Below are 108,876 nucleotides of genomic sequence, written 5' to 3'. Positions count from 1 at the left end.
TGTGCCCCCACACCCAGCTATTTCTTGTTCGTTCTTTAATGTTATGTGTTTAGGTGTGTCTGTGTTGGGGCTTATGCACGTGAAGGCACTACAAGTGGTTGAAAGGTGCCCAGTGTGGGTGCTTGGAACTGAAACTAAGACCTCTGCAAGAGGGCCTTCTTAACAACTCTCCAACTCCTATTTCTTGTTTTTCAAGAAAAGGGTCTCACTTTATAAACCAGGCTTCCCTGGAACTCACTATGAAGACCATGCTAAGCCAGGCAGTGGTGGCACACACCTTTCATCCCAGCACCCAGAAGGCAGAGGCAGGTAGAAGATTCTGTGAGTTTGACACCAGTCTGGTCTACATAGAAAGTTCTAGGACAGGACAGCCAGGCTACACAGAAAGACCCTCTCTTGGGGAAAAAAAAGCAAACAAAAAAGACCAGAGTAACCTCAAACTCAGAAATCTGCTGTAGGACAATGGTTTTATCCTGTAAAGATGTTTCTTGTACTTCTTTAATAAAATGCTGATTGGCCAGTAGCCAGGCAGGAACTATGGGGGGTCTACATGGCAGGAAGCAGATGCGGGGCAATGAGAACAGGAGAATTCTGGGAAGAAGAGAGTTTCAGTCTACCGTCATCATCCAGACAGAGAGGAACCAAGATGTGACTGCCTCGCCGCAAAAGGTACCAAGCCACGCGGCTAACACAGACAAGAATTATGGGCTAATATAAGAGTTAATAAGATGCCTGAGCTAATAGGCCAAGCAGTTTATAACTAATGTAGGCCTCCGTGTGTTTCTTTGGACTGAACCACTGCAGGACTGAGTGGGACAGAAACCTCTGTCAACGGAAATCCTTCTGTCTCAGCCCCAAACTACTGGGATTACAAGTGTGAGCCACCACACCCATTGCAGCCAGCTGACTTGACTTACATGCGGAAAAGAATTCAGGACAAGTCAGTATGAAACAAAGTTGTAGTTTATTATGCAAAGAAAAGTGCACACTCTGTGAACTAGAACTGAGCGCAGCTGTTAAGAGAGACATGTGCTGCTAGGATTTGCATGGTGTGTTTTATTATAGTTTTAGTATAGGGGAGGATTATGCATGAGTTTCGAGAGGGCAAAGTGTAAAATTCCAGACATGGGTTGAGATTTTTCTCAGAACAGGGTTTTCTCTTCTTTTCCGTCCTTACTTAGTGTTTTCCAGACATATCACAGTGTCAAATGCATAATGGCTGATGATTTTGCAGTGTTGATGTTATGAAAATACCGTTATAATTAGTCATGAGATAATTAATAATCTTGTTGGCCCCAGACAACTGCTTTGTATGTTTACTGTTATAGTGGTTACATTACGACCTACAGAAACACAGCTCTGTCACTGAACCAGACTCCAGCCAACTGTAACTCACCTCTTGTTTTTCATGTGCCTTTTGAGTACGGTGTATTAGTCACTTAGCACACATAGTTAAATCAAACACACACACACACACACACACACACACACTGTGTATGATCATGTTCATCTTTATAAATTATAGGACTTGGAATTAAATAATCCTGTAAGCAGCAGCCAAAGGGGAAGGACGAGAGAACAGTTTCTGAGGCCCAAATGGATGACAGCTACATCCAGTCCTGCCCTCGTCCTTCACCCCAACTACCTGCCCTCAGTGACCTTCCCTCCTTCCTGTGGTTACATTTCAGGGTCTTTCATCATTTCCTTGGCTTCCTCTGCATGCTGTGCTCACTTAGCACCAGCTTTTATGTATGATGCAGATGTTTGTACAGATACATCTAGGGCTGGGCAGGGGCAAGAAGGTAAGAAAAAGAAAACTACAGGGACACAGGTTTAATACCTTCTTGAGTTTTGCCTTAAGAATGAACCCAGAGATGCTGGGGTTAAATGTGAATTAAATAACACGAGCATACTAATTTCTGTGTTCTAAAGCTGACTTGAGGCTTCGCTATTCAATGTTGTCTAATTTTTCAATATGAAAAGGGGGGAGGGAGTAAAAGGGAGTTACCCATCAGCCCCTTTTCTTGTATTCATGACAGGAGCTTATAGAGAGAGATCTGCTGGGCTTAGGTCTTAGCATCTTCGATCTGGCTGGCTATGGAGCAAGAATCTTGCCCAGTAAGAAGGCCAGGACTGATGGAAGAATTTTACAGAGATGTTTCCCACTCCTGAAACTGTCAGTCTGAGTCCCCTAGGTAGTGGCAGTATCACCTTGGGCTATATTAATATCACTATTCATCACTGAAGGAAGTCAGTACAGAAACTCAAACAGTGAAGGAACCTGGAAGTCAAAGCTGATGTAGAGGCCATGGAAGGGTGGTGTTAACTGACTTGCTCCACATGGCTTGCTCAGCCTGCTTTCTTATAAAACCCAGGACCACCAGCCCAGGAATGCATGCTGGAGTTGGGGTCTGAGGTACAGCAGCAACTGGGGCTAGGGAATTAGGTAAAGATGGTTTGTGTGATCCACAGGGGATGTGGGCAGGGGTGAGGGAAGGCTGTAACTGTTCTTCTGTTGCAGCACTAGGGAGGAGAGTGTGCATTGGTTATGGGAAAACAGACAGATAGGAGACGGGAGTTCTGTGGGCCGCCTGCCTGGTTTTCTGGCAGGCGTTAAGCGTGTCTTTAATAATAGCACTCAGGAGGCTTAAGTGGAGAATTGCTGGGACTTCCAGACCAGCTTGTTGTGAATAGCAAGACCCTGCCCAAAAGAAAGGAAAGAAGGAAACGGAAAAGAATTCGATATCTGCCTCGTGTGTGGAGTGTTCCTTCATCACTGAGACTTGCTGGAGTTGTGACACCTGTCATGAAGAATAAAACAACCTCGGCCATTCTGGAGGAATTACTCGGTGTGGAAATAGAGATGGGCAAGCCAATGAGACTTGCCTGCAGCCTGACACAGGATGTCAGTATGAGGATGACCGGACAGTGTGGACGACAGCTCCATTCATCAGCAAGCCATGCTAACTCACCAGAGTGCTCCAAGAAACTGGAGATAAGGCTTCTATCTGATCATTATTGAGTCTTACTTTTCAAAGAAGGCCTTACTCTGCAGTCCAGGTGGACCCACAAATCACTATATATCTTGGACTGACCCTGAACTCTCAACACTCTTCTTGTCTTAACCTCCTGAGTACTGGGACTGCAGAAGTGAACCATGATGCTCAGACTGGATGTGAATTTCAAGTTCATTTCACATGCTAGAAAAATTTGGGCAAGTTCCTCAACATTTCTGAATATGTTTTCCCCCCCTCTGGATTTAAAAAAAGTAGGAAATGAGTCTCAAAGGATTCTTAGCAACAATGATTTGAGATAATGTTTGTAAAATACTGCGCATGATCCTCAGAGCACATGAAGTGATTAAGTCCTTCATGTGTTATCTCTTCCTAAGTGACTGTTCAAGGAGACCCACTAATTCCTTCAGTGTAATGGAGACAGCAAGACTACAGTTTAGTTCAACAGTGGGCACTGATCATTGGCGACTGTTGTTCTCATGGTCCTGGCTTCACTTAGTTCTTCAACAAATATTTACAATGCTGTCACTTGTAGAGGAACTTGTTTATGTCTACAGATTGCTCAAAAACCCTAAATGCATCTCCATCCCTTTCCTTATGAATTTACTCTGTATCCAGAGAGATTTTTAAAGATAAGTAGATATTGCAGAGTGGAAGGAGCCAGTCTGAAAATGCTTGATGTGATGATTCTGACTCCATGACAGTTTGAAAAGTTAAACGTGGAGACAAGGCAAAGATCAGTGATTCGGATAGGGAGGAATGAAAAGCAGGAGTGAGGAGGGTTTTAGGGCAGTGAGAATATTCTTTATGACACTGTAACCAGGAGCATATCCATCATACATTTGTCAAAATCTGCAGACTGTGCTGACAGAGTTAACCCTCACGTAAGGACTTTAGTAAATATTAGCCCGTCAGCGTTAACCAACATACCACACAAAAGTAAGCTCATTGTATTCCAAGTACCTCATTCCTACAGAATGTCAACTCTCCAAGAATAAGACACTTCTTTCTCCTTCTACTCCTTCTCTTTCTTTTCCTTGTCCTTCCTCTTTTCTTCTATCTCTGCCTCCTTATTTTGCTTTGGGACAGAATCTCAGTTTGAAGTGCAGGGTGACTTAAAAGTCACAAATTAACCCAGACTGGCCTTAAACTTGTATAAATCCTCCTCCCTCGGCCCTAGTATTGGGATTACAAATGTGTGCTACCATGCCTGATTGCTTCCTTGTTCATTTATGCAGGATTACTTTAGTCTTCTGTTTATATCTCCCTATGACTTTCATATTACAAATGTTCTCACTCTAATCACAATGACTAACATTGCAAAACAAACAACACCAAATGTTGATAAAAATCTACATAAAGAGAAAAATTCATACACCTCTAGTAATAAATTAATGTATCTACTGTGTTCTTCAAAATCTATTACATTATACAGTTATACCATTCTTTGGTATATATCCACAGGGATCTAAGGGTATCACAGAGGTATTTGCTCATCCATGTTTATTGTGACACTATTCATAATAACCAGGATATGAAGCCAATCTATGTATCTATCAATAAATGAACAGAAAGGGATAATATGGTAGGGCTTTATCAGAATCCCCTCAATGTGGTCTGTGTTCACACCAAAACTGTGAACAAAGCGGCCTGCATCATCACTAGGAAGTGCTATGCAGTCTGGGCATGCTTATAAGTGCATGTGTGAAGAGACCACAATTGTTTTCAGCAAGAAACTACACAGCAAGATATCAGGTGTGTCACACGTCCACAGCAAGATAGCAGGCGTGTTACACATCCACTGCAATATTATATGTTTATCACACATCCACAGCAACATTGCATGTGTGTCACACATCCACAGCAACATTGCATTGTGTCACACATCCACAGCAACATTGCATGTGTGTCACACATCCACAGCAACATTGCATGTGTGTCACACATCCACAGCAACATTGCATTGTGTCACACATCCACAGTGATATTACATGTGTGTCACACATCCACAGAAACATTGCGTGTTTGCCACACATCCACAGTGATATTACATGTGTGTTACACATCCACAGAAACATTGCATGTTTGCCACACATCCACAGCAAGATAGCAGGAGTATCACATGTCCACTCAAGCACAGAGGGGCCCTGTAAGTCATATGCCTCATTCAAATAATAAGGTCTCACTATGTGCTCCTGGCTCCATTATGCCACAATGGGGAGAAAAAGAAAGGATACTTATGTTTCTGGGGCCACAGTCTTGGATCCAATTATTAAGGTAGACCCTTTGAGGAAATGCTGAAGATTTTGGATTTCAGCACTCTCTCCAACCTGTCAGACATGTAGCCTACTAGGCGGGATGAATTTCCAAACATGCTGTATATCCATGTTGCATTATTTTCAGTAAGCCTGGGAGGAGGCGGGGGAGACACAAATCTATGAGGTATGGTACTAGCAATCCAAGTGTTTCAGAGGTATGAACAATAGAATCAGGAGTTCTATTGCATGTCAAGTTCAACAATAGTTTGTTCTACATAAAGCTTGGTGTCAGATAAACCAAAAGCTATATGTGGTGGTCTGAACCTGCAGTTCTAGCACTTAGGAAGCAGAATCAGAGGAATCATTATAAATTTAAAGTCATCTTGAATTCTTGGCTGGCCAGAGCCACACAGTAAGATCTCATTTAAAATGAAAATCTGGCATATACACAGAGGAGTTTTATTCAGCCACCAAGAAGAAGGAAGCTATGTCAACTGCTTGAAAATGGATAGAACTAGATGTCATAATGGTGGGTGAAATAAAAACAGACTCAAAAAGGCAAATATCATAGTTTCTCTCATATTCAAAAATCTTTATTTAAATATATACAAAAATATACAATTATACAGACATACTTGAATATGCACACATGTGCATGTGCACACACACATATATATAAAACCATATATACGACATGAAAGCGTAAGTGAGTCTATGAGAACATTCAGAATGGAGAGACAAATGACAGTAGAAGGAAAGAAAGGCAAAATATTACTTTACCTGACAGATTATTTTATTTTTATTTATGTGTATGTATTATGTGTTCAGGGTGTGTGTGTGTGTGAGTGTGTGTGTGTGTGTGTGTTCATATGTGGGTTGATACCTAGCAGGGCCACAATAGAACATAGACCCCTTGGAGTTGGAGTTACAAGTAGTTATAAGCAGTCCATTGTGGGTGGGGAATTGAACCTTGATCCTTCGCAAGAACTGTACTCATTTATTGAACTATCTCTCCAGCCCTCAAATACTGCACACTTTTTCTCATATGTAGAATCAAGATTTAGCTGTGTATACTATTTATAAGATATGTAAGCTAAAGAAAACTATTTGGAAGGAGAAAGGAAACAGCAAGCTTTTGTGGGTAAGAGGTTTAGGAAATGGAAGGGAGAGATAAATATCAGCAAAGCTCAATAATATTCTGATATTTTCATAATGAAATGTCTCTTGTACAGTAAAGGCTTAATTAAAAATTAAAAATTTTAATTTAACATGATCAATATATTTGGAACATGATTTATATATTGGGTTACTTAATGATATAAAAAACTGAAATTAGGTACCAATATCATCATCACGAAATATGAAGAAATTTAATCAGATCAAAACTAAGAAACTTGTTGAATGTAAGAAAATAATAGCTGGTAGAGCTGGGATCCAAGTTAAGGCCGTGTGACTCCAGAGCCTGCAGAAAAGTTACTAGCTGTCTCAAGAGTATCTTAGACTTATTTTATTTTTAATTGTGTGTATGTGGGGGAGAGTGTACACCTGATTGCAGCTGTTCTCAGAGGTGACATTGGAGGCCCTGAAACAGTAGTGAAGATGGTTGTAAGCGGCCCCATGTGGGTGCTGGGACTTGATCCCCTCTCCTCCGGAAAAGCAGCAAATGCTCTTACATTTGCTCTTTGGTCCTCTCAGAATTTTCAAACTTCAGGTTACAACACATGATTGGGGTGGTGAAGACACTCTATGGAAAAGGGCATGGTGGGGCACACTATAGTCCCTAGACTCTGGAGGCTGAGGCAGGGGCACTGGCATGAGGTTTGAGGCCAGCCTAGCTATATAGTGAGTCCCTGTCTCAGAAAAGCAAGCAAGAAAGCAAACAAACCGTGAAACACAAAAAAGGCATTTTAGGCTATTTCAGGCATTTTACTTCTTCGTGGCACCTTAGGAACTAGTGTTCATTTAGAGTGGCAGAGGAACGGCACTGTGAAACTTCCATTACTGAATATTGCATGTGTGTTTATGTTAGAATGCTGTGTAAAATGTATTTAGAAGCCAGACATCATAGCTCATCCTAGCAGTCTCAGCACTTGGGAGGTAAACATGATGGGCCTGAGGGCAACCTGACCTACAGGAAATCTCTCTTAGAGACAACAGCAAACTTGTACAATCACTTTGGAAATCAGTGTGGCGGTTTCTCAGGAAATTGGGAGTCAACCTATCTCAAGACCCAGCAATACCACTCTTGGGCATATACTCAAAGGCTGCTCAATAATACTACAAGAACATTTGTTCAACTATGTTCATAGCAGCATTATCTGTAATAGCCAGAACCTGGAAACAACCTAGGTGCCCCTCAACTGAAAAAATGGATAAAGAAAATGTGGTACATTTACACAATGGAGTACTACTCAGCAGTTAAAAACAATGACATCTTGAAATTTGCATGCAAGTTGATGGAACTAGGAAAAAACCATCTTGAGTGAGGAAACCCAGACCTAGAAAGATAAGCATGCTATGTGGTCACTCATAAGTGGATACTAGCTGTAAAGCAAAGGGTAAGGAGCCTATAGTCCATGACCCTAGAGAAGCTAAGGAACAACGTGAACCCTAAGAGAAACATACATAGATCCCCCTGGGAAGGGGAAATAGACAAGATCTCCTGAAGAAATTGGGAGCATGGGGGTGGGTAGAGAAGGGAGGGCAGAAGGGGAGGAGAAGAGAAGAAGGGGAGGGGGAGGAGAACTTGAGGAAAGGAAATAGTGGAGATAGAGGAAGGACAGATATTGAGAGCAAGAAAAAAAGATATCTTGATTGAGGAAGTCATTATGGGACCAGCAAGAAACCTGACACTACAGAAATCCATAAGGATGACCCCAGCCAAGACCCTAAGCAATAGTGGAGAGGGGCCCTGATCTGGCCTTGCCCTATAGTCAGATTGATGACTATCTTAAATGTCACCATAGAACCTTCATCCAGTAACTGATGGAAGTAGAGGCAGAGATCCACAGCAGACCATTGGGATGAGCTCCCAAAGTCTACTCAAAGTGAGGAAGGAGTGAGAACATGAGCAAAGAGGTCAATACCATGATGGGGACACCCACTGAAACAGCTTACCTGAGCTAACGGGAGCTCACCAACTCTGGCCTGACAATGAGGGAACCAGCACCGGACCAAACTAGTCCTTCTAAATGTGGATGACAGTTGTATGAGTGGGGGAGACAGTGGGGCCACTGGCAGTGAGACCAGGATTTATCCCTTCTGCTTGTACTGGCTTTTTGGAACCCATTCTCTCTGGAGGGAAACCTTGCTCAGTCTAGATATAGTGGGGAAGGGCCTTGGTCCTGCATCAAAGCAATGCACTAGACTTTGCTGGCTCCCCATGGGAAGTCTTACCCTCTCTGAGGAGTGGATGGAAGTGGGAGGGGGAAGGTGGAGGGAATGGGAAGAGGGGAGGGAGTGGGAACTGGGATTGGTATGTAAAATAAGAAAAGATAGGTTTTTTAAAAAATTAAATAAATAGAAAGAAAGAAATAACAACAAAGAAACAACATCTGAAGCCGAGTATTTGGAGACCTCATGGCCAAGTCATTGTGGTTTTTAATCTCAGGTAACAAGAAGTACATAAATGGGGCGGCTCCAAGGCTGCTGGCCAGCCCCGATATTTCCCTAGAAGAATGCTGGCCCTGCTACGTTACATTACACTGGCCTCATTCCAGCAGTTTCCATAATATATACAAAATCCAGTGATACCCAGAAACAGAAAACACCATGCGTTCGGAAAAACCCAACCCGAAGTCTTCAGCGGATCTTCTTGGTCCCTTACTAAGATGAATTTCTCCCTTACCTCTTGCTGGCCAGAGTAGAATCACATACCCAGTGAAAAGTTTTGGAAAAGGAGATCTTGACTGCCATGACCGCATTCCACTGGCCAGGTCAGCGTTGAGCAGACCACCAGCAGGATAAGAGAATGGACGTCAGGTACTAAAGTGTTTGCTCTGAACAGAAGAGAAAAATGATCTAGTTACTCTTGTCTCTTCTTGAACAGTCTTTAGGCAGACTAGCCATCCATCCATCTATCCATCCATCCATTTATCCACTCAGCAGGCATTTGCTGATTACCCAGTATGTGCCTGGCAGTGTGCTAAACATTAGGGACTTAGAAGTGAGAGAAAGGAACACAGTCTCTGCCTCTGAAAGTAACCCTAGAAAAGCAGAGAGTGGTTGAATAAGCAACCTCAGAAATATACACAGAGAGAAGTGTAATAATTGAGATAGTATTGAGAAAGCAAAGGAAATGGTGTGATTTGGCATTCTTACAAGAAGCTCTTATTTAAATGTGGAGGAAGGTCCAAAAAAAAAAGTCTTCTCAGAAAAAAGAATCATTTAAACAATGTATGGTAAGCAAATAAAATCGCACATGTTCCTACATGCTGTAATTCCAGTGCTCTAAAGGCAGAAGTAGGTAGATCAAGAGTCCAAGGCTGGCCTTGGTTATATATTGTGTTTGAAATCAGCTTTGAGCTACACGATACCCTTTCTAAAAAAAAGAAAGAAAGAAAGAAAGAAAGAAAGAAAGAAAGGAAAGAGAGGAATAGAGAGAGAGAAAGAAAGGAGAGAGAGGAAGAGAGAGACAGACAGACAGAGAGAGACAGAGAGAGACAGAGAGAGAGAGACAGAGAGAGAGAGAGAGAGAGAGAGAGAGAGACTAAATAAGCAAAGCAAAATGAAAGGAAGGGAGTGAGGAAGGAAAAAAAGAAAATAAGAAAGACTTGAGACAGAGGGAACTATGAAGAATGCTGCAGTAGGGGCAAAGTGCCCCAGAATGAGACCAAACAGGAGAATAAACCCAGAACAAACCAATCACATGGGCTCTTCAGTCAAGAAAAGATCGCTCCAAAGACAGGAAGGAACACCCCAGCAGATTGTTCATTGTCACACATGGGGCAGACACCTTTGGCTGGGACAACAGTTTGCAAAGCTGGCTTCAGGTGTTCTCGGTCACAGCATAAAAGGTTGTCTTTGTTTCTAGTGTTTAGGTGCTCTTTTCCTGATTTTAAATGTCATTACATGTTCCTGGCAGATAGGTAAAATATTGTTCACATTACTTGTCACAGATTAGAAGCCAAGAATTTAGGTGGCTTGAAGGACACTCAGCTTATCTCAAGAGGAAGGGGAACAGTTCTAGACTATTTGATGGTATTACTAAGCTCTTGTAGGTCCATTACTGGGGAAAGTTCATATATACATATACACGTGTGTGTGTGTGTGTGTGTGTGTGTGTGTGTGTGTGATCCTATGTTCAACTCAGCAAACACTCCTGTGACTCATTCTGGAATATGAGACACTGAGGCAGGCTATACATACTCAAGGGCATTTCCACTAGAGCAAGTCAGCGGATCGCTGCCATGTGCACACAGGTCAAGGGGTAAGCAGAGAAGCATCTAGAAGGGGAATATCTGTGCCCCCTCCAACAGCTGCAGTACTTCCTCTTTAAAGATCAACTTCCCAGCAGCTTCTCTTATCACAAAACAGTCTGAAGTCCTCAGCAAATGCTACATAAACCTCATTACCATGCTCAATATCCTCGTGTAGAATTGAAGGCAAGGCCAATGACCAAGTTAAACGAAGTGGCACAGAGGGGACATGTAGCAGTTTATCTCGAGAAAAGAAATATGCCTAATTGCAGGAAAAAAATACTTTTGGTGTCTAATGACAACCATCAGAATGGGAGTTTGGTGCTTCTTTGGCGTTTCTGAGAAATATGCAGAGATAGGAACCTATGGTACCTCCTGTCTTTAAACTCTGAGACTGCAATGAACTGAGGGCTGAGACGAATAAAGAAAAGAACAGAGATTGCAGATACATTCAAATGTGTTCCTTCTAATCTTCACAACAACCCTTGCCAGGTGGTTTTATTACCTCAGGAAAATGAGGCTCTGGTCATGCCTCACCCAAGAATGCAGCGTGAGTGGAATGAGTCGGGCTGAAGTCCATGTTTGTGAATCTCAGAGGCCTAAGTTCATTCTGTCATGTCCCACTGCATCCCTTAGTGAAGTGTGTGTGTGTGTGTGTGTGTGCGTGTGTGCATGTGTGTGTTTGCTTGCAATATTCTCCCACTCTCCCTGCCCCCTGCCCTTGGAAAAAAAAGGAAGGCTTTTCTTCCACTTAACAGCCAGACTGGACTGAGTGGGAGAATAAAAGGATAACTCTAAGGGTCAGAGGAAGCCTTCATCTTAATAGAAACTGAGGTCTCAAGTGCTTTCACTTTCTTATCTATAAACTTACAGTGTCTATATTCATTTCTTCACCCCCTCTTCAGTTAAATTTCCTTCCCTATTAAAGGAAGGCTCTTGACTTTAGGGTAATATGGCTGATTAGAAGCTTCCTCTGTATGACTTTCACAGACCATATCATGAAGAAAGAGAGGAGCATAGGGCCTCTGAAAAGCATGGAGAAGCAGAAAGGCTACCTAGAGAAGGTAGAAAACACCCCTGCCTATCGCTCTGGCTCTCTGGGCAGGGGCAGTAAGGACTGAATCAGTTTTGCATTATGAGACTGTTGTTAGCTTCTGAGGATCAGGGCAAAGTGCTATGGTTTGAGTCCAGAATTTTCTTCACAGGTTCTTGTGTCTGGACAGCTGATCTCCAACCTTTAGTTACTAGAAGTGGTCTTTAAGGGTGAGTCTCCAAAGATGTGTAGTTCAGGTATGGTGATGGTCTAGCTTTTGTTGGTGCTTTTTTGTTTTGTTTTGTTTTTGAGACTGACTTCCATTCCATGTAAAGCTATGACTTTGACATTCTGGTCCTCTGCCTCCCAAGTGTTGAGATTATCACCAGCATTGATTACCACACCTACCTCAGATCGTTCTCACAAGAAGAAATATAAGTGGTCAAAGAACATATTTTTTTAAATGTTCTAACATTCTTAGTCATAAAGGAAATTCAAATAAAAACTGTGCTGCGATGTCTCATTTCAATCAGAATCATCATCAAGAAGACAAGAGTTGGGGTGGGAGAAGAACGTAGGAGAAAGAAAACCATGTATTCTGACAGAAATGTAAACTAGTACAGTCACTATGGAACTCATCATGGAGGGTCCTCAGGAGACAACTAGAATTATCATGATCTTCTTAAACCACTCATGGGTATACACTTGAAGGAGTAGAAGTTAGTATATAAAAGGGTGTCAGTGGTGGCAGCTCCACAGAGCCACCCTCACCAGCTCAAGGTGTTCTCCTAGACTTTTAAGAACCTCAACTTGGGCCAAATCGTGGTTTTGACACAGAAGAGAATTTCAAGACTAGCCAGAATAGATAGTGAAGCAGAGCCAAAACTTGTCCAGTGATAGTTTTAATATAGGCTTAAGCACTATGGCTGTGAGAATGAGATGTGCTCATAAGAAATGATGCATGCCCAGGTCTGGGTGTGCACTTCCCACGAAAAAGAGTGGAAAGTAAGATGCTCCTGAGTGTATTCTCCGCAAGGGAGCAATGAGCAATTGTCTTACACACACACACACACACACACACACACACACACCACTAGTGACTGGAGCTACATCTCAAAAGGTTATTAAGATCTCCTCCATTATTTCCTCCTTTGATAAAAGAGAAACAAGAGGTGGCTCCAGAGATGTGTTACAAAAAAAACAAAACAAAACAAAACAAAAAGCCAGAAATCACTAGGGCTGAAAGAGGGGCAGTGTACCATGTAACTTCCCTGCAGTGGGCTTTCAGGTGAGACTCCTAGAAAATCCACAGGATTATGGATGGGGAGGAGATGGCCTTAGGCAGTTGATAATTGTGCTAGAATTCCTGCGTTTCGACTGGCAAAAGCTTGCACCAAGTTTCCAGTTGACAGGTTTTGTTTTTATGGCTTTAATGACATGAAATCTTGGGGATGCCTACATACCAATGCCCGTTGCTTGACTGCACAAGATAGCCAGGTTTTGCCATCAGTTTAGGTCCACATTAAAGTATGAATGGATGAAAATGCGGCATATATACACATCGGAGTATTATTCAGCTATGAAGAAGAATGAATTATGACCTTTGCAGAAAAATGAATGAACTGGAGACAACTATATTAAGTAAAGTAACTAGACTTGGAAAGACAAGTACTGCATATTTCTCCCACATACAAAATCTAGCTTAAAACGAAACATGAAAGTAGAAACAGTAAAGTAGGGGGAAAGTGGGAGCTGTTACAATGGGGAGGGAGACAAGAGATAGAGTTTGTATATGTCGGAAAATGTCAAAATGAAACTCATGTTTATAAAATAATATATATTCCTAGTAAAACACAATTAAGCCCAAATTCCACTAAAGCTTGTTTTACCCACCTTCTTTTCCTCTCAGACTTTGTTTCTTCCACTCATTCTTTCTTGAGTTATAAATCTTTATTTTTTCCCCTTTCCTATCTCTCTGCCAAGAACAAATGCTTTCTTGTCTTTCTCATAGATCCACCATGCTAAACACAAATATCCCTTCAATTGGAGGCCACTGATCTCCCCCTCCTCCGCTGTTGTTCATCCTTCCCAGAGATGTAGATCTTACTTCTTCACATTCCACTAATTTCTAAATTAATTCTTGGTCCTTTTCCACCTCCATTTCCCTATAACCATTAGTAACCTTTCTGACACTGGTCTAAGTGAAAGCCTATTAAAGCTTTCTAAATCCTCAGGCAGTGGTGGTCCATGCCTTTAATCTCAGCACTCAGGACAGAGGCAGGCAGATCTCTGAATTCGGGGCCAGCCTGGGCTACAGTGTTCCAGGACAGCCAAGGCTATATAAAGAAACTCTCTCTCTCTCAAAACAAACAAACAAATAAATAAATAAAGTAAAAACCCTAAATCTTTAGTGCAAAGCACCTAATAAATGGCTTTATCATCACAGTAGGAGTGCACTGGTCAACTGTTTCCATCCCCCACGAGAGGTCGTGTGGTATCCCCCAGAGGTTGTGTGGTATCCCCCAGCCATTTTTTCCTACTTTTTCCCTAAAGGAGGCATCATCCTGACTGCCCATGTTATAGGTTAGTTTTGAATTTTATGTAAATTGAAGCATGTCTATTCTGGGTCTGGTAACTCTTGCTAAAAAATCATATTTGCACAGTATGGGCATTATATTGCATGCAACAGGGGCTTATTTGCTTTTAATGCTGCATAAGACACAATTGTATACTTTTGCTGTGATTCGCCCCTTTTTTTTTTGTTAATGAACGTTTGAGGTTGTTTCCACATTATGTTCTGGCTGCTTCAAATGTAGATTTTACTTCCTCACATTCTCTGAGTAAATATAGTTCCCATTAATCTTCTTGTCCATGTCTTCTTGGTGCACATATATTCTTAATCGTCTGCTTATAAAGGAAGAAAACACCGTTTGGCCCAGTTAAGACAGAATAACGTCAATAAATTGTACAAGGTTTTCATAAGCAGCTCCTTCTTTTGTGAGAGATTTTTTAAGCTGTGGGTCTCATAAGAGAAGGAATTTGGGGACAGCCATGTCCTTTCATGTTCTCTCATGGAAGGATCCGAGGGATAGGAAACAGAAATAAACTCTAGAATTAAGTGCAAGTTGCTTGCTCCTAGAATAAAGGCAACTCAAAGACCCTCTGCCCAGAGTAGTCAATTTAATGCCAAGGCTGGCTGTCCAGTTCCTTCTGATCTAAAGAGCTGAGGAATGTGGAGTCACCTGGGGTCAAGACATGGAGAGACTGAAGAGGACTGTGGACACCAGACTTTTTTTTTTTTTGATCTTCATTTCCTTTTGCCCTTTATTCCTGAAATCAAGGTTAGAAAGACCATGGTGGACACAGAGAGTTCAAGCTGACTCTGCCTGTCCCTCTCTTACAGATACCTGTACTATCCTGGAAGGAGAGAGGATGCACCCCTGAAACCCCAGGGGGTGCTTATCACAGGAACCTGGTTAAGTCTGGGCCTATCTAGAAGTCATCGGAGGTGAGGAGAGAAAGAAAGGCTGGGCTGCAGCTGTGTTGGCCTCAGAAGAGGAGTGGAAATAGTTACAATGTTGACAATAGCCATCCTTTACATTTGTATCACAGAACAGTTTTCTAAAAGTTTTCTAATCCTAGACAGTCATGATCTTATCTTCACAAGGCAACGAGGCTCCCAGTATCCTCCTTTTTTTGTGTGTGCTTTTTTTCCCCCGTTTCTTTATTTATTAAAGATTTCTGTCTCTTCCCTACCACCTCCTCCCATTTCCCTCCCCCTCCCCCAATCAAGTCCCCCTCCATCTTCAGCCCAAAGAGCTATCAGGGTTTCCTGCCCTGTGAGAAGTCCAAGGACCACCCGCCTCTGATCTGTGGATGAGCAACGTCGAACGCTCTCCAGTCCCTTCTCTAGGAAGAGATGACAAAGGAAGAGAACTGGAGGTAGCCAGCTCCTACAAGATTTGCAAAGACAGACATTTAGCTGGAAGGGAGTAAGGTCTGAGAATTCTTCACCTTCTCTGGTTAGTTTGGAAACAACTGGGAGGTGCATCTCCCAGTCCTTGCACTGGAGGTAGGGGTCTCTTCAGACACCTCTCATTGTGTTTTTGAAAGTGGAGTTTCACAGAGGGTTGCAGTGTGGTGGCACCGCCCCTCCCGGACTCGCTGTCTAGCGCCCTCTGTCACCCCAGACCTTGACGCGCAGTGGGGTAGGGTGGGGACCAGGGAAGCGCGGCCAGGCCAGGTGCACCAGGCGCTGGGCAGGAGCCCGGAAGGTGCGCTGCCCCGCCCCAGTGCCCCCCCTCCCCGCGCCTCCCGCGTGAAAGTGAAAGTTCCAGGGGGCCCCAGCGCAGGTCAAGGATTGGGGGGCGGGGCCGGTGCGGACGTGGGAGCCGGCGCCGGGCACTGGAGGGGCCATGGATGGGCTCGGCCGCCGCCTCCGAGCCAGCCTGAGACTGAAGCGCGGCCGCGGGGGTTAGTGCGGGTCACAGCGCGCGGGGAAGAGGGCATGGGGACCTGGGCGCCAGGACTGTATACTCAGTGCGGCACCGGGGGACAAGATCGAGGAGCCGTTTGGGCGGGATCTGGGAGGGCTGGGCAGGAGGCAGGTGAACTCAAGAGAGCAGGTAGAGATCAGAGAGTGGACAGACCTGTTGGGTTGAGGGGGAGCGGGTGACTAGGAACCTGCAAGGGTTGTGGGGCTCTGGGTTGCGGGCCACGTGTCCTTCCATCCAGGAAGCTTGTAGAGCTTTATGGCTAGAGTTTGGGCTGCCAAGCCCTCCGGGAGACGCTTAGCTTCCCTTCTTAGCTAGCTGCCTAGGACTGGATTGGCGTTTGTTCAGTTCCTGGGAGCCAGCTTGTCCTTGCTGATAACTGCGCCACAAAAACTGGCTCTTCAAGACCTTAGGACTGGCCAAGGCGCGGGGGCCTGGGGGAGGTGGAGGGAGGTAGAGAATAGGTACTGTCAGCCCAGCTGTTTTCTCAACCCTGACCTTGAGTTCTGACCAGTGAGGTGGGAAGCGTTCAGGGTGTATGGAAGGGATGAAATGACAAGATCTTGTCACGTTTCCTTTCTACGTATCTGGTGCCTTGGAGTTTGGAAGAAGGGCAATTAGGATTCATTAATGTATCCATTCATTCAACAAGCATCTGTTGTTTATGGCTGGCCAGTGCTATCCTTGAGCTGCCACCCCTGAGTTGGTTCAGAGCCCGTGGTTCTGAAATCTGAAAGATTTGTAGGGGTCATCCCAAGAGTTCACCCCTTCCAGTATTTGCAAGTGGTCTGTGGACCCCTTTCGTAATAGGCGCCGGTACTTGAGGTCAGTACTTCCTTCTCGGATCTGCAGGGACTTGTGACTGATCTGCTCTTTGTCCTTTCTCACTTCTGCCACCCTCACATCTGCTCCAGCTGTGGTTGTTTTGGCACATGCCTCTCTTCTTCGCATGCAGGGGAGGGGTCTGCAATTGCTGGAGCAGTATTGGGAGGAAATGTGACTTTTTTTTTTTTTAATTTTCCTGCAGAGGTCTGGCTTGGTTTTCTTGGGCTTCCTAGACCCGGGTAATCTTCTGCCACCCGACCCTTACAGCAGCATAAAGGTAGCAGTGGTGGTGGTGGTGGTGGGGGCTTGTGGTTGAAGAACAGGAAGACAGGCCCATCTATATGTGCCTGTTCACAAGTTTAGCACCTGTCAGATCATATGGGTGTGACTTTTTCAACTTTCTTGTTATCCTTCTACTTCCTGGGGGATTTCCCCTTCTGGCTCAAGCAGTTGTTTCTCAGAGGGCTGTCTGTGGGTGGGTGCGTGCGTGCGTGAGTGCGTGCGTGCGTGCGTAAAACAATAGTGGGGAAGACTGCTGTGGTGGTTCTGGGTTGCTAGCAGCTAGCAGCTCACCAAAGAACAAACAACAGCCTTTCAGATCAAGGTTCCCCAAAGTCCCCTTTCCTTCAGGTGGTTGTGGGAGGGGCTTTCTGGTGGAGGAACTAGTGTAACCCGACTCTTGACTTCCTTAGAGGGTGGCTCCTTTCTCAATTAAAAATGAGGATAAGAATTCATTCCCAGGCATGAGGGATTAAGTGAGATGCGTTATATTATGCAGGAGTTTGATGCAAATTAGTTCTTCTCATGCTTTTCTGTGACAAACGCTTTTGAAAGAGGGAGAAGGAGAAAACACTCTTTTATCGGCTCTCTTGAGCCTCAGCCTAAAAAGTCTAGTTACTTTTCTTTGGTCTAGGATCTCTGCCTTTGCTGTTGCCTACTTTCTCCTGATAAAGCAGGAGGAAATGGCGTGAAAATGCTGCCCCAAGGACTTAGGAAAAGACTTATTTCCTGAGGTTCTGGGATGATCGGGAAGATGATTCTGGCGTCCAAGCCATCATTTGATTACTGCTCCTCTTCCAACACACACACACACACACACACACACCATGTGAGGTTGACTGTGTAATACACCAGAAGGCCTGAGCTTGGATTTGGAACCCTTGTAATTCTCATCTTCTACAGATCCTGTTCATTTTAAATTACCCAAGTTACTTAATTCCTCAGTTTTCCCTTCTGGTTCAGGCGGGTGCTTGTTCCTTCAGACACCCCGTAAAGATTATGTAACACGTCTATACAGAGTACAGGAAAGACACGTGACTGCCTGGGGTGTCCCGGTTTATCCCTCACACTGTTCCAGCTCTCATCCTATTTACAATATTTGGGGCTTCTCCAACAAGTCAACTTTGGACCTCCGAGTCCCCACTTTTCCTGGTGCCATGAAAGCCCAGTTCTAGAGCTCTTAGGAGCAGAGGGACAGCCTTCCCACCATAGCAACCCACTCCCTCCCAGAGGATTGCTAATTCTTTGCAGGAGTGGCAGACACAGGCACCAGATCACTTTGCTTCCTCCCTCCCCATTAAGCAACTTCCTGGCAGGGGCTCTTTCCTCTTATCCCATGCATTTCCTTATTCGGGACTTTCTGTGAGAAACCTGGGTTATCAATAGCTCCTTTCCCCCTTCCTCAGCCTTTAGACACAACACTGCGTCTGCAGTTTAGGATGTTGACCTGGCCCAGCCAGGGGAAAGACTGAGCAGGAGTCCAGGAGGGGTGAGGATGCACTTATATCCGCATTGTTGCTGATGAAACCAGTCCCCTACTCTAGGCTAGGGACAATGTCCTGAGTCAGTGCTTCCTTGAGAAAGAAGGAATCTGCTAGAGTCTTGGAATAGTCCTAATGAAAAAGTTCCCTGTCTTAGACTAGAACATGTTACAGGGAGTTAGGGGCTTACCTTTGTAGTTATTCCGTCAATATCAGGAACTTCTCAGAGGTGGGCTTTGTTCTTTCCTTCGCTGTCAGGAGCGAATCCATGGGGTCTGTTGAGAGACTGGCTCTCTTGCTAGAAATTACTTTTAGAGAACTGGATAAGATTACTTATCTGATTCAGGGTAAGGCAGTGGCATCTTGGTTGCAGGAAGTGTTCAGTCCTGTGTTCTTGGTTGAGATCCTGAAGGCCTGTTTCAGAATTCGTCAGTTGGCTTGGTGGGACTTTGCAGTTTCTGATGAGCAACTTGAGAAAGCAATTTGAGAGAATAACCAAAGATATGGGATGTAAAGTACCTATGCTGAGATCCCAGAGGGGCTGGAGTCCATGGTCTGGTTTTTCCAGGCATCCCTCACTGCCTAAGGTTGTAAAGACTCACCACATGGTCTGCTGCACCGGAATTTAAAGCTCTTAGTCCAGAAGCAGCTGTGCCTTGAGATGTTTGCTCATGACCTTTTCTCTTACCACACCCTGGGGCTCCTGGGAGGAGCCAAGAGCTGAGCTGTAGTGCCAGGATGCTGCCTCTGTCAGTGCCCATGTTAAGCTGCATCGTGGGTCCTTTCACATCCTTCTTGCTCAACTACGGAGTACACAGGATGGAAACTGCTCTCTGCCTTTGGGAGACAGCGCATGGTTCGGCTTAGTAAAGCTGTAATTGGAGAACAAAGCAGAAGGCTCTTTCTCAGGCTCCCTGTGGCCAGCCTGCAGGAGAAAGAACTTCCATGCCCTCCAAGCCCAGAGCGATGGAAGGACAAGGGGTAGGCCGAACCCTCAGGCTGCTCCGAAATCGCTTGCCACGACTTCGAGCAGGTCAGAACTGGATTGCCTACTTCCTTTTTGGGGTGATCCTCTTATGGGCTGTTTCCTCCTGGAGTGCTCCTCCTTCTTTTCCCTTTGCATGCCAAAATCCACATGGCCCCCATGTGATCGGACCGAGAGGATTACCTTATCAGTTTGCAGAGCTAGTCACGTCTCCTGTGCAGCTCTTGGTATGGCCATAAGAAAATGCCCTAGGGGCTCATCTGATTATTTAGAACAAATTTCCTCAGGGTGTTTGAAATGCTACCAGAGCTGCTATGGTAGGCAGAAGTACAGTTTCAGTCATCAGGCCTCCAAGAACCTACACAACATGGCTCCTCAGTTTCTACAACAGTGTTTGCTTTGCCTCCCAGTGTCACTCCACAGTTTCAGGTTTTCCAGGACAGGTGTGGAAACTGCCCACTTGGCTCTGGTTCCACCCAGTGACTGGTGGTGCCTGGTCAGGCTTGGGTATCAGCACTGGCAACGTGGCCTTGAGGCATGCAGGTTGCCCAGGTTCTCACACACCATTCAGAATGGAGGAATGGAATACTCAGGGGGCCCCTGCATTTCTGTTTTAGGACCTTCACAGAACAATACTGGGGAAGCTGCCACAGAACCAGAGAGGACCCAGGAACATTCCCTGTCCAACTTTGCTGGAGGCCAGCACTTCTTTGAATACCTTCTTGTTGTTTCTTTAAAGAAAAAGCGTTCAGGGGATGACTATGAACCCACGATCACCTACCAGTTTCCCAAGGTAAGGACGGAGGAGAGGTGGGGCCTGAGGGCAGAGGTGGGGAAAGAGAAGGGTGTTTAAAAGGTGGTGAAGTTCTGCTCCCTACCACCCTGCCAGCTCTGGAGCTCTGAGCTCACTGCTCTCATTTCCTTTGTGGCCCAGCCCTAGCTTTCTGGTATCACCCCGAGAATCTAGGTCTGACTGCGGTGACTGGCTGACTAAACTTCTGGAGCAGGGAAATGAGCCCCGTGCTCTCACCCTCTGGGAATCGCCTCGTTTTTCCGAATTCCACCTCAGTCACCTTTTCCAACAGAAAAGCTCGGCTTCAGCAGGGATGCCTAAGGAGGCATGCCCTTCCTGCTGTGTGGTGGAGAATCAGGCAGACCCAAGACACAAACACAGGCTAAGATCAGACTCCTGGAGCGTTAGAGCCCCCCTTGTGTGGTGGTGTACTGGGTGAGGGCAGTGCAGCATTCTCTTCGACCCCTCTTGTTAGCAGCTCTGGAGAGGTTGTTTCTTTTCTTTGATGTGGTATCTCTCTGATGCCATCCTCTCGGGGTTCAGATGACCTGTCTAACCTCCTTTTTGAATATGTAAAATTCCTCAGGATAGTGAATTCTAATCCCAGGTTATATTGATGTGGCCTAGAACAAATTTTCTCTTAGGGGTCATTCCAGCTAGAACTAGAATGCAGACTATGTCAAAGGCACCTTTGTACTCCATACTAACAGGAAAGAAGGCTAATAGCCTTCTGGCCCCTGCCTCCCTGCTTAACTTTCCTTGCCTTTTCCTTACAGAGGGAGAACTTGCTCAGGGGTCAACAGGAGGAGGAAGAACGGCTGCTCAAAGCCATTCCTTTATTCTGCTTCCCCGATGGGAATGAGTGGGCACCCCTCACAGACTATCCCAGGTAACCACTCAGCCTGGGGACAAGGGTATCAGATATGGATGGGAGGTCAAATGTGTGGCCCTTGTGTTCCCCCCATTACTGAGAGTGTGCTGAGTTTTTACCATGGAAATTTTTGCCTAGGGTCCTTTAGGCCAAAGATCTTAGCTGTGACTTGACCTCTATCCAAAGATGCTTGAGAGCCTCTATCCTGTCCTTCAAGAAACAGTCACTCTTTTTATTTTTTGACTCTGCCACTGGCAGAAGGTAGAAAAGAAAGAAAGTCTTTGGACTCTAACAAGACAATATCAAGAAGCTTCTTACATCATGAACACTGGAAGTCCACGGTGACTTCGAATTTTAGATAAGAAATGCCTTCTCTGAGTCTTGCTTACTTTGTCTTTAAAGTGGTAATACTAATCGAACCTCCTTCAGAAAGGTTATTTGAGTCTCAAATGAGGTGATCATTTGGGCTTGGCACCACTGCGTGCTTAATAAGTGACTGAGGTGATCACCCTCGTGGTTAATCAGCAACGCCCCTTGGTCCTCCTCTTCACTTCTTTGATACTGACTTTAATCTTGTTTTAGAAATCTCATGAGCAAATGCACAACATTGGTTTGCTCTCTCTTAGGGAGACCTTCTCATTTGTCCTGACCAATGTGGATGGAAGCCGGAAGATTGGATACTGCAGGCGCCTCCTGGTCGGTGCTATTCAGAACCTCAGAACCGCTCCTTCCTCTCTGCAGACTGTTTAGCTCCACAGCAGGGCTTGCCAAAGCCTCTCCTACAAAGGCTCAGGCGCAGTGGCAGTGGTGGTTCTAGGGAGAGTACATCTCTGCACATGCTGCCATGTTAGTAACCCCACAAGAACAAGGACACACTGTCCCTCCCCTCCCCTGCCACTAGGCTACGGTCTGGGTTCTCCTGGCTCAGTGAGATGCTCCAGTAGAACCCTCTTATAGTCTTTTCTATGCAGGCCTGCTTGCCTTGTTCCCTGGAGCCTCCCTGACAGTCTGAGATTTGAACAAAGTTTAATTCTTGGCTTTCAGAGCAAGGATTCGCTAGACAGCTTTCCAATGCTTTCCTCTCTAGACATTTCCTCATGGCTAAGACACACTAGTTTTTGTTCTCACTGACCTTCAGCTCATGTTAGTCATGAGTCAGTAGTGTTTACCTTTGGGTTTCTGGCCCCCAAAGGCTTCCACTCACACCTCCTTCCTCCTTTTCTTCCTTCTCTTCTCTTATTAGCATATAGCCGTTGTATATAAAAGAACAGATATCATGGTATTTCTTATGTATAATCCATGTACTTGAACTGTACATACTTGCTATGCCCTTCACACCAGTTCCCCTGCTCTCTCCAAATAATCTCATTTCTAATTTTATGATCTTCATCCTTTTTCTTTATTTTTATTTAAGTGTGTGAGTGTTTGACTGGATGCACATAAGTGCACTGTGTGCTTGCCTGCTGCTCCTGAAGGACTGAAGAGGGAGCTAGGTCTTCTGGAGTTACAAATGGTTGTGAGCTACCATGTAGCTGGGAGCCAAACCTAGGTCATCTGCAAGAGCATCAAACTCTCTTAATCATGGATCTGTCTCTTTGGCTCTCCTGTCTCTCTTTTTTTAAAAAATTATATATATATATATATATATATATATATATATATATATACACACACACACACACACACACACACACACACATACATACATACACACATATGTGTGTGCATATGTGTATGCCTATGCGGGATGTGTGCATATGTACATGTCTGTGTGTGAGGTATGCACAAATGTGTATGGGTGTCTTATGAGGCCAGAAGATGAAGGGGCATCCCCTGAGCTGGAGTCATCCACTGTCAATGCTGGGCATTGAATTTGGAGTCAGTGCTGGGCATTGAGTTTGGATCTTCTGGAAGACTACTGTGTGCTCTTTAACCACTGAGATACATCTGTAGCTCCTCATGTCTTTTATTTATGTCTTCTTTTTCTAAAATCCAAATCTTGCCTATGAAATAGAAAGCATGTATTTGTCTTTCTGTGCCTGGTTTCTTTTGCTTTAGAGAATAATTGCCAGCTACATCCATTTTCCTCAAAAAGTCATAATTTTGTTTTTCTTATTATATGACTAATACTCCACGTTGTTTATATGACACATTATTGTTACCTTTTCATTTGTTGAGAGGCACTTAGGCTGGTTGCATAATGTGGCTTTGTAAATAGCAATCATCATCTTTTGACTTTGGTGACTATTTTGACCCTGGGTCTGTTCCATGAAGAGAACCTCTGCACAGGCTCTTCTCCATCTAACCACTGGCCCCCATCCACCTTTTGCCCTATCAGTCTCATGTGGGGGAAACCCTTGTGGAAACTGTAGCCCTGAAGGAAACTCTTGTTCCTTCCCAGCCTGCCGGTCCTGGCCCTCGCCTTCCCAAAGTATACTGCATCATCAGTTGCATCGGCTGCTTCGGCCTGTTCTCCAAGGTAAGGTTAGGACAAGATTCCTCGGAGCCTGTTAGGCAGGCCTGTTCGGCTTTCTGGCTCTGCCTGGCTGCTTGCCTTGCAACTTGAGCCCTTAGTAGAATGTCTTCCTGATAGCCCAGCCAGGATCAAGAATATTGGATAAAACTGAGACAGGAGGGACTGGAGCTTAACCCTATTTAAAGGAAATCTAGAAGACGGTTTCCCTTGCAGAGAGAACTGTTGTCTGTTCCTCTGTCTTCCTGGTTGGTATGAAGCTCAGATGAGGTATAACATGAGAAATTCCTTCATAAAAGGGGGGGGGTACCATGAAAGTCTAAAAGCAAAAACACAGTGAGGATCTCTAGATTTACCCTGACTTTGATGAAGCTGGAAGAGAAATTAAGGATTTGTGTTGCTGGGGACAGAATCAAGGCAGAATTGATTCTGTCTATGGACTGTCTTGGTGGCCAGAAGGACTCTGGCTGTGGGAGAGGAACTCAATGGTATTCTGCTTGGGTGGATCTTACTTCTGTGAATCACACTGAAGGCTGGTGGCAGTTTCATCCTGATGAGTCCAGAGGAAATGGGACAGTGAGGCCCAGAAGGTTAGGCTTCTAGACTGCTACTCCAGCCAGTGCTAACATGGAAGATGACTTGCTAGGCTTGGTACTTTCATGTTAGTGCTAGGAGAAGAAAGGAATATGAAATCAAAAGAAATCTTGAGGGTGTAGGTTTTGTCCATGAGATGGAAGCCAGTTGGTGGAGGGGTCTAGAAAATACCAGAGTAGAAGCAGGAGCAGTGTGAGAGCCTTGGGGCATTCAGTAGAATCCCTTTAAGCCTTGCTTCCTGTGGTCCTTTCCCTGCAGATACTAGATGAAGTAGAGAAGAGACACCAGATCTCCATGGCTGTCATCTACCCATTCATGCAAGGTCTCCGAGAGGCAGCCTTCCCCGCACCCGGAAAGACTGTCACCCTTAAGAGTTTCATCCCTGACTCAGGCACAGAGGTAGGCTGACAAGTGTGTGACTGGCTGGAGAGGGTGGACATCTGTGGGACTGTCCAACGCTCTTATTTCATTCACCTGGCTAAGGTACAGGGAAGCTGAGCCTGGCATTATGATTTTTGGCAGAGCTAAAATGTCACCCCAATGTGCTGCACCTTCTAACCTGATGTCCACCAGCAGTTACTTAGCCTACTGAGTTTTGTCTGTGATCATGTATGGGGCTTAGTCTGTCCATAGTCTCCAAACTCCCAGTTGCTCTTACGCCTTACCCCTATTCTCTCCGTGTGCGTGTCCTGTATCTCTACCCTACAGTCTCCATCTGTTTTACTTCTTATCACTCATCCCCACCCGTACGTCCACACCCATGTCATGAGGTACAGTTGTTCCGAGTCACTAAAGAACTAGAGGCCCAACTGGAATTCCAGTCAGGATCGCGGGGACTATGGAAATTCCATGTGTACCTCTGAACCTGGTCATTCTTACAGAAGAATCGGGGAGTCACTAGGAAGAATAAGTATTGAAGGGGAAACAAGGACTGAGGTGTTCTGTGCCTAAATGTGCATTTTCTGGATGCTGAGTGAAAGGAATGCGGCTCCTGACCTCGCGGAGCTAAGTCTCATGGAGAAGGCACATCCATCAATGTGTAAATGAGTAAATGGTGTGTACACACACTAGAGAACATGAGAGCCAAGAGAACCAGAGGAAGATTAGGCAATCACACTGAAAGAGAAAGCAGTGTGTAGCATGAGAAAAAGGTGAGGAGGTCTTAAGATGACCAAGGTGGGCATCTGGGGCTCGAGGATAAGAATGAAGCGAGGAGATCAGTATATGGGAGGCCTGACCCATGCCAGGCTTAGGCAGGACAGGAGCTCTGCCCCAGAACATGTAGATGATGAAGTGTGTGGAGATGGGGATGTATCCCAGGCTGGACCCCATGAGCCATCCACATGGTGAGGCATGTGGAGATGGGCATGTATCCCAGGCTGGACCTCATGGGCCATGAACACGGTGAGGCATGTGGAGATGGGGATGCGTCCCAGGCTGGACCTCATGGGCCATGCATATGGTGAGGCATGTGGAGATGGGCATGTGTCCCAGGCTGGACCCCATGTGCCATTCACACAGTGAGGCTTGTGGAGATGGGGATGTATCCCAGGCTGGACCTCATGGGCCATACTGAAGATTCCACCTAGCTGTCCTCAGGGCAGAAGGAAGCCACTGCTGGGTGAGGCAGGATCAGATCCTGTCCTGTAGGAGGAATGGGATAGGCCTGTTTAGGTCTGTGGTTTTGTATTGCTGAAGCCTCTCTTTCTGGTCGTCCCACAGTTCATCTCCCTGACACGGCCCCTGGACTCCCACCTAGAGCATGTGGACTTTAGTGCTCTGTTGAACTGTCTGCAGTTTGAGCAGATTATTCAGATCTTTGCCTCTGCAGTCCTGGAAAGAAAAATCATCTTCCTGGCAGAAGGTCTCAGGTAAGCTCAGCCGCTGGCTGGCCACACTAATCCGCACCCCCGATTCAAGAGACATTACTGGGGCTTCTTGAAGGCAGTCTGACTAGAGAGCCCATGTGTGCACCTTCCAGCTTTGAGTTCCTGGATCTGCATTTTAGGCCTAGAGAAACAGGTAGTGCAACTTGTCTGGTCATCTCCAGACCTGATTGCCGCCTGACTATAATCTAAGAAGGACGTGGAGTGTTCCTGGTACAGTACAGGTGGGGCCAGCTAGGGTGAATGCAGACATGATTCTGCACTTATGCAAGGCCAGGCTGAGGGAGGGAAGTGGGTGGGGAAGAGGACAGGATGCTGTATAATGGCATGGCGGATAAGCTCATCTCTACATTTATGAACTCACTGAACAAATATTTATTGCATGTCAGCTGTTTGCCAGATGCCAGGCATTGGGGAGATAGCAAGAAGACTCTGTGTTTGCTCTGAAGGAGATGAGGGGTTATGTATTGGCTTTAAGCATAGGTATTGAAACCAGCAGAATGACTTTCAAATCTTGTTCTTCCACTTTTAGCTATAGTTCTGCTTAGGTCAGCTTCTTACTTCTTGAAGTAAAAATCTGCTTCTCTGTAGGATGAAATTGATTGGATTTGCTTTATATGGTTGTGATGAGGAGGATTAAAGGTGATGATGCACAGTGGTAGACACCCAGGGCACCGGCAGATGCAGATCGGTGAGGATGACCTGCTACGCTCAGTCAGTTCACAGTTGAGTATAAACCTGTATGTAGAAGCAGGAAGCTACCATGTGCTGGCTACCACCTTTGAGAGAATTCAATCTGAAAAGGATGTAGGAACACCTGGGTCAGGCAGAGGGAAAAAAAAAAACTCATAAAAAGAGTAGGGATTACTCTGTAGCCCTAGCTGTCTTGGAACTTACAGAGATCTGCCTGTCTCTACCTACTGAGTGCTGGGATTCAAGATGTGTGTCATCACAGCAAGAAGCAATAATTTTGATCTGTCCTTTGATCTATCTATTTTGGTACTATCCTTTGGGGAAGAAGGAAAAGAAGTTGAGGACACTAGAGAGGATCAAGGGATGTCATGAGTTCAAGAAAAAAGGAATCTTGGCAGGTGTCAGGGGGTCTGTGTGTTGAACATAGTAACGTCAACAATAGTGAAAAAGGAAAATATCATAGGCTAATTCTTGTGGAAAGGGTCATGATTTTTGTTTCAGAGGAGGCTCTGCTGCTCTTGTCCTGTGTGGAAGTTTTTGTGGCAGCTGGGGCTCAGGCTCCAACTAAGTTCTTTCTCTATTGATCAGTGTTTGGGGTGTGAAGAGGCTGCACATTTACCTCTCAAGAATGAACTTTCTCCAGGAAATATTAACACTTCCTACTTTCTTTCCACATGGAATTTTCAGTAACTGGAGGCTGGTGCAGGGAGGGGACTTCCAGCTCGCCAAGTTTTTTTAGCTAGGCACTCAGAGACTTGGTCTTTCAAACTCAGGAAGTGCTAGCTCGATACCAAGGTTTCCGCATCTGTGTTTTTATTGGCCTTAGATGTGGGGCGATTTGGCTGGAGAAAGGAAAAGCCATGAGAGCTAGTGGAGAATAGGGAATCCAGAGATGGGCTGTGTATGGTGAGGGCAAGGAAAGAGGTCGAGTTGTGACTTGGAGAGTCATGCCATTAGGAATCCGTGTAGCAAAGTCTCCAAGAGTCACCTCTGTGGGACTTTCCGGAATTTCTGAGTAGTGGTTCCTGGAACCCAGGAATTTCCCAAACTAACTCGGGCACCAACCTGAGAGCTTTCAGTAACCTCAGATGGCTACAGGGAGCCTTAGGGGTACATGGCTGTGGATGATACTTCTGCCTCTTCACCAAAGCCTGGTGTCAGCTGGTTTGTTTCTTCACTGTGCTGTGAGTTCTTCAAAGAAGGGCAAGTGCTATTCTTCTAGTTATCCCTGTCCATTGCAGAGTAGAGGTTCGCTCATAGCCTGCTTAAATGAAGACATGTCTTCTGAGCCACTCTTATTTTTAGCCAGTAATGACTTGGAAGAACTAGCTGGGAATAGAGATTAAAGGGGGCCCCTCCCTGGTAGTAGGGCCTCGCCTCTCCTGATTTCTACCCTTCTCTTAGCAACAAGTAGCTACAAGCTCTATGATCTCCATGGCTTCCAGACTTGATTTTTTTTTTTTTACCCAGCGTAGGAACATTTCCAGTAGCTTCTGTAGGCGTGGGGCTCTGAGTCAGTGCATAGGAACAGAGAAGCCTCGCTGACCCATTCTTTCTTCTGTGTTCCAGTACCCTGTCTCAGTGTATCCATGCCGCAGCGGCTCTGCTCTACCCCTTTAGCTGGGCACACACGTACATCCCTGTGGTCCCCGAGAGCCTTCTGGCCACTGTCTGCTGCCCCACCCCCTTCATGGTTGGGGTACAGATGCGCTTCCTACAGGAGGTTATGGACAGTCCCATGGAAGAGGTAAGCTGCATTGAAGAGAGCGCACGGTTTATAGCCTGGCAGGCTTTGATTTGTATCCTAAGTCTGCTGCCAACAACTGTGTGATTTGGGACCTATTGCTTAAGCCCTTTAAACCTGAATTTATCAGCAAACTGGGGATGGCTGTCTTCAGTTGCTAGAGACTGAGGAAAATGACATGGCTATGCTACTAGCCGGGCACCTAATACTCAGCCCATGTCCAGTGAATGTTGGTTCTCTTCTTTTGAGTGACTCCTTTTTAGATTTAGGAAGCAAGATGCTACTTATTCTGAGCTCATGGGACGATCCTATTAGCTCATTCTCCATACTGAGCAGTCATGTGAGTGATCTCTCAGTGAAATGAATGATCACAGCTGGCTTGTGCAAAGCACACCCCCACTGGAATTCAAATTCCTTGGAAACAAGCCCTTTTGTAAACTGTTAAGTCTTGAAGATGAAGAGATGTGAACAAGTACCATCTTTATGAGTAGCCCAGAGCTCAGTGGGTAATGATGATATAGAATCAAATCCGCCTTGAGTTTGTTGCAGTTTGTTTCTTGGTAATGACCCTGACACAGAAGAGGGTTCAACTGTGTAAGTGGACAAAAGTAAGATGATCCCATACATCTACCCCCAAAGGCGGACAAACAACTTGAAACATGTGCTTTGATCTAAAAGACTGTAGTATCATCGCTATAGCTGAATACAGGACTGCTTGGGAAGGTCAGCCCAGATTAACCATTAACTCACTGTGCAGAGGCAGAGTTACCTTTTGAAGCATCCTGATGCAAGCACTAAAGAGGCCCGGAGGTAGTCCTAGTGGGAGGATTTCCCCTTTGCATAAGAGGTTGGTAAATCCAGCAAGTCTACTGTGCAGATAGGGCGGCAGTGGAACTCAAAGAAAGGCCAAAGCCCTGCTTTAGAAGGTACTCCTGGGAGGGAGAGAAGTTTGTTTCTCCAGCTCTTGTGCTGAGTACACATGCCCTGTGAACAACCCTTAGCCTTATGAGTAACTGGAGCAGGGTATCAGCCCCACTTTAGCAATAAAACCTAAAATGTCTCAACCCCAGAAGTTACGTAACTTCCCTCCTCTGAAACTGAGGCTCCTCCCGACAGTCAGGCAGGAAGACAAACGAAGGCCAGTAGAGCTCTGGATCTTGCTAGTCAAGAGCTTTTGCTCAATTTATCCCTTTGCAGCTGCTCTGAAAAATGGGCAAGAAGGATATGGGAGGAAGTCATATGGAGTGCTCGCACAAGTACTCTTTGGGCACAGTGCAAGTTTCTCTGATTCTCCACAGAAGCTTTCTGAAAGGAAATTTCATAGACAGTATGAAATTCTGAAAAGATTTTTGGGAACAACCTCAAAAAAGATATTCATGCCTACCCTTCTCTTCATTCCCAGATGAACAGCCTTCCTTGTATGAAGGCATCCAAACTTTATTTATACATGTTGTTTCAGGCCTGGACTAGTTCAGGCTTTCTCCTCTGATGATGAATAATTACAGTGCAGGCCGTGCTTTGGCAAATTTTCCAGTTTCTCTTTCCTTATATTTGAAAGTAGGGAACACATAGGGATCCTTCATTCTATTGTCAAGACCCAGGTAGGAAACTGAACATAGGGCCCCAAATAGTCCTTAAATGCCAGCACAGGATCTGGAGAACTATTGTTCATTGGTGATCAAATCCCCGTCTAATGGTAGCAGTTTGATACTGTCATTGTTGCTGGTTTTGAATGTTAGTTTTAAATATAGTACAGGTTGGTTGTGCTATTTCTTGCTAGTAGGAAGTGAAAGTAAGAGGATCAGAGTTCAAGACCACCCTAGACGACATAAGATCCTATCTCAAAGCAAAACCAAGGATAATGTCAGAGTCCATGAGTTTTCAGGTGTCAAAATGTGATCATTTAAAATATTTTAATTTGAATATTAGAAGTGGTCCAATTACCTAACCATACTCCAAGGAATCAGCAGCATGACTGTTTCGTGTTGTGCTCTAAATTGTAGGATTTTCAGGCTGTGCTTGCCTCATATGTAGCCAGTACATGCATTGGCCCCTTTGCTTATTTTCCTTTCTTCTTTCTGTTGACCCTGAGCTCATGTCCTCCCCTTGCTGAGTTTCCTGCTGGAAGGCTCAAGGCTGTTATTAAGCTTTTAATGAACTGAATCCAGTCCAACAGTATGCTAAACATGCGCTCTACCACTGACCTCCACTTCCAGCCAATCTGAGGGAGCTTCTATGAACTCTAGGCAATTGTACCTAAGACTGCAAATGTGAAAAGCTCAAAACATGGCTGCCTCTGTCGAGTGCACCAGAGGACAAGATGCTGAAGGAGGGTGGGAGAGAAGAGGAATGTGATCTCAAAGACCACAATTTAGGTCTCAGCACCATGACCTCTGGGAACTGTAGACGAGGAGGCGCACTGAAGAAACCGCTGACATGATGGCTCCATAATATGGTCAATACTTTTACTGCAGATACGAGAGAACTGCGAGAGGCATCTGGAAGACTCCAGAGCAGAGACAGAAAGAAGTAGACTGACCAGTGTCAGCACACAGGACGTGGGCAGGGCTAGGGAGGGAGATGGCAAGAGATGCAGAGCAGAGTAGAGCATAGCGAGAAAGAATAATGAGAGACAGATACAGGAGAGGAGAGGAGGGAGAGAGGAAAAAAGAGCAGAGAATAGCAGGATTATGGATGAGTAGCTAGGGGAGTCGTTTCTCAGAGGGAAGGGATATGACTCCTTTTGGGAGGTGGGAATGAGTTTCACTATTTCCTAAAGAATGCTGGCTTATAGCTAACAACCAGAAATCCTCTTATATGCCAGGTTGAACTTGTGTCTGGATATTTGAACTGCCTGTTGGAGTTTGGAGTTCCTTTGGTTCTGACACGAACTTATTTAGGTTTATCTCATCCACAAAATGAGATAGCACCTGCTTCACAGAACTACTGCTAGAATTAAATAAAATATGCAGATATGCAAAGTGATTATTGTGTGTGTGCCATGCACATGGCTCTGCATTAAGAAAGCAGTTCCTATAAACAGTTTCCTACCTGGGGAATGAGATTTCTAGACACACAAAAAGGAATGAGAATGTCAGGCAGAGACAGTCAAATGAGAATTACAAATGTTGATGTTGCTGCTATAGTTATGGGAAGAAAGGGAGTTGACAGTTGAGGTTTGTGAAGAGATAAAGCCATTCTGTGTTTACTTCAGGTCCTGTTGGTGAATCTTTGTGAAGGAACCTTCTTATTGTCGGTAAGTGTTTGTGTTGATGGCACCTGCTGGCACAGACTTGCCACTAACATCTTTTGAGTCTCATGATGTCCCACTGATCAACAGACACTCTGAGAATGAACTTGTGCTCTTTTCCTCTCGTGAGGCCACAGGCAAGGACCCAGATGCCTTACTGACTGACACAATATGCCAGTGTCTTTTGAACAAGCAATATACACTTGTGGGGAACCTTGCTCATGCTTGAATTCAAACGGGAGGCAACAAAATGACTTCTGTTCCTCTCTGTGGAGCTGTGGTTTGGGGGTGGAGTAGAGCAAGAATTCAGGGCACTCTTCACATTCTCCTGGACCCCTTCCTGATCTCCTGACCAGAGTCCTTGACCTTGACCTAGCTCTGTTCCTTTCTAGGTTGGTGATGAAAAAGACATCCTACCGCCAAAACTGCAAGAAGACATCTTGGGCTCCCTTGGTCAGGGGATAAATGAGTTAAAGAGTAAGTTCTCAGCTCTTCTTTTACTTTAGGCTTTCCCAGGGAGCTTGAGGGAAGGATTCCCAATTTGTCTACTAAAATAAACCCATTTACTAGCTTGTGTCAGGGGACTAGACTCTGAATATGAAACTTTGCTTCTTTTCATAGGAAATGGTAGATAATCTATCCAGTTCCTAGTTTCATTTTTTTTTTTTTTGTCTTGTGAGACATGGTCTCAAATTTATGGCAATCCTCCTGTCCTAGACTTCTGGAAGTTGGTATTGTAGCTGTAAGCCATTCACATCCCAGGCTTCCTTTCCAATCATTTACTCAGTTGCTTCCCCTGGGAACTTCTGGCCAACAATAGAAACCATAATTAGAGGTGAATTTGGGTAATTTAATCTTCTGTTGCTCTATAATGGGTCTTTCTGTCTCCTGCAGCTTCAGAACAAATCAATGAACATGTTTCAGGCCCTTTTGTGCAGTTCTTTGTCAAGACTGTGGGCCACTATGCGTCCTATATCAAACGGGAGGCCAGTGGGCAAGGCCACTTCCAAGAACGATCCTTCTGTAAAGCCATCACCTCCAAGACCAAGCGCCGATTTGTGAAGAAGTTTGTGAAGACACAGCTTTTTTCCCTGTTCATCCAGGAAGCAGAGAAGAGCAGGAACCCTCCTGCAGGTATACACAGCTACACCAACTTCTCTAGAAGTGTCTCCCTTAAGGAGTACCTTTATTGGCACATACTTTTAATCCCAGCAGTCGTGAGACAGAGATAGGTGAATCTCTGTTGAGTTCAAGTGACTGCCAGGAAAGCTCCAAACCTATAGAGAAACCCTGTCTTAGAAAAGAAAACAAACAAAGAAACAGAGACGTCTCTTCAGTGGCAGGCAGAGCAGTGGGGCTCAATGGAAGTAACCAGAGAAACTGCTTCAGGGGCAGGCAGTTTGTACAGAGATGTCTGTTCATCACTCAGCAGCCTGGGCCCTCTTTCGTTTTATACTGGAGCTAACTATTTGTGGATTCCCCTTCGGGTCAGATTAAATGTGGTGAGTGCCTAGAGATTCTGGAAGCTTAGGGGAGAATGTAGGGTCTTTCTGTTTTTTTTGAGTCACAGTCTCATTATGTAGTCTCAGTTTCCCAATAGCTAGGATTGTAGACATGTAATTCCACAGATCAGACTTCAGGCCTGTTGAGAGTACTTACTCCTGAGCTCATCAGTTTGCCTAACTAACACCTGTTTGAACTCACAGGCTATTTCCAAAAGAAAATACTTGAATACGAGGAACAGAAGAAGCAGAAGAAAGCAAAAGAAAAGACTGTGAAGTAAAAGCTGTGGTGAGCAAGTGTCTAGAGCTACAGGCCAGTTTGGACTTTGGCCCTTTTGGTGTGACAGGATCAGCCCTGGAATCCACGGCCTCCTTCCAACTGGTAACCCAGTCTTGCTTCAAAGAGGTGTCTGAGTTTGGAATCCTTGGTGTCAGAATTCCTCCGAACTTTGAGAGCTCTCATCCCATCTGAACTCACTGAACTGTACTCAAAGCTGCACCTTTAGCAGGACGGACACAGTAGGAAGCAGCAGCACAGCTGCAGGTGTTTGACTAGAAGTTGCCACCAACGCCATCTTCTGGGAACCACCGTTATAAAATCCTCAGCGGAGAACACTGTTGTGGCCCAACCACACATGTACAAAATTGTCGTGACGTGAGGATGAGAATAAAGATAAAAACCTTGTTGTTTGTCCATCTAGGAGGCACCGCATAGGAGAACAAACTGAACTAGACGTGGAGGAGGACCTGGTCACACTAGGCTGTTTGGAATCACAAAAATCAGGGGTCAGCAGCTCTACTTCTAGTAAGAAGAGAAAGAAATCTTGATCAGAGTGGCCACAGCATAGTAGTCTTTGGTACTAGTCTGGTGTGCTTTCCAGTATCTTGGGCAGAAAAGGGTAGCAGGAAGAAGGCAGCTTTGGCTCAGTTGAGAGAAGCCCTTCAAAGCTGTCTCATGACTTTGCTAACAAGGCCAGCCTGCCCATAGCCCAGTTAGGGTTAGTCCTTTACCTTCAATCTTAGGCATCTCACCTCAACCACTTATTAAAGTTCCAGTTCCATTCTCCAGCTCAAGGTGAAAAGATCTCTGCATTGGCATTCCCCCCTTTGCAATCCAAAGTATTGACAAGTTATCTGGGCCCTTCTTTTTCTATACCTCCACTCAAGTTTCTGTTTAAACTTACAAGAGAAACATCTTGTCTTCTAGAATTCTTTGAAATGTTTCACTCTGTATTTTCTTATTGTAGCCTTTAGAAATTTTTGAATTCCATACAAAGAATGCAAATGAGGTGGGGGTGTAACAAGAGGCAGAGGGACAAAATGGAAGTTGAAAGGATACACTCTGATTTGATGAACACAAACTCCTGCTGCTGGTGGTAGATGTCCACGTGCCATACCTAACTGTAGTTTTGCAGTTTCTAGGAATCATTATATCTTTTCAGATATATAGAAATGGTTGCTAAACCTAGTTAGATCTTGAAAAGTTTCAAAACCCAAGAACCAGAATGCTGTTAAAGCTGTGAAAATACTAAGGCTCCAATATAAGTCTACCAAATTCTCTATAGTGATTGGACCTGGAGTGCGGTAAAGTGGCACAGCCTATAATCCCAGCATTCAGGAAGCTAAGCAAGGAGAACTGAGAGTTCAAGACCAGCTCGAGTTACTGAGAGACTTTATCCAAAACCCACTCCCCCAAAAGTCCTGGGAATATGTTTTCGAAAAGCATCCACATTGTTGAATGATTCTCATACTCTAGTAGATAAATGAACACAACAACCAGGGTTGGGTGTGAGGCTCTGTACAAACCAATCATTGGCTGATGTTGCTGATGTTATCTAGGGCCAAAGGAAACATAAACATGACTGCTTTCCAGATTCTCTCCATGGCGAGGAAAAAAAAATTAATACATGTATTTATTTCAATTATCCTTAAGTACCTCTGTGTATAGCTTTGGTAACACTAGTTAGAATTCAGAAGACAGCCCAGATTCCATCTGGAGTACAGCAATAATGTGTGATAACTGGTATTTCCTTTAGTCTTTCCAGGGCTTAATTTTCACTAGGTATAAACAATTGTTGAATGTCTGCTGAAATAATCAAATAAAACTAGATGCAACTGTACTAATGGAGGATTGCCTGCCCCCCCCCCCGCCTTCTTAGATTATCTTTACATCCCAGTCCTCCCTCCACCCTGATTTTCCACATCTTGTGTAGCTCAGACTGGCCTAAAACTCCATAGTAAAGGACAACTTGAACTTCTGATCCTCCCGCTTCCACCTCTGAATGCTGGGATTCACTACCCTTTGTACTTCTTTATAGTAAAGAAACATCTGGATAAAACAAAAACAAATGTGATTCACATAGAACATTCAAACAGTAGTCTAAATACCAAAAAGGAAAAGGCAAAGTCCACCACCACCCCATTTCTGGGCAATGACTGAAACGTGGGAGTAATGACTGCAATAGAAAGAACCTACAGGAGAGAAAATGAACAAAATATGTTTCCTTTATAAAAGATTTAACAGTTTCTACAATAGAATGGTCAAAAGCACATCATGACAACACAGCCGACCATATTTCCTTAATTGTTAAGAACAGAAATAAAATTTGTCTCAATAAAAAAAAATGACATTTAATATTTAGTTTACCTTTCTCCTGAATAAAAATGAGAAAACAGGCTGGCTCTGAGATCATATATTTATTTAAAAAAATAAAATGGATTGACAAAGTTACCACATTATATGCATGCTAGCCAAGATTTCCCAAGCCCGTGAGAAACACCATTTCTTGATCAATAATAAAATCACTTCCTCAACAATATACAGACAGGAACCCTTGCCATCCAAATTTAAGGTCTTTATGACTGCTCTCACCTCACAAGCTAGTAGGTTGTAAATGTCACAAGCCGAGTTCCTTACAAAAGAAAGTCTGAGAAGACAATAAACAAGATGTTACTAAAAGATGACAATTTGTTAAAATTATAAAGCAACCATCGTTTGGCCTGTAAAAATTTTACACTAGAATCACCACCACTGGGAATACGCTCCTCCGACTGATAGTATGCAGTCAGGAAAATCACAGCACACGGCATTTTCCCTTCATGCTTTCTGGAGCCAAACCCTGTCTGACAACATGTTGACTCTACAGGATGGGACCTGACATTCCCATTCTTAACAGGACAGTTAGGGAGTGTTACCAGTGACAAAGAATGAAAGTTATATAACATTGATTATTATAAATTACATTTGTTCTTCTTATCCACCCCCATTCTCCTTAACATGTTCGGATTCTTTCCTGCAGAAAACATGAGCTTAACAGAACCCCAGTCACATCGTTAGTGATGATTAGTGTGAGCTGCAGAGGCTTTAATTCTGAAGACATGTATATGCAGGTGAGATGCAATCTGATTGCAAACACTGACACAGTAACGAATCAAATCAAAGAAAGAGAAGACCTAAAAAGAGAAGAGATATTTGATTAGACTCTCAACATGTGCACAGACCTCCCTAACTTCCTGAGAGGACAGAAAGGTGGCTTCTGACTCTCTTCTCTCCAAATTCACCTTCAAATTCACACAGTTGAGTAATAGTTGCCTCTTGGTGTCCTTTAGAACTAAGGATTAATAAATCTTTCCTTAGAGAGATGGTAAATATGTTAAACTTTGTATTATTTATTTTTTGAGATAGAAGCTCCCACAGCCTAGGCTAGCCTCAAACTAAGTATGTAGCTAAAAAAGATCTTCAGCTTCCAATCCTCTGGCTTCCAATTCCCAAGTGCTGGGCTCACAGGCAATGCCAACATGCCTGACTTTTTAAATATGGTGCTGGGGGGCAAATGCAAGGCTTCATGCATGCTAGGCAAGAACTTGACCCCTAAGCTATATACTCAACAAAATTATTTCACATTTTCTGAGTTGTACTCTCTCTCACAATTGCTCAACTCTGCCAGTATAGAATGAAAGCAGGCACAAACAATTTATAAACGAGTCACTATGCCTGAATATAGTCTAAACTTCTGGTATACAAACAATCAGAAGTTTGCAATTGTTGAGTCTTAACATAGGCAAGAATAGTAAGCCTAACAAACATGCAGGCTAACATTGAAGTCATAAAGAACTCTTAACACATTACAAAGAACTGGCTCACTCAAACAAGAAAACAAGTAGCTTCAAGCCACAAAATAAGACCATATAATACCTACCAGGGCAATCCAAAGTACAATATATTCATCAATGAAGCTGTTAAAATACTGGTCCAGAAACAAAAGTGCTGGACCTATGAATGCTGTGTCGTGCAGATGCATTTCACTTTTCGTCATGTGTGCAACCTGGGAAAACAAAGTCAATGACATAGGCACTTTCATTTCGGAATTGTCAGCAACACAGTAAATCAGTATAGTGTTCAAAGATGAAGTTTCAAGAATGATATTCAAGAATGTTGAGCTTTTAAAACTACAAAAAGAAAATCCCAACAACATTAAAATTGTATGAGAAAGGGAAAAGCAATGCCAACCATGCTGGAGGAAAACACTTGTACAAAAGGCAAAGGGGTCTCAATGTGTGTCCAGGATGACACTGAAGAATGCACACAAACCAGCTGACCAAATTAAAAACTGGACAAGATAGTGAAAGGATATAGAACTTTAAAGAACGTCAGGCAAACTCAAAATGTAGTCAGGAGAGTGAACACAGCTATTCTGTTGATGTAAAGTGACTTTTACTGCAAACTCTTAAAACTACTCAGGAAGCCACAAAATGAAATACAGGCCCACAAAACCAAAATAAGATGAACATTAAAACAGTAAAAACTGAGGTGCTTACCACAAGCTTATTAGTGATTTTAGCTGACACAAAACCAAATGTCAGTATATAAAGACATGGGTGCTTTTCAAAGAGCTGAACTGCTGACTTCTTGTAGATCATAACAGCTAAGGTGATCACCGATCCAATATGGAGAAAAGGAGAAAGGACACTTGTTCCCTGTACAGAGCGGAGTTACAAACATGTAATGCTGTCAGATGCTTCATGGACCTACCACAAACACTTTAACCCAACCTTCCCAGAACCTCCCGGTATCTGCCTGCTAACAACCACAATAAGTTGGACTCAGGACTAGTGAGAAGCCGCTGCATGAGGTGTGGTAAAGCTTAAACAGCACTGTGCTTGGTGGGTGTCACTTCTTTTTATACAGCATGTCATACTTTCCAAAACCATGGGTGCTGTGCCCAGATACATGAACACTTATCAGGATACAGAAGTATGTATAAATATTTATTTCAAAGGCTTAAAAGTTCCAAGTTGACAAATGATTATTTATCATTTAAATGAAAACCAAAGTAAAGTAATAGAACAAGTCTTAGTTTGCAACTCTCTGAAAATCTCAAAGTATACTCACTGCTATGGTTGATCCATTTTTGCCAACACCACCTGTGAAGATTACACGGAAGTAATTTGTACAGGAAAATATGGTCCCTGCCACAGTACAAAGTGCAGGAAAAATTTTCATTTGAATATTCAGCACTGGAATCTTTAATGGGTAGAGAGAAAGGGAAATTAAAAATATATACACATTCAAATAAGAAAATATTACAGTTATTCATATCCTTAAAAACTCTCCACTCCTTATAGCTAATACTAATGAAATGGAAATTTCCTTCTCCTTGAATTATAAACAATATAACAAGTCTCAAAAGATGAAAGTCACTTCTGACATGAAAATACAGTATATGAGATGGAAAGATAGCTCAGAGGTGAAGAGCACTGACTGTTTTTTCAGAGGTCCTGAGTTCAATTCCTAGCACCAGTATGGTGGCTCACAGCCATCTATTATCACAACCATCTGACACCCTCTTCTGGTACACAGGCACACATGCAGATAGGCCATCCATTCATAAAATAAATCTTAAAGAGTTCAACAGGAATCATTTTAAAAAAGAAAATACAGTGTTTTTAATTTGCATCATAGCTCATGAAAGTTCTGTGAATGCATTTAAGGTTTTTTAAATAAAAACGGGTGCCTTTCTATTTCTTTGTGTACTTTCTAAAATCTACCTCTAAATATGTAGTGCTTTCTAGTTGCTAAACAATATATAGCAAAAGTAATAAATATATTTGCAAATTAATTCTGAAATCAGCATAGTGCAGAGAAAAGTTCTATGTATAAGAATTTCAAAATGAGAACGGTTGGAATATAGCCAGCTAGTGATAGCTGAGGGTAATTAAAGTGGCATTTACACTTTAAAAAAAGGTCAAAGACATCTAAAGTGGTGCGGCTCTATAACCACATCCCAATGTAATATACAAAGCTTACTTTTCAGTAAATAATGTATTGCTATATGACTGTACCCTAAAAATATGATTTACCTAAAGTAAGATGAGGGGTTGGGATGAGTGGATTGATAATATACATTTAATCTTGCAAGCATAATAACCATCATTTAAAATGAAAGACATACTAAATATTTGAGGTCCCCAAAGAGTTTCTTCTTTTTTATATCCATTCCTTTTTTCTTTTCTGGTTTCAAAATTTGCCCAAAGGTAAGATTAGTAAGGCTATATTGAAGTAATTATAGGAACAAGGGCATAAAAGCCCACAGCTTTTTATAGGTAATGAGTTCTTACAATAAAAACATTTAAAACAGGGCAATTTATACTATTCAAGACTTATGTGCTTATATTTTAAAATCAAATGGATATAAGACATTTCTCTTTGTAATATAAACTCGAATAAAATTGGCAAAACAAATCCAAAACTTCTGAATGTTCCATTTTTTCAAAACTCTCAAGAACTCACTTTGTTTACACAACTCTCCTATCTCTCGCAAAACTGCAGCTCTACAAAGAAAGTGGAAGCAACTACTTGAATCTCAGTCACCCTAAGCAGGATTTAATCTCCTAAATGAAATATTTCCACTTAATGTTCAGAAATTTGTACAAGACCCCAAATTGTCTTCTTCCTTGCCTAATGTCCTACCCTACAGCCCAAGTTTAAGATTTTTAAGAGAGGAGATAATAAATTACAATGAGACTTGTAACTGTTGTGGTTTTTCTGATTTACTACCAAAATCTGATGCACCTGGCTGACACTCTGTTCCTTTCCAATTCCCAGTCTCCTGTCATCCCCCCTACAATCCCCTCTACAGAGACAATGGTGTTTATGGCAAAGGCAGAAATATGGCACTTGCCTGATTAGAGTATTGCACCATTACAGGGAGTACCCATATTATAACCGCCAGGGCATCAGTACCCCGAAGGAGACAACTGTGTACCACAGTCACTCGTGCTACAACTAACCTGATCAAGCATCACTACTTGTATTTACAATTTGGGAAAACTGCTTTAATATCATGAAACCTTTGCCCTTTGGAAGAAAGAATAAACACAAACACTAAATTAATACAAAGCCTGGATCACAAAATAAGCCAGCAACTCTGAAGTATCCTAAACATCCCAGGGTGCTCATCAATTCTAGTTTAAATGTAGGTTTAATTTGAATTGAATTTTAAAATTATGAATATTTATTGAGGTTAGGCAGTGGTCAGGTGGAAATCAAAGGATAACTTGATGAAGTTGTTTTCCTTCTATCATATGGATCCCAATATCTGAACTAGGTCATCAGGCTTTAGTGGCAAGTGTCCCTACTGTCCGAGCCATCTCTCTCACTCCTGAATAAATTCTGTATTCTTCTTGGGGCCCTGACTACCATAGGTGATCAGTATGTATTTCTGAATGAAGATTCAGATTTTGTTCCTTTCCCTGTGTGTACCAAATTCCTGTTTTTTGAGACAATGCAGAACTATTTTCCTTCCACTTTATAATGTAAAAGGCAGTGCGCCAGGATAATGTGAGGCCAAGTACAAGGAATTCTCACAGGTGATACCCTGCAAATTGGCACCAATGAACTACTTATAAAAAAACACTGCATTTTACCACTTTTACCCCACACTCAGAATCAAGGAAGGTGTGCAAATTTTGTTTTTTTCGAATACTTTTTCGTACTATAATCTCACTCATCATTATTGCTACTCAGTCTGTGTTTATGCTACAATTTCAGTAATCTTCCAAACTTGGGCAGATTAAGAATTCCATGAAGTTCTAATGTCTTTTCCATGGTCAGGGGGAAAGACCTGGCTTTGTGACAGGAAGTGTATACATCCAAGTAATACCAATGCATTACAACTGATTTTTAAAAGGGTAGAATGAGAAAAGTTTTAAATTCTCAGCACCTCTATCAGACACAATCTATAGGTTTTGGTTAGATTTTGAAGATACCTAGTAATTTAGTAGGTTTTGTGGAAATAAAAATAAAATTTTAAGATTATATATTTTATTGCAAAGAACATAGAAATATTTGTCTGTAAATCATAGTAAAGACTTCTATTTATTTTCTTTAACAACATGTACATGTGTATTTGGACATGTGAATTCAGTGCCTGTGAGGGACAGAAGAGTGTGTCAGATCCACTAAAGTTGGAATTATGGGGGGGGGGGGGTTATCGGCCACCTGCTGTGGGTGCTGGGAACTGAATTTGGGTCCTCTACAAGACCAGCACATGGTTTTAATTAAGCTATTTCTCCAGACTTATGTAAATTATTTTAAGTAAATTCCATGAAAATACTAAAAATGTTAACATAATTATAGCATCCAATAAGACTTTAAGGAAAATCACTGTATCCAAATTATTTAAGTATAAGGGCATTTTTTTTTAAGTGTTCCAGTTCAATGGTTGGGGATGCAGCTCAGTTGTAAGTGCTTGTCTAGCAAACCTGAAGAACTTAATCCCCAGCACTGGAAAAAAGCCTTTTAGTTCAAGAAAGACAAACAGATGATAATACACGATGTAGTCAGTCCTCCAAATAATCCCAAACAATTTCGCTGTAGTACTATTTATCTAGCTGCTGTTGAATTCTAAAAGATTTAAGACCTATTTAATCAAAGACAGCACTTAAAAGAATCAAATGTAGGTCAAGCACGGTGGCACATGCCTTTTATCCCAGCATTTGGGAAGCAGAGGCTGGAGGATTTCTGTGAGGTAGAGGCCAGCCTTGTAAGCAAAGTGAGCCTAGGCTCTGTTACACAGAGAAACATTGTCTAGGGAAAAACAAAACGAGAATCAAATGTAAATAACCACAAGTGAACAGTGATTAATTTATTCACATATTCACATTCATACACCCACTGCTGCTAAGAGAGTCCCAAAGGCAATACATCTTAGGAAGAAATATACACAAAAATGTATTTCTTGTTTCTTGAAATGTATTAACTTTTGCAACTAAAAGTATTCCTTTCCTGTTGTAGAATATTAGTGAAAGATGCATTACATTTGTTTATGCTGCAGAACATTTGTTTAATGATGCAAATATGTGTTGCATTCTTTTATGTTGCATTTGTTTAACTCTGTAAAGCTGTGTTACTTTGCCTGTCTAAAACACCTGATTGGTCTAATAAAGAGCTGAATGGCCAATAACAAGGCAAAAGATAGGCTAGGCAAAACTGCCAGGCCAGAATAGGAGAAATCTTGGGAGAGAAGGATTGAGGCGTGAGAAAAAAAAAGGGACCAGTCACCCAATCACACAGTCAGACACAGAATAAAAGATATACAGAAAGAGAGAAAGGTAAAAGCCAAAAGTCCAGAGGCAAAAAGTAGATGGGAAAATTTAAGTTAAGAAAAGCTGGCTAGACACAAGCCAAACTAAGGCTGGACATTCATTATAAAGAATAAGTTTCCAGGTGTGATTTATTTGGGAGCTGGGTGGCAGTCCCCCAAAAGAGTAAAGAGTAAAAAAACAGAACAAAATAAAAAAAAAAAAACAAAAACCCCACACCACCAACAACCAAACAACAAGAACAACAAAAGAAACCCAACACTTTCACAACAAAACAAAAACCCAGGAAATAGCAATAATATCTATTATAATCTTTAGTAAAGCTCATCTCTTTGGGAAAAAAAGGTGGCCAAGAATGAGTAATCCAAATGCAGTAGCTGTCAGTCACTCACCTCTGCAAAATAGAACCAAACTTATGAAGACATTTATAATATTTATGTTTGTTTTCTTTTACTATAAATGTGATTGCTTAAGTCATGTTAAAAATTTTATAATTTAACAAGAATTTGGAAAATACCAGCGATTTTATAGCCTAAGGTTTTTTAAAATTCCCCATGTGAGCCCTAAATAAAAAATCTTTTCTCCATTTTGATATAAATGATGGGTTTACTAAATGTTGTTAGTTTCTGAGTCAAATACAATGCAACTATATATATATATATATATATATATATATACACATACATACACACACACACACACACACACACACACAAACACACACACACACACACACACACATTTAGTAGTAAACAAATTGAGGTGGACATTTCTGACCCAAATTCAGATTTTGGAGCATTTCTGATTTCAGATTAGGAACAAGTATATTCTGACAAATATTCCGACACCCAAAATGACCTGCAATTTGAAACACTTCTGATCCCAATCTTTTAGGATAAGGGATAGTAACCTGCATAGCAGTCTGAGATCAAACAGCACAAATAATTTCACTAAGTCTCCGACTGTTACAAGAAGGCAGGTCCTTCCTTTTAGTTTAGTGATGCAAACATCACAAAATATCACAAAACACAATAGGTTAAAGTCAGGACATCTGTTTTCTCAAGACATTCTAATCTCTAATCATAGTAATCACATTAATACTGAATTTAGACTGCTCGGCCTAGGAGTCGAATTTCAAAATATACTAAGTCAGTTTCACAAATAGTTTAGGAAATGTCTTGATAAAGTCATGCATGGGAGTAGCTGATCTAATTCCAGACTTTGGTAGATGGAGACAAGGGCTATAGAAATAGTAAGAACTTGCCTTAAATAAAACAGGTGGTAATATGAAAAGAATAAGGGAAAAGCCACCTTCGTCCACAATAAAAACATGACTATATTATCTTAGTTACAAGTAAGGACAGAGTCAACATTTGACCTTTTGTTGCTGTTGTAAGGCTGTGCTAAGCAGCCTAGGCTAAAAAGGTTCACTGTCTAGCTGAGGACGACTTTCAACTCCTGTTCTAACTGTCTCTACCTCCCACGTGCTAGGATTAGTTAACCTTTTAAAAAGTTAGTTATATAACTTCTACAAATTCTATTGAGAAAGGTAAAAATATATCTGAATCAACTTACTACCAGGTACCCCTAAGAAATAAAACATGGGTATAGCACAAATACAAATATTTAAAGTATGTGTGATACAATGCCATATTTAAGAATAGGTTCTACAAACCAGATGTTTAAATTATTTTCAAAGCATCAAGTCATATCTCATTTTACAGATATTAAAATACTTTTTAAAAAACCTTAGGCATTTTATATATGTTTAAGATATTTAAGACAGTATTTTGGAGAGAATTTTTACATAAACCACAAAGTCTATAAAATTAATAATCTATAGTCTAAGTGAAAGTTGAGCATTTAGGTTTTATGATGTAGTTTTAGGAAAACAAATCTATTCCTTCCTGTCAAGGCTAAACTTTTTTAAAAAACCTGAACAAAACCAGTTCATCTATTAAAGGGCAAAGGTAATAAAATTATCTCTATACTTCGGTCACAAAAACAAAAGGTGTCCACAGTGACATCAACGGCACACAAATGGCATTGTGCACTCAAAGACTTGATTCAGAATTTTCCTGGCTGACTGCAAATTATTTTCATCCCTTTATCTCTTCTATCTTTTAAGTCCATCCCCTGAGCACAAGGAATTAGCTTTGCCAGGGAAGTACCTAATTTACCATTAGGAAGGGAATGAAGTAAGGGAAAGTCTGAGTCAGCCAATTTCTTGTATTTTGAAATTAGTCTGACTTTTAAGAATTATAGTCCTTTGGCTTACTAATTTTTTTAATACAATCACATCAAATAACTATTGAAGGGATAGCAGTACCAGCAGCTAACGGGTAACTAGGGAGCGCTAACTTCCCTGCCCAATCTGAACAATACTGGAACAAACTGTAAAGTAACAGGGCTCCCTTTTATGCCAAGGGGGGACTAAGGCACAAGGATAATTTCTTTAAAGGCAGCCTGATCCCACCTCCCAAAGTAAAACAAAGCAAAACAAAACAAAGCCCCAAACAGAACAGGAAACAATCACACAAGGAGCACCACCTTTCACCGAAAGCTTCTTATCAGGCAGGCAGTGCAATGCACTTATTAACCTGTCTGTGCAATGTGTGCCAGAGCAAAGTAAACTGGATAGTTACCTAACAGACAGAAGTTAGAATATATTCTCTCAAGAGGATCATGGGGAGTGAGGATTGGGGTTTATAGTATATTTCAAAAAGTCACAGTGTTGACAAAATTCAGCAGTATTTATATTGTTTCTTTTTCTGTGCTGGTATTAATTTACAGTCTCAAATCCTAAATTTGTTATTCAGCATCAAGCATATGACAGGAGACCTAGTAAAGTCACACACTGCAGAAACGGGGAAAGTAATTTAATTGTGTCACAGTTAACTTACTTGTCACGTTACCTGTTGTTCCCTTGAATGTAAAATGGGTTAACAATAAGGACTCAGATTTTCAGTGGCCTTCAAAGCACACTAATGTACACAGAACTCCAAAGAATACAATTTTCATGCTCTAACAAGAAACTTGCTTTTGTCTGCTGTAACTTTCATGCTCAAAAACAAGTAAAAATACTTTAAGCTTTAACTTGATTATCCTATATTAGAAACACAAGCAGAAAATAACATGCATTACATAGGATACATGATGTGAACAAAATTACCATAGATTGCCAAAAAGGTGGTCCTCCAATCACTGCCAGCAAATGCATGATTATTATGAAGATTTGCACTTCTGTCACATCAATTCTGATTAGGTACAAAAAGCCAAAAAAGCAGAATTACTCAAAACACAATTCCAAGTTAATTTCTTGCAAGCAAAGCAGCATTCCTCTATCATGCACAATGGAAGAAAAATTTCAAATATGGAGCAAAGGGGGGAAAGGAGGTATCAAAAATTTGTTATGAATAAAATCACATAAAACCCAGAGCCTTTTAAATTCAATTTTACAAAGTTCAGAGCAATAAAAACCCCCTTCTCCAAAGCAAATTTTCTTTCTTTTTTTTTTCCTGTCTGTATGTCTGCAGGCCAGAAGAGGGCACCAGACCCCATTACAGATGGTTGTGAGCCACCATGTGGTTGCTGGGAATTGAACTCAGGACCTTTGGAAGAGCAGTCAATGCTCTTAACCACTGAGCCATCTCTCCAGCCCGCAAATTTTCTATAGCTTAGCCTTTCTCACCAAAATGAAAAAGTATATGTATTAAAATTTGAGTATCAAGCAGAGAATTACATTGTATATGTAGTATGAAATCTTGAAGTAAGCTCTGCAGTAGCAACTGAAATGGTTAACTTTAACAGAGAGAAAATAAATCACTGAGACCTTGACAAAAATAAGTGTATTGACCCTTAGATATATTAATTCAGTTATATGCCTGCTATGCCACAGGTGAGAAGAAAATGAACCAATTCTTACATTGGTTCTCATTCTCACCAGGGTGACTACCCTCATACTATGGAGAGATAGTTGAAAGCAGCTGAGCATGAGTTTTGAGATTACTGAAAATGACCTATGGTCGAGAAGAGACAAACAGTGCAAAGGGTGGTGAGGGGGGATGCAGAAGTCAGAGCCTGAAAGTCAGGGTGGGGTGGGGGGAAGAACATGGGCAAAAAGATTGAGGAGCAATGCCTGTGTGGTTCCTTCCCTTCTGCAGCCTAGCACTTCACATACGCTTGAGATTGACATCCTTGGGTCATGGAAGCCAAACACTCTAACGGAAAGATTTCCTTCTACAAGAACACTGTTTTTTGTTTTGTTTTTCTTTGTTTTGTTTTTTTTTAAACAGGGTTATTCATTACAGAATTAGTATCGTCAGGAATTTTTTAAACCCCTTAATGAACTAGTGGTTAAATAAGTTCCACATAATGGAACAGTTAGCAGCATTTCTGAACTGGCACAGCAGCAACCTAAGTGTTGAAATGAGAAAGTATCAAATGTTAAGAGAAAAATAAGTTGCAACATGTGTACAGGCTATATTTTTTGGAAAGAATAAGACAAATAATACTTCCCTTTTATTTTTACCAGCAATTGTGCAATACACTTCTGGACGCATACATTGGAAACAAAGAAAACTACCATCTATTTGGGGAAGACAATGTGGGGACTGCTAGGCAGCTGGGAAGTAAGGACAAGCTTTTTCACTCTATACTTTTATGATGTTAGTTTTTCCAACAAGGTGGATAACTATTAAATATAAAAACCTAAGAAAAGCCAATTATCAACAGGAAGCAGGTTTAGTTTCTACAGAACAGATCCCCACTTCTACAATTGATTCTTAAGCAGGCAATCCACATGAGCTTAGGATATGTAAGCTCTAACACTCAGAAGTAATTGGCTTGAAACCAGTCTTTTCAAAATAAAAACTACTGATCTTTATTTGCTGCATTAATGTTTTAAATAAATGCATATTTAGCTGCAAGCAGTAATGTAATCATTTTAATATACACATTTACTAAAAAAAAAAACTGCACTGAAGTAGCTAAAAAGACTCTGTAGAGCTGACCTGAAGAGTGGTATTTACACTCAGCAGCAGACTCAGGAGACTAAGCAGGTAGGTGTGTCAAAGATGATCGACTCTGTCTTGGGTGGAGGGTAGACATCTTACAACATTTTGCTGGAAATATGAAGTAGCCTTTTGGAAGGGGAAGGGCCAGAAGTATAGAATTACAAAATTAAAATGGAGAAACCTCACACAATTAATCTTTGAACTATGGATGAGTTTAAGAGAGAAAAGGAAACAAAAAAGATCTCTATAGGCTTAAGGTGAGGTTTCTAGGAAAAGTTTTGGAAGATTTTCTAAACTATTCAGATATTGACTCTGTATGTGGGAGACAAAGTCAAGGAAAACTTACCAGTTGGCAGGGAATTAAGTGTTCTTTTCCCTATTTGTTTATAGGATTTAGAACAAATGTCTAAACTCCCTTCATGAGAACTGCCTAACATTGCTCCGAGGTCAGAGAGGACTTCAGATTCTGTTAGATATGGAATCACAGGCCTTTTTCTGATGCGTGACTTGGCACACGGGTGCTGAGATCCAAACTCGTAACTATGACGGAGTAGCAAGTACTCTTAACTACTTAGCCACCTCTTCAGCTCAATTTATTTCATTGTTTTTAGAATGGAGACCAAGAGCTACTAATGTTCCCCAATTCAGTGACTATCTTCCAAAGGACAATAATCATCCCACGAGAAAAACAATCCCTGGAGGAGGGGAACTCTGTAGCATAAGAGCACCCAAAACAAAGATTTAGATATATATATATTTCTTTCCTGTAACATTAGTTTTCTACAGTCTAAAGCTCTAGAGGGAGAAAATATTTTTCTTTACTCTTGGAAGGTGTTTTGAGATCTTTATTAATATCTTATTACAATTAATACTTTATTAGTATTGATTTAAAATAATTTACCTTTTCTACTTAATTTTAATACATTGTGAAAGGACAAAAATTTTCCCAGGGACTTTGAACAACATGAAATGTAATCTCTTGTCAGAGCATATATAAACTACTACAAGCCAGAGACAAATACTGTTCAGATGGCTATCACAAAAGGAGGATGGGGAGAGAGGAGCTATAGATTGTAGAGTCTAAGGTTTCCTAATCTCTGAATAAGGTGACTGTGGGGTGGCAGTTCCAAGGTCAAAATAAGGGTCAAAGTACACACTAATCCTGTGGATCAAAATCATTTTTTAAAATTTTGTCATTACTTTACATTTTATGTATGGGTGTTTTGCCTGCACACATTTTTGTGCACCATGTGCGCTGGATCCCCTGAAACTGGAGTTACAGACAGCTATGAGCTGCAATGTGGGTGCTGGGAATTGAACCAGGATCATACGGAAGAACAGCCAGTGCTCTGAACTGCCAAGCCAGCTCTCCAGCCTCAGCAAATCGTTTCCGCAAGCACTATTCGACAGGTATAGTTAGATACGGAGACACAAGGAAAATAAACGAGGCATGGTGGCACTGGCCTGTTATTCCAGTACTTGGTAAGGCTAAGCATGAGAACTACAGTTCAAGCCTGGGGTACAAAGTCAGACCCTGATATAAAGAAAATAAAATGTCCTTAAACAAATGTGAGTCATTTTAACCCCCTGAACAAGGGAACAATGAATTCTTTAGCTGACTGAAAAATCTCATGAGCCTTCCAACATTACAGGTTGGCAGCTTAGAACACTTCCTATCAGGGCAGTTATTGTATCAGAGATAGAAAATGGCCTTTAAAAATAAGAAAAGTGTGAAATAACCCCAAGCTATGTAAGTTTGCTAACTATGAGGCAATTTTCTGACTTCTCTTACTACAGAGCGGGGAATACATCCAGGGTCTAATACAAGGGAGGCAAGCTCTCCACCACTAATTACACCTTAGCCTCTGACTATTTGCTAAGTTTCATTTTTATCTCATCTTTCAGAAAGATAGTAAATGCATGGGTGCACCTGGTTTGAATTCTAATTCAGTTTGTACCCATGCATACAAAGGGATCCAGGAGAGCTGACAACCACACTCATCATCTGTTGCCAGTACTTAATATGGTTTCCCTCTAAGATGAGGAAATAATCTAGTCTTTTCTTTTACATGTGTCATAAGCACATAAAAATAACACTTGCAGCTAATTTGTAAGTTAACTATTTCTATTATAAATAGTAAATGTTTTGTAACTTGGGCTTACTATCAGCATGGTTAACGTAGCACATGAAGTAAAGATAAATTCAGAATAGAAAAGCAAAACAAACAAACAAAATTCCCTAGTTTATATTCTGACTCCTGAACTTATGCTTAAAAATGAAAATAAAAACCAAGTATTTCCCTTAAAAATCATCAATTTGAAGGACTTGGGAATCATATTCAATGATCAGGATTATTATTAACTACAGATTTGTTTGTAAATGGATATGGATGTCAAATGTTATGGGTGAGGTACAGTGTTAGAAGACTGTAATGAAGATCAGCCAAGATATTTTACTTTCTACCCTTCATAAGAAGCAAATGATGCATGACAAGCTTTGATTAATACTAACTAATATTAACAATATAGCTCAACAATATTTCCAAGTATTTTTAATTCAAATACTACATACAGAGAAAAAACAAATCTGTTTATTTTTTTAAATAATTTGGATTATTATAAAACAGTATTACCTACCACATGAGTACAAATCCTCAGATTTTCTGAGAAAATTAAAAAGAGAAATCCCACTGAGAACTTTAAATAAAGACAAATATAGCCAAAGTCCTCTGAAGCCGAGGAACTAGGGGGTGGATACAGATTTAAATGGCAACTTTTCAAACAGAAAAACTCAGGGTCTTTTTCGCCCATTTAGCATCAAGTCAGTATACAGTTAAGGAATTACTGTCTTGCTTTGCTTCTCCATCAGTCAGTTCTAGAAGGAATCTGGAAGTTGTTAAGGCTTTAAAATATAAAGATAAAGAAGATTCACTATATGCAGTATGTGTTTTTAATACTTCCTATCCTTACAGCTACACTAAGAGGTAGAAACAGTATTACCATTTTATATTGGAGGAAACTCCGAAGTGTTAAGTGACTTTTCCAAAGTTACAGGGAAAATAAGAACCTTGAACAAGTAAGAGGAGTGTTGTTCTTAATACAATCGCAAAATTCTTTAATTTTTAATCTATAAGTTGAGATAATCATTTGTCTTTTTATTATCATTTCAGGGTGATGTTTCTGTATTGTAATACAATTTTACCAAAAATTGCTAGACTGGAATAGACAATAGAAGAAATTTAAAGGCTAATAAATTCATTTAGAAATAAATTAGTAAAAACAACTTTTTCTAAAGCTCTTTTCCTCCAACTTTGAATAAAATTTCATAGATCTGATGATTTAATTTCAGATAAAATCATTGATCATTGAAAGAATGATCATATAAGACAAAGCAATAAATACAAGGAACAAAAGAAAATCTCTGAACATTAGTACCCAATGAAACCAAAAACAGCATATCTGGAGACAACAGCATATTTTGAAAATAAAACTTTTTTGTCACATTCAAATGTATCAGTCTCCAAAAATATTTTAGCACAGCACAAAGGGCTCCATAAATTTAGGGTACTTTTTAAAAAATTCCTTTCGTTGATGCTGGGGATCAAAGTCATGGCTTTGAATATGCTAGGCAAACACTCAACCACCAAGTTACCTCCTGGACCAAAATATCTGTTATTTTGATTTTTATAAACAAACAATATGAAAGTAAATAACACTGCCTTCATTCTGACTGTTACTTTCATTGATATTACAGGTAAAAATGTGGTTAGCCCCAATTATTAGTAACAAACACTGAGCTACCACAAACAACGTATCCAGACAATTACAGTGAGCAATGAGAGGCCTTGTGAGAGAGAAGAATGAAGAAGGGCAAAGTGAGGTCCAATGAAAATGGCTATGGTACCTACTGGTGAATTTCTCAGTATTCTCCACATCCCAAAGTTCTTGTCTCCAGCACTATTATTCTGTCACTGAGATCTGAGTTTAGAATGCTGTAATGTGCCCTTCAGAGAGTTCTCTGCTAAGGTGGAAGAGAAGTAATGCAGGCTTGCATAGTCAGAATGATTTGTCACGTTTTCATACGGACAAATACTTCCCAACATTTCTTAAATGGTAAAATAAGACGAGAGTAAGCTACTCCTGCTTGTAAATAAACTTCCCTATTTTAGTTGAAAGATTACCTGACTAGGGAAACATTTCCTAAAAGTTATAGGGTCAAAAGTATACTTCTAACACGAGAAGGAAAGCCCCATATATTAACAGTTAGCACTTCATCAGGGAAACATACATCTACTAGAGAAAAAAAGGATGAAAAGGGAAGGCATTCAAAGGACGGCTATAGAAACAAGAGAGCGAAGGGTAGTCTCAAAAGCACAAAAAAGAGAAGAAAACATTAGAAAGAAACAGAAATGGGACTAGATGAGACTAGCTTCTAGCGTAAATTTGTGAAATTACTGTTTCTTTTGTTTTTGTTAACACTAAGGTTATCGCTAATCCAAGCAGAACTAGAAAGAATAGTTAAAGGACATGCATAAGAAGTTATGAACATAAGCAGAATGTTTCCTATATGAATATGGAGTTTTTTCAACTTATTTGAAAAACAAAACTCTGCTTGTTTTTTGTTTTTAAATGTGCATATATAAACAATTAATATTTATATAAATATATTTCTTTCATATGCATGAAAGAAAAAGATAAAAATAATGGTGGAAAGGTGCTTTAAAAATATCACATGGATTGTAAACAATATTAAGTACTATAGGTAAATGGGAGACAGAATTGTCACCAGCATCAAACCAGAGATACCGCTTTTGAAAAGTTTTGTTTTATATATGTATATATATGTAAAGGGTAGATTTTTATTGCCCTATTATATTTTAAAATAATTCATTTTCTAGTAACATTTATCTCTAAAATATCACCAGAAACATTTTCATTTCTTCAAACATTCTGTGCATGACAAAGGTGCTGTCTTTATTGAATTCACGCCATTGTTCATTAGACTGCATGAATATTCTAGCAGTTACCGTGACGTTCCAGAACCAAGGCCCCAGGGTTCCTGAGAGAAGCTGGAATAATATAATTATGATCTGGGACTCTGTAACATCGAATCTATGCATAAGAAAACAAACATTTCAAAATAACTTTACTCAGATATTTTTCTCATGATCCCTATTAAAACAGGTAGCAAAACTAGATTTCAAAGGAAGCATTACCTTTATAAAGACTCCAGACAAAATGACACAGTTCATGTGCTATTAAGCTATTCTTGTGCATACATAAATATTTCTTATTCAAATCACATTAGTAGTTTAAGAAGTTGAAATATAACACACTAAAATGACTTGTAAGTAGACACTTAGAAATATTAGTACTAAAAATATAGTCAATTACTGAAGAGTGGCAAATGCTATTTGTTATGTAATTTCACTAAGTCACAAGTCCCTCCAGTAATAAAAACCAGCAGACCTTCTTATAGACAACTACACTCCTGGCCCCCAATTATCTGCAAGTTTCATTTTTATTTCTGAGTTGAGCAAGACAGCTAACAAATGCATTTAATTTCAATCTAGTACATTATTTAATGAGATACAAAGTGATTTAAATAAATTTTGTGATATGAGTTACTCTTCTTTCCACAGGATCACGTATTATCTCCAGTTTTGGGATCAAACCAAGGACCTTGTGCATGTTACTAAGCAACCTACCATGGAGCTACTAAGGCATCTTTGGTCCCTGGCCTTGCTTCACCTATTTTGGCTTACCTAGTGTTGCAATTCTAGACCCGTGACACCACGATAAACACTTAAAAAAAGAAAAAAGAAAAAGAAAACCAGGGTTCCTAGCCCAGCTGGCCTCTAAATCTCTACCCAAAGGGAGACCTTAAACTTCTGGTCTTCCTCCCTCCACCTCTAGAGTCTCAGATTATAACCATGTCCTGTCAGGTCTGCTTATGAGGTTGGAGACAGAATCCAAGGTTTTGTGTATGCTAGGCAAGCACTATACCAACCGAATTATATCCTGCCATACTGGTACCCAATTTTTAAAACATGTTTTTTTCCTGCAATATCAGGAGATATTTCTTTCTTTCTACAAGCACCATTTTAAAAATAAACATTTTTTGAAAGTCACAATCTTGTAATAATTTTCCTACTTCTTCTATCTCAAGAAGTACCTATTAGGTAGGTACATGTGGAAATGAAAAAAAAAAAGAAGGAAAGAATAATATAATGAAGATGGTCTTCTCTTTTACTTTGGATGGAGAAAAAAAAAATCAAATAAACAAGCTGGCTGTGGGAAACACCTAGCAGGTATAGGCAGGAGACCCAGGAGTTCAAGGCCACCTTCAGCTATCCAGTTTGAGGGTACTCTGTTTCAAAAACCAAATCAAATTGGCCATCTTGTGTACTGCCTGCTAATCTCTAAATCTTCCTTTCCTTCGCCTTTCTACCAAATTCCACACCAACATCATAATTCTCAACCACAATAAATTAGTTACTTTTTAAATTAACATCCAGTGCAATTATAACAAGTTTTGGAATATAAACAATCAAAGAAAATAATTGTATAGCATATCCTTTTAAAGACAATTGAAATTAATCTAAATTAGGAACCAAGAATGCTGACAATAGAATTATGTTCTTAAATTTACCCAATGATCAAGAAACCCTAACTATAATTTCATTTTTACACTAATAAAAATATTCATCTTAGAATAGTATCTATAACTCTAGGCTCCCAATGAATGAGCCCAGGCTTATTCAATGGTGGTACATGCCTAGAATTCCAGCATTTGTAGCCTGAGGCACAAATATGAGTTCAAGAACAGTTTAAGTCTAAGATGAGATTCTGTCACAAGTGAATCATCACCAACACAACAGCTAGGCAAGCACGAAAAGGAAGATCTCTCATTAGTGACTTATGTGATAAAGTCTTGAGTATATATATACAGAGTACACAAGTATTTTGTACAGCATCCTGATTCTACAACAGAAAATGGATTAGACATTAACATTAAGAAATTAAATATAGGACTACAGAGGTGGCTCTGTGGTTAAAAGCACTGGCTGCTTTTGTAATAGACTGAGATTCAGTTTCTAGTACCCACCAAGGCAGCTCACAATCCTCTATAATTAACTCCAGTTCCAGGGATCTGACACCCTCTTCTGGTTTCTGTAGACACTGCATGAAAGTGGTGTATAATCACACATATAGGCATTTGTACACACACATACACACACACACAATCATAAAAATAAAGAAGTCTTTAAAAAGATTTACTTACTCTGTTCTTTAAATATTTTTAGTAATACCGGATACCAAACCTAGTCCATGAACACAGCTGGTAAGTGTACTACCATTTAGCCACATTACCAGTTTCAACAAGTCTTTTAAGCCTTCAATAAATTATTTTTAAGAAGTTATTACTTGAACAAGAAAATAGAGTTTTCAGACTACAAGTAGAATATATAGTTTAACATTTTTCATATAACTATGGAGGGGAAGGTGTAAGTTTATTTAATAGAAATAATTTTTTATGGTATCATTTGTAGTTAAAATAAATATAAAATCTTAATAGTACAGGCTGAAAAATGAAATAAAAGTATTGTGGAAGTCAATATTCCACCAAATTGTAAGTACACTAGAAATAATGCTATAAAATCAATACATTCTCAGACTGTATATGTAACGAGATGTCAGAGATCACTTAACATTAAATTCATTTAACTACATTCTAGAACAGCCGGGCTAGAGTAAGACCCTATTTCAAACAAACAAACAAGCAAACATTCCCAAAGAATTCAGCCTTTAGAGTTTGGGGGATTTTTTTAAGGCCAATGTTTTGCATAAATACAATTTCTATTAAAAGATTAAGGTAGCTCACATGATTTGTAAGCATATTTCATTAAAAATGATTTTTGTGGCATGGTAGCACATGCCTTTACTCCCAGTACTCAGGAAGTGAAACAGGTGAATCTCTGTATTTTGAGTCCAGCCCGGTTGTAGCCTATAGTTCCAGGCTAGCCAGTGCAGCCAGGGCCATATGGTTAGAGCCATAGAATTAAATGAATAAATTTAATTCTATACACACATCTGTAGGGTATTAATCTACAAACACCCAGATATAGGAAGTCTAAGACTTAAGACTAGAAATAAGAACTTTCATATAATCTAAACTATCATCGTTTAAAGATGATCACAATGAGCTAAAATACAACTGCTGTGGTAAATGGAAAAGGAATACAATATTTTTCACAGCACGCAATACTTCTTTGTCTCAAGATACAGAAAGAAAACTATTCACTTCCAACACTCCTGTAGCATCTGGCAGCAGCTAACCCCATCCATCTGCAGGGACTTAGTATGTCCCTTCTTCTATGTCAACTCAACACGTCTCCTCTCTCACCAGCCAAACTCTCCTATTGAGCTCCCTGACTTCATTTCCTTCCCCAATCCTTCAGATCAAGGCAAATAAAAATGTAAAGGGCTAGGCTAGGCTTGGATGAGTGTGAGTAAATAGCACTTACTTAGTCTAAGAGAATCGTGAGACAAGGGTCTGTCTAGATGGTATAGTCACTACCATTTTCTGTGGAAGGCAGATATTAGCTGTAACCACAGCTCAGGGCTAAAAGATGTACTCACACACTTTGAAAATATGTGTTCAAAGCCCGTTTTTTTAAATAAAAAATATTTAGTCACAGATGAGTTAAAATCCTTTAAAAAATATTTATTAGATTCAGAGGCCAGATGGTGTCAGATCCCTTAGAGATGAACACCAGGTAGGTGTGCTGGGAACTAAAATCTGTCCCCTGAAAAAACAGTACACACTTTTAACCATTGAGCCATCTCTCTATCTCTGATGAACTAAAATGTTTTGCTTACAGTTGTTCAAGATATTATGAATTTAAAATTGGAACTAAAAGCATCAGCATGAAAGAGACTAAGAAGAACAAAAATGTCTTTTTATTTTTTGCTTAATTTTTTGAGATAGATTCTTCCTATGTGGCCCATGCTGGCTCTGATCTTCTAATTGTCTTCCCTCAGCTACCCAAGTTCTGGCATGCACCATTATGTCCATCTACAAATTTATTTGGAAAACATTTTATTTGGTAAGGTTATTGAAAGCATGAAGATCTGAATTTATTCCATGTAAAAAGGAAATGTTCAGGATCTTTCACCCATGTATAAATGACACTAAAACAATTCAAATAAAAGAATTCAAAAGTAGTATTTCTAATGTCGAGGTTGCTTTCATTTCCCTAAGAAAAATTAAAAGAAGTTATATCTAAAAATTTCTTTACTTAAACTACAGCTGAGAATTGGCCTTGTTCATTGTGAAACAAAAAAAAATTATCTTTTATGTATACAAAATTGACTGAACTTAATCTAACCACACTTATTTACTTGGTCATGAGAAAAACTTGTGAATGCTAACAGTATTTGGGAGGCTTTATGTGTTCTCTATCCTCTAGTGTACTGGTTTTTTGATGAGTAGTTCCTTACATGTAAAGTACTATCAGCATTTTTCCATGAATGCTATACTCATTTTAATTTTATAAAGGAAATTCAGTATTGCTTCAATGTAGTTGTACAATTTCCCTTATGACACTTGATTTAATTTAGGCATTATATTTACATTGACCACAATACTACCAGGTATTTTACTAAATTAATTTTGGGCAGTATTAGGGAGTTGAACTCAAGACTTCAAGTATGTTAGGCAAACTTTCTACCACTCAGAGTCTTGCATCTTGAGCTATTTTGCTCTACAAATCATTATTATTTTCTCTATTTCTCAGTAATTTCAATCTGTGTTCTAGTGATTTCTTCTGCATGCTTAATTTGTGTGTGTGTGTCCTCTGTCCTCTCCTTTCTGCCTTCTATTAGTCATATATTTTAGAAATTACCTGTAGAGTGTAACTACAAGTTAACTAACTTATCTCTCCACAATCTAGCCCCTAAATTACTACTCAGAAACTGTTATGGACAGCTCAGATTGCCAAATTCAGTATTTACTTTTCTGACCTCATTTTGAGTCCTGGAAGCATTAAACGTCCTTCTTTCCTGAAATTCATCTGTCTCCTGACTTTATTTCAATAAAAATCCTCCCAATTTGACTATTCAACTATTTTCACAGCCTTCTTTCCAAGCCCGCTCCCTAAAATGTTCTGTCATTCCTATTCAGATGTACAGACTCCCCAGCATACATTTGCTGGGTAGAATTTGCTACTTAATAGATTTCTTTTTCTAACGTGTCTTTCTCCACTTTACATACAGCCTCCCAACCTAGCGAAACTGTGGGAAGTCATCATAGTATCTGTCCTTTTATTTATTCCCTGTACCTAGTGAGAAACTATATTCTGCAGTACCTGCTTCTCAAGTCTTTCTCCATCCTACCCCTCTCCCTGTGTTAACGTAAGGTTTACAGCACCTCATATTAATTATAACTATGCTGATTATTACTAGGGATCTTTTGCTTTTGTCACACTCAATCCTAGTGCACTCTCCATCACATTGCCAGACTGACTTTTCTAAAGCTACTCTGTCATTTCCCAGCTTTAGGTCTTGCAAAAGTTCCCCGCAGATCCGGATAAAAGCCACATTTCTTGGCAAAGCAGAAAAGACAAAAAGAATTTCTGCATCTTTGTCAGTCTTATCTCTGTTACTCCCTTATAGTCATGGGACTGCATAGATACTTTATCACAGGAGAGTTTAAGACTGCAAGATATAAAGCCACAATATCAAACTGTTCCTAAGACTACTACTGTCTATGTATTTTTTTTTTACCACTTCCATAATTCTCCCTTCCCCCCTCTTCCAGTTCCCACACCATATAGCTGGTGTTGCATTACTTGAAAGAGAAAGAGAAAATTGAAAGGGACTGGTTGTTAAATAAGGTTAAAGTTAAATTCAACTGAGATTCAGTACACAAATTAACCCCTCCCCCTTAATCTGAAGGTCCAAACAACACCAGAACCCTGAGACAATAAGCAATGGAAACATGAATGATGTGAAATCTAGATAACAAGTCATGGCATTTCAGAAAACACCAGCATCACTAAAACTTGCAATTGAATTAAGAAAAAAAATCCAAAGATCTTAGAATTTTTAAAAACATTTGTGATTTTTACCTCAAGCAGAAAAAGAGTATGAAAATATTATTTTAAGGCAAAGACTATGAAAACAAAGCAACAGTACACATTCAATTACTATTATCTTTAAATTAGAATTCTTCAAAATTTTCTGAGCCTAGACCATTTCATAAATAATTGATAAATGCATGTAAAAATTTTCATATGAACATTCATGCCACCTTTGGTTAAGACCTCAAAAATATTCTATAAATCTCGGTTTAAAAATTATTAGAAACCTCTTCTAAAAAATTAGCACCAAAATATTAGTACTTTATTAAGTTCTATTTAAAAATTGCATTAAAATTTTCTCTTATAATGTGTTTGTGCATTTATCTATTTAGTCATTTTCAATGGTCCCTAAGTTTTATTTTAAAAATTCAACAAAAATCGCATGAACTGAGTTTGTAGTGAGCAACTGAATTTCTAGGAAACCTATCTAGGCTTTTTGATGCTTGTTAAACTAATCCTACTGGGGATCTAAATAAGTAAGCAAGTAAATAAGTAAGTAAGTAAATACATAAAGCCATCAGAAATTCAGAGACTAGGTTAAAATATTTTGTAGCCATAAGGCTATTTTTATTTTGATAGTTCATAAATATAGCCATTTCTCAATTTTTTTTATTTATCCCAAACCAAAAAGAAAGAATAAACAGGATTCATAATTAATTAATTAAAATAAATCAGATGGTGGGGGCTGGAGAGATGGTTCAGTGGTTAAAAGCACTATTCTTCCAGAGGACCCGGGATGGATTCTCAGCACCCAGAAGGTGTCTCACAACCATCTCTAACTGCAGTTTCAAGGGACCTGAATACATGTGGCACACAAATATATATACAGGCAAAACATCCATACAGATCAAATAAAAATAAATAAATCTAACACCACCAACAAAACAAACAAACATACAAAAACCTAGATGATGAATGCTATCCTTAATCACAATCCAAGACTACCCAAGATTTACTCATTAATCATTATGGCAAATACTGATCAACAAGTAGGAACTTTTCGTTCATGTTTATATGTATTTCATTTTTAAATTCTCAGACATTTTGTTGGCAGCAAAAAAAAAAGAGAAGCTAAATAGCGTGCTATCAACTGAATTATTTTTGTAGATTTGTAAGTAAATCAGTATAAAAATACTATAACTAATTAAACTATGACACTTAAAGACCCGTTCTTTGCTCTTAAAAACTCATCCTTTTCTTCAAAAAATATTTAGCTTTAATTATGTGACAATATGTGGATATCTGCAAGAAGCAGGTGTCAGATCCAATGGAACTGGAGTTACAGTGGTTATGGACCACCTGACATGGGTGCTAGGAACTAAACACAGGTCACATCTACAAAAGCAGTGCATGCTCTAACCACTGGGCCATCTCCCCAGCTCAGAAACTCTCTCTTAAAAATAAGGCGCACACCTTTAATCCCAGCACTCGGGAAGCAGGGGCAGGCGGATCTCTGTGATTTCGAGGCCAGCTCTGGTTTAAGAGCTAGCTAGTTCTGGGACAGACACCAAAGCTACAGAGAAACCTTGTCTGAAAATAATAATTTCTATATGTCAAAATAAAACATAGGATAAAAAAGTGAATCTGGAACCACCCGTGCTGATGAGTCAGGAGCTTTTCGTCCTACTTCAACAATACTACTGGGTGATTCTGGTACTTCTTTCCCAAAGGCATACAGAGAGATATATGACAAAGAGAAAATGGTTTTAAATAGTTTACTTGATCAATTCTTGATACTTAATATCTATAAGCAACATTCTCCATATTTGAAAGCAAAGACAGAATTACCATTAAGTATTACTTACATTCCAAATCGCAATGTTCCAGAAACATATGTTTGCCAGTGTGCACAATAGAACATAAATGTCCCAGCAAAACAGCAAAAAAACATCCAGTCAGGATTTGTACCAAGCTGCACTGCAATACAAGTTCCAAGAACCACAAAAACTGCAGAAGAAAAATGAAAATGAAAACTGAATGGCATCTATAGCATCAGTTGGGTTGAAAATCATTTTAGATGAGCTAAAGATAATCTATTTTCAGTTATGTGATATTTACATGTTTTACAACATAATTTTAATGTCTCTCTCTCTCTTTTTTTTTTTTACTAAATCACTCAGCTAGGGCAAAATTCTCAAAGAAACTAAAACACTTCAGCCTACTGAATTCTCCATACTTAGTAGTAGTACTAAATGAGTAGTAAAACATTTCAGGCTGCTGAACATGCTATCAAACAAATGTCTATCTCAGCACTCGGGAAGCTAAGGCAGGAGGATGGAGTTCAAAGACAGCCTTAGCTACAATGGAATATTCTGTCTCAAAACAATAAAGAGAGAGACTGGAGGGAAAGCTCAGGGGTCAAGCACACATACTGCTCTTGCAGAGGACCTGAAATTGGTTACAACACCGATTTTGGTGATTCACAACCTAGCTGAAGGGTCTGATTTCCTCTTCTGGCTTCTGAAGGGAGCTGTGTTGGGGCTCCCACATACATGTACACCCCCAATTTAAAAACCAACACAAATACCACAAAAAAGCACAAACTGTTTAAGCACAGAGTCAAAACCAAAAGCAAGCAAACAAACAGCAACCAATGAACCCAGAGAGCTTCAACAACCAAAGGGACCTACTTGTTCAGACTAGAAAACTGTCCTTTCTTATTTCACAGCTATCATTATGAGTCATATATAGGAAAAAGATTTCCTATAAGTCTGAAACAAACTATAATATAACACGACTTATTTTAAATTATAAAAACAAAGCACTTCGCATTTTATGTTTCCTCATTAATTCTAACAGTCTTTCAAGTTACCCAGCTAGTTTTCATTCAGTGGAAAGTTTGAGTTTTCCTTCATCTGATTTACTTAGCTGTTCTTAACAAACAGGCTACCATCAGGACACAAAGAAGTAATGATTTTGATAGGCAAAGCTGGATTCAGATATAAAACTATCAAGACTTTTAAAAATAATTAAAAACCATGAAAATGATAGAACCAAAGACTTAAATTAAAATAAGGAGGGAAAGCACCCCTATTAGGAAGACTGGTTAGAAATGAATATATTGTTTTGACTGTTATTTTGAGATAGGATCTTGTTATGTAGTCCATAGCTCACGCTATCCTTATGCTTACGCTCTTCCTGCTGGAGCCTCTCAGGTGGTGTTAGGTGTACACCACAATGCCCACTTCAATTTCATTTTTAAGTTTTTAAGTAAAAATGTACTCAAGCATTATTTGAAAAACTTGCAACATACTAAAAATACAGACATCATCACCTATAGTCCACCTACGCTGGCACAACCCACTGCCAGCACTTTTTCTTCTATCCTTTAAAAAAAAATTGCCTAACAGTGTTTTGATATGTGTACACATTATGAAAGAGTCACTAAAATTAACCTCGCCATTACTACCTCTGTGGTGGAAAGATCAAAATTCTGCTCTTAGTAAATTATCAATATACAATACAATATCATTAATTATAATCCTCATGCTGTATGTTATATCTCTAAACTTGATCACATCAGTCTTTTGATCCTTATATTATTGCATATTTATAATTCAAACATATAATATACTCTATCCGCAATTAGAATTTATTCAAATACAAGGTCACGAACTACCAGTTACCCATTACTGTACTTTTATCTAAAACCATGAGACATGTAATAATGACAATTATACTCTAATATTTTAAAAAGAAAATGTCCTCAGCTGGAGACTGTAGAAGAAAGCTTTTGTAAATGGAGACTGTTCATCAGTTTTCCAGCTGCCTAGACCCAAATACTCACACAGAAACTATATTAATTACAACACTGGATGACCGATGACTCAGGCATATTTCTACCTAACTCTTATATCTTAAATTAAGCCATTTCTATTAATCTATGTATCACCACGAGGCTGGGCATCTGTCTTCTTCAGCAGCTAGACGGTGTCTTCCTGACTCTGCCTACTCTCTCTCCATCTCTGTCCTGATTTCCCACCTGGCTTTACTCTGCTAAGTCATTGGCCCAAACAGCTTTATTCATTCACCAATAAAAGCAACACATATACAGTAGGACATCCCACATCAGGCTTGACTAGCCTAGCATATGTAAAGCCCTGGTTTGAACCCAAGCACTAGGAAAAGAACAAACAAAAACAAAAACAAAGCAAAACAAAAACAGCCAAAACCAAAACTTAGGGTTAAAAATAAATACAAGTAAGTTTACGTTCCAAATTTTCCCATACTGCCAACAATGAACAAGCATTAACCAGAACCACAAGTTTCAAAACACACTAAAATTTAATTCAAAACCATCTGCTTGGGAACTAACTAAATTTATTCCAACACTTATCACATTGTTTCTATCAGTTAATAATTCTCAGTATTAAAAAGCAACAATACCTGTTGATAGCGAGTCACAGCCATGATCAAAAAGTTCTCCCAAAGGAGAGCTACTATTGGTTCTTCTTGCTTGTTTCCCATCTATAGCATCCAAAGACTGGTAGATGAAAAGGCCACATGCACAAGCAATGTATGCCCAGAGAGGTGCCTGTGAAATAAATAGAAATAAAAAACCAAGAATACTCAGATATTTTCATTACCTCAGTTTGGCTAAGATGTTTAACAGCAGATATTTAATCTTCATTTCAATCACATTATTTAGTGTTTGTGCGTGCACGTGCGCACAAGAGAGGGGGGTTGGGAGGGAAATCATGCGGAGGTCAGTTTATCTGTTAAGCCCAACTTCTCTTCATTCCCTACAGAAGTACTCTTGGTTGAAAGATGTGGGAGATGATGCAATAACTAAATAATAAAGAACTTATTGAAGCTTGAAGTAACTAGGATTGTTAGAATCAAACTCCCTGTCTTTAAGAGTGCTCAAGAATGTCTCCATTAACAACAATAGATCCCCCGTGTGTCTGGGATCTGTAACCAAGGGATTCAACCAGCCAAAGTTCTAAAGTATAAAAACCTGCATCTATACCAATATTTCTTATTTTCTTAAATGATACTACACATAGCTACTTAAGAGCGTCTATTACCAGTAGTATAGAGATTGTTTTCAGAATATGGAAGGGTACATATGGATTATATGTGCATTTAAGACAATTTTAGGGAAGGTACTTAAGCATCTACAGACTTTGATTTCTGTGTGGAATCAATCCTTTACAATTCTCAAAGGATAACTGTACTTTGCAGGAATTTTACAGAACTCTCAAGAGGCTGCAATGTCTTCTCTAAATCCCCCTATTACTTAATCAATATAATTCCTTACATGGGAACCTGCCTGTAATTCTAGCATTTGGGAAGTGAAAGCAAGAGATCAGCCACTCAAGGTCAACCCTGGCTATCCAGTTAGTTGACGGCCAGCCTGGACTTCTTGACACCCTGTTTTCATTTCTGTTGTTCTGAAATAGGGAATTATGCAGCCCAGTCTATTCCCAAACTCTCTGTATAGCCAAGTTTGTTTTGGCCTTGAATTCTTTCTGCTTCTACCTTCCAAGTTCTGGGATTACAGGCTTGTAGCACCATGCTGATCAAAATTTTTCTTATTTTATGAGGAAGGGTCTGACTGGACTCAAATCTCTAGGTAGCTGAGGCTAGTCTAGAATTTCTGCCTCTACCTCCCTTCCAAGATCTAGGATTCAAGAATGTGTTTGTTACCATACCTGGAAATACTGCCTAAAGAAGGGAACTAGCACAGCATCCCTCACTTCTCCCTGAAGGACTTCTTGCTCCCAGTGTGGTGATGCATACTGAGAATGTTCGAGAATGGTCAACAATACAAATATTTTCACATTTTCTGTATCAAGCAACTTGTTTTTAACATGCATTTACAAAGGTTCATAGAACAACACTATGGCAAAGATGCTCTGGTTTGTGAAAGCCTGGAACTATTTTCATATATTTATAATCACATTCATAAAGAATACTTTGTTATTGTTTTTTTCTGAAAACGATGGTGATTTAAACATTGTGCATTTTTTTGTGTCTAGGCTATGAAAAAATTACTATTATCACAGTATTTTCTTACATAACAGTTGTCAAGTTACACTATATTATTATTCAAGAGCTGTAAAATATCAGTATATTCTATACTGAAAAGGGTTTTTCTCTGCTAGAGACTTGTTTATAACTTAGTATGAAACAATAATGATCTTGTTTAAAGCATCTTCTTGGTACTCCACACTTTTAGAACTGAGGCTACTATAAGGACCATATAAGACATACCTCTCTGAAACCAGAGGCACAAACCCTGAGGCAGTATACAGTCATGCAAATACACGGAAATGGCCAAGGAACCCTTTGTGACTAAGGACCCCCTCTTCTGGGCTCAAGTCTACTGTCCTTTTTCCTCCAAGACTCAGCATCCTCTAAAAGTCCCATTGTCCCAACACAGTAGCCATTAGCAATGTGCACATATTTTGGTTTGAATTAAGTATAATTAGACAAAAAAAAATCAGCTCTATAGTTATTCTTTCAAATGCTCAGTAGTCAAGAGACTTACTACCATCTTAGCCACACAAAGAACACTCCAACAACCACAGAAATGCTACTGAATAGCTCTGCTTTGGAGAACTAAAAACACAGGACCTTCCTTGCAGCCTACATAGGATTTTAATAAGCTACAGTATTACCATAAAAACAGAGAGGACTTCAACTATTAGTGTGCATACAATGTCAGCAAACAGCAAAATAACAATTACATACAAAAAAAAAGGCACACTAGTTTTTCTGGTTTTATTTTTTCCTTTCTGTAAATTTGTAAAAATACCTAATATTTAATCACTTTTCCCTCATTTCCATTATTTTACAGCTATGGGGTATTTTTATTTTTAAAGAAAGTCTCCTATTCCAGGTGTGGTCTCAGCTAATTTAAAAGCCAGGTGAAGAAAGGAACGTATGAGTCAGTCAAGTATCATTACTCAGATATGTAGATAAGAAAGCCGACTGGCAAAATCTGACACAAAGGCAAGGATAGTAAGGAAAGGTAGGTGTAATGGTTAAATCTTCACTGTCAAATGACTGGATTTAGACTCATCCTGAAAACATATCCCTGGTGTACCTATAAGACTTTCCCAAATTGGTTAACTGAGGGTAGACCAGATCTATCCTGGATATGCGTGACACCACCCCATGCACTGGGGTCCCAGACTGAGAAGGCGAATGAAGGAAATAGCTGAGCAACAGCATCCTGCTTGCTGGCTGCACTGCAGTGTGACCGGCTGCCTCATGTTGCTGCCACCACCGCCTTCCCTGCCACGTTAGACGTTTCCCCCCAGACTACGAGCCAAAAGAAACCCTTCTGGCTGTAGTAGTTAGACATGTTGTCACACCACTAGGAAAAGTAACTAATACAGTAATATGAAGGCAGACTTTTCCTTTTCCTCTTATATCTTTTTTTGTTGAATTTCTTTATATACTACTTTCTCTTCTCTTTTGAATGGCAATAGAAATTAACTGTACAGAGATATTGTGAATGGGATATTTTAGTTTTCATTTTTCTATGCTAAAAATTGATTAAGATATTGTAGTGAGTTAAATCAAAAGTACAAAACAGCAACAAAAACAAATGAATAAAAGAAAAACCTCGTGTTTATATGACAAAAAAAATGTATTCAAATTCAACAAAAGTCTTTAACTGCACAGTTCAGGATGGGCTAGAAATGCACCTACAATCCCAGCACTTCAGAGGCATGGGGACTGAGAGTGCTCAAGGCCAACCTGGTCTACAGACCAAGGAGCAACAAAGTGGGGTGCTGTCTCAAAAACAACAACAACAACAAAATGTTGTTTAAAAAAAAACCATTTATTTAGAGCCGGGCAGTGGTGGCACATGCCTTTAATCTCAGCACTTGGGAGGCAGAGGCAGGCGGATCTCTAAGTTCGAGCCCAGCCTGGTCTACAGAGCTAGTTCAGGCTCCAAAGCTACACAGAAACCCTGACTCGAAATATAAAAAAAAAAAAAAAAAATTAATTTTATTATTTTAAATTATGTGTATATATGTGTGTCTATATGAGTAAAACAGATAATACTAACTTCTACTAATACAATGTTGGGTCCCCTGGGGCTAGAGTTACAGGTGGTTGTAAGCTGCCAGATTTGGGTGCTAAGAGCCTAACTGAAGCAATAATGTATCTTAACCACTGAGTTAATTAAATTAAAAAACAGCAGTAAAACAAAATCCTAGTAGGTATGATAGGCAGCACATGCTTGTAATCATAGAAGATTGTCACAAAAAAACAAAAACAAGAACAACCCATCAACAAAAGAAACAAAAATATAAGCTACTAAGCTGATAAAATTTAATATTTTAGTAACAAACAGATCAAAGGGATATTTTAGTATCCCATTTACAAAAAAGGTTGCCATTTCTACCTGAAGAATTTGGAAAAGATTAACTTACTTTCTTTACTCATTGACCGGAAGTTTCCTTTTTCTAACAAAAACAAATCCAGCTGAAGCCACTGAAAAAATGAACCTCTTTCTCTTAGAAATATTGGTATTTACATGCAGAGGGTTTGAAGGCAAGCAAAGAGAGAAATATTACAATTATGCTATAATCTAAAAAGATAAAACATTTAAAAGCAAAAAGTTTTAAAAATTCTTGAGCATAAAAATGAACAGAATATTCATAACCCATGCCCACAAAACTTTGCCATCACTACTGGTGAAAGATCCAAAAGAATCAAATACAAAGAACTGAAACTTTTTTGAGTGCTAAATTTACAGAGCTTTTGATTTTAAAATATGAATAAACAAAACACAAAGAACTCAATAGGGACTTGATTGTTTATTCTAGTTATTATGCATCATAGAAGAAATCAGGAATGGGAGGGGGTTATAAGAAAGACAGTAGTATACTTAATCTCTTTGCCCAAACGAAACAATACTCAGTTTCTATCTGCTGAACACTGTATGTTGGACATACTGAATACATTAATTCTCACAATACTACAAATCAGATTTAGACAGATGAAGGGTTAGAGACTTTTTGTATCTTACTGACAATCTCAGAGATGACAGATCTACCACAGAACAGCCATCACCTATTTCAGTATCTTGGGCTGAGCCTAACAAGTATTTCTACCATGCAGCTTTGCAGGACATTACTGTGCCATGCAAAACACAGAAAGAGTGCTGAAGTCATTTTCCACCTTAAGCCTTCCTCACAATTTTGAAAACTTCCCTGTGATCACAGTATTTCCTATTCTGTCTCAAGTAAATCTAAATCACTTAAGAAAACTGTACAAGAAAAGTATCACACAGGGAACCATGGTTACCTAGTACATTCTGTGGTATTCAATAAATGATTAATGTCTGAGTCACTCTTAGACCTTCTCTTACACCCTGATCTTCTTTCTAGAGCAGGTTTAGGATTATTAGAATCCTTCCATTGCAATCAACAACCTACTTGCTGTTTCTAGTAAGGATCCATAATCTAGACCAAAATCCTTTGGAATTAATAGTCCAGGTACCCCCACGTGAAACAGTTCAAAGGAAATGTGATGTCATTATACAACTGTATTGGTTTTTGCTCTCAAAGTATCCTGACTGATATACAGCAAGCTATTTGTGAAAATGAGCCAGGTATAATGGCATGTTCTTATAATCTCAGCATAGAATAGGAAGTTATGGAGTCTGAAGCCAGCCTCCAGCGTCAGTTTTAGAGTAAAAGACTGTCTTTAAAAAAAATAAGAAACAAGAAATATATTCACACTCTGTAAGAACCATGTTTGTATAATAAAGCAGGAATTAAAAGAAAAAAGAGACACATGTGGAACAAATGGCCCGGTCAGCCTTGCCTTAAACTTGCTATGAAGTGACACTCGCTTCCAACTCAAGACCTTTCTGTCTCAGCCTCCTTTGCCGGTCACAGGTATCAGGTACCACTCCTTGTGCCATCTCGAATCCCCCTTTCTTCAAGTTTCTGATAAGCAACAGTCGTACAAATAGGAAGGACTTATTTAATTCATTAAAGTGTGATAGGATAAAGACAGTTAACAAATAGCTGTGAGAACATTCTGCCTTTATATGAAGTGACCTAGATTCCCAATTACAACGTTCCTGAGCTACAACAAATGTCACCGTTGTTAAGGCATCACTCTTACCTGCTCTGTAGCTGTAGGGCAGTAGAAGACTAACAAAATAGTTGTACAGATATTTATCGATAGTCCAATGATGGTGATGAGATTTGGGGCAATCCATGAGGGTACTCTTCTAACTAGCCATTCCCAGTATCCTTGCATTAAGGGTTCGAGCAGGGACCGTCCAGCACTCTGATACCTATGTTCTTCCAGCCGCTTTAATTGGTGTCTTGTCAGTGGTGGTGTTGGTAACTGAAACAATTTATTTAATATACACCCTGTAGTACTCATATGCCCAAAGCCCACAGGGGACTCTGGGTGGGAATCTCCACATCGTTTCCTTGTTGACCGATGCCCACTCATGGATCTTGGTTTTCTTTTACTTGGAGATAATGATTTACCTTGTTTTGTGGTCTTCTGTAGCTATTTATCTGAGGAGCAAAGGGAGATAAATTTGTCAAATGCTACCTATACATTTCCAGGACATTAAAGAGAAAAAAGTTAACATAACAGAGCTAATACCAAATAGGAAGTCCACAGGGATCTAATTTTAGTTCTAACTCTCACTAAGAAGTATATAAACTTCCTTTAAGTGAAATTATGGGACATTAATAGCCATGCACTTTCATACCTTTCAGCTTATCTGATTCTACAGATCACAGACCATCTTACACTGCTTCAGTTAACAATGGAATGAGACGTTAGAAAAAGCCTAATCACTTTATACACAGATGTACATACAGATACACGTGTGGATGGAAAATGAGGTGCTAAACTAGCAAATTAGTATTATCATTAGATGAATAACTTAATTAAGGCGATCTTTTACACATGCATGTTTGTGATGTTGAACAGATTAGACAGGGCCTTGCACATGCTAAGAAAGTACTACCACTTTGTTACAACACTATCTTCTTAAATTACACTTTCATTTAATGATAATAGATATTTATTAAGCATCTATACCAACTAAGAATACTGTAGAAATAAATTAATTTCATCCCCATAACAATCTGGGAGAGTGGAAAATTTGTGTGCTAATTATCCTAACTTTTACAGGAAAAAGAAACTAATATAAAGAGACCAATTATAGCTATTAAGTGATGGTCAAACAAATACAAGGCTTCCATTAAATATAAATCAAAAGATAACTTTTACTGATAGAAGGGGATACAGATTGTATTACAGGTGATACTGGAAACAAACAAAAGTTCTGCAAACAGCACAATACACAGGGTATCAGCAGGGTGATCAGAGGAAGTGAAGCAGTAAGAAAACAAAGGTAAGTGCACTAAGTGACAGCCATAAGGACCTTTGAGTATTTATGCCCTGGAGGGCTGCACCTGAATTAGAAAAGACTAGAGATAACATAATTATTGTAATTAAGCATATAAGAAAATAATTTTAGGAATCTTTTCAAGATTGATAGGATAGCTATATTAATCCTAAAGAACAAAACAGAAAAAAATTGAAAATTAGCACATGAATGGTGACAGATTATAGTAGGGAGATAAAAAGGTTAGTACAAATGACAGCTAAGTCTACCAGCAATTTCTATATAGAAAGAACAATCATCAGAAAGCTCTTAAGGATTCAGTAAGAGAGGTAAAAGAAAAAGTCAGCAGCTAGAGATTTACGCCACTGACGTCTAACGGGGTAGCTGTAAAGTTTCTAACTTGTCATCTTTTGGAGTGATGGGTGAAAGGGGAACTGGGAACAATGGCAGAGAAGGAAGGAACACATGCAACCTTCCTTTTCGAAGTCCTAGGTATTAAACCCAGAGCCTTCTACTTGATAAGCAACCCTTCCACTGCTCAGAGTATACTCCATACTCTAGCCTTTTTTTTTTTCCTGGTGTAAGAGTAGCATGAACGTTGTAGCAGTAAGCAACCATTCTCTGGTTGGATTTAAGGTATATTCCATGAGATGGAACTTAGGCTTGACACTAGATAGACCAGCACAAGGAAAAAGAAAATACTATTGTTCTGGTAAAGGAACATATCAATAAAATGACCCCTAATAACATTCTGCTATATTCACAGATCAGTGTCTTGCTCACTCATCCAAGATTCTTACAGTAGATGAGAACTAACACAGAGACTGACAATTGAACAATGTGTGTAGAATGAGACTTTGAAGCACTAAGTCCTAAATGAGATGTCTTCATCAAACCCTTCCCCTTAGCTTAGGGGTCTATGTGGAAGAAGAGGCAGAAAACTTGTAAGAGCCAGAGGATTTCACTGGATGAGCCCAGAGAAAACAATGTCTTTCAAAGGTACAACAGAACTGATACACATATGAATTCTGTGACTATGGCGGCACATACAGGGCCTGAACAGATTCAACCAGATGGGGTCCCAGCAACGACAGGGGTAAGTGGACTTGGAGTCCCATGCCTAACCAAGAAGTTATCTGCAAAGGAAAAATTGATTTTCTCCAATGGAGTCTTCCTGGGTATATTAACCAGACTTCAGAGTAGGCCCAGGAATAACTGACCAACACAAAATGAATGATATTTTTGTAGAATTTCTTTTTTGTCTCATTTTGCTTTGTTGGGCATTTTCTTTCATATTGGTCTGCTTGATTTCATGTTTTTGTGGGACTTATTTATTTATTTAGTGTGAGTTTCTTGAGTTTTTGTTTGTTTTTTTAAAGAGAGAAAGAAAGGGTCTGGAGTTGGGTGGATCTAAGGAGGCTCTGAAGAAGTCAGGAAAGGGATGAGAAAAGTGTGATCAAATAGACTGTACAAAAATAATGCTTTTCAACAAAAAGTATTTTGTTATGTTTACCTAGATTGGTTGGCCCTGAATATCTGTACTTATACTTTCTTACCTCAGCCTCCAAAGTAGCTGAGACCACAGGTGCATGCCATTATGCCTAGATGATACACAGAGCTTTTTGTTTGAGATGTTTTGAGTGAAATCAAAAGACTACTTCAGCTGAAGATGCAATTTCACTTAGAGTCAAAGTCTGAAAACTAGAAAACTGAAAGTTCTTGAAGGGATTAAACATGGAGAGAAAAAAAGAAGAATAAAGAATCTTGTGAGGAACCCAGCATTACTGAATAAAAGGAGCAGAACACAAGAAAATTAACAACCAAACAAAGAAAGGATACTCTTGATACTCTTGAACTAAAACGGCAGTGGCAAAAAACCAACTGGGCCTACCAAGAGGGATACTGTGATCTTCTGGTTGAAACCTATCCAGGAAGCAATGTGAAGTTCCCAGAAACAGTGCACTATGGGATCTCAGGTATCTTAACAGTGCAGGATCCAGTTTATTCTGCCTTGGTTGAAAGCAGTAGGGGCTGCTTTATAATAGGTTAGAGAAAGAGACAGGGGAAAAGGTGGAAAAAGTTGAAGCAGATAGTAGCATAGACTGGAAAAACACCCTTGCACTGGATACAATGTTATTGTCACATCCAGACCAGGACCTCTCTTCTATATCCCTATACATATTACTTCCCAAAACTTTAATGTTACTTATGTGTCTAAATCCTCTGTCACTCATCAATCATGTATCTCTAATTTTTTGTTTCAGAAAAAAAGTTAAGCAAATTTCCAAAAAAAAAAAAAGGAAAAACCTCTAGAGAATAAACAGAGATGCAATTTAAGCAACTGAGGTGGTGTACAATAGCAATATTTAAAAAATGTTAAAACAAAACTATGCTATTGTTTATCACTTTGCTTGAAATATGATCATCAAACACCTACTTTAGAGTAGTTAAACTTACTTCTTTAGTCTCTCCTCCCTCCTTTCATATTTTGAGATGGGATGTCATTCTGCATGCTCAGGCTGGCCTAGAATTTGCTAGGTAGTCCAAGCTGACCTGGAACTTTGAATCCTCAAGTCTCGGCCTCCTGGGAGTTAGTATTATAGGCACCTGTAATCATGTTTGGCTACAGTAGCCAATTTTTGTATAGTAAACAGGATAATACCTTTTTTTATATTCAGCAATTTATAATAAGCTCTTAGGGAATTCCACTTGAAAGAGAAATAAATAAAAGTTTAGTTGGGTCAATTTTTATTTTGTTGGCCCAGTTTGATTGGTTCTCATTTGTCTTCTGTTTACTGTCTTTTAAAGGCAGTACACAGAGACTACTAGCCTATTTTAGCACTGAATAGCTACAAGCAATTGATCCTAATGGTTTTAAGTTTAAGCATTTGGCAGGACTAGCTGACAAACTGATACTTTTCTTCTGAATTTTCCCCTCATGGCCTAATTTCTTTTAACCTTTTATTATTCATTTTAAAAATACACATTTTTGACAAATTGTTTCTTACCTAGCCATTATGTAAGTCATAAATTTTAAAAAGGCAATGAGTTTTTGAACCTTTCGATTTGGCAACATAGTCTCTGTAAAGCTACTAGTAACAGCACTGTAACTGTGAATTCAGGCACAAGCAGCCACTCACTACTGATGGCTACTCTACTTTCAACGCATGCCAATAGCCAGAGAGGTGGCTGACAGAGCTCCAGGTCATTTCCACCTTTCCTTCCATAATCCCAGGGGAGAAGGGCTACTGCCAATGGGAAAACAACAAACCATGAGTTTCTGAATTTTATCCAACTAAAAGCTAATTATGTCAAAGAATCAGACAGCAGCAAAAGGAAGCTTAGAAGAGGAGATCAAAGAGCACAATAATGGAAATTGGGATGACATTACAAATATTACCAAAAGGTATCTGAATTGCTTGAAAATTTTGTGTGGAGTCAGTCCTATGTCCAAAAAGGTATATAGAAAACATCTTTCTTACTACATAAGAAATTAAAATCACAACAACAACAACAACAACAAAAAGCCCCAGCAAAGTAAAAGTTACTGTTGATTAACCTAGACACCAAAGTAGCGCTTACAAGAGAAAAGTTCTAAGTCCAAATGTGTCTACTATGTGGGTATAGTGAACAAGACACACATGGTCTAAGCTCCCACACCCAACAAATATTAAAACCTGAGAAGCAAGCAGTAGCCCTACAAAGTATAACAGACATACAGAAAATCAAGTGTTGAGGCAGAGAAGAGTTGGAAGTATACATTTTAAATAGTGGTGGAAGTCAGCAAAGAAGCTTTTATGACCAGCTCAGAAGAAAAGAAGGAACTAGGTATTTTAAGAGTAGGATAAAGAATAGTCCAAAAAATGGAGAATGAGGAAGTAAAGTGTACCTTGTTCAGGTACCCGAGAGACCACAAAGGCAGAACAAAAGTAAATCAGACAGGAAATGAAGTCTGAAGCATCAGTGACTGCAGAGGTTCATAAGCTATGGTGAAGTACTAGATTTTATTTTGATTTAGCGGAAAACTGCCAAGGAACTTGTAACAAAACCTACAATTTCAGAGTACAGCCTGTTAAGTGAGAACAGGTTTTCATAATTATGAAAGTAATTTTAAATGAAAAAAAAAAGGTTGCTTGTGGAAATTCAGTTTATAATATTAACAGCTACCACAACCTTTCCCCTTGTACTCAGTAAACACCCTCCCTCCTGTGACAACCTGGCTCAAGTGCCCTGCTTTCACGTAGCCCTTATCTTACTTTGAAAATTTTCTGTTTGTAGAGCTTGATTTTGTCTTTACCCCCTCCCCGCACAGTGCTCTCCAAGTTCATGACCATGGGATCATTCCTGTCTTAACATTATTTCCCCCATAATCTTATACCGTATTTGACATTAGAACGAAAATCAATACTTACTGAATATCATTCTTCTAGTATTTAATGAGCATTTGGTTGTTGTAGGCCTAGAAAGACATGCCTACACTCTCAAGAAATGCAAAGGCTGTGTGAGTGGGGGCTGAGTGGGTTTTGTCCTCAACTAAATTATATCATATGCGAGGCAACAAGCTTTTTGGAGCATAAAGGGGACGTTACCTAACAAAGCATTTTCCTTCCGTAGGCATGGATATACATACATATATATATATATATATATATATATATATATATATATATATGTTCAACAAAGAAATAATATTTAATGAACACATTTACTTTACTGATTTTTATCAGTCAATTTGTAAGTTTTCAAGTCATTCATGTAAGAACATATATAACAGCATCCCACCCACCTTATTCCTGTCATGGATGAGATCTATGCATCTGATAAATATCACGCTTAAAACAACAAAAGCAGAAACAGAAAACTCAACTGTTGAGCAGATCAGATCATAAGATAAACTTACGCAATATCCAACTTGTGTGAAATTCTAGAACTTTTCTTCCTCCCCCCACCATGTTTAAGGGTGCCAAGTTTTTCTCTGCATTGATTCAGCACTATGTTTGCAATCTTGTCAGGGGAATCCAGTAGGATATAGCCTGCCCACCTCTGCCACTACTACAGTAAAATACTAAGAGCAGAACTATTAAGAAAGGGACCCTAGAACAAAGAGCAAAGGAAAGAGAAAGAAAAACAGGAGCAAGAAAAGAAAATTAATAAGATCACAAGATGAAGCTCAGCATTATTTAACAAATGATTTATTTGTTCTGTATCTTATTTTTATGTATCATAAAATTATTATGTTTAACATTTAACGAATGATACATAAAACAAGTTTGGGGGGAAGCTTTTTCTGCACACTTGGAAGCCAACAATACCGTGTAACACAGCTTATAGCTGGTGCTTTGCTGAAGTGAAATCTTGTCTTTCTTAAGAAGGGAAAGGGGTTGGGGAGCCTGAAGTCTTATTTATTTTTCTGTTCTTTAAAAAAGAGTAAAGCATGACCCTCAAAATGAACACCAGCACCATTTCTAGCCAGTTTAAAGAGCAAGTTATGTAGCCTAGAAAAGGAAGTGCTACGCAATAAAATGCACTTGCTGGTAATCTGAGGCAGATTAACCTAAAGATTCTTACAAAGGAAAACCAGTTGAGCTGTTCAAGGAACTTAGAATTTCTCAGCATAGATTAATACACAACAAAATGATTTGTAACTTCAGACTTCTGGAATGCTTCCAACACCAATAGTCTTAAACTGGTTATGTTCCAAATGTTGTATACCGTTTACCTTGAGTTTGACTCAGTCAATTCAACACACGTATTTGAACACATCACTGACAGTCCTAAAGTAGGAAGGAACTATTCTAACTACTCACGGATAAAGCCCTTATACTTCTTGAAAAGCAACTATGGACTGTTACCTGGTGCCTGAAGAGTTTTAGCAAAACCATATATTCTTTAGCAATGATACAACATGGCAAAAACTGGCAACAATATGCCAAGCACCGAATAGCAAAAGTCAAACTCGGTAAGATGTTAAGACTTGAGGTTCAGCCAGGCGTTCCTGGGAACACAGGCAAACCCAGGCAATCTCCTTCTAAGAACGAGACTGAAATAAACTCTAGCTGGCAATCTCTGAGCTTGTCAACATGGGCTGAAATTTCTAGAAAAGTTGGCTGAACAAGAAACGTGGCCCAAGCCAGGAAACATTCACCGCCGCCTTCCAAAGGGAAGGTAAAGACCGCACAGGATGCTACACGGTTCGTGGACTCGGCAGCACCGGGCCAGGAGGGTGTGGACTTGCCAGGCAAGGTCGGTTCCGCGCGGCCAGCGCCCCAGCCCTTTGCTCGTCATGGGCCACCCTGGGGTGCTGACTCCCGCGACCCGCGGCTCGCACAGCGCGCAGGCGCCCCTCCACCTCCGACTCCAGAGCCGTCAGCACCGCCAGCGTCGCCCCTCGCCCTCCCCACAACCCCGCGCGCGAGGCCACCGGGCGCCAGCAAGGACGGAGGTCGCCTCAACTAGTTGGTCCGCAGCCACCCAGTTATGTGCAGCCCAGAGCCTCCTGCGCTTGCTCCACTCCTCCCGGGAGAAACGCACCCCACCCCGTCCGCGACATCCCCACCACTTCCCCAGGCCGGGCCCCCGCAGCCTTACCCCGACCCAACAAGCACAAGCTTAGAAATAGAAACTCCGAGCCCCGGCGACTGAGTGACGGATAGGCGGCAGCACGTTCACGACACTTTCACGATTGCCGTAAAGCGGTGGCTCGGCGAGGGCTGCTGCGCGTCTCCGAGCTGCTCGGGAGCGCGCCCCGGGGCTCCGCCCTGACTCCCGTAGCGGCCTGGGTCTGCATCCTGAGGCTGGAGCTGGCGGGTCCCGGACAGGAAAGGAAGACCTAGAGGTGGGTGGGGGAGAATGGCTGGCCTAGCCCCGAGCTGGGGTGTCTAGCTGGAGGCTGTGTCAAAAAATGGCTCTCAAGGTTCAGGCGAGGGCGCCGCGCGAGCCCCCATCGCCGCGCGGGGCGCGCGCCTCACCTGGCCCCGTGAGAGCTTCACGGTGCACGGGACCCTTCTCCCGGGACCCTCCACCGCACAGGTCGCGGTGGAGGACGACCAGGCTGAGGCCTCCGCGCCCCACTCTTTCTCTCTTTGGAACCTCTACCACCAGCGTGCCCCCAAGTGGTGCTTCGTGTCAAGCTTCTTGTCGCTTTTATTTGCCTTGTCCCAGGCACAGCTCAGCTCTTGTACTACCAGACTTGGGGGAGAGGGGGGTATAAGAGGGAGAAATAAAAAAAGTATTAACAACACTCTGCTTTTGTTCAAGCAGCTAACGAAATCTTTGAGTGCCTTTTGTCATCCCTGTGCCCTTATTTCTTGCTGGTGGGGGCTGGGGAAGTTCGAAACTTGACCTTGGGTTTACACAGCTCTGTCTGCAGGCAGCCCTTGATTGTGATTCAGGGAGTGGCCCCCATCTGAAAGGAAATTACTAGTCCCGTGAATCCTGGCAGTCGCCATCCTTTGAACAACAGCGAAACAGGAATAAGTTTTCCCAATTTTCATTTATAAAGAAGTACCCAAGTGCGACAAATTCAAAGTCTCATTTCTTGGCCTTGTAACTGGAGGCTTTAGGATTAGCCATTAGAAAATATTACATTTGTCAAAAGGCCATATTAGAGTTCAGGAAAGTTATGCTTTGTTTGGGACTTGATGGTCTTGTGTATCTCTGAAAACGAGCCCGGGCCCCCTGTTTGTTCACTTGGAACATCCAGAGTTTGCCTTTTTTATATTCTTTAGCGGTCGCCACTTAGATGGGACAACATAAAGAAGTTCATCTTATTACCAATGACTCTTTAATGTGAAAAATAATTTAACAGCATTTCTGATTCATGGATCTTCAAAGAAAGCAGAGAAAATGGGTGAGAGATGCAAAATGCTTCGTTAACATTTTAACTTCAAGTAATTTTAAAACTTTCTTTTTTGGTATTGGAAATTGAACTTAAGACCTCTTGTTTGCTTTGCGTGTCTTTAAAAGGATTCTTGACTGTTTCTTAAAATGTTTAACCTCTATAATTCTAATCTACTTGGTCTGAAATTGCTCTCAGACTTTAGCTTATGGGGGTGAAGGCCATGGGCAATTAGTAGTCTTCCTCACCCATCCTGTGCGTTTTAGTTTCTCAGTTGTCTCTGGCAGACTGTTACAGTATGTTAAGCCCTGCCTTGCCTCTAAACTGTCTATTTAAGCTGCTAGAATCTTAAAAGCCTACAAATACATCATACCTCGAAGAAATTTATGCCCAGCCATGTACTGGTAGTTACCACTACAAAATTTATAAATCATTATGGTATTTTATACTCATATTTCAAATGAGAATACTGTATCCAGAAATTAAGTTAAATTGCCTGAAATCCAGTAACTGGAAAGTCATAATTGTGGGATAAAAAACAAAAACAAAAACAAAAAACCACAGTGTGTTTAGGGGTTAGGGAAATATAAACAATAAGAAAATTGACTTCCTGCAATTAAAACATTTTCTTAATTATGTGAGTGAGATGAAAGATTTCAAGCATCAGCTCCATAAAGAAAAGCATTTTGTTCATAATGCTGCATTCTAATGTTCAGGCCCCAGATACTGCTTGTTGACTAAGAACTGTGCTACTTAAAACCATGTGGTTGAAATAATAACATATTTCCTTTGTACATAGATTTCAAGATTTGCGAAAGAAACAAGCTTGTGCCGTTCTGAAGACAGAAAATTTGGGAACTCATAAAATAGGTAATTTATCTTTCACATTGTAAAAAGGAACAAGTATTGACTGACCACTTATAGTAGTTCCTAACATCTGTTATCTGACTTAGTATTTTAGCAAACCTCACTGAAATAGCTATTCTTTTAGACTGCTTAACAAATAATACTGGCACTTCAGGATGGCTCAGCATGTAAGATAATCGCCAGCAAGTCTGAAGACCTGAGTTCAATCCCTTTGACACACGTAATAGAAGGAGAAAACATTCCTAAACAGTCCTGAAATTTATTCTCTAGCCACTTGGCATGTACCCCCTTACACACACACACACACACACCAATACATAAATGTAGCTTTAAAGTATTTGACTACTTAAAAGCGACTATTCATTGCATCACCATTGTGTTAGTTCCTTCCCTTGTCACAGTAACTTTTACAATAACTATCTAGCATCGTCTGCTGGAACTTTTCCATGATAAGGAAACATTCTGTACTTTTATTGTCTTGTTGCCAGCCACTAGACTGGCTCTGAGCATTTGGATTGTGATGAATGCAATAGAGGAACTGAAATTTGCAATTTTATTACATATTAGTTTAAATAGGTACATGTCCTTTTCTAGTACTGCATGCATGGTGCATTCTGTGCTCAAAATACCTCCACTTTTCACAGGAGAAGCTGCCTCAGATGAGTTTTGGGGCTTGCCCAATATCATATAGTTTTACTTTTTAAAAGGTGTTATATAGGGGAATAGTTAATTTGGAAATGCAGATTGAGTGGTTTGTGGTAGAGGGGAGCAGTTCAACCAGAAATGGAGAATCTAAACAAGAGTGGGTACACTGGACAGTGAGCAGAAGGATGGAAGAAAGGCATAAGTGACTTACAGAATAGAATTGTCATTATTTAGGGATAACGTGAGGATTTTGAAGAGAGCCTTCTCTGCATGAGTGACTGTGAAGTCCCAAGAATCTGAGAAATGATAATGCTGCTTATTGAAATAAAAAATACAAGACCAGCTACTAGAGTTAAGATGACTTGATGTTCGTTTTTTTGTTCATTCAGGCAGTATTAAGTGATGATGGATGATCCCTGTTCTTGCAATTGGTGAAGTGAATCGCTCATTCACTTCAGGTACCTTCCTAAACCTTTATACTATAGAAGTAAAGAACTAGAGAAGCGCAAGTTAGGTGCTTACTTGTCACGCAGAGAGATTGGCACAGGTTGTGTGTAGAAGACAGCATTTCTGCTGTGTGTGTACATGTTTCTGTGTGTGCTGGTGCACATGCATGTATGTGGTTGTTGAGGACAGAGGACAATCTCAGCTGTCATACACCTTTTTAAAGAGAAAATGTCTCACTGACCTGGAATGTGCCCTGTAGGTTAGGCTGACTAGTGAGCCCCAGGAATCCTGTCTCTTCCTCCTCTAAGCTATGCCCCACCTGGCTTTTATTTACATGGGTTTTGGCTTAAACTGAACTGTCTTTCCAGCCCTCTGCTGTGTTTTGAATATTAAGAAGGATCTAAAAGAAGAAAAAAAACAACAGTAGAATAGGAAGGAAGCTATTTTACTAATAGTGGGATGAGCAAACTGTTTTGAGCATACCTTTTACCCAAGCATCTAAAGTCTGAATAAATTATATCTTTTTTAAATGCAAAGCACATTTTCTATGAAAGAAAACGGAATTCTTCAACCAGGCATCACCAGGCCAGAACTTGGAGATAAGACAGCAAGAGGGCTTTAAGTTCAAAGTACCTTAGACAGTAGTGTACTCAAGGCCAACCAGAACTAAATGCCAAAACATTATGTTAACCAACCACACTTCCCAAATCAAGAAAAGGGAAATCCTCCAGACTGAAAAATCAAACAAGGAACCAAAGCAAGAGAGAGAAACTAGCTGTTACCTTCTTTGGAAGCATTTGACTTCTAACAGAAAAAGAACAGTGAAGGGCAGGGAATAAAATTCTGTTTCCTACTGGGACATGAATGGAGCATTCCCAGTTGGATCTCCTGGTGACACAATCCTCACAGCATCTTTACAGTTTATGAAATGGTATTGAGATCAGTGAGTAATATTTTCGTAAGATAGAGTGCAAACATTTCCTCTTAATTACATGACTCACGTCGTCGGAACTGCCTCCTCTCAAGTTCAGCCAGGATCTCTCTCCACACACTCTGAATGGAAGGCCAGAAAAATCTCTCCCTCTCGGCAGAGAGACCACTGAAGTTTGTCTGTTTTCTCCACACGTCTAGGCAGAGGAATAAAGACACCATCTGAGAAGTGGAAACTGTGTGACGCCTACCATCATTGATTCCAGGTTCCAGCCCACAGTCTACATGGTCTGAAAAACTAGAAGCCAAGGCATTAACCCAAAGTTGGCCCAGGTTAGTAACAAGTCCAAGTGCTTAGCAAAATCAAGGACAAACTCTCCGTGAATACTCCATCATTAATTTATCTTTCCCCCCTTCTCTCTCTCTCTCTCTCTCTCTCTCTCTCTCTCTCTCTCTCTCTCTGTGTGTGTGTGTGTGTGTGTACACATGCATGTTCCTTCCTGTTCAGCTATATCATGGTGCATATTTGAAGGTCAAAGAAAAACTTATAACAGTTCTCTCCTTCTGCCACATACATTCTGGGACTCAAACTCAACATTAAGTTCCTTAGAACTGGTCTTTAAAAACATTTTCCACTCATAACTCTTTCTCATCAGGGAAATTTTTACATTCTGTTGGGTATATAGATACATGAGCTAGGTAAGCAAATCAAACATTAATAATAAAGTCATAAAGAAATTTATTTTCTTTTTTTTTGGGGGGGGAAGAAATTTATTTTCAAATAGTCCTTTGGTATACATATAGTTTTACCATTTGAATGCTAATGTGACAAATTAACTTGTTTAGTTTTACATTAAATATTTGTACGAAATATTTGACACTCTAGTGCTGTGTTTCTTGACTTGTGGGTCTCACTCTCTGTGGGGTCAAACAGCCGTTTCACAGGGGCGGCCTAAGAACATCAGAAAACTCAGATATTTGCATTATGATTCATAACAGCAGCGAAATTACAGTGAAGAAGTAGCAACAAAAATAATTTTATGGTTGGGGATCGCCACAAAATGAGGAACTGTATGAAAGAGCTGAAGCATGAGGAAGGGTGAGAAGCACTGCTCTAGGGCAGAGGACACCCTCTGTGTTTGTGGGAAGGGGTAGATTTGTTTTTATCCTACTTACGCTCGTTTAGGTATTACAGGGTGGCGGAAGTCCACTTAGGGCCATTTCATTCGCTAGCAATTTTTTCCTAGTCCCAAACTGAAATCATTTAATGACTTTTGGTTTGTTTGTTTTGGCTCAGATCTGTTAATCTGAAATTTTTTAAATCAAATATTCTAACACATTTCAATCAAGATGTACTAACCAGATGCTACACACTGAGGAATGACAGAAAAGTATGAAAGTATTTGTTTTCTGTAATTAAACCATTATGCTTTTTAAAGAACAGAAAACTTTGTACTTACAGTAAACCCTGATCACTAGCGCACAGTAGCTTTGAATCAGAGCAATCTGTACCTTGTGGGATCAGAGCTGAAGCTGCGTGGAACTTGTGCAATGCAAGCCCAGGCAAAAACCCAGGTATTTCTGGGTTCGTTACCCTGCTGAATTTGGATTACTGCTCGATTGTTGTATGTTCAGATAACCTCTTCCTGTTACCAGAGTTTTCATGATGCGTAGTTTAAGGATCTAGAGTTTAGAATGCTTTCAGATTTAAGATCACACAAATACAAGCTCATGGTTGGAAGCCATAAAACACATGAAAGGGATCTTGCAGGCTACTTCAGTTTGTAGAGCACCCAACATGCAGGGAACCCTGGGTTAGATTCCGGGTACTGCGTGATGGCACATGCCTATAATTCTGGCACCTAAGTGATGGAGACAAGATGATCATGAGTTCATAAGCCTTGACTACATAGGGAGTTCTTAGCCAGTCTAGGATAAAAAAAAAAAGCAGGTCTTTCTCCTTTTGGAGTTTTATAGTTAATATTGCTTTCTCGTTTTATAGGGAGGTCTATGATCAATTTTTAGTTATTGATTTGAAGAAGTATAGTGTATGGTTTATTATTTCATACATAGGTTTGTCCAGTACCTTTTGTGTACATGATAGCCTTTGCTTGATTATATTGCCTTTTATCATTTACTAAATAAAGATTAGTTGACTTTGTCTAACAAAAGAGAGAGAGCCCGGGAAGGGGAGGTGGGAGAAAGAGAGACAAAGAAAGGCAAATAACTATTTCAAAAAAATTATTGGAGATGATATGCTGTCACATTGGTTTCTAAAAGGTCAAACTCTTAAGAAAAGCATCTGTAAGACTTGATAAAACTAACAAATAATAGAACTGGATTCCTACAGACTTGAGAGAAAAACTATTGGAAACAGGAATTAAAGTAGCAAGTAAGAGCTGACTAAGAAAATGTATCTATCAGAGTCATTCTCTCACAAACCTACTGTGGAAAACGCACACATAGGATGTTAGCAGGGAAATGCTAAGAAAAATAAATAGATAAATGATAATATTGATAGAACATTAAGGACTGCCAGGAAAGGGAAACTATCTTTGAGATTATGACAGTTTAGAAAGGAAATCACTTGAATCAAGTTTATACTGGTAGCTTTTTGGAATAAAGGAAAAGAAACTTGCTTAGCAATGTAAATATACTTATTTTGCAACTAGTCATATGATTGAAGCAGATGACAAGTGGCAAGTGTCTGAGATTTCATTATTGGGAAAGTCAGTCTGAGACAAGGAAGTAGAAGATTGTGGAGCCTTATTCAAACTTAAGGAAATTGAGTTGGTATTTACAAAGTCGATGGGAAATACTAAGAACAATTACTTTTAATTTTAATGTATTTAACTTTTAACAAATTTCTAAAAATTTAAGTAAATGAAGATATAATTTACATTCTTTTTTTTTTTTTTTTTTTTTTTGGTTTTTCGAGACAGGGTTTCTCTGTGGCTTTGGAGCCTGTCCTAGAACTAGCTCTTGTAGACCAGGCTGGTCTCGAACTCACGGAGATCCGCCTGCCTCTGCCTCCCGAGTGCTGGGATTAAAGGTGTGCGCCACCATCGCCCAGCATAATTTACATTCTTGACTTGTTTTTACAAAAGATCTTCAGTCTAGAGTTTAAAAAGAAAATGGCATGTAGTATGTATTTAAGTAATTTTTTAAACCCTTCGTATAGGAACTGGAAATATAATAGTGTCTAAAACAACTGTTTCTTGTTCTCCTAAAACTGAAATTAACTGAGAAAAAGCAAACAAAATGTTAGTGTTTAGTGTGATCGGTGTCCTTGTTGGTACAGGCTGCTGCTGGAAACAGCAAGGACTTTGAGTTGAAGCTAGCCTTGAAAAACGTGTAGAGGTTAGAGCTGGAGAGATGACTAAGCAATTCAGAGCACTGGCTGCTCTTCCAGAGAAGAGGGTTTAGTTTCAATTCCCAGCACCCATATAGCAGCTTACAACCATCTAACTGTAACCCCAGCCCCAGGGAATCCAACATACACAGACATATCTGCAGACAGAAGACTCAAACCTAGAATAATAAATAATAAAAATGTGTAGAAGAGGTGTGGGAGTGATGATAGCCTCAGGCAGGCAGTGTGCTCCTCTGTGGTGTGCCTGCAGGCGCTGAGCCCAGGCTGTCTATGGTTGTATTCTGCTGACATGCCAGGTCACTGAGCACCCTGGGGCCCAGGTGGCTCATTTTTGTGCCATCCATGGACATATTACTCACAGGCAGGTCCAGCAAGTAGTTCTCTCTGGGTGAGGAAGTAAAGAAAGGTTTCTTGAAATAGCAGAGCAGCTGTATCTCAGTCATCTTGGGAACTCTGCTGTCATGCAAATATTCCTCCACTTCCCCTTTACCATCAACTTAGCCTTTTGCAAGCTTTCTCCCTATCAACTTCCCAGTTCAGGCTACTGTAGATCACAGTGGAAGCCCTGGTGCTTGCCAGATTTACCAGCAGCATGCCTTCCTTGTCATTCTGTTTCTGGCTGCCATGCTCCACTCATTGGTCTTGATAAAGGAAACCTGAACTGTGATCAGGGGTAGCCCTATGCTGGTCTTGTCACCCTGGAATTCCTGCATTTTTGCATTGTGAAGCCCTACATCCTTTGCTGTTTGTCTTCTCTCTACTCTCCATAGGCACAGGTCAAACTCTAGACTATCTTCTTGAGAAGCTGATATGGCTCAGTTGATAGATGACTCATCTAGTATACCTGAAGCCCCGGGTTTAGTCCTTAGGACCTCGTCAACCAGATATGGTGTGGTATACACTTAGAATCCCAATAATGAGGTAGCCAGCCTGGAATGCTTGAGACCTGTGTCAGAGAAAGAGAGAGGCACACTGACACATATATAGGCAGGTGGGCTGAGACAGATGTCGGAGAGTCACTGACCTCTAGATTTCAAAGATTTAGTTTCAACTTGGATGACAAAAGAAAAAAAAAACCTGTTTGGCTCCAAACACCACATTTCTTGTTTACAATGAGGGCCTGGATGAGAGGGATGAGGTCCAGAAAACCTAACCAGGGAAACTATGGGTCTGCTGCAGAATGTACCACAAACTGGCAATCCCCATCTGTCCACTGTAGCTCAAGAGCCTCTCTCCCCATCTAGGTGTCTTCTGTCCTGCATTTATGCTGTGGATTACAGGCATCCTCTGTCACTTCTGTTCACCTGATTTGTCTCTTTTGGAATTTGAACTGGAACTGCAACAGAGGCATGATTGATTAATGTATGAGAATCCTAATCCTCTCATCATATCTCAGTCTTTCCTTCTAAGGTTGGCTAGAGGCTACACTGCCCAGCCAACTCATCAGTATATAAGACATTTGCCAGTCTAGAGATTACAGAGATTTCAGTAACTTTCTTTTCCCTAGGAAACAAAAGATCACATTCACTGATTTGACCAATTATAGATTGAGAATATAAGGAGCGGGGGACCGGGGTGGGAACCCAGCTGTATTGTAGATGTAAGGATATTTTTATTATCTGAATAATACATTGTAACAACTATCTTGTCGATATACATTATTATAATATAGACATGCCCTAAAGTGTATAGAGTATATGTAGACTGTAGGCAAATCCTCTGTGTTTCAGATGAAGGACTTGAGCATTTTTGTAGTTTGGTATCAGTGAGGTACTGATGATGCAGAAGGGTAGCTTTATACTTAACAGCATCACAGGGTCCAGTTAGAAAGTTACTCTAGGAATCTGGTGAAAGATGATAGTGGTTTAGGTAGAGTCGTAGCAGTGACGATGGAGAGAGAAGGTAGACTGCGAAGAAATAATTGAAGAATCAGGATTGACACTGAAGTGGCATGAAGGGAGACTTGTAGGGCAAGAGTCCAGGTGTGGGGAGGGCGTGGCTAACAGCGAATGGAAAAGCTCATCCGTTACTGTTTCTCATTTGTCTTTTTTGCTGCAGACAACCTCTTTGAAATGTGGTGGTTTCAGCAAGGCCTCAGTTTCCTGCCGTCAGCACTTGTAATTTGGACATTTGCTACCTTTATCTTCTCATACATCACTGCGATAACACTCCACCATGTTGATCCTGCATTGCCTTACATCAGGTAGGTGGAACCCTGGCCATCCTTCAGGACTGGGATTGGAACACAGTCTAGGTAAGTGCCCCAGCACCAAGCTGCTTTCGTAGTCTACATTGAATCTTGCCTTTCAAGTTTCATTTGAAAATTCAAATTTTTATGCTGCCATTGTAGCAAAGGGAACATAAAATAGAACTTGCATTTGGTTCTCTCCATGCAATGGAGAAATACGGGAACAGTCGGGTGAGTCAATTAATAAATTCTAATCTCTCAGTGAGTTGTCTTTTAAATATGTGCTTGAACTAGAATTATAATTACTTTCCTCTTAAAAGATGTTGCAAACATAGTAATATTGGGAAAATATAGTAATACTGGCAAGTATTTATTGATTCGTTGTGGGACAAGGTAATGTTCTGAGTACTCTTCATGCCTTAGGGAGTCAAATTCTCATACCATCCATCCGTGTGACGTAGAGAAATTGATCCGCATTTAAGACGAGAGGCTCTGTAGTCATCCTCTGTTACTGTAATACATATATGAGAAAAACAGTTTAAGGAGAAAAGGGTTGCTTTGTCTCACAGTTGCCTGGGCAAGGCAAATGTCATGGCAATAGTACATAGGGAACAAAAGCAAAAGCAAGCAGGAAGGAGGTCAGAGCTTTGTGATTCCCTTTAAGTGTGTTCATCCAGTGACCTAAAGACCTCTTACTGGGCCTTACATCTTAAAGGGCCCACCAGCTACTCATAATGTTTCCCTGGAAACTAAACTTTGAGCATATTTAATAGCTGATATATCAGAAAAGCAAAGTTCCTGGAAAGTATGTATTTGCTCAATGATATACAACTCAATTCAGTGATGGAACCCAGACTCGCACCTGTGGTTTTACTCCAGGGACTGTGTTCTTACTCTTCATGACCTGCTGGTGAGATATTTCTGAAACAATAGGTTATCAATGTTATATTTTTGACATTTCAAAACTACTAACAATTTAATTATGGGTGTTGCATGTACTCTTCATAACCACTTTTAAATTTTATTCTTATGAGTGTTTATTCTGAAATGTGTGTGTACCACATACATACTTGGTGCCAGCCAGGTAAGTGCTCCAAAGCCCTTGGAACTGGAGTTACATACAGAGGGTAGTAAGCAGCCATGTGAGTGCTGGAGACTGAGCCCAGGTTCTTTGTCAGAGCAGCCAGTTAACAGCTGTGCTGCCTTTTAGCACCCCTCATCCCATCTTTTTAAAATAGAGAAACAGCAAGCAGTTATTGCAGCAGACTTAACAAGATGATGTTGCTCATAAGCAGGAAGTCTCTACGGCTGACTCAGTCATTAAAAATGCTTGCAGTTACAGAGGACCGACGTTTGGTTCCCAGTGCCCAATAGAATAGCTCTCAGCTGCCTGCCACTCCAGTTTCAGGGGACTTGATGCCTTCTTCTGGCCCATACAGGCACACACACACATAAAAATAAATTCAAAATGAGAAATTTTTTGAAACTGAAGTGGAAGTTCCTTCTTCACTCCTGGAGTCCCCACTGGAGTAATCAGTGGTTTGGTAGCTTGCCTTCCAGAGTTTGTTTTATTGTTCATGTTTTAAAAAAAATTCTTTCAGCCAGGCAGTGGTGGCGCACACCTTTAAACCCATCACTCAGAGGCAGAGGCAGAGGCAGGTGGATCTCTGTGAGTTTGAGGCCAACCTGATCTACAGAGCGAATTCCAGGACAGGCTCCAAAGCTACTGAGAAAGCCTGTCACAAAAAACCAAAAAAATTAATAAATAAAAAATAAAAAAAAATTTCTTTCTCCCTTTTCTTCTTTTCCTTTTTCTTACTGGTAATATGTTTTTGTTTCGATTTTTTTTGTTGTTGTTGTTTTGCTTTTGGTTTTTTGTTGATATTGTTGTTTTTCTCTGTATTTTTCACTTTTAAACGTATTAAGATGTTAACATGCCCCCTCTGGCTTTTAGAAATAAGCTGATACTAAAGACCCCATTGCATAACTTTACATACTGTATAAAATGTGTGGTATTGTTGGATAGATGACTGACAACTAGACATGTTTATGCATGCACAAAGAGATTGTGAGAAAAATAGCATTTATGAGTGTTTCTAAGATACTAAAGTTTAAAAACATTTTTATAAGAAAAAGGTGCATTAAATAGGGAGAGAGGAAGAGCTGAAGGATTAAATGGGGTTGGGGTGGTGAAAATATCATCCCTAAGTACAGCTCAGCTGGCTCTTGTGTTTTTATCTAAATGATTCCACCTGGAATCCAGCTGAAGCCTTTGAAACATATCTTAGAGACTTTGAATCAATTGCTTTTTTTTAACCTTTGTCTGAATAGCACTTTTTATCCTGTGTTTGTTGCAATTGTTTTCATTTCCTCATTTATTTCTGATAGATAATCTTTCTAACACAGAAAACAGCAAACTTTAAAAAAATTATAAACAAGAAGGTTCATTTGAGCCATTAAAATTGTCAAGTTCTTATGCTTCCCGCCATGATGATAATACACTGAATCTCTGAACCTGTAAGCCAGCTCCAATTAAATCGTTTCCTTTTTAAGAGTTGTCATGGTCATTGTGTCTCTTCACAGCAGTAAAAGCCCTAACTATAAAACAATAACTGACGAATGGTGTTTAATTAGTATTTTTAATGATCGGTTAATAAACAGGTGTTAATTGAAGTACAGGCAATCAACAGCAGATACAAAGAGACAAGAGCTATGAAAGGGCCAGTGCTGCTTACAGAACATTTCGGTGAAGCTGATAAATTGATATATTTATGTTCCTAATTTTGGATAATTGTAGAATGTACATTTAGCATATGGAAAGATAAGCTTTTTTAAAAAAATGGTTTCTATATGGAAATATACATCTATATGGAAATGAAAAAAATCTGAAACCTGATAGAAAAAGGGAAGGCAAATATTTATAAACTGAAATTATGTTCTCCTTATAAATATATGAGTCAAGTTCAGGGGCTTTTAAAGGATACAACGTTTTGAAATAGCCCTTGGTACATATGGTAGGATATTAGTGTATGAAGCCTTCATACTTTGTCTTTCAGTGACACTGGTACAGTACCTCCGGAAAGATGCCTCTTTGGAGTAATGCTAAATATTGCTGCCGTTTTAGGTGAGTGATGGAAGTAGGGGTGGTTTTAACACTCAAATGAACAGTCAAATTGTTGTTTTCCTCTTTAAGATTGTATCACTGCTTGTTCTCCCATTATACTTGAGAATGTGTTACTACTAAATTATCGATTATAACTATGTTCCTAAAAAATAAAGAAAACTTTTGGTTATATAGTAGTAAACCTTGCTGCCTAACAGGAAAAAAAAAATCACAGGTAGAAAAGCCTAATTATAGAAATACACTTTGAAGAAATATTTATATGGTTATTTGACTTCTTATCTAAACAGAGGTTCCAAACACAGCGAAACATCCCTCAGGGCCTTTTTTTTTAAATTTTTTTATGATTTTTTTGAGACAGAGTTTCTCTGTGTAACAGTTCTGGCTGTTCTGGAGCTCGCTTTGTAGACCAGACCGGACTTGAACTCCCTGAGATCCACCTGTCTCTGCCTCTCAAGTGCTGGGATTAAAGGCGTGCACCACCAGCAGCCAGTGAAGATTTCTTGAACATCTCATGTTAAATCAAGAACTGTGGGTAAAACTGAGCACAACTAAATTCTTTTGTGAAAAACAGTTTAAAAGTTTAAGAGTAGAGATGGAATTATGTTTTCACTTTTGATTAATATTCTAATGCCACTGTAGTGAATTATATTCAGGCTCTTTTGTGAGCCAGATTTTTGTTAATTTAGTAAAATATTTTATAATCAAATATTGTCGTTTAAAATAATTTCATCTGTCAATTCAATACATATTTGTTTGTATAAGAAAAATTAGCACTGGCAAGATGGCTCAGGAGATAAAGGTATTTGCTGCTGAACATGACGACTTTGAGTTTGATCTCCAGAACCTACTGGGTGGTTGGAAAGAACCAGCTCTCAAAGGCTGTCTAGTGATTACACACACATACACATTAAATAAGTAAATGAAAGTAAAAGAATATTGAAAAAATAGAAGTTAGAAAAAATATATGTTTTCTCTTCATACTTTTCAGAAACGTATCTACAAAGCATGTATCTGCCATGTTTATTATACTCCTGAGTTGTTTGGTAATAACTCTGCAGTGGAAAGTTTGATTTGGCCCTTTCTTGAATCATGAGCATGCAAAGCAGGCTCTGTTTTCTTGTGTAATTGATGGCTGGAATGAGGAGGAAAGCCCTTTGTTCTACCTATGCACGTCCCATCTGCATTCTGCTGTTGACTTTGATGCTGATCCTAAAAATATTATGGCTTTAATATAATAAGAATATCATGAGGGAATTTTTCCAGAATACATCACACTTATTATCTAAGTTTTATACTAAGTAGTTTTAGGCATGAGGCCCAGGGAAGGCAAAAGGCTTGTTCGGGCACCCAGAGATTCAAGTCGTTCTATACTGTGTCTATAGAAGTTCTTTAAAATCTACAGCTGTTTTTGTGTCCTTCTTTCAAGTTAATGTCCAAAGCACAATCTGTGATTCTGGATAGCAGTTCAGCTTTGTGAACTCTTCTCTGGCGTTTTCTTACCCTGGTTACTCATTACTTCATTGTTTTTCAAATTCCCAGGTCTTGCTACCATGTATGTTCGTTACAAACAAGTTCATGCACTTAATCCTGAAGAGAACCTTATCATCAAATTCAACAAAGTTGGCCTTGTACTTGGGATACTGAGTTGTTTAGGACTCTGTCTTGTGGCAAATTTCCAGGTATGTTTTTTTTAACAAAACCAAAAAAAAATTTGGGTGTTTTCCCAGAATGCTTGGGTGTCTGTGGTACAATGAAAGGCTGAGCTCTTTACTCGCATGCTGCTCCTGCCTCTTCGCCTAACAGAATTAAGCTGTTTTAGAAGCAGCTACTTTCAGTATTAGAGGAATCCACATTTAGTAATCTAGACAAACAAATTCTTAGAACTGTTCGTCAGTACAATCATCATAGTTACGAGACAGACAACATTATACTTCGCAGGAGGTCACCTCAAGATCAGATGGAACTGACGGGCCTTATGTATTGCAGATCTAAACTTGGTGTTTTGTTTTCTGCGTTCACTCTCATTCAGGTCCCCTTGCCAGTCCTCTTGGCTTTGTCATTTTGAATCAGATTACTCTTTTGCTTATACCTCCTCCTTCAACTAGAGACACCTTGAACATTCTGACTTTTACTCCTGGCTTCCTTTCTGACCCCTTTATCCACAGACCTAGCATCACCCAAATATCCCCATGTTCCTCTTCTTCCTGATGTAAGGTTTTGCCACTTAAAGTGGTGAACATTATCATCCACCTTTTATCACCCTTATAATTTCTTTTAGGAGGGGGGTGCTTGGAGGAGAGTTTAGCATTATTTTGAATGATGACTTACTGATTTCCCTCTTAAGTATTTTTTAAATGCTCCTGCTTCTCGTTATTTTCATTTTTCCTTCCTTTCCTGCCAGTTCCCTTTGAAAGAATTGCTCATCTGTATTCACATTACTCAATCTCCATTTAAAAAAAAAGTTTTCTGTTGTCTTGCTTAAAACTCCAAAGAATTTACATTAAGAAAAAATAATTTAATAAACTCAGATATTTAATTTGATCTAAGGTCCGCTCTGATCAGGTTCTCTAGCCTCGTTTTTGTATCGCTGTGTTCTTAACGTTGCCACTGTTTATCATGCTATCCCATTTTGTTGTTGTTCCTTGAGTAAAGCAGGTTTATTTAACTCCTTTACATAAGTATTTGACCTAAGGAAGTCTAGGCCTCAGTGTGGATCCCACTTTCCTAGGAAGTTGTTTTGTTGGGTCCTACTGCAAATATTCTGGGTTTTCTCTTTGTATCCTCTAGTCTTGGAAAGCTCATCCTTTAAACTTCTTACTGGGGTCTAATTTCTTTTTCATTGGCAGTTGAAATAGTTCCCTATTTATTTGCTGGTATATTTCTCTTTAATTATTAGTGTAGTGGTTCGCACCCCATCTGACTCCAGCACCTAGCACACTGCTTCGTGCATGCCAGCTCTTCTTAATTATTTTGGAACTTTTTGAGAAACCCTGAAGGTACTAAAAAGGTTGGGGGAAAGATCTTTTATCATTTGATAGCTTGTATTCAAGGGGAAGCCCAATAATTATTAGAATGTTGTATTTGAAAATACAATTTCATATAAATTGAATGCCTTTGAACAGGGTGTATATAATATTCAACTGAACCCTGTCCCTCCTTTGTTTTCTTAGTCATTATGCTCCCTCTGTGCCAGTATTGGACATGTCTTTTCTACCAAAGGAAGTACAAGCACAGCCAACTAAAAAACCCAAAAAACAGTGATTCAACCAAAATTTGATTTAAAATTTGATTGTAGAAATTTGATATTGACAATTGTCACTTTTAAACAGATGGGAAATACGATGTTAGAAATTGAATGTAAGTAAATAAAGGGAAGACATTATAATTTATAATAATCCCTGTGGAATAATCAGTACAAACTAATAATAATCCCTGTGGCATAATCAGTAACAAACTCGTGCCATGAAGGCCTTAAATTACATTTGAATTTAAACTCTCTTAGCCTGATATCCCTAGCTCTTTGCTTTTGACCTATTTGTTTTTTTCTATTATTACCATTTTATACCTTACTGTGGAATGCCTTTATTTCTGAAGTTTATTTTTGTGTACCTTCACTAGAATAGAATAAACTGGGAGGGCTGAGTGTCTTTTTCATTCATTTACATATTAATGACTTTTAAAAATATTTGACACTTAATAGAACCTAATAAAAATGTTAAATAAGTTATAAAAAGAAAACATGGATACTTGTTGCCATTTTCATTGTTAGTAAGTAAAGTCATCAGGTTTCACTATAATCTTCCAGTACTTCGGGGAAGTCCACTCAGTGAACGCTCTATTGAATTATCTGGCTTGTGCTTTAAAAGGCTATATTGTTGATGTGTCTGAGTTCCTCTGGTTGACTGATGGACTTTTTTCTGCTTCTCAGAAATCAACACTATTTGTTGTACATGTATGTGGAGCTGTGCTTGCCTTTAGTATGGGTTCATTGTACATGTTTGTGCAAACCATCCTTTCCTACCAAATGCAACCTAAAATCCACAGCAAACAAGTCTTCTGGATCAGACTCCTGTTGGTTATCTGGTGTGGAGTAAGTGCACTAAGCAGTATCCTTTGTTATAAAGTGTGGTTTACTGTTCAAAGAGAATAGGAGGACATAACAAGGGAGTAAGATAGGTACAATGTAAGTACCAGTTTGTTAATTTTAATATTTTTAGATTATTTTATGTGTATGGGTGTTTTGCCTTCATATATGCATGCGCACCATGTGCATACCTAGTAGTCACTAGTATCAGAAGAGATTGTCAGATACTGTGGAGTTGAACTTATGGATGTTTGCGACATACTAATGTGGGTGCTGGGAGTCAAATGTTGGTCCTCTGCAAGAGCAACATGTGCTTTTAACTGGTGAGACAGTACTTACTCCAGCACCTCCACCCCGTCCATTTAAAGTCACTCTAAGCTAAAGCATGTTGTGCAGTTGTACATGAAATTCAGACTGAAATTAAGTAATTGACCAGGAACAAAAATATTGTTTGGTATAGTCATACTTGAGAGAAATCAAGGAAGAGTTAGTATGCTCACTGAGGAAAATTATTCAGTGAAAATTTATGGTGGAGCTGCTAGTTTTTGATCAGAAAGGAAAGGCTATGATGATGTAAACCATTTTCTGAGGGCCCAGTGAGTAGATCTTTATTTTTAATACTGCCATGTGACACTAAATCTTTAAAGAAATAGGATTAGACCATAGCAACAAATGTGTCAGCTAGCCTTTAATGTGGTTTTTGTTTTGTTTTGTTTTGTTTTGTTTATGGTTAGGATTTACAAATTTAAACCTTCAGCCCTCTGAGATTCTTCCTTGACTTTTTTATAGTGCTGACTTGCTCATCAATTTTGTACAGTAGTGATTTTGGTGCTGATATAGTACAGAAACTACACTGGAACCCTGAGGACAAAGTAAGAGCTTAATATAAAATGTTAATATAAAATAATATAGAAAGTGTGTGTGTGTAATTTTTTTAAGGATTAATTTTAAATTTATATTTATGTGTATCTGTATGTCATGTATGCATGGATGCCTGCATTGGATTCCTTGGGGCTATGTTTCATGCAAATATGAACTGCCCAACAAGGGAGCTGGGAACCAAACTTGGTTCCTCTGGAAGAGCAGCAAGCACTCTTAACTGTTGAGCCCTCTCAACACTATATCATATATGTTAAAGTTAGTGTACAAACTCTAAAATAAGATCTTACGAAAGTTTATAGTGAGTATTCTTAAAATTTTCCTAGTGTGAGTTTATGAGTTTTATGAAGATACAGGTACACTCATGTATACTCCTGCACACTCTGAATGTGCATGTGTGTGTGTGACGCGTACTCCTCAAAGCGAGAGGATAATCTTGGGTGTCATTCCTCGGGTGCTATCCAACTTGTTTTTTGAGACAGAATCTCTCACTGGCCTAGAGTTTGCTGATGTTGCCATGCTGTTTGGCTACCATGCTCCAGCAAGCTGCCTAGTTCCACCTCCCAGCTCTAGGGTCAGAAGCATGGACAATTACGCTGGCTTTTTTGTGTAGTTCTGGAGAGAATGAAGATCCTCATGTTGGCACAACAAGCACTAGCAACTGAGCATTTCCCCAGGCTCCCTCCATGTATACTTTTAAAGGATTTCTAGTGTTGGAGGTCAAACAAGGGTCTTGTACAAACTAGGCACAACTTGTTTTCTTATTTTTGAGGGGTATATTTTAATTTCACTCTCTGGTCTGGCTGACTTTAAATTTGTGATCTTCCTTTAGCCTCCTAAGTGTAAGGATTGCATATATTGACTTATGAGTCTTATGGCTCAAGGGAAAGAAGTAACTCCTCAGTTGTACAGTGTGGACTTTGTTTTGTCTTGGTTACTGAGTGGAAACTAACATTTGTTCTCAGTGAAACTCAGACATCTAGCATGGTTTAGGAGGTGTATTCCAAATAGGTACTGCAGTTCTCAAAACTCAAAGGTTGATTATCGACGGAAGATTGGGCTATAAGAATTTGATGTTGCTTAATTTGAGAAATACTATAGATTCTTTGAATGAAACATCACAGAACTGCCCTGCTTTCCCCCTTTGACTCAGGGTTATGTGCTTCACATGGTCACCACTGCAGCAGAATGGTCTATGTCATTTTCCTTCTTTGGATTTTTCCTGACTTACATTCGTGATTTCCAGGTAAGGAAATAGTTTCAATTTCATTCAGTAGGACTTCATGTGGAATGCCAGAATATTTCATTGGCAGATTCCCTGTCCTTTTTGAAAATTAGCTGTTTAAAACTTGGCTTGAAAGACAGTGATACAAGAAGAGTAACTTGTGGTGAAATTATTTCTGGGTTTGAGGAAGTAGTGTGTTGCAAGTAGATTTCAGCCTTGATAATGGAATTACAACGCATATCTGAAGAAATTTTTGATAGACTTCTATAATCTGTGTGCATTCACATAGGCCCAGGCCTAACACATAGTTTTACAAAACACTATGAAAGCAAAACAAGAAACTTACTGAGGCCAGAAAGTGATTTTCCCGTTTCTCTTGGTGCTCAGGATGATGATGCCTGTGGCAGTGATTTCTGTTCCCCATTAGATTAGTTTTTATCTCACTGCATGAGGGAGTCTTTGAAGCACGAAATGATACTGATAAGGACCAAACTTCTCTATATAATTTTTTTTCTGTTTCAGAAAATTACTTTGCGGGTGGAAGCCAATTTACATGGATTAACCCTCTATGACACTGCTCCTTGTCCTGTTACCAATGAAAGAACACCACTGCTTTCCAGAGACTTTTAATGAAGGGGTAAAATACTTCTGTGATAATTATGATTCTCAGGGATTTGAGAAAGACGCAGAAAAGTTGCTTATTATACTCTGAAAATTTGAATCAGTTAATCAAGGCTGACAGTGACATTCATGAACGATAATAATCAAGAGATGTGTAATGAGCCACCTGATCAGTTTTCTTAAAGGATGTCATTTAGATTATCTAAAAATATTTATGCCTAGACTTTTTAATCTCAGAAAATAAAACCAAAGGATAATACCATTGTAGTGTTTGCTACTTTATTGAAGAAAAACAGATTGAAATACACCAACTTGTTTGTATCACTGGCCTTAAATATTTTGTAAGTCATTTTAAAACCATCTTTTGTTAGGAGCACTTTTATGAGAGACATTTTCTATGACCCATAATAATCAGCATTGATTAGCAGACATTTAGAATCAGGGTTTGAAACTGATTGTATTTAATTTATTAACACATTTCTTAGAGTGCTTAAAAATGTGTCATCATTGTTGAATCCCCGCCTGGGAATAGAAGATGGTCTGAGCTCTTCTGAGTTCTAAGATGGCTTAAATTTTGCACACACACACACACACAAAAAAAAAAAAAATCAGTGGATATTTATTTGATTCTGGATACATGAGTACTAACAGATCTATCATACATGCTTGCAATAATTTCATAGATCTGGTCTCTGAGGTTATACTTTTAATAGTGAAAGAGATATTTGTTGCAAGTATGCTACCATCTTGTTCTTTATAAAAGTAAAGATTAACAACTGATGACAACCTGAATTTTGGTTGACAACCTGAACATAATGGACAGAAAAGACTCCTGCTAATTATTCTCTGACCTCCATATGTGTATGCACATGCACAATACATAAATGTGAAAATAGATAACAAATTATTGATGTTCCTAAATAAGATTGTAATGTCTCTAGACAAAAGGAGATAGGATTAATAACAAATAAAAGTTACTCTACACTACAGTTAGGAGCTTCTTTGCTTTTTATTTATAGAAAATTTCATTACTTGTAAAAGTAGTTTTGAGTAGATAATTAACCTTTTTACTGGTATTTGATCTTTTTAGAATATAGATCTGAAGAAGGGACCAAACTCCAAAATTAAAACCTAACTATAAGATAATAGTAATATTCGAACTTTTTTTCTCCTGTCATGCAAATGATTGTAAAGTTTTTACTTAGATTTCTGTATAGGTAAAGGACAGTTTCTAGATCTCCATTAAGATTAAAAGGGAGAAAATAGTTGACCTAGAAAATGCCTGTAGTCTATCTGGTTTGTAAAAAAAAATCACATGGTTTATATTTTTAGAAGAGATGGTACTGAGACCAGAAGAAAAGATGGTGAGGAAAAGTTTTTGTTTTTTGGGGTTTTTTTTTGATTTTTCGAGACAGGGTTTCTCCGTAGCTTTTGGTTCCTGTTCTGGAACTAGCTCTTGTAGGACAAGTTTTAAATGTATCAAGGAAACTGTTTATGTGGTGGAACTATAGACTTCAATTATAAGTTGTTAAGTACAAAAATGAGTAACTATTTTTGAAGAAATTTCTTAGACTAATGGAGAAATGGAGTATTTGCCTGTGCCATGCAACAGTGAAGAAGGGAGACATTTCAGTAAACATTGATTGATTGACTGTTGCTACTACTAGAACAAATTGCACACAAATCATGAAAAGCTATTAATAAAAAACCATACTGTAACCACACATGGAAAGTGTCTTTTCCTGTGGTTTCTCTCTACTACCAAGTCAGTTTATGAAGTTTCCTTGGTATGATGAGCCGGAAAGTGATGGAGTGAAAATTCGTGAGGGTAAATGTGGTAAATGTGGGGAAGGCAAAGAGAAAAACAGGCTTGTTAGAATTACCCCTTCTCAGACTCTTACCCTTAGAGAGACAGTTCAGGCAAGAAAGAAATTGTTCTAAGGTGAATTGTTACTAGTTTGATAGTATTTAAATTCTACTAGTTAACATTTACCCTTTGAAGTAACAAAGACTGAAAACATGAATAGGTTTAAAGAAGGAATTATGAACCGAGAGATGTGGGGTATTGTCCCCTAACCTTAAGGCTGAAGTGATGATAGGCAGTGGCTCTCTTCCTCAGTATATCATCCCTGCTAGTACTGCCAAATACAAGTATGGATTGACAGATAAGAAAGATATTTTTCTTTTATCCCCCCTTTTTTTGTTTGTGGGGGATCTCAGGTGTTTAGCTTTCCAATTAGGAAATCTTAAAGTAATAAACTTGGCAGGTATTGAGAGTGAAAACTCTTATTTCCTTTTTGTCTTAGATACACAAACTATATTCTGTAGCTACCTCAATTTTATGTAGGCATGGGATTGTACTATAGAAATGTTAAACCGGGCGGTGGTGGCGCACGCCTTTAATCCCAGCACTCGGGAGGCAGAGGCAGGCGGATCTCTGTGAGTTCGAGACCAGCTTGGTCTACAGAGCTAGTTCCAGGACAGGCTCCAAAATAGAGAAACCCTGTCTCGATAAACCAAAAAAAAAAAAAAAAAAGAAATGTTAATATATTTTATATTTAGAATTTAAAAATCTGGGATTCTCTTTCCTTGTGTTTTGTATCTGTTGAATATTGTTGGGAACACTGTAAAAGATGACAACCAAAAGGTAGAAGTAGCCTAAGCTGCTTTACTTTTTTAAAAAACTTTTTTATGCTATGTAATTGCATCATTTCTCCCCTCCCTTTCATCATTCCAGACCATGCCATATACCCTTCCATGCTTTCTTTCAAGTTCATGACCTCTTTTGCCCATTGTTTTATAAGCCCGAGTGTGTGCACTTGTAAATGTGTATGTGTGTGTGAATAGGTATAAATCTGTAAGTATAACTTGCTCTGTTTGTATAATATTATTTTTATGTGTCTTTTCAGGGCTGACCATTTGGTATTGGATACCCAGTAAATGTGCTTTTCTCTAGGGAAGACCATTTTTCCCTTTCTCAGCAAATTTCCTTTTGATCAAACTTGATATTTAGTATTATTTAGTACATTAATATTTATAATAAGGCCTTGTATATTTCTGGAATAGTGTCATATAGATATTTCATCAATGTATAAATAGATACTTTTCTTATCTCTTCTACAGTGACCAGTACAGGCTTACTGCAAACTGAAAGGTCAGGAAATATTGCCTTATAAAGTACCATGGAACTTTTATCATGTACATTTTGCCTCTTTGCAGGATATTCTGGTTTATTATGAAGGACATAATATAGAGCAGACCTAAAACAAAGAAAAAAAACCTGAGACTTTTTTGAGACAGAGTCTGTGTGTGTTCCAGCTTGTTCTTAACTCATGGTGTAGCCTAGGCTAGACTCAAACCCAGGTTTTCCTTAGTCTCCCAAGTGATAGGATTATTTGCTTGTACTACCATGCTTGTCTGTTAAGGTTTTTTAAGCACCTGTTTCAAACCTAAGGCTTGTTAATTGACTTAAGAAGAAAAGAGAAAATGAAAACAAAAATTTCCTGAGGTACTTAAAGCTAAAGACACCAATGGAATACAAAGAAAACCCCCCAGGTATCCTAAATTTTGCAGTCATGATATAATGCACAGAGAAATCTCTTGTTTAGAAAACTGACAGGTCACCTGAAAACCACAAAGATTCCAGAGTCTCCCCAGTGCACAAAGAAAGCCCATAGGAATAAAATGGTAGTCATAGAAGCCCATAGTAGTCATCACAGAATAAGGTGAGTCCAGCTCTAGCAGGAGGCCAACTCCTCTGCAACTGCAGTCAGAGTGCTTCTGATTGCCACACACTGAAGCCTGACAATGGAAGGGCAGACTGTTCCTGGAGGTAACAATTGGTCTTCTTTATACTTCTGTCATTTGTAGAAAATATCTGACACAACGTTTAAAAAAAAATGCAAGGCGTAAAAGAACAGAAAACATTGATCTAACGAGGAATCTGAATAGAAGCAAACTATTAGAGACTAATAACTGGTAAAATGTTGAGGGAAGTAAATATGAAGACTCAAAATTGTAGTAAAGACTCGGAAAATTCAAATGCAGTTCTAGAACCGAATTCCACAGTTGGTAAGTTTTGTTTTACTAGTATGAGTCACTTGATGAAGTTTTGTATCATCTCACCTGGAATATAAATCATCCCCTTGTTCCTGAATCATATTGTGTATTTTGCCTTTAGTGGATGTCCTATTTGTCAAATGCAAACCTTGTGATTGAGGTGCCCTTTCTTTACTGGATGTGGCTCAAAACCACAAGTGCAGTAGTGCCATCAATTTAGATATGTTAAGGAAAAGCCACAAATTAAGTCCTTTATGTAACAACATGAATGTTCATGACTTAATGCAGAAAGAAAAAATGATATGGTGAGGTTAGTAGGAATAAGTCTAGTCACAATATTGTAAAAGAAATCTTGCTAGTTTTGCTTTTACTTCAAACTAAAAGTTATAGCTAAGGTGCATGGCTTTAAGTAGAAGAGGCTGTAAATTTGTGTACATAATATATAACAGTATATATAAGGTTCAGAATTATTTTCAGATATCCAGTGGAGATCTTGGAATATATCCCTAAAAAATGAGAATAGTTACTAATTAAAAGGCGAAGGTGGCTTTTATTTTATTCTTTTGTGTTTTCCTTTATTTTAAACTTTTGTTTTCAAATAATTATACACTGTAGAAAGTTGCCAAGCAGTGTAAAATGTCATTTACTTTTACCTAATTTTTTCCCAGTTGTAATTTTTTTAGTTTATTAGATTTAAAAAAAAATACCAATCCAAATACCCATTTTCTTCCCTCCCATTTCCTCCAAATTCCCTCCTACTCCACCCCATCTAATCCTAAGAGAGGGTAAAGTACTTTGCTTTGTGGACGGTCCAAGGCCCTCCCTACTGTATCTAGGCTGAGCAAGGTATACATCCAAAGAGAATAGGATCCCCAAAAGCCAGAACATGCAGTAGAGATAAATTCCAGTGCCACTGCCAGTTGTCCCTTAGTCTGCCCCAGCCATACAACTGTCAACCACATTGAGAAAGACAAGTTTGGTCCTATACTTGTTCCTTCCTGGTCCAGCTGGAATTGGTGAGCTCCCATTAGCTCAGGTAAACTGTTTGAATGGATGAACCCTTTATGGTCTTGACCGCTTTGCTCATATTCTCATTCCTTCCACTCTTCAACTGGACGTTGGGAGCTCAGTCCAGTGCTCCAGTGTGGGTCTCTGCTTCTGTTTCCGTCTGTTGTTGAATAAAGGTTTTATGGTAATATTTAAGATAATCATCAGTCTGACTACAGGGCAAGGCCATTTCGGGCACCCACTCCTCTAATTGCTTAGGGTCTTAGCTGGGGTCATCCTTTTGGATTCCTAGGAATTTTTCTAGAGCCAGATTTCTTGCTAACCCTATAATGGCTCCCTCAATCAAGATATCTCTTTCCTTGCTCTCATATCTGTCCTTCCTTCATCTTGACTCTTCCATTCCTTCAAGTTCTCCTCACCTCTCTTTCTCCCCTACTCTTCCTCTTCTACCCTTCCTTTTACCCTGCACCTGATGCTCCCAATTTTGTCACGTGATCTTGTCTGTTTCCAGTTTCCAGGTATTTCTGTATACGTTTTTCTTTGGGTTCACCTTATTACTTAGGTTCTCTAGGATTGTAAAATACAAGCTCAATGTCCTTTGTTTATAGTTAGTATCCACTTATGAATGAGTACATACCATATTAATTTTGGGGGTCTGGGTTACCTCACTCAGGATAGTGTTTTCTAATTCCATCAGTTTGCTTGCAAAATTCAAGATGTCATTGGTTTTATACTGTTGGGTAGTACTTTAATGTATAAATGTGCTACACTTTTCTCTATCTATTCTTCAGTTGAATGCTGACTGAGGTTTGTATTTGGATTTTACTCTTTCTATTGAGATTTGCAATTATCTACAATGATGCCAAACAGTGGTGGTGCACACCTTTAATCCCAGCACTCAGGAGGCAGAGGCAGGCAGATCTCTGTGAGTTTGAGGCCAACTTGGTCTACAAGAACTAGTTCCAGGACAGGCTCCAAAGCCATGGAGAAACCCTGTCTCGAAAAACAAAACAAGAAAAAACAAACAAACAAAACAATTATCTTCAATGACTGGACCTGTTTATACTGTCTGTTCTGTTTCTTTGCTTAATCAAAAGCCATATTGTCTTTCTTTATGTCATATATCTTTAATATTTATGTTGGTAATGGTAGACAGATCTCACTGTGGTCCAGGGCAGCCTGGTCTACATAGCAAGATCTTGCTTGATAGGAAAAAAAATTACAATTACCAACAAAAACAGCAAAAAGAGCTAGGATTTCAGTTGTGTCTCCACCATGACTACTTCTATTTGTTTTCACTTTTGTTTTTATATTTAGTAGTTTTGAGACAGGGTCTTGTTGTTTATGTGTTGCCTGTAACTCAGTGTATCCTATGCTGACCACCCCTCTTCCAGCACTATAGTGACCATGAACAGCTTTTACAAGGGTGCCAAGGCTCTTTATGCTTGTACATCAGGCACTATTTATAATAAGCCCCTGAGGTGTAAACTTAACATTTTCTCAATTTTTCTAAATTTATGCCATTTTATTGACATCTTAAGGATTTGCTGACTTTTAAAATGAGGCACTGTTCCTGACCTCTTCACCTAACTAACCCTTCCCCCACTTCCTTCAAGGTTTAGCCCTGTGAATTTTCCTGACATTGCCCATCCATGTCTTCTCCCCAGCCCAACAGATCTGCCCTGGGTGTCCCTACATATAATGTCTTGGCCTAATCTTGCCATAACCTGCCTGCACCACATACCTCTAAGTAGGTATCCACCAAGACCTGCACTACCTGCTATTACCCACAGATCTTTTTTACCCTACACCTAACTCCTCTGTTCAGTTAAATGTTTCACATGATCCTTTATGGCCTAGCCCCATGAATCTCCCTCATGCTCCCCAACATACCATATCTAGCCCAGGTCCCATAGCTAGTATCTGCACTAGCCAAGTCTGCACTCCTTATGTCACAGCCTGCTGCCAGAAAACTCCTTACCTATTCCCCAATCTACAGTCTCCTCCCATATTACACCCTACCATTCCATCCAGCCAGATACACCCCCACACTCCAGGATTCGACCAGAAGGCATATCCTGAGCATCAGGCCAATCCCTGCCATCTACCTACCTTCATTCTGCCCATGCCATTTCCAACCTCTAGGCCCAACTTGCCCACACACACACAAAAATCCCCTTTCTTAGATCTCATCACAAAAAATAAAAATACCAACAAAATGAAAGACCAAGAGCCTACCAATTCCATAAAAATGTTTTCCAATGGCTTAATGAGATAGTTCTCAAAAGAAAAGGAATACCCAACACGTATCTCAAAAAATGTTCATCCTCTCTAGCAATTAAGGAAATGTAAATCAAAACAGCTTTGACATGGCTGCCAAGGAATCACTCCCTCCCACCACCTGTTTGTCTTAACTGCCAATTCTCACAGTCACTCCTGGGAATATGCAGGCCACTATAGCCAGGGAATCAGAAAGGCAGTATTTGCTCTCCCCAGTTTTACATTGTAGCAGACCACATGTGGTCTCTCCTTCATCACTACTCTATTCCCAGGGGTCTATACAGATTCTATGGCACATCCAGATGTTTCTCTTTCCTGTCAACCTTCTCAACCCCCCCCCCTTCTAACTCATCCCCATTCCTTAATGTCATTTTGCAATACCCAGAAACACATTCTACTAGACCACCAATGGGCACACTTGGCAGGATCTCATGCTCTACTAGGCAACCCATAGCCACCAAACTCTCTTAAGAACCAGAGAAGGCAAAAGAAGTCAAAGAACAGAATACCCACTGAAGAGAAAAAACCCACAAGACAGATATTAGCACCTAGAAATACAATCCTTCACAACCCAGATGCTTAGACAGCAACACAATAACAACCAGTGCAACATGTCTTTACTAGACCACAACATTCCAACAGTAGGCCCTGAGAAATGCAGTATAGCTAAAGCACAAGATTAGAACTTGAAAATAGCCCTTATGGATATGTTAGAGGTGCTTAAAGAGGATATGAATAAATTCACCAACAAATCTATGAAAACACAAATAGTGGAATGAAATGAAGAAAATGGATAGGTGCTGGACAATTGTATTCTGTCAGTTATGCTTTAAATAAATGCTGATTGGCCTATTAGCTCAGGCTTCGTATTAGCTCTTATAACTTATATTAACCCATTATTCTTATCTCTGTTAGCCACATGGCTTGGTACCTTTTTCAGTGGGAAAGGTCATATCCTACTTCTTTGGTGTCTAGACAGGACTGCAGAGGGAGCTTCCTTCTTCCTAGAATACTCCTGTTCTCATTTTCCTCCTCTACTTCCTGTCTGGTTGTCCTACCTATACTTCCTGCCTGGCTACTGGCCAATCAGTGTTTATTTAAAACATAATTTACAGAATACAATTGTCCTGTACCATTTCCGCCCTCTTTTTTTTTTAAGCAAAGGAAAATATCCATAGTCCATTTTTTTTGGAAATGTGAGCATAGTATTCCAGGCTACTTCCTGCTGGTTGGGGGTACTGATAATCTTATGGAGACCTAAAGAAAATTTAGAATTATGATCGAGTCCTGACTGGAGTATCCTGTGAGACTTGATCATCTCAGGAAGCATCTTGAATCTGTTGTGGACGTAGAACTCAGACATCTGGGCCATCTGTTCCTACCAGAGATTTCTCAGGTGGTCTTTTTTGATCCTTCCCAGAATACTCCTCATTGCCCCACCTCTACTTCCTATCTGGTTGATCTCCAATCAGCTTTTATTTAAAACATAATTGACAGAATACAGAATTGTCCTGCACAATGGATCAAAGCACAAAGTGGCAGTTGATTCAATAAAGAAAATGCAAAGTCAGGGAAAACTGGAAATGAGAAATTCAGGAACTCAAACAGGAACATCAGAGGCAATCCTCATCAACAGAATACAAGAAATGGAGGAGAGAATCTCAGGGAGTGAAGACAAGATAGAAAAAATGGATTCTATCATCAAAGAAAATATAAAAGTATCCAGGCACAAAATATCCATGAAATCTGGAACACTATAAAAAGACCGAACCTATCAATAGTAGGAATAGAGGAAGGAAAAGAAACCCAGGTCAAAAGCACAGAAAATAATTTCAACAAAATCACAGAAAAAAAAATGTTCCTAACCTAAAGAAGGTGTCCAGTAGGGTACAAGAAACATACAGGACACGAAATATCCTGAATCAGAAATGAAATTCTCCATGGCACATAAATCTATAGAAGGAAAATTAAAAGCTGCAAAGGAATAAGAGCAAATAGCATATAAAGACAGACCTTGTAGAATAAAGCCTCACTTTTCACTGAAGACTCCAAAAGCTGCAAGGGACTAGACAGATGTTCTACAAACTCTAAGATACCAGAGATGCCAGTCCAAGCTACTATAGCCAACAAAATCTTCAATTATAATGGAGAAAGAACAACATTCCATAATAAAACCAAATTGAAGGGGCATCTATCTACAAGTGAGCCCTACAAAAGGCACTAGATGGAAAACTTCAGCCAGAAGAGGTTAACCATACCCAAGGAAATACAAGAAATAATATCAGACCAGTAAATTAAAAGGGGGACAACACCACAACAAAATAATGGAAATCAACAAACACTGCTGATTGGTTACTCTCAACATCAATGATCTCAATTACCCAATAAAAAGACACAGACTACCAAAATGGTTTTAAAAACAACCAATCCTGCTGTCGTATCCAAGAAACCAAGGATGGCCATCACCTGAAGGTAAAACTGTGGGAAAATACGTTTCAAGCAAATGGACATAATGAAGCCATTGTAACCACTTCAATATGTAACAAAATAGACTTCAAACCAAAACTAATCAGAAGAGATAGGAAAGGTTACAACATAATCGTCCAAGCAAATATCCACTTTGGGGATATTGGAAAATTAAACATCTGTTGACCAAGCACAAAGGCATCTACTTCATAAACACTACTACAGCTAAATCACATTGGCCCTCACATAGTGAGGTGTTGACTTAAATACTGCACTCCAAGGATATGTCATCCAGACAAAAACTAAACAGAAATGCTGGAGCTTAATGATATAAATCAAATGGACCTAATATACTTATAGAACAGTTCTCCCAATGACAAAAGAATATACCTTCTCAGCAGTTCATGAACATTCTTCAAATTTGAACATATGCTTGCACAAAAAGCAAGTCTTAACAAATAAATGAACATTGAAATAACATCCTGTGTCCTGTCTGACCACAACTCATTAAAGCTGGATAAGATGCAACTCTTCTCAATAAAATACTTGTAAGCCAAATACAAGAACACATAAAAAAAAAGATCTTCCATTGTCAGAACACAGTCCAGAAATGGAGTCATGTGAGGAGAATTCTGAATGCTTATGAAAAGACTCCTAGAAGACAAGAGTCTTGTGACCTAATTTCCTTAAAAATTCTTAATTGTTCTTGGAATGTGTTTTGTGCTCCTCCCAGGTGTAGCAGGTAGGAGTGAGTTTACCTCAGATAACTCATCATTACTCACTGTTACTATTCAATCAAATGTTTGAATTATCCTTTATATGTTTCTATGAAAAACATGTTTTTGCCACATGAGACTTGTCCTTGTGATTGTATACAGCCTGAACTCATGAGAATTTTACTCATGTGACCTTTCTTATTTCTCAAAATATAAATTATTTGAGGCTCTGCAAAAAGCTAGCTATTACATCTTCATTTATTAGCTTCATGCTTGCAAGTTCCATCACCTCTAGAGCAATGACAATCCATCATAATCAAGTAGATTTTATCCCAGAGATGCAGGGATGGTTCAAGATATTTATTAATAAAAGTAACACTTCGTGTCAATAGACTGAAAGACAAAAACCATGTGATAAACTCATTGTATGCAGAAAAGCCCTATTTCACAAAATCCAACACCCATTCAAGATAAAAGCATTGGAGAGACTAGTAATGCAGGGGAGATACCTCAAAACAAGAGTGACACTTAGCAATAAACCCAAAGAAAACATCAACCAAAATGCTGATAATCTCAAAGCTTTTCCACAAAAATCAGGAACATGAAAGGGTTGTTCATTATCTATTCAACACAGTACTGGATGTCTTAACTAGAGCATTAAGACAAAGATATCAAGGGCACAAATTGAAATGGAAAAAGTCAAACTATCATCAGTTGCAGATATGATTGTATACTTGTGTCATAAAAATTCCTCTAGAAATCTACAAATGATAAACACTTTCAGCAAATTAGCAGGATACAAAATCAATACAGAAAAAAATCACAAATCTTGGCCTGTACCATTCATGATTGCCTATGAAAAAAATACATAATCTTGGGTTAGCTCTTGACAAAGCAAGTGAAAGACTTACATAATTTGACAAACACATTAAAATACTGAAGACAGAAATTGAAGATATCAGAAGATGGAAATATCATGCTTAGTGATCAGTAGGATGAATATAGTACAAATCACTATCCTACCAAACGCAGTCTACAGATTCAATGCAATTTTTATCAAAATTCCAATACATAACTTGACAAGTATAGTGTCCCAGTTAGGGTTACTATTGTTATGATAATGATAAACACCATTACCCAAACCAAGTTGGGAAGGAAAGAGTTTGTCTTATATTTCCACATCATAGCTCGTCACTGAAGGAAATCTGAACAGGAACTCAAGCACAGCAGGAACCTGGAGGCAGGGCCTGATACAGAGGCCATGGAGGGATGCTCCCTACTATCTTGCTTAGCATGGATTGCTCAACTTCTTTTTTTTTTTTTGCTTTCTCCTTTTTTTTTTACTTTATTGTGCTCTACATTTTTCTCTGCTCGCCTCCCTCCTCTCTCTTCCCCTTCAACCCTTTCCCAAGTTTCCCATGCTC

General features: G+C 39.6%; 3 protein-coding genes and 1 long non-coding RNA gene across 13 annotated transcripts; 2 read left to right on the top strand and 2 right to left on the bottom strand.

Annotated features, from left to right (window-relative positions):
- Positions 1–7,967: 7,967 nt before the first annotated feature.
- Positions 7,968–19,224, bottom strand: LOC142855070 (uncharacterized). Its single transcript, XR_012911403.1, has 2 exons — positions 18,991–19,224; positions 7,968–15,675 (listed from the first exon to the last, which is right to left on the bottom strand). It is a non-coding gene; the product is annotated as an uncharacterized LOC142855070 (long non-coding RNA).
- Positions 15,964–36,119, top strand: Dennd2d (DENN domain containing 2D). Of its 2 annotated transcripts, none has more exons than XM_075981669.1 (12): positions 15,964–16,195; positions 20,403–20,578; positions 21,355–21,467; positions 22,076–22,145; positions 23,851–23,928; positions 24,775–24,915; positions 26,239–26,387; positions 28,665–28,842; positions 32,054–32,095; positions 32,482–32,566; positions 32,984–33,223; positions 33,796–36,119. In XM_075981669.1, the coding sequence occupies exons 1-12, from the start codon at positions 16,138–16,140 to the stop codon at positions 33,870–33,872; spliced, it is 1,407 nt and encodes a 468-aa protein (XP_075837784.1). In that variant the 5' UTR covers positions 15,964–16,137; the 3' UTR covers positions 33,873–36,119. The 2 variants fall into 2 exon arrangements, with proteins under 2 accessions (XP_075837784.1, XP_075837783.1); XM_075981668.1 differs by lacking the exon at positions 15,964–16,195 and adding an exon at positions 19,594–19,833.
- Positions 36,120–36,273: 154 nt separating this feature from the next.
- Positions 36,274–77,839, bottom strand: Cept1 (choline/ethanolamine phosphotransferase 1). Of its 5 annotated transcripts, none has more exons than XM_075981671.1 (10): positions 77,292–77,391; positions 75,604–75,797; positions 69,452–69,858; positions 63,740–63,887; positions 61,159–61,300; positions 46,367–46,451; positions 38,984–39,115; positions 38,410–38,568; positions 37,791–37,916; positions 36,274–37,044 (listed from the first exon to the last, which is right to left on the bottom strand). In XM_075981671.1, the coding sequence occupies exons 3-10, from the start codon at positions 69,788–69,790 to the stop codon at positions 36,925–36,927; spliced, it is 1,251 nt and encodes a 416-aa protein (XP_075837786.1). In that variant the 5' UTR covers positions 69,791–69,858; positions 75,604–75,797; positions 77,292–77,391; the 3' UTR covers positions 36,274–36,924. The 5 variants fall into 5 exon arrangements, with proteins under 5 accessions (XP_075837786.1, XP_075837788.1, XP_075837789.1 ...); XM_075981673.1 differs by lacking the exon at positions 77,292–77,391 and adding an exon at positions 76,556–77,054; XM_075981674.1 differs by lacking the exons at positions 75,604–75,797; positions 77,292–77,391 and adding an exon at positions 77,672–77,839.
- On the top strand, positions 77,409–97,508 carry Dram2 (DNA damage regulated autophagy modulator 2). Of its 5 annotated transcripts, XM_075981680.1 has the most exons (12): positions 77,447–77,538; positions 78,431–78,552; positions 79,340–79,410; positions 80,442–80,510; positions 81,631–81,762; positions 86,861–87,005; positions 90,047–90,114; positions 91,654–91,793; positions 94,043–94,220; positions 94,988–95,070; positions 96,231–96,323; positions 96,825–97,508. In XM_075981680.1, exons 6-12 carry the CDS (start codon positions 86,875–86,877, stop codon positions 96,930–96,932), a joined length of 801 nt encoding a protein of 266 aa, XP_075837795.1. In that variant the 5' UTR covers positions 77,447–77,538; positions 78,431–78,552; positions 79,340–79,410; positions 80,442–80,510; positions 81,631–81,762; positions 86,861–86,874; the 3' UTR covers positions 96,933–97,508. The 5 variants fall into 5 exon arrangements, with proteins under 5 accessions (XP_075837794.1, XP_075837791.1, XP_075837795.1 ...); XM_075981679.1 differs by lacking the exon at positions 78,431–78,552 and having other exon boundaries at positions 77,409–77,538; XM_075981677.1 differs by lacking the exon at positions 80,442–80,510.
- The last annotated feature ends 11,368 nt before the right edge of the window (positions 97,509–108,876 follow it).

This window comes from Microtus pennsylvanicus, chromosome 7 (assembly GCF_037038515.1).
Source record: "Microtus pennsylvanicus isolate mMicPen1 chromosome 7, mMicPen1.hap1, whole genome shotgun sequence".
Classification (NCBI taxonomy): Eukaryota; Metazoa; Chordata; class Mammalia; order Rodentia; family Cricetidae; genus Microtus; species Microtus pennsylvanicus.
The sequence above is the reverse complement of the archived record's forward strand: the minus strand, read 5'-3'. Positions and strand labels throughout refer to the sequence as shown.

Bases quoted from the DNA above. Each gene is read 5' to 3' on its own strand.
- Dennd2d (XM_075981668.1), top strand. From the start codon at position 19,746: ATGCCCTCCAAGCCCAGAGCGATGGAAGGACAAGGGGTAGGCCGAACC. The intron at 22,146-23,850 runs GTCGGTGCTATT...GTTCCTTCCCAG, and splicing joins GATACTGCAGGCGCCTCCTG to CCTGCCGGTCCTGGCCCTCG. The intron at 26,388-28,664 runs GTAAGCTCAGCC...TCTGTGTTCCAG, and splicing joins TTCCTGGCAGAAGGTCTCAG to TACCCTGTCTCAGTGTATCC.
- Cept1 (XM_075981674.1), bottom strand. From the start codon at position 69,790: ATGAGTGGGCATCGGTCAACAAGGAAACGATGTGGAGATTCCCACCCA. The intron at 63,888-69,451 runs GTAAGAGTGATG...TTTATTTCACAG, and splicing joins GCCCTACAGCTACAGAGCAG to GCACCTCTCTGGGCATACAT. The intron at 46,452-61,158 runs GTAAGTAATACT...GTACCTAATCAG, and splicing joins GGAACATTGCGATTTGGAAT to AATTGATGTGACAGAAGTGC.
- Dram2 (XM_075981676.1), top strand. From the start codon at position 86,875: ATGTGGTGGTTTCAGCAAGGCCTCAGTTTCCTGCCGTCAGCACTTGTA. The intron at 87,006-90,046 runs GTAGGTGGAACC...TTTGTCTTTCAG, and splicing joins CCTGCATTGCCTTACATCAG to TGACACTGGTACAGTACCTC. The intron at 95,071-96,230 runs GTAAGAGCTTAA...CCTTTGACTCAG, and splicing joins ACTGGAACCCTGAGGACAAA to GGTTATGTGCTTCACATGGT.